The 105,794-nt window shown below is 44.9% G+C and overlaps 3 protein-coding genes and 2 long non-coding RNA genes across 9 annotated transcripts; 2 read left to right on the plus strand and 3 right to left on the minus strand.

The window, feature by feature from the left end:
• Positions 1–1,063: 1,063 nt before the first annotated feature.
• DHX16 (DEAH-box helicase 16) lies at positions 1,064–27,957 on the minus strand. 2 transcript variants are annotated; one of them, XM_072989184.2, is made up of 20 exons: positions 27,688–27,957; positions 26,005–26,273; positions 25,752–25,917; positions 24,621–24,677; positions 23,863–24,117; positions 22,278–22,502; positions 20,651–20,839; positions 18,092–18,202; positions 17,449–17,564; positions 15,557–15,767; positions 13,494–13,592; positions 13,253–13,405; positions 10,910–11,050; positions 8,269–8,431; positions 7,932–8,050; positions 6,375–6,442; positions 5,085–5,247; positions 3,581–3,742; positions 2,234–2,407; positions 1,064–1,319 (listed from the first exon to the last, which is right to left on the minus strand). In XM_072989184.2, exons 1-20 carry the CDS (start codon positions 27,889–27,891, stop codon positions 1,191–1,193), a joined length of 3,174 nt encoding a protein of 1,057 aa, XP_072845285.2. In that variant the 5' UTR covers positions 27,892–27,957; the 3' UTR covers positions 1,064–1,190. The 2 variants fall into 2 exon arrangements, with proteins under 2 accessions (XP_072845285.2, XP_072845286.2); XM_072989185.2 differs by lacking the exon at positions 27,688–27,957 and adding an exon at positions 26,934–27,450.
• Positions 13,591–34,519, plus strand: LOC144587599 (uncharacterized). Its single transcript, XR_013542756.1, has 2 exons — positions 13,591–14,872; positions 15,085–34,519. It is a non-coding gene; the product is annotated as an uncharacterized LOC144587599 (long non-coding RNA).
• On the minus strand, positions 32,709–80,809 carry PPP1R18 (protein phosphatase 1 regulatory subunit 18). 3 transcript variants are annotated; one of them, XM_020812291.3, is made up of 5 exons: positions 80,049–80,809; positions 79,215–79,720; positions 76,043–77,746; positions 38,213–38,420; positions 32,709–36,034 (listed from the first exon to the last, which is right to left on the minus strand). In XM_020812291.3, exons 3-5 carry the CDS (start codon positions 77,702–77,704, stop codon positions 36,015–36,017), a joined length of 1,890 nt encoding a protein of 629 aa, XP_020667950.3. In that variant the 5' UTR covers positions 77,705–77,746; positions 79,215–79,720; positions 80,049–80,809; the 3' UTR covers positions 32,709–36,014. The 3 variants fall into 3 exon arrangements, 2 of the variants coding, with proteins under 2 accessions (XP_020667950.3, XP_078244872.1); XM_078388746.1 differs by having other exon boundaries at positions 79,215–80,809; XR_013542744.1 differs by lacking the exon at positions 32,709–36,034 and adding an exon at positions 73,077–73,284 and having other exon boundaries at positions 38,310–38,420; positions 79,215–80,809.
• On the plus strand, positions 61,764–72,843 carry LOC144587604 (uncharacterized). The gene is made up of 2 exons (XR_013542763.1): positions 61,764–63,910; positions 69,934–72,843. It is a non-coding gene; the product is annotated as an uncharacterized LOC144587604 (long non-coding RNA).
• Positions 80,810–89,584: 8,775 nt separating the features above from the next.
• RPP21 (ribonuclease P subunit p21) lies at positions 89,585–104,401 on the minus strand. Of its 2 annotated transcripts, none has more exons than XM_020812283.3 (6): positions 98,956–104,401; positions 97,777–97,890; positions 96,591–96,691; positions 95,721–95,803; positions 93,073–93,219; positions 89,585–91,238 (listed from the first exon to the last, which is right to left on the minus strand). In XM_020812283.3, exons 2-6 carry the CDS (start codon positions 97,822–97,824, stop codon positions 91,087–91,089), a joined length of 531 nt encoding a protein of 176 aa, XP_020667942.2. In that variant the 5' UTR covers positions 97,825–97,890; positions 98,956–104,401; the 3' UTR covers positions 89,585–91,086. The 2 variants fall into 2 exon arrangements, with proteins under 2 accessions (XP_020667942.2, XP_078244901.1); XM_078388775.1 differs by lacking the exon at positions 98,956–104,401 and adding an exon at positions 98,883–98,906.
• Between the last annotated feature and the right edge of the window lie 1,393 nt (positions 104,402–105,794).

Genomic DNA, 105,794 nt, shown 5'->3' on the forward strand with positions numbered 1-105,794 from the left:
TCGGTCCAAAATGAGCATCTTGGTCATCAAATGAGTGTCCTTTGTCCTTCAAATGAAGGAACACTGCTGACTGTGGTCGTGAGCCATTGCCCCACCTGTGCTGGGCCATTCTCCTCTATAGTGGCTGTTTGGTTTCTCTAACGTAGAACTGCGAACACTCTTTGCATTGGACTGCATATACAATATTGCCTTCAATTCAAATAGCCCTTGTCCAGCAGGCTGAGGCAAAGAGGCAGTCCCGAAAGCAGCAAAATCAGGGAGCTGGACGGGACAGATTGTATTAGTCCTCAGTGTGGAAGGGATTGTCACTCTTGAATTGGCCTTCTCAGCCACACTAGACGCTCTTCCAAGTCCTCCATACAGAGCACGTGAGAGAAGCATGAGCTGTAGAGTGTCCAACAATAGGAAGGGGCTTACAGGGCCAACTTTCCCATTAGACTGAACCCTTTTCTGTTCTCTTCAAGAGGGAGAGCTGAAAAATCCTATGGCACCTTAGGTTGTGAAGAATTCATGGGCACTTAACTGGGCTGAGACGTGATTTTTTTAACAGCACACAGCACTGTATTTGAGTTTAAGCTGAAGTTTTCTTCGTGCCCTTACGACCAATGTTACTATTCATGTATTTATGTCTGCCATCGCTCAATAATAATTCTGAGGACTGACAACAAGCACTCTTCTGAATCAAGACGTGTTAAAGATGGTAGTGTCACTCTTAAGTCTGCAAGCAAAACCAAGTACACACTGCCACAGTTGGCTGTGAAAGAACGTTCAGCTATTTGTTCATATTTAATAATGGTCCCATCATAACAAGGATGAGAGAACTCATTTCCAGTGTCACAGAATGTTACACAGTCAGCAGTCCATGTAGTTTTTCTTGTAACATGTACAAATGTTTGGAGTTTCACGGTAGAAATAGTAGTTGAGTGACACAAAGTACCCAAGACATTATTGCTATGCTGGAGTCCAGAAAGCTCGTGCCTGGCAAAAGGTTTTTTTAAAAAATCATTTCTTCTACCAAGCAAGTCATGTTTGTTTAGGATAAAGGGGAAGTAGATTATCCAGGTGTGCTTATAAAAATGTTTTATTTGTTGTTTCAAAGTGGCATTGAGATTATACAGCTGTACAAAAAAATGTCCTGAGGCAAGGGTGGCCTGGTAGCACAGGGCCAGCGGGAAGGGGTAGCCCTCGCCTTATCCCAGCTCCTCCCGTGTCTTCCCAACCTTCTTGGGTAGCTTCTTGGTAGAGGCGTCTTCTAGCTCTTTAGCTTTGTAGTAGTGAGGGGCCACCTCCAGCAGCCACGTGCTGTCAATCTCGATGACCTGCAGGAAACAGAAGAAAGTTAACCACAGGCCTAATATTACTGCATTGAGATTTCATCCTCGGTTCTTTGTGGCTCCGAAGGATACAGTAATTTTATGTCCCCAGGAGGAAGGAGCAGGCATCACTGCACTAAGTTAAGGAGAAGGTGCAGGAACATAGATTGCCAAGTGATTTTTCCCCATGACGGAGTCCCCATTTCTTTAAATGTCCTACCTGATCACCAGCACTATTTCCTCAATACACAAGAGGTGACTTCTCCTTTTGCTTTGGTCATGAAGGTAAAATAAGAAAGTCTACACTCATTTGAAGCTGAGGTGAAAAAGGAAGAGTAGGAGGCAGGGGGCAGTGTAGACTGGGAGCGAGATTTGTTGCCTCGTGCCATCACGTCATTTCCAGCTTACAGGGACTCCATGAATCAGTGGCCTCCAAACAGTCCTGTCCTTAACAGCCCTACTTAGGTCTAAAACAGTCTCAGCCTTTGCATTAACCTGTGCAAATCAAATATTTGCACAGGTTAATGGCAAGTCATTAAGCCCCTGTATTGCCAAGATACCTTCAAGAGAGTGTTGTGCAGGATCTAAGAAGAGGTTGTTGCTGTATATATAAAACTGCAGTCCTGGAAGGTACATCAAGTGTTCTGCAGTCCAACTTCCAATCCTTTGTCTGGTTTAGAAATGTCTGCACTGTCTGGCAGCAGCTCTCAGGCAGAGATCCTTCCCAGCAGTGCCATCTGAAATCCTTTTTAATGAAGGGAGGATCGAACTTGAAATTGCTGTGTGGCAAATATAGGCTATATGACTGAGCTATATCTCTTTGGTAGAACAGAAGGCAAGAGGAAAAAGCTGAACTCATAACCCTTATGATGATGCTCCTAGCATCCTCCCCTGCACAAAGACCCAGCTGTGAGACGTACCTGTCTCATGAATTCTTTAGTGGTGAAGACCAATTCATGATAGATAAGCCAGCGCGGTTGTTCTTCAAAGAGTGAACTGTTGGGGTGGATGAATACGGTTTGCTGGTGCTTGACGGTCTTATAGCCACTACGGGTGAGGCGGGATGTGTGATAAAAGAATCCAGCAGTGATGGCCTGTAGATGGAGAACAGAAGGGGCCATAAAAAGTCAAGAACAAACAGAAACAATATATCTGGGTGGGGTGGCTCTGGCTTCAGTGTGTTAACAAACCGATTTACATACTGCAGGCATTTAATTTCATCAAAATGCTTTATTGGGTGTATATGGGATTATGGCAAGAATTTTACTTTCTTCCTGTGGCTACTCTAAGCACGACTCACTGAAATCAGTGGGACTTAAGCAAGCCATTGCTAACTTGCCTCAAGCATTTTGACAGGTCTGTAACAGGGGTGGGGCAATCGCAGTGGGGCCAAGGGCCATTTTTCAGATGTGCCACCAGCCCAAAAAGCCACACTCTCACGAAAGTGGGCTAATTTGTGCATCATGATTACTTTCACTGCTCTTATTGACTACTGAGTTCCTCTGCTAGGAAAAAGACATGGTATGCATTAATGAATGAAATCAATTTAAAAAAATTAAAAACATTTTAAAACATGTATTGGTTATGTATTGTAAAGGTCACTACAATCAATTTATATTAAATGGAAAATGTATCTATTAAAAAAGTGGTGAGCTTCTAAGAGAAAAAAAAGCTGCTTGCACCCTCTGATGGTTATAATTTGGCAAAAACATCACAGGGGCTGGGAATTCCTCAAAACATTGCAAAACCCCTCCTCTCGCCATGCATGTAGAGAGAAGGAAAGAGCTTTCTGAGAAATGGTAGCAACCTTGGGGTGGGGGAGTGAACAAGTAAAGGGCTGGGAGGGGGGGGGGGGAGGGTTTGGAGAAGGTGTACAAAAACATCCCTGGGGAACTGCATACATTCTACAGGCTGCATGCAGCCCCTCCACCCCAGCCTACATTTACGTAGGGTTGGAACTAAATCATCATACTCTGTATTCTTATATTTTCCTTGCATTTTTTGCATGCGTTTAATCCAGGAACTGCCTTAGGGGCCTTTCTGATGGCCAAAAGACAGGATGGAATAAAAAGATAAATGTTCACAACAACCTGCAGCCTCCAAGGCAAAATTCTGTTTCTCCCCCCCACCCCCTCCTACAAAAGACAGATTCTCTGGGTGATGGATTTCATATTGTGTCGAACTTCCAAGGGTTTGGCTCTAGAAACCTTCCCACCAGATTGACAGCTGAACTCAGAGGGAGCAACAGAAGAAGGAGACAGTGGTACCTTGCGGACAGGGATATAGTCTCCCTCACTGGATGTGATGTCCACTTCAATGCGCTCCATCAACCCTTCCAGCTGTTCTCGCACATCCCGGGCTCGTCTCATGGAACGGAACTGGATGAAGTTCTCATAGCACCACTGCATAGAGTAGCCACTCTCCACCCACTGAGAGGGGAGAACAGCACAAGCTTAGACCGAGCCCCAGTTCCCCCCCCATGATCCACCCCCCCTCCCGACCACAGCCAAAACTATGAGTGCCATCTACTTGTCCATACCATATTACCCTCAAGTCAAGACAAAATGGTGGAGTTTACTCTCAAAGTTAACTCCCGCATCACCACTTGGCAATATCCCCATCACCTGCTACCATCTCAGCAAGAGGGCATGGAAAAAATCTAGACCACTAGACTGGCACACCTTTTCTAGTACTATTACTATTAGTACTGTAGTAGTAATAATGAACATGCACACCTCTTTAACGGATGAAAAAAAACAGATCCTTGAATTAGGGAATGTTTACAGCCCTACTCGGAAGGGAACATTTCTATCAACCATCTTAGAATCGTAGAATAATTGAACTGGAAGGGGCCTATAAGGCCATCAAAGCAACCACCAGCTCAATGCAAGAACCCAAATCAAACTCGCTCACTACCTCCCAATATAATAGGCTCCTCTGTTGTACTGCTCTAACAGTTACGAATTTTTTTTATGGTATTTATCCTAAATCTGGCTTCCTGTGACTTCTGGGATGAGTCAAACAGATCCTGACCTTCCTCTGTATGACTACCTTTCAAGTATTTGAAAATTGCTGTCATATTTCCCCTCAGTCTTTTTCCTCCAAACCTAAATATGCCCAGTTCTTTCAGTCTTTCCTCGCATGGCTTGTTTTTTCAGAATCCAGATCATCCTCGTTGTCTTTCAAAGAGCCAGTGAGCCTTTCCCAGAAGGTCTAAAAAGTCTCTATAATTCCAAAAGAATTCTGTATAAAGCTTTCTGATAGGGTTTTGTACACACATCTCGTGTGCCAGACACACATGGAGGTTGATTAGGATCTCAAGAGGCCATCTATTCTGAGAATCCTGCCTCAAAGATTAAATTCACTCCTCAGGTGCCTGAACGCATGCACTTATCTATCCTGCCCCTGAGAGTCTTCTACTAATTCAAAAGTCACCATGCTCTTAAGCAGCTTAGTATAGAATGCACCACAAACATGGCAGTCCACTCAAATCTAGGAAGTGAAATTCTTTTCTCAACCCAGCCTGAGATTTAGCTGAAACTGATGGCAGATGGACCCCTGCACCGCTTTACCCTGATCCCATCTCCAGCCTCCAAGATCTAGAGAAGGGATGGGCAACATGTAGTCCTCCGGAGGCTGTTGGGACTACAACACCCAGCAGCTCCAGTCATCAGTAATAAATGGTGTTGCAATGGAGCAGTGGAGTTGCAGTCTAGCAACATCTGGAGGGCCACCCTTTGCTTACCCTCAACCTAGATGTTCCTCCCGTACCTGATTATAAACATTGAGAAGAACCAGGTGGTCTCCACCAGGAAGGAAGAAGTTCATGCGAGCATTATCGGCATGGACCACTTTGTCTTTGGGCCGGTAAAAAATCGCATTGTTGACTGACAGCATGGCAGCAATTGTGAGGATCTGCTCTGAGCACTTGTATCTGCAGAATGTTAACAGAAGAAGTGAACAGGGTTGAGTGCAGGGCAACAGAGTAACACCGGAAAGCAAACCAGGAAGGCAAGCTCAGGAGGGCAGAGAAATGAAGAAACAGAAAGAAGGGGAAAAAAAACACAGGGTCAGCTAGTCTCTAGAAAGCTGAAGGGTTAAGAGACAATTTAAACAAGGTTTTCCACTAGTATCTTATCGATTTCCTAAATCAAACAAAAAAAAAAGTTAATTCATAACTAAACAGGTTATATGATATTATGGTAATTTTTATGTGGTTTAGAACAGTGGTCCCCGATCTTTTTGCCTCCACGGACCAGTCTAGCATGCGGGCGGGGGGGGGTGCATCTGTGCATGTGTGGGATGGGCCGTGTGTGGGAGGGGTGTGCATGCATCTGCACATGCGGGGCAGGGAGATTTGTCTCCATGGCCTGGCCCTGGCAAGGCCACAAACTGGGACCGGTCTGCAGACCGGGGGTTGGTGACCCCTGGTTTAGAAAACACTATCACAATATACAGTATATACATTTTAGTTAACACACCCACCCACTCCAATTTACCTTTTTAATGACTGGAATCCACCTGAATAATTAAGATCAATGGTGGAAATTTCAACAGTGAAATTGCTACTAGTTAAGAAGCCAGCCTTTGTACTTCCTGTTACATGCTATCCAATTATGTCAATAGAACTCAGACCAGCAGACCCGGATTAACAGGATTTGGACCATTATTTCAAGTTTTTAACTCAATATGTTTTATTCACCAGTTAAGAAAAGCTATTATTTACAAGGGCTGCATGTTTTGTGAAAGGTATAAATCTCAGTTCTCGCAACAAAAAAACCCTCAGCATGTTTAATTGAATTCATAGAATGCAATTTGTATTTTAATACAGCGTATTTTAAAAAGATCTGATAAAATCTATATGATTTGCATAATTGCCCTCAGGTTTTTCAGTTTCCAAACTTCTTAGAAAGACTGCAGTAGGAAATAAAAGACTACGCGAGGATCTAGAAGAGGAACCGAGGTCACAAGCTTCACTCATGATTACTCAAAGGCTGTGTCTGAGGCTAAGCACATAATTAATTGGGTAAAAAAGACCAAGGAAAGCAAAGAAAGACTCACTGTTCTGAAGCCAAGATCATCTTGGACAGCATGGGGTCCACGGGGAGCTCTGCCATCTTCCGGCCCAGCTAAATGCAGAGCACAGGAAGTCCAGATTTGATCAAACAAAGGTTACCAAAGGTGACTTCAGCGTTATAATGTGTCACTACTGGATAGCTCAGGGATTATTTGGCTGTGGGGCCAGAGGTTCTGAGTTCAATTCCTCTCTGTGCCTCATTGACAGAGGCTGGATTCAATGAGCCAGAGGGTCCCCCTCTTCCAGCTCTGCAGTTCTAAGTATTATAGATCCTTCTTGTGGGGGGGCAACCATTACACCCTGACACTTCTGTCCTCACCGGGAGGTAACTGAATGACAAACTGCCCCAGTGAACACCATTTCAATGTTCACGATGAAAGCAGAACCTTTCGATTGAACTGTGTTAACATGTAGGCATATTCAATAATTATTTTAATGCATTTATATTTGTGTCACTCATATAATATAGTTTTATTTTACCATAAATAACAATAGTTATTGGTGATAAACAAGGGAATATCTAAATCTTCCTGAGGAATGTCTGACACAATTTAATACCTGGTACCTATTCATGTTGTTTCACCTCCTGTCTCAAGATGTCAGTTTTTGACTGTTGCTGAGCACAAGATAGAAAAGTCCATGGTGAACCCATTCAAAGTATCCACCACTGTTTATTATATTTGCATCTCACACTCCATCTTTTCAAAATCACTAAGGGCAGCATAAGTGCCTCCCCTCCATTTTTTATCCTAATGCTGGGGGTTCCCAAACTATGCACGGCAACTCCATAGGACATCATGAAATCCAGCCGCGGGCGCCGCGGGAAAAGGGATGGAACACAGAGCGATGAGGGCTGTTTATATGAATAGCACCTCTATCGCCTCAACAGGAACCGGAAGCGGAAGCTTCCGTGTGCCTGCCTCTCCCTTCCCCATCTTTATGGTCTCCAGTGGAAGTGATTGCCAGGTGGCTTCTTGGTTTTCCTGCATCAGGACCTGGAAGGAGGTGATCCTTTTGGGATATTTGGAGGAGAAGATGGGATGGCTGGGTGTATGCGTGTCAAGATCCTGCCCCTGGTGGGAGTGAGACCCCTGATGGCCCCTCCGAGCAAGGGGAGCCACAGCCAGAGGTCAGTAAATCAAGGGAACCATGTGGCCAAAATGTTCGGGAACCATTGCCCTAAGGCTAACTTGTGCGCCACCCAGCAAGCTTTGTAGCTTAGCTGTGAAGTGAAGTGCTGGATCTGCCCCCCTTGAAGACCAACACTTATATACAAAGGAATAAGAATTCCCCCCACTGATCTGTTCTGAAGGAACGGGAAGACCAGAAGATCTATCACGACCACTATGAAAGCCATTGGGCATCCATGCAGCCTTGAACTGGGGAAGAACTGGCAGTGCTTGGTAGACCTGAAGATGACCTTCCTTTTTTGTTTCCAGCACCATTCTCACTGAAGGAGAAAGGCTGGTTGGGGAATCATGCCCATGTCCCAGATAGGTGTCTTTGCCTGGAGACATGGCTTGGAACCTAAGAAGCCATACCTTGGTGAGCTCGCCAAGATGGTTGAGGGCCCCCAGGGCATAGAGCTGCTCCAGGGCCAGCACGAGAGTTTCATGGGGAGGGGGGTCCATGAAGTCAAAGTGGATGAGATCGTTGATGCCTGAAGGAGAAACAGAAGAGCAGCAGGTTAGGAAGCACCTTTCCCAGTCAGCCTCTCTGTAAGATTTCAAGACCTAAGTATTTCCACCAGCAAATAATGCATTCTCCCCACATGCCAGTGTTCCTGTTCTTATTGAGGGAAGACTTTATAAGGTGTTCTAGAATGAGGTATGGTTACGGTGTGCATCTTTCCCCATCTTAGATTGCCTTGCCACCCACCTAAGCTTTTGAGAAGCAGCACAACGTTGCCCAAATTGGTCCTCTGAATCTCTGGCACGGTGGTCTCTTCCATCTCATTCTTGTAGGCCCAGGCGGTGTAGAGGCGGAAGCACTTCCCTGCGGCCACACGGCCAGCCCGTCCTGCTCGCTGGTTGGCAGATGCCTGAAATGGGGGGGGGAGGGAGGAGAGAATGGTATTACAAATTCCACGTGACGTCTGGAGATTCTAGGGAGGGTGTAGGCATTAGGAGAAGCACTAGCAAACATGTCAGTGAAACAAGAGAGAGCTCAACATTCCACACTGTTCTTTAGCATGCCATGTACATAGGAAGCCTGGTTTTGCTTCGTGACACGTGAGTTTTCACAATAATGGAGAAACCAGGCTTGAAAACGTGAGCAAGGCCCACTGAAGGCTCACAAACTCTGTGAAGACAACATTCAAAAACATACTAGAAAAACACCACCTCCACAAACACCTGGAAGTCTTTATACAGAACCCCAAATCTGGGACGAATCAAAACATGTATTTGGGGGGGGGGGGAGTCACATATCAAAAGAATAGCACTTGGGCAATCCAAATTTTCTCTAGCGTTTCAGTGCACATAAACTCAAATGTATCTAAAAGACTACGTCTACTCCCACCAAGAACTACCCGTATCACTCGATCGAGTCAGGAGGTGAGGCTGAGGAGCCTGACGCCGAGGGAGGCCCGAGAGGAAAAAACAAGAAATCGGGCCTTCTCATCGGTGGCTCCTCGCCTCTGGAACAACCTTCCTCCAGAGATTCGTGAGGCCCCGTCGCTGGGCATTTTTAAGACCCATCTAAAAACTTGGATGTTTAAGCAGGCTTTCCCCCCCAGATAACACTTAATTTTTCTTTCTTTAATCTATTTTTATATATTACCATCTTAAAGAATATGTTTATTATTTATTGTCTGTTGCTTATTGTTAATTGTTTATAGTATATTATTGATTTTTTACTTTTTATTCATTATATGTATATGTTACTGTATTTTACATGTCTGGAAGCTGCATTGAGTGGTCATATTGACCAGATTGGTGGGGTATAAATAAAAAAAATAGAATAAATACATCCTTGTTGTTTTATTTTATTATATTGTTTTTATTCCATTTTTAATTGTTAGCTGCCCAAAGTAGACTTCGGTCTAGATGGGCGGGGTATAAATCCTTCTCTATGAGCCTGTCTGGATTTTAAAAATCCATTTTTGTTGTTATGTGCTGTCGAACCAAAATTTCCTTAGGGCTTTCCAGGTAAGTGAGGGATTTAAGGCGTGGTTTTACCAGTTGCGCTCCCCCAGGGAGTGTGTCCAAGGCTGAGTGGGGGGAACTGAACCCAAGTCTCCTGAGCTCCAGTTCATTATTCTATCGCACTACACCACATTACGGGAGGCCTTTCTCTCCATCCTGCCACCTTCAGAGGTATCTATGGTGAGGACATGAAAAAGGGCCTTCTCTGTTGCTGCTCCCAAACTTTGGAACTCCCTCCCATAGGAAGCCAGGCTGCCTCCCCCCCCTTTGCTGTCCTTCTGCAAGAGATCAAGATTTTTCTCTGCAGGCAGACTCCCACCCCCAGTAACGGGCTGCATAACAAGGGCCTTTTAAAACTGAAGCTGTATCTATTTAATTTTTAATTTGCTTCTTCAATAGTTTTAAACCATTTTTATGTAGTAGTCTTTATATGATACAATTTTTCGATATTGTACTCTATTGTATATATCCATTTTTAGCTTTCAGTACTGTCTGTTTTACTATTATAAGTTGCCTTGGGTTTTCTTAAGGAAAAGGTAGGGTACAAACAACAATAAAAAAGAAATGAAATGTTTCTAACATGCTTTTCAGAGGAGTTATCAACAGCACTTTTTTTCCTTGCCTCACTAGCGTTTGATCTACACTGTACTCTGTTTCTACAGAAATAGACATCTGGCAAAATTAAAATTGGAAAAGAAAAACAGAGGGAGGGAGAAATGCAAAATAATTTGGTCCTTGAAAGACGAACAGCTTTATTTTAGTGTGAGCTTTTATGGTTCAAACTCCATTTTTTCAGGAGAGCCACCTTGGAGACATTGAGCTACAAAAAACCAGATTACAACCTGGGGGCTTTAAAGAGTTCAAGTCCCTAATTTATGCAGCCACATTGCCCTCCACATTTTATGCTTAGCAGACTAGAGCCTCGTGGCGCAGTGGTTAAAACGCTGTACTGCAGCTAAAACTGTGCTCACGACCTGGGGTTCAAATCCCAGGAAGCCGGCTCAAGGTTGACTCAGCCTTCCATCCTTCCGAGGTCGGTAAAATGAGTACCCAGCTTGCTGGGAGGGCAATGTGTAGCCTGTATAATTAAAAATTGTAAACCGCCCGGAGAGTGCTTGTAGCACTATGGGGCGGTATATAAGTCCAATAAATAAATAAATAAATAAATAAATAAATAAATAGACGTCATTCTAAGTCCAATATGTTGTTCCCTGTTAATTATACACAATCAACATAAAGAAGAAAAGAATCCAGTTAAAGGAGAAATACAGGCATGTACTTGAAGAAGACTCGGCTCAGAATCTGAACACTGAGGTCGACCAAAGCGGTTGCAGGGGAGAGAAATGTGTTAGCGAATTACTGAAGCCGAATACCCGAGAACAAGGAGTGACAATGAGGGACTCCATGCCTGTGCGAGCGTTGTAGCTCTTCTGCTTGCAAAACCCAGGGTCAATCACGTAGATGATGCCGTCGATGGTCAGAGATGTCTCTGCAATGTTTGTCGCCACAACCACCTGCAGATGGAAAGAGAGATACATCCATGATCGCGTATGTGTCTGTCTTCCTCTATGGCCAAAGCCACTCCAGGAGAGGAAGATCCAGATAGAGCCCAGGCATAGAGTTGGCGCTTTGACGGAGATGGCTCCAGTTGCATACCTAACCTCTGTGGGTGGAAGGGATGCGAGGATGGGAAAGACTTTAGCCTGCAATCTTACTGTTCAGAGGCAGCTGCTCTCTGCAAAATGGATCACAGCTTGGAAAAATTACTGTTTTTGAGTACACCTCGCAGTGGTCGTGCACCATGGAGGACTCTGGAAGTTGTACATAAGAATGTAAGAGCCCTGCTGGACCAGGCCAGAGGCTCATCTAGTCCAGCTTCCTGGATCTCACAGTGGCCCCCACCAGATGCCTCGGGGAGCACACGAGACCACTAGATCCCTGTCTCCTTATCCCCCCCCCCCCCCCGCTTCTGGCATTTGGAAGTACCTTCCTTCTAAGCCTGGAGATGATACATCCCCATCATGGCTTGTAACTTGCAATGGACTTTTCCTCCAGGAATCTGCCCAATCCCCCTTTAAAGGTATCGAGGCCAGATGCCATGACCACATCCTGTGGCAAGGGATTCCATAGACTAACAACTTGCTGGGTCAAGAAGTATTTTCTTTGGTCTGTTCTCACTCTCCCAACATCAATTGGAGGGGATGTCCCCTGGTTCTGGGGTTGCATGAGAGGGAAAAGAGCTTCCCTCTATCCACTTTATTCATCCCCTGCATAATTTTATACGTCTCAATCATGTCCCCCTCAGGCACCTTTTCTCTAGACTAAAGAGCCCCAAATGCTGTAGCCTGTCCTCATACAGGAGGTACCCCAGACCAGTCATCATTTTAGTCGCTCACTTCTGCACCTTTTCCAGTTCCACTATGTCTTTTTTGAGGTGCAGCAATCAGAACTGTATGCAATACTCCAGGTATATGCAATACTCCTTACCATCGCTTTGTATAATGACATAATGTTGGCTGTTTTATTTTCAATGATATCTAGTGTGGAATTGACTTTCTTCAGTGCCACTGCATACAGTGGGGTCTTGACTTGAGAACTTAATCCGTATTAGAAGGCGGTTCTCAAGTCAAAAAGTCTGTAAGTCAAGTCTCCATAGACCTACAGTGCATTGAAAACCGATTAATCCCGTAACAGGCCGTTTTTGTTCCATTTTGGTTTTTTTCTGGTCTGTAAGTCAAATCTCAGTCTGCAAGTCAAACCTAAATTTTGCGGTCAGAGAAGTCTGTAACTCAAAAAGTCTGCAAGTCAAGCCGTCTGTAAGTCAAGGGTCCACTGTACTGGGTTGACACTTTTATCAACCTGTCCACCAGCACACCGAGATCTCTTTCCTGCTCCATCACGGACAGCTCAGAACCCATTAGCTGATACATAAAGTTTTGATTTTTTGCCCCAATAGTCATTACATTACATTTTCTTATATTGAAACATATTTGCCATTTTGCTGCTCATTCTCCCAGTTTGAAGAGATCTTTCTGGACCTCTTCACAATCTCCACCACCTGGAAAAGTTTTGTGTCATCTGCAAACTTGGCCACCTCATTGCTTATCCCGGTCTCCAGGTTATCCAAATAAGTAACTTTTCCAGACTCTCAGAGGGACAAATGGCCTGACTCCACACAAGACCACTTCATTGAGCCAGATGGGTTCACACTTTGCCAACCATTCTCCTTAGAACCTAAAGCATATCTTCACACAATACCCTTTCAAGCAATACTGACTGCCGATATTTATATCCATGTATATCCCAAAGCACAGAACCGATTTCCAAAAACCCACTCTTTATTCCGATACTACGACTCCTCTAAATGCTCCAAGTACTCTTTCCTACATGGAGGATTACAGTTGGAAAGCTGGTGCATGGAGCTGCACTATATTTAGCATGCTTTAAAGGTGCTGCGTTGTATCCTACTGCTGAGCAGATTCGCACAGAACAGAGCTGTCCTTTGTATTCTTTTGGGGAGTGTATCTAAATCGGTTAAAAACTGCATTCTGGCTCCAGTCACTGTGCTTTGGCCCAGCCTTCTGCCCTTGTCCGCAACCCACTATTGGAATGCGGCCCCAGGCCAAAAAAATATTCCCCAGTGCTGATCACTTGTACTAGAAGCAGCTGAAGGGTCGTTCCCCTTTCTTTCTGTGCTACAGACAACGAGATCCTACCTTCCTGGCCCCTGGAGGCGTTGGCTCAAAGATCTTGGCCTGCATGTCAGAGGGCAGGTTTGCATAGATGGGCAGGATGAGGAGCTCAGCAATTTTGGAGCCCAGGCGACGGCAGCGGTCCTGCAGCATCTCGCAACACGCTTCGATTTCTTCCTGTCGGTAAGAGTGGGAGTTAGGCGCTGCACCCCTGCACCCCAAATAACGCTTAAAGGAGGGCAGGAGAATACACACAAAGTCTCACCTGGCCAGTGAGGAATACAAGGATGTCTCCTTGGGGCTGAGTGACGTGGATCTGCAACACAGATACTACGCAGGCCTCCAAGTAATCAGCCTCTGGAGCCTAGGGGATAAGGGTCAGAGGAAGAATAATCACATCACCTCCTATAGGCTTATCTAGGCAAAACCAAAACTCATCTCTGCCTCCTGATGACTTCTGCAATCATTTGCTCAGGATATTCATTTAGCTTGCCCACTCTGGACAATATATCTAGTATTTCCTCCACAGTCAACAGTTCCGTTTTATCCTGCGTCAGGTCTTTTTTTGGGAGAACTGGCATCCCCAAGTGTTCTGCCTCTGCCCACTGTTTACTGTGACGTGAAGATGGCTTCCAATTCTTCCCACTCCACCAAAGCAGAGTACCTGCTATAACAGACCTTGAAATCTAATCAGGCATTCAGGTTCAACCTTCTCACATGAGAGACATCTTGACTCATTCTGTGTAAAGCTGACCTGGATTTGCCATCCTTGGGGGATTTACTATATAGTAGTTATGCTATGTTTGCTTTGTTTTGTTGTTACTTTTAGTTTTTTGCATTATTTGTGTTCAGTGCTGTTTTATTTGTTCTTTATATAGTATGTTCCTTTGTAAGCCACCCCAATTACAGGTCCATCACTAGATGGGTGTGACAGAAGTGCAATTATTATTATTATTATTATTATTATTATTATTATTATTATTATTATTATTATTATTATTATTATTATTATTATTATTATTATTATTATTATTATTATTATTATTATTAACAACAACAACAACAACAACAACAACAACAACCAAACAAACAAACAAACAAACAAACAAACAAACAAAATACAGGGATCTGGTGATCGAAACATCTCGCTTGTGGGTGAAACACACGTCAGTGGTGCTTGTAGTCATCGGGGCAAAGCCAGTCGGGCTACTGCTGCGATTGGCGCAATGTCGCCACCAACGGGTGTGCGCACTGTGCAGAGGTCAGTGAGGGAGCTGTGCTGGTTCTGGGGGGGAGGGAACAGACCCGCTTAATATTTGTATCCCCAGGGATACAAATGCGAAGCACCCCTCTCTAATGGTGATACACAGTCATGGCCTAACAGCTCAAGCACAAGAGGGGAGGGGGGGTATCAGCAAACCCAGAACCTGAATGTTTGAAGAAATGCTCATAGTCTCTAGTGCAAGGGGGAACCTTGTGTCATGGAAAAGGCCCCCCAAACAGCCTAGTGATGAATGAGTACAAAATGCTGTCTGTTTGGGTGGTGCAGAAGGGGGGGATGAGGTTGGAAAGGGGAAAGATATGGACCCGTCTCTCCAACTGAACATTCAACAAGCAAACCAAGACACTTTGTTACAGATATGTGTTTAGTCGTGTCCGACTCTTCGTGACCCCATGGACCAGAGCACGCCAGGCCCTCCTGTCTTCTACTGCCTCCCGGAGTTGTGTCAGGTTCATGTTGGTTGCTTCGCAGACACTGTCCAGCCATCTCATCCTCGGTCGTCCCCTTCTCAGATATAGCTTATTGTTATAAGCTATATAAGATATAGCTTATTGTTACTGCTATACAGATATAGCTTATTGTTATTGTTGGGATGCTGAGAATAATCAGAAACAGCAGTCATGAAAGAGCTTTTAAATTTGAAGAAGGAAGGAAGGAAGGAAGGAAGGAAGGAAGGAAGGAAGGAAGGAAATTTTTTCGAGAGGCACCCTTAGCAGAATGTAACGGGCAGAGGGGATACCAATCCTCAGCTCCTTTGCAGTCCACACTGAGTTTAGCCACCACTCTTTCCCTCTGACTTCTTCACCGGAACAAAGTCCTTGAGAAGACTTTGATTTCTTATCAAAGGGGCTAAAGTTCAAGAAATCCAACGGCCCCATACAGTACCTCTTTGAAAGTAACTGGGAAACACTCTTTAAAATGACACTTAAATGTCATCACACCTAAAAATGACACGTTAACTACCTGTCCCTTAGTCACCCCAAAGGCAACGAGTTGTGAGTAACAAAATTACTTCCAAGTAGTTACTTCAAAGCTGTGCTGCTGACCTTGGTGTAAAAGATGTCAACTGGGAAACGGCGCCCCGGAATGCGGAAGATCGGCGCGTCATCAAAGAAGGTGGAGAAGCGCTCTGTGTCCAGCGTCGCACTGGCAATCAGGACCTTCAGCTCAGGCCGGAAGCGAGCAATGTCCTTGATCAGCCCAAACAAGATGTCTGTGTGCAGAGTTCGTTCATGTGCCTCATCTATGATTATGACACTATGAAGAAGAAATATGGGAACTGTAGTACTGAACTGCCAGCTATATTTCTGTAGCAGTTTTGATAAATCTGTCCTAAGTCAGGCCAGCGCTGAATCCATTTTATTGAGTCAGAAAGACCATGGCTTGCCAAACAGTGGGTCTAGAACAGGGATGGGCCTTGCATTAAACGCCTCCAAATTCCTGGCAAGCTGCTGGCGCCATGTTACAGCATAATCAGCTCCTGGAACTGGCGGGAATTTTCTTTAAAGCAGTGATTCCCCACTTTGGGTAACTCAGATGTTCTTGGACCGCATCTCCCAGAAACCTTGGCCAGCACAGCTAGTAGTCAAGGTTTTTGGGAGTTCAAGAACACTTGGGTTACCCATGGTTGGGAACCACAGCTTTTAATTCTTCTTTCCAAAGTCTTCCCTTAGTTTTGCTTTTGCTAAACTTAAATCTATGCAACAACTTAGCATGTTATGATTTTCCCCTAAGCTAACAAGACAGCTTACCCAGCCTTGGCCAGCTATTTGAGAACAACATGAAAACAGGCTTCTCTGCCCATTCTAAGGAGCTTTAAGATAAAAAGGATATCAGTGAGTTGATACTCCTTCGGCGCTACCCTGTTTCCCTGAAAATAAGACCTAACCTGAAAATAAGCCCTGGCATGATTTTTCAGGAGGCTCATAATATAAGCCCTACCCCAAAAATAAGACCTAGTTAATTGAAACCTTGCCCTCTACCATTGTGTAGCAACCAGAAGATGACATGTCTATATTTGAATAAATGTAGATGGTTGTACATGAAAAAATAAAACACCCCCTGAAAATAACCCCTAATGCGTTTTTGGAGCAAAAAATAATTTAAGACCCTGTCTTATTTTCGGGGAAACACGGTAATTACAGAATACAGGATTTATTCTAGTGGTATAGCTAAGGGAACTGTTTTGTTTCATGGAATTTGGAACAATTTCATTTGACAGCACTATCTGTGTAAGAAGGCAGAACCTATAGGAGAGCAGCAGAGAAAACCAGATGCTGGGTAGAAGGTGCAGTGCACTAAGCTACGGCTTCCCAAACAGCAGCCCCTGATGATGCCTGGTCAGTTATTCTATTAGTTCCTACTAGAAACTGTGTGTTTCCTTCTCAAACCATCATGGCTAGAACATAGCTCTTGTGTTTCTGTTTACATGTAAGCCTGATACTATTAATTTCATAAGTTACAGTCCATGTTTATGGGACACATTATATATAATCCTCCCCCCTCCCCCCTTTGGGCGATATGTATATACAGTACTACCTCGGTTTGCGAACGCCTCAGTTTAAGTAATTTTCGGTTTACAAACCGAAAGCTGCAAGAAATAAGGCCCCGGTTTATGCTGTTTTCTTTTTTTCCGTTGCACTATGAAAGGGCACATTGTGCCTATAGCGCCACCCCCTTTCGTAGTGCAATTCGCGTTTCGGTTTGCAAAATTTCCGTGCTACGTAACGATGCGTAGAACAGATCCGTTTTGCAAACTGAGGTACTACCGTATGCATATGCCTACAACTATACACGTGCACGTTCCCTCCTCTCAAGCACGTCATCCAACGTAGCGCCATCATTCTTCAGAAAAGAGTCCCCTCTTGAGCTGCCATCCAACCTTCCCAGCTGAGCTCTGGACAGCCGCCTAGTGGAGACCTCCGTTATTCTCGCTCACCTGTAGCTGCTCAGGTCAGGCTCCGTGAGGAATTCTCTCAGCAGCATCCCGTCGGTCATGTACTTCAGCACTGTCCGTTCTGAGGTGCAGTCCTCAAAACGGATGCTATAGCCAACCTGCGTGAAAATGGGAATTTTACACACCTATGTGCACAAAGCCTTTTCCAACACATGCAAAGCAGCATTTGGCTGGAAAGCCCCTTTAACTCCACTCCAAGGTGCTCCAGAAAGGGACAGAAATAAGAGGAAGGCACAGCCAGCAGCCGCCAGCTCCAGCTCCGAATCATAGGAAGCTGGAGACCAATCCCCACGGTAAGCAAAGGAGAACATCTATTTATTTACATAGTTCAAAAATTTGTACACCACCTGAATTAGGGCTGGGTACTGCTCTCCCTGATTTACAGTACATCTAAAGAAACAATAAACGAAGACACCCAATGAAGGAAAATAATTGAAAACTCGACAAGGAATATAATGGTGCATGAAACTGATATGTCACCCACACAAGGATGCCAGTAGGGTAACAAGGCACATATGGCAAACAGACCCCAGGCCAAAAATCTGTCTGTTTCCTCGCTGGGTTTCCACCTTTGTTCTCAGTCCCTTGGCACAGATCCCACAGCCACACCTTCCCCAGCACATACTTCATTTCCAAGCTTGACATCCATTTCCTGGGAAACACGGGCAGCGACACTCATAGCCGCCACTCGCCGAGGCTGGGTGCAGCCAATCTTCATTCCCTTCTCTGTGTAGCCCTGTTGAGAAGAAAACAGAAAATCCATGTGACTCAAGCCCTAGGACTAGGTACTCACGGGATGCCACCACTATCCTGCTCAAGAAAGCAGAGACACAAGACGGCCCTATTTAGGAACAAAAAGAATGGAAAAAGCCTTTATTGAGCTGAAGCAATTGGCCGTAAGATGCTGGAATTCACACCTGGAACTGGGATGAGGGAATTAGAGTATCTTCTTCTTGTTGTTTAGTTGTTCAGTCGTGTCCGACTCTTCGTGACCCCATGGACCAGAGCACGCCACGCCCTCCTGTCTTCCACTGCCTCCCAGTGTCTGGTCAAATTCATGTTGGTCACTTCGATGACACTGTCCAACCATCTCGTCCTCTGTAGTCCCCTTCGCCTCTTGCCTTCACAGTTTCCCAACATCAAGAGTCTTTTCCAGGGAGTCTTTTTTTCTCATGAGATGGCCAAAGTATTGGAGCCTCGGCTTCAGGATCTGTCCTTCCAGTGAGCACACAGGGTTGACTTCCTTCAGAATGGATAAGTTTGGTGTCCTTGCAGTCCAGGGAACTCTCAGGAGTCTCCTCCAGCACTACAATTCAAAAGCATTAATTCTTCGGCGCTCAGTCTTCTGGCGCTGTGGGCTAAACTGCAGAAGCCTGTGCTGCAGGGTCAGAAGACCAGCAGTCATAAGATCGAATCCACGTGACGGAGTGAGCTCCCGTCACTTTGTCCCAGCTCCTCGCCAACCTAGCAGTTCAAAAGCATGTAAATGCGAGTAGATAAATAGGTACCATCTCAGTGGGAAGGTAAAACGGCGTTCCCTAGTCATGCTGGCCATGTGACAATGGAAACTGTCTTCGGACAAGCGCTGGCTCTACAGCTTGAAAAACGGGATGAGCATGGCCCCCTAGAGTCGGACATACAGTAACTGGACTAAAAATGTCAAGGGGAACCTTTACCTTTACCTAAGATACTGTACCAGCTTTATGGTACAGTATCTCAGGCAACTGTAAACAGGCATCAGAATTCTGAACATTTGCCTCTCAATTACTTCTTTAAGTGGAAGCTTCTAGTTTTCATGGTTAGAAAGAATAAAGTAGAACAAGGAATTGCTTCCCAGCAACTGGTTGTACTCCTCATTGTTAAAAAGGTACAGAACTTGACAGCTCAATCCAGGATGCTTCGTGGCCCATTTACCTCCTTGAGTTGAAACTCTTGGGCTTTATTAATATTCATGCTTTTCTTAGTCCCCTGCTGTTTACACCTCTTCTTTCCAAAAAAAGCCAAAAAAATAAACCTCAACCCTTTTAAATAGGAACACGGCATGGAGAACTGCAAACAGCTCAGTGTAATGTGAATTCTGTTTACCATACAAACGTAGATTTTCATGAGCATGTGCTGAGGACATGTGGGGACAACCAGGAACACTAGTTCATGAAACGGTGGTCCTAGGGGAAAGCGTGAGCTCCCTAGCATTGCTCTGAAGTGAGAGGATCTTCACATACAGGACATGCCATAAAATCTGTTATTCTCTGTTAAAATGGATGTCACTGCAGTCCTAAGCAGTCTTATTTGAGAGTAAAGTCCACTGAAATAAAATCAGTGGGACTTACATTTGAGAGAGAAACTGTAACACTTCATATCATGAAAACCTTTGCTCTGCAAGTAAGATTTCTAGAAGCCTATCCATTCACATTCTCCTGCTAAAACGTAGATTGTTCTTATGATGAGTTGTAATATGATGATTCTTTCTTAATATTGCAATAATTTATTACTTGGCTTTTAATTTTATTTCTTTTAAGTACTGTAAGCCACCTTAAATCCTTCAGGAGAATGGTGGCATATAAATATATTTATTAAGCAAACAGATAAGTATACCTTAACCCTTGAATGACACATGAAAACAAGGACCTGTTCTGTTACACAAATTCAGACCCAATTACAGGGTGTGGCTCATCACTTGGAAACATCTGCAACAGCTATTCAACACCCCAGTGTCTTTCAGCATAATAATTTCACAAACTCATTAATATTTCCAACACACCTACAATCCAACACTCTGTTTTGAGAGATGCTTTTAAAAACGGAAGAGCTTTTCAGCTTGTTCCTACAGATGGCCCGCATACTGTGGTTGATTTGTTCTTTTTAAAAAAATGAAATTATATACTATGTGCTGTGGCCCTGTGACCAGCCAAGGAAGGCAATCCAGGCAGTAGCAGAGGTGGAGACTCAGAGGGCCAACTGGGAAGCCTCCATGGACTTTCAGCAACCAGGAAGCCTTTGGGGGAAACAAGAATGGAAGCAGAAAATGCTGCAGCTGCACCCAGACAGCAACAGCGAAAGAGGAAAAGGCATTCCCGCAACACATGAGGTGCTTCCGGGGCAGCGACGAGTGTGGCAGCAGATCTCAGTGCAGTTTTCCTCAATATCTACAATCTCCTGTTTTTTCTGATATCTGCCAAGTTACCTCTTCAAACAAGTACTGTGGGATCTGAGTGGTCTTGCCGGAGCCGGTCTCCCCTTCGATGATGAGCGTCTGATGTTCTGCAATGGCAGCCAACAGGTCTGCACGGTAGGGGTAGATAGGCAGGCTGTGGCGCACCTCCTGGATGGACAGCTTCTTGCGCTCCACCTCCGACAGCTGTGGTTTCTCCTCCTGGATCCAAGAGAGACACAGCAACGGCGGAGACCATTAGCAAATCAAGAGGTCCAGAGCAGCAGGAGGGGCTGGAGTGCTGGGCTGAGACCCTGCCACTGAAAACAGCCAGCTCCACAAGCAGAACAAGGAAGGCACCAGGGCTAACAGGCGTTTCTAGATGCCTCCAGGTTCCCTTTGTTGGTATCTCTGGGCAAAAGCTTGGAAATATGTTAATCTGAGACCTTGAGAAGTTGCTGTCAGTCAAAAGATAACACTGGGTTAATCCGATACACCAGCGGTCCCCAACTTTTCTGTGCCTGTGGACCGGTCGAGCCTCTGGGGAAGGCGGGGCACCCCCCCCCATGCTAGCGCAGGTGGTCTCTCAGGCACATGCACTCTCTCTCTCTCGGGTGCATGCGCGAAGCAGTGGGGGAGCATTGCGTGCCTCCCACACCCCTTTGTGCAAGCGCAGGAGCGCCTGCACGCCCGCCCACCCCTTCACGCTGGCACTCGGGCACATACATGAAGGGGTGGGGGAGCACTCACGCTGGCGCTGGCACACACATGCGTGTGCAAAGCAGCTGTGGGGAGGGGAATGTGTGCGGGGGGGAAGTCTGTCTCCACGGCCCAGTCCCGCTCAGGCCACGGACAGGACAGGCCGCGGACCGGGGGTTGATGACCTATGAGATACACACTAAGACTGAGCAGCCATGTTCCTGTATCATGACATGCTGATTTTATGAACACCTAAAAGGCTGTGTTTTATTCAGCTGTGCCCTAAATGACATGCTGTTTGAGGGGACAAACTGGCATGCTTTACATGTAGCTCAAGGTCAAATTTACGGCAATAGGAGGACAGGGAAAACAGAAATTGCAGCCCAGAGTGTAATTAAAGTTCTTATGTATCTCCATGCTGCTCTCATGCCTCTGCTCTTAATGATACAACCCATGGCTAGTGCCCACACCCACTTAGGAGCCTTGTGGTGCAGTGGATAAATTGCAGTACTGCCACGAAGACTCTGCTCACAACTGAAGTTTGATTCCAGGTGCAGGTAGTTGGTTTGAGGCTGACTCAAACTTCCATCCTTCTGAGGCCGGTAAATTGAGCAAAGGGGTGGGGTGGGGACAATGTGTAGCCTGCATAATTAAGTTGTAAACCACCGAGAGACAGCCTTAAGCACTATGGGGTGGTCTAGAAGTAGCACACTTTGCTTTTAATTTTTTTCTTGTTTATTTTAATTTCCATGACTTTCCTTTCCAACTTCAAGCAGCCAGTACTTTCCTAGCTGCTCCTTTACCCTCGCTTCTTGGAAAGTGGGAGAGATATCCACAGAGCCTCGTAAAAAACTTCTCACCTGATCAAAAATCCAACTCCACTCGGAGGTCAATCTGAACTAACTCAGCCCTAACCCAAATCCCCACATGCCACCGTCCTGTCTGCCCTCCAGCTTCTGACCTTGTTCTGCGTTGTGCCCTTCATCTGTACAGCATTCACAAACTGGATCATCTCATCCTCTTCGAGCACATATTCGTAGTCTTTGTGAGGATGGCGCTTACTGGCATCTCGAGCCCCAAAGCGGAGGGAGGCTGCCCCGATGTGGTCTTCCTCCCAGCGCCGCTGCTCATCGCGTGGGGCCAAGTGATCCTCTGTCTGGGGTTCTTCATAGCGATCTGGGATCTTCTGTAGGACAAAAACAAAAGGAGGCGTCATGGGCATATCCTGTAGCTCTGTGCCTTGTGTGGCTGTCGGTGCTTGTAGAGATACATTCATCACCCAGTGTGCCTGATTATACACAAGTAAGCCTGAAGGAGTTAATGGGTTATATGTATTTGTGAAGGCTTTCACGGCCAGGATCTAATGGTAGTGCTACTCCTGTCCTCTGAAGATGCCGGCCACAGAGACTAGCGAAACGTTAGGAAGAACAACCTTCAGAACATGGCCAGACAGCCCAAAAAACCCACAACAATGGGTTATACTTTAAGCATATGTACAAATAATGTCGAAGACGTATTAGATGTCCTCACATAGGGACTGGAGCAGCTTGTTTATCCCATAGGCAAGAAAGGGGATCTTCCTCAATGTGGCCTTTCTCCCATAACCCCATATGTGCAAATGTCAACTTTCTGAATCAGAGTTTTTCTTGTGTCAATGGAAAATAGGGGCTTCAAAACTTAAATGGGGAGCCTCCGCAGGCAACAGAGACAATCACTTTCAGAATCTGGCCCCTCCTCCATGTGTAAAAGATCCTGGATAGGTAACAATCACATAGAGGAACAGGGCTAGGGTGGTCCCCCTCTTTACACACTGAGTAAAAAGACTGAAAGATGATGCTACAGTCAGCTGCACAACATTCTTATCACTGCAGCCATTAATGAGGGCAAGAAGGATATAAACAGGCAGAACACTGGTTCTCCTAATGACATCACAAACAGCCAATGAACAAAGGCTATTTATTACAAATGAGCATACGTACCAACGAACATTTTTCTGGGACTTCACTGTACTAACATTTGTCCCTGAAATGTCCTAAGAACGGTCATGTCCAGTTCCATATTAGAAAATTCTTAGCTGTCACTTGATCAAAACGTACTGTGTTCATGTATGGCTGTTGAAGAGTAATTTGTGACATGCCTCCGGAATGGTCTTTAAACCACACAGAATCATGGGGCTGGCATGGACCTTGAAGATCATTTTGTCTCTGATAAGAGACTGCACAGATGTGTTCAACTACAATCCTCATCGTCTTCCACTCCATGAAAGCTCTACCTAGCCACTTTCACTCCTCTCTTACATAAAAGCCAGATTTTTTAACCAGACCGCTTATATTATGTCTCTCCAGGCATGTGAACAAACACATGTACATGCCCGCAAGGGACCGACCATCCACGATCCAACTAAAATGTTTTCTCAGGGTCCCAAGGCGAGGTCACTCCAAACCTTGCCCCCACCCAAGATTCTTCAGCAAAATAACACTAACTATACAGGCCACTTTCCAAAAGGGGACGAGTCCCCCGAGCGTGGCCACACACATAGTTGTTACCTTGCTGCGACTCTCCTCAGGCATATAGTACCGATTGCTCTTCTCCATCTTCTCCTGCTCTCCAGCTTGCTTGTACTGCTTTGCCAAGTCCCGCACCCTGCGCTTGTATTCCAGCTCCTGTCGCTCAAAGGCTGTTAGCTCCTGCTCCGAGAACAGGTATTCCTCATCGGCTATCTCTGCCTCCAGGTCTTCTATCTTGTCCTTTTCCCGTTTGGCCAAATATTCCCGGCGAGACTTCTTCCGGAGCTCTGGAATCTGCCAGGCACAAAAAGAAAATATGGGATCCATACAGATGAGCCCCCCCCCCCCCAAAATAAACCCAAACAAATAAGGATTTTGCAGATTTTGACCTTGACCCTTTTCGCGAGGCTGATCTCTGCTTTTGTTGATCAATAATTCTTAAACCAAACTCCAACTAGGAGGTGATATTTTGGTAGGATTAACAGGTTATCAAGCCCACCACGTAAACTGCCCTCTGGATACAGACAATACAAATAAAGCCCTTCTGTGAGCACAAATTTTCTGCATTTTTCTGAAAAAACTGTCACATACTATAATCAAATATGCCTTATCCCATGATACATTCATTATGTAGCATTTAATGAACCAGGATAAAATCAATGCATTGGGTTGATCAGGGGTGGCAAAGGGGTCGAGTGAGAGATAAATGCTTAGGTGAGCTACAACTATACAGTAGATGTATTATCAACCAGATATTTCACCTGATAATCCCACACACACAAAATGTAAGTTCTTACTATGAATTTCTTGTCCTCTTCGACCATCTTCAAGCGCTTCTGGGCTTCTTCATAGGCCTAAACTCAGTGGGAATATAAAACAAAATGCATAAACAAAGAGATGACACCAAGGCAGGTAACCCTCAGAGTTCTTATTCTCCCACTTTGGTTGCCATTGGGTCAGGAAGGCCAAACTTAAATCTCAGTCAAACTATTAGCACAGACCCCAAACCAGCAAGAAAGTCAACAAAAGGGGGTCCCTTCTCAATGAATGACTAGACTTTTCTCTTTCTCCAGCTGCTGAAACTAATTGTTACTAAAGATGCTAATGACAGCAAATATAATATGAGATGAACACATATGGAAAATTGGATCAACCCAAATCAGAGCAGGTGGCCTAAAGAAGGAAGTTTTGGAGTAGCTAAGACAAGGGTTTGAAACGGAAAGGTGGCCAGTTAGACAGAACATACATCTTTGGGAAAGAAAGCCTGCCAAACAACCAAGAGAGAGGAAGAGATGCAAAGGTTCTCTTGTCAACTTTGTAAAGGGCTGAACAAAGGCTATGCCATACTCAATAATAATGAGGCAAAAAAGCCACAATTTTGTCCTAGCAATATCTTCGGCAGAGACCTGGAATATTTGCAAATGACTAGATTAAGTAATTGTACACAGCTTCTCTTAATTCGGGTACTTTATTGTATGTCACAGGCTGCTCTGCATAATTTATTCTGTTCCTGCTGTTGAAGAGAAGGAGACTAATGCTTGATTCCAGAAATGCTTCCTCAGGAACATACCAGGATTTTGGGATTTTACCAGACACGGTTCATACATTTTCCTGCTTATCTTTACAGCCATATAGGTTAGAAAAGGAGTGGCTCAAACAGAACATCAGGTTCTATAGCCACTGTCACATTCTGCCATATTCCCTGCATCTGAGTAAAACCATGGGCCTATTACAAAGAGTAAATTATTTGGTATTAGCATAAAATGTTCCTGCAAATTTTCTGGCTTTAGAAAAAAGTGTGTATAATAATGATAAAATGCTGGGAATGATGTGAGGAATTTGGGGGACAGTGAAGAGCACCAACAGGGAAGAACATAGAGAAGAGGTCCTGGCTGTGGAAGAAGAGACACAGAGGCTGAGGGTTACACCTTCTTATCCGAACGCTCCAGGATGTTACGGGTCTTCTCCTTGTCCTTGCGCTTGATGCGCTCTGCAAAGGCGTCTCGCTCCTCCAGGTCCTGCAGTCGCTCTCGCTCACTTCGATCCCATTCATCCTCCGAGTCCTCCTTCTCAGTGGGGGAGGCAGCCCGTTTCCTGCACCAAGAAGGGCAATACTGAGCACCATCGCTTCCCCTCCTCCTCCTCACCCGGTCCCGCTCTCTGCAGGTGGCTGAGACTCACCGTCCTCGCTCATCTTCACCATCCTTTGCATCAGAGTCTTCCTCCTCCTCCTCCTTGCGCTGTCGCAAGTGTTTGTGCCTCTTCCGCTGCTTGCCTTCAGAGCCTCGTGGGGGGCGCTCTCGCTTGGAGCTTCGGGCTGACGTGGCATGGCTCGCCTCTTCGTCATCACTGTCCTCTAGCAGGGTGTACGAACGGTTCTTCTGCTGAATAGCCAAGGCTTCCTGCTCAGCCACCCTGGCTGGACGTTCCCGTGGTGCTTGGTGTGGAACCTGCAAACAGAAACTCATCAGATTCAGAAATCAGAGAACCTATGCCTTCCACACACAGGCACAGGTCAATTCCCATGAACATTTGTCTCCATTCCTCCCTCCACAGTCCTATTCCATGAAAACATGTCTTCTCTTAGCTTCCCCATTCCTCTGCTCTCCCCACTTCACTTGGTGGGGACATGTGAGAGGGCCTTCTCTGTTGCTGCTCCCAGACTCTAGAACTCCTTCCCACAAGAGGCCAGGTTGGCCCCATCTTTGATGTCCTTCCGCAAGCAGGTGAAAACTTTTCTGTTCAGGCAAGCTTTCCCAGAGTGACTTGCTGCCTGAGAGGAGGGGTTTTTCCCCTTTTCAATGGACTGTTGTACCTTACTGCATCAAATGTGTTTTGGTGTTGCTTAGGTCTTTTGGTATTGTATTCATTGATCCTTTTAGTATGGTATGCTCATTGGTACTCATCTTAAATACTATCTTTTAATTGTTGTAAGCTTAAAGCAAAAGACAAGTAAAAATAGTTTAAATAAATAAATAAATAAAAATAAATGTAATCCAACAAGGCAGGGATAGGCAATCTGTCTTTGGGATCGCCCCTGACCCAACTGCTGACCTCACCATGCTTGGAAAAAGCCTGAAAGTGAAACAAATAAAACTAGGAATGCATACATAGGCCAGTTTCTTGGGAGAGGGTGGCAGGTTTGGGGGGAGGATCTTGGAGGACTTCCCTTCCCACAAGGCATTGAGCTGTTTCTTCATTAATGCCAGAAGCGGCACTGGATTGCTCCTGGAGTGGAAGGATCAGCCAGCTGCGAGATGAAAAATGTCACTCTGGAGGCATAGAGGGATAGCAGATACAGGCCTTTGGGGGGCCAAGAGTTTTCTCCCTCTTCTTTTGGCATTTTTGAGGCCAGCCCTGGAATGATCTTTAGAGGTCACGAAATGTTCCCCGGTCACCCCATGCCACCCACTCCTGCCGTAAGACCCTGTGACCAAAAGACTGAGCTCTGAACTAGGAAGCGCCCAGTTCAAATCCGGGGAAAGCAAGCAATGCTCTTTTTTTTTCTTAAGGCAGGCTTCTGGCCAGTCAATGTCTGTCTCTCCCCAGAGATGGTGGCTGCTCTCTGCCCTCTAGTTGCTTTCTACTTAGGGCGACGCTATATGCGTGTGTGTAGAATCATAAAACAGCTACAGGGATTCCGCAGGAAAACCCCCAACTCATCAGGGCAGGGCTTGGGGGGGGCGTGGATTGCCAGCTGCCCGGGACCATCCATGGCGAGGAAGGGAGAGAATAAGGGCATCACAACAGCTGGGATCGCGGGGGGGGGGGCTCCACTCCCTCGCCCTGTCTTTGCAGAAGCCCCGCCCCTGGGCCATAAGCCCCGCCCCTCACTGCTCCCCCGCCCCCCCTCCGGCCCCTCACCCGCTCCCACAGCTGCTGAGCGAAAGCCCGAGCGGAAGGGTCCGCCACTCGCAGGGTCTCGGTCTCTTCCAGGCGGGCGAGCAGGTCCTCCGCGGTGTGGCTCCGCCTGGCCAGGCCCACCATGAAGGCCACCACATGGCGCTCGCTGAGCCCCAGCAGGTCGTGGAGCTGCCCTGAGACCCAGCGCTCCAGTTCCCCCGCCATGATCTATAACCGGCCGCAGGAAGTCCCGGGCCTCCTCCAACGTCGCCCTTCAAGGCATCCTGTCACGGCTTCCGAGCACGTGCCCCGCGCCAGCCAATTACGCTCGCTGAAAGGACCAAAGCTTCCTCTCTATCCCTCTTTCTCTCTATCATTCGTTGTTGCCTAGCGACAAATGATAGAGAGGCATAGAGAGGACGCTGCCCTCAAAGATTTCGGAGAAGCGTGGTCCTCCAGGTGGGGATAGAACTGTCATCATCCCTCATTAGCAGGATACCAAACGGTGAGGGATGGTGGGAGCTGCTATTTAAAAAAAAAACAACAACCAAAAAAGCACCCAACATCTGGAAGGCCACAAGCTGTCCATACCTGACTTACTCTGGACTCTGCTTTAATGGTTACTGAGACACTATGTAGCCTGAGTTCTTCAGACTACAGCTCCCACCCCTCCTGTCTTCTGCGTTTTGCAGCCTACGAAGAAAGAAAATCAGTTTGTTGCAGGGCTGGGCACACACTGAATTACAGGCCATAGCTGCCCTCAGCAACATGAGGATTATGGGAGTTGGAATGAAAACATCTGGAGAGCCAGAGTTTCCTCAATGTTGAGCTTCCCCTTTATGAACCAAACGTGGAAGACATCTAGACATACAGTGCTATATAAGTGTCTCTCTCTCTCTGTGTGTCTACTCAGAAATTGTTGCTGTTATCTAACTTCCCAGTTACCGCGACAAATGTGCATTAGTAGCTCAGGTCTTGCAAAGTCAAAGTCTTGGTTCAATCCATCTCATATTTGGTCCTTCTCTTTGTCTGCTACCTTCAGCTGCTCTCTGTGTTACTGTCTTTTCCCCATGAGTCTTGTCTTTTTAGGATATGCCTCAAGTGTGACAAGCCTCAGCTGAGTTGTTTTTTTGCTTCTACAGAGAGTTCAGACTTGATTTGATTGGTGGTTTTCAAAGTATGTGAGATACAGTACTTCATTTTTGTTTTTACCAGTGCTGCCTCCCGGTGAATTTTTGTGGCAGAGCAGAAATTTGAACCCAGGACTTCTGAGTCTTAGTCCATCGCTCTATCCACTACACTGAACTGGCAGCTTATTGATTTGATCTAGCAGCGGCTTATTTACCTTTGTAGTGGCCCATGGTATCCCTAAGTTTTCCTCCAACACCATATTTCAAACAAATCAGATTTTCTCCTGTCAGCTTTCTTCACTGTCCAGCTTTCACATCCATACATAACAGTGAAGAATGACATAGTGTTGAAGATCTTGGCCTTGGTGTCCAGTGACACATCCTAATGAGCTTTTCTTAATCCTTCAAAGCTGCCCTTATGAGTCTCGATCTTTTTTCCAATTTCTTTGCTGCAATTTCTGTTTGGACTGATAATTATGCCATGGTATAGAAAATATTTCACAATATTGATGTCTTCATTCTCAATATTAAAGTTACGTACTTCTGTAGTCATGATTTGTCTTCTTAATGGTCAAACTGTAATCCTGCTTTTGTAACATTAAGTTCTATTGAGCTATTTGTTTACTTGGATATCTATGAAAGAACCTTGCAAACAGTTTCACAAAATGAGACTCTACTTTTTCACATATATTACACGCAACATGAGCAATTATCACAGCAACAAAATGCTTCAATTTGTGCATCCAAGTCTTTGGCAAGAGCACCAATACAGAAGTTGCTTGTAGAATGACAAAATTCAAGTGTTATTTTTAATTCCAAATTCAGACTTAAATCTAAGATATCGTCCTCCGTTGCATTGAGTAAACATAACATAGAAGAATTCGTTCTATACACAGAGTCTAAAAAACCCTCAACCAAGTTAGCAAGGGTCTTAGCAGTCTAAGTAGCAACAGTAGCTCCACCCTCTTCAGCTCTCCCATTCTATCTGATTCAGTTCTCTTACTCACAGCCCAGCTCTTTCTTAGTCCCAATGCTTTGGGCTAAACCAATGTTTCATAGGGGTTACACCTTGCACTTTCTTTTTGACCTTTCTCACCAATTGTTTCCAGTTATTGCTGGTGCTAGTAGGATATGTGCAAATCTTAAATTATTGATGTTTCTTCTTCAAGCTTTTACTCTTTATCAGAATTTAATCCATCTTTTCATGTGATATATTCTGCAAATAGGTTGAACAGATAGGGAAATAAAACATACCTTTTGCCTATGGGAAACCATTCTGTTTCTGCATATTCTGTCCTAACAAGCATATTGTTCAGAGTATAGATGACACATTAAGACAATCAAATATTTCATTAGAATTATCCATATCTTTTCATGATCTACACAAAGTCATTTTATGAAGCACACAATGCCTTTCTTTTGAAATTCCTTGGTACATGCCAGGAGCCAATGAAAATTTGCAATGTGATCTCTAATGCTGCTTCCTTTTCTGAATCCAGCCTGAACACTGGGCTTTTCTTGCTTCATATATGATCTTTGTTGAAAACTTCTGAGTATCAGCTTGCATACATGGGGGGAAAGGTGCTTTAATTACTATAAGCTTTGGTATCTCCTATGTTTGAAACTTGAAATTATATGGAATGTTCTCAGTTCGTGGACCAGTTGTCAGGATCCACTTGCAAAGCTCTGCCAGTGCAGACAGAATAATATCACCAGCAGCAGCAGCAAATTGCTGCTAATTAGAGTTCCTTCTTCAATTTTGGTTTGTGTGTATCTAAAAATTTCAAAAGGATTTACTTAATTAGTTGCAACCCCTCGCTGCTAGTGACATCATTCCCACAGTGTCAGCAGACCTTTGCAAAATGACACTGGTCATTGCTCTTTCCCCCCCTGTATTCAATGGCATATTCTTGTTAGGATTATGACTGAAATAGGCCCCATTGAATTAAGTGATACTCCTCAGAGAGTCTGTACTGGATTGTAGCCTTAATATACTGTATTAGACTTGCAGACATAACTACACATGAAGGTTTCCTGTAACAGTTCTCTGTTGTTTTCCTAAATCCATTACAGTTGCAGTTGTTACAGAAGTTTAAAGTACAAGAACCTTGTTTGAAGGAGTGGTCGCAAGACCAGATAGGCGGAGTATAAATAAATAAATGAAAAAGCAGTTGCCTAATCTGTTTGGTCATCACTATACAGTAGAGTGGTATCTCAACTTACGAACGTACCTACTTGCGAACGATTCAAGTTACGAACAGCTCAGTTCACAAAAAGTTGCTTCGACCTGCGAACAGAGCCTCTACTTACGAATCAAAACGAAAAAATAAAAAAACCGTTCCTGCCCTTTTTTTGACCTAAGTTCACCTTAGGTCAAAAGAAAAAAAATTAAAAAATTCACCCCCTAGTGGTAGAATACGGATTAACCAGCTTTGCATTAGTTCCTATAATGCCTCTACCTATGAACAGCGCCTCGACATATGAATGAAAACCAGCAGATATGGATTAAATGGTTTTCAATGCATTCCTATGGAAATGTTTGCCTCGACTTCCAAACTTTTTGACATACAAATGCCATTCCAATACGGATTAAGTTTGTAAGTCGAGGTGCCACTGTACTACCTTTTTTGACCCCTTAACTTCCCATTCTCTACCCTGGGTGGTTAAAAACTATCTTGCACTGCATAACAAACTACCATAAACTGCTCCAAATGGTGGCAATATGTTGGGTAGCACTTCAGTAATTCAACTGCCAAAGTAATTTAGGAGCAAACTGATGAATATGTTTAGTATAAGAGAAGAATGTTAATCTAGTGCTCCTCAGCTAGAATGCAGGGGAAAGAGGTGCCCTTCTTCATAGCACATATTCACTGCTGAAGTAATCTGGAGCTGACACTTTCCTCTCATGGTGGTTCAAGATTAGGTTTATTTGAACCAAGGTGTTGGTTTTAGTCCCTGTTCTATCCTCACAAGAAGCCTATGAGGTATCTCATTCTAAGAGAAAGAGATTAGCCCAAGATCAGCCTAAGAATTGCATGGCTCCATCAGTAATTGAACCCAGATCTCCCACATCCCTGCTTCTATACCACAGGGGCCTTGGATTCCTCTCTCTTGATTTTCAGGCATTGAGTAGAGCCAGCCTGTGGGGCCTTGGGCAACCTGTACCATGCCCCCAGAAGAAGGGCATGGTAAACCGCTTCTGTTCCTAGAAAACCCTGGAAAGAGTCCCCATACATCAGAATAGAGTTTATGGCACATGATTATTGTTAAGATGCAGCTAAATAAGTTTGCCTTTTATATTCTTTTATTGCATTGCATCACTTGAATGATTTTGCAATTCCCCCCCCCATAGTTTTATTGTTTTTTTTAAATATACTGACCTCCGTTGGATAGACTGCCAGATTAGGATTCAAGAATTTTGGATTCAAATCGGTGTGTAACTATAAACTTCACTGTGGATGGCACTGGTTAAAACCACTCCTTATGTATCTCATATTACTCAAAACCCCTACTACAGTCCTCATAATTGGAATGTGACTGTAAGGTGCATAACACCGGCTTTGCAACTTTTAACTAAATGTTCATCACAGAAACACAGATAGAACTGAATAAACAAGAAAGCTTGGGTAAGTAAATCTTGCTGCTAAGTCAGGAGTTGCAGTGTTTGGGCCTTTCTGAGACTTTGCTCCTCCTTTGTCACAATTAAGCTAAGATATTCACAAAGTCAAATGCAGCATGTAGAATCATCTTGCAGTGGTGCACTAAGGTCCAAGTACTGTACTCTGTTTCCAATGTTGTGTGACTAGTCAGCTGTCTCAGAGAAGAGAGGCACATGGTTTATGGTGTTTACGTCACCTTCAGTGCAGTATCCATTTAACTAGGAAGTCTAACAGACAACAGTGGAATAGCAGGTCAGCGTGCAACACCATTCTGGTTTATTGTTAATAATAATAATTACATATAAAAAAACACTGATGGAAATGGCTGGACACAGCTGTTTCAGCCCTTGGCCCATATATATGTTGATCTTTGCAGACTCTATTCCGCTCATCAAAGGAAGAGATTCTGACAGGTCCAATTGTTTACCCACTCATTCTTGGGCTCCAGGCATGGCTGTTCCCACAGTGCAAAATTAAGAGGGGAAGTGATAATAAAAAGGGTGCACATATGACAAGATAAATTAGCAAGGAAGAGGGAGAAGAAACAAGTTGTTTTCCTCATTCCTTCCCATCTGTGACTCCTCCTTCCATTCATTCACACTTCCATTCCCTCAGTCCTTGGGCTACGACTTTCTACCCTCATACATTAGTCGCTCTTCCATCCTCTCAGTCTCCATCCTTTTCTACGGATGAGTTCTGCCATTCTTCAAGTCATTTAACCTCATGGATTCCAATAGCGAGGAATTCTTTGTCAAATGTTTAGGAAGACGGCCAATATGAGTGCATTGTTTTCCCCTTTGTGAGAGACTCCGCCAGACTTGTACTGCCAGCACCAGAAAGTGGCATTCTGGGACATGGTGGCATCCTAAGCCCTGAAATAACCCCAGGATTTTGGAGTTTGTAGTAGATGGCCTAGGTGCCCACAATGGCATCTTATTTTCTTGAGTTGGTCCACTGCCTCACGGCTGTTAATTAGTTTACCCTCTGCAGGTCTAGCCTAAAACATTTTTATGCCAGAGGCCAAGGCCAAAGTTCCCTCCAATCCCACCTTCCATATATCAAACTGAACTGGTCTGGCAGTCAAATCTGACTTCAACACTGGGAACAGGATAATACCTACCGTACAGAACAGGCTAATTTAGGAGGTGTAGAAGAAGATGCATGCCACACACAGCCCTGTCCTTTTCAAAACAACAACAACAATCTGGGGCCTCAGCAGGAAGGCAGAGAAACTGCCAGACCTTCCAAAAAATTACTTCCCTCCTCCCACATCAAGAGCCCCCAGCCAGCACAAGGGCTGCCACTGCTGCCCAGCATCGGTCACCAGGGGCAGCTACCTCATTCTTTCTGATTTTAGGGTCAACCCAACCGGTTAAAGTCATGCAGAGGTGATTGCTTCTCCTCATTTTTATGACGGCTTGCTCATTCAGACAAGAAGACAGGTAATAACAAAGAGATGCAGCCATCAGGATTAGGCTGCTGCACAGCAGGGGTAGTGACTCCTCTGCTCAGGAGGGGCTCTCTTCAGGTGCCTAGCGGGGCAGATCTCTGATGCTGACCCTGACTCAGAAGCAACAGAAGATCCTCAAAGGGGAGGTCTTCAAAAGCTGCAAATGATCTTAAAACAAAGGTACTACTTGGTCTTCACTTTCCTGTTTGTCTTAACCAAGCTCGCTACCTCCCCCTACTGGACCAAAAGGAGTGCCACATTAGCCGCCACCATACTTCCAGCCTCATGTTGTCTGCCTTCGGGTCTCATGGGGGAAGAAGAATCTGGATCGCTCTGTCAGATCATGTGACCCACTTTGTCTGCCCATCTCACGGCAGAAAGCATCACCTGGTGGCCTCCTGACTGAGGTTTCCCTACATCATGACCACCGACTTCATAGAGAACTGTCAGTATGTTATAACGGTGACCACTTAACATTTGGAAAGCCACTCTTGAGTTTTCCTCCTGGGTCCACTTTTCCAAAATCCCTATTGCCATGCACTGAAGGATGGCAAGTAACTAAGTCGGTTTGTAAAATAACAACAATTAAAAAAATTAAAAATCGACAAAAAAAACCACACACCTATTTTCAAAATATCACTTTGTTTTCTAACATTCCGACTGCCACTATTCACCACCTCTCATGCTTGCTCATTCAGTCTCACAGGACTTCTGCATCCCCCAAAAGCAGGAAATGGACATGACTAAACAGGAAGCGTCACTTCTCTTCCGGCTTTGCTGACCATCTCCACGAGCTACTGCCTTCCCATTCTATGCTTCCAAACATACATCTGGCAGTCTCTACTGCCTGAACTAGAGAGAGAGAGAGAGAGAGAGAGAGAGAGAGAGAGAGAAGAAATGGTCCCTAAGAGCAAGCAGCTCTGCCCACATGCAGAGAGATACCTTTCCCCGTTTGCCCAGTTTCATGCCTACACACCTAGTGCTCCTCTTGGAATAACTCCAAAACGCCCTCCCTATTTGCCCCATCGCATGCCTACTCACAGACTCGGTTAAGAACAAGAGCCCAAAACATGGAAAAAATGTGATCTTTTTAGACTGTAATTCCCAGAAACCATGGGCATGCCACCCAGAGAATTCAGGGAATTATATTCCCACCAACAGGCGGCCAGAAAAAAAGTAATTCCCCCAAGCAGTGCTAGAGCCATACCGTTTTGTCCAGAATGGCTTTAAAAAGAAAGGGGAAGACAGAGATAACGAGAGAGAAAGTTAATGAAAGAGAGAGATGGGGGGAGGGGACTCCCCACCCCCACTATAAAACTTTCTCCAATATTGATAGGTTGACAGTGTGCAACTTAATTGCTCCTTCTTCCTCTTACCCCTTCACCCATATGGCAGCTATTAGAAATTGTTGTTTGGTTTCCTTTAAAAGTCCTAATGGACAATATGATATTTTACCAACATATAAAAAAAAGCCAGGAGTTCCTGGGCCTTCTGGAAGAGTCCCGTCAGCCCACGGAGGGCATCCGCTGTAGTTTGGGTGGTTAAGCAGGAAGAAAAACAAGGTGACAACATTAGCCCTTGTTTGAAACGGCAACACCAGAGAAGTATGTACGCAAGGTTCAGTACTCCGGCTATTGACAGTTCTTTTTTTTCCAAGTGGCTGGTTAGGTTGCTGTTGCACCGGAGTTTGCATCGGCTGGCAGTGTCGGGATAAGGAAAGGAGACTCTGAGTTGTACCCGTGTACGGCTGAGAGCAGCTTCTCTACCAACTCATATGATTTGGAACACCTCTTGCTATCTGGATTTGGGGTGACCGGGGCAGGGTGTCTCTGTGGTCCTGTTTTCAGTGCCAGAGCGGAGGGTGTAGTTCGATGCCGATGAGTGGAAGATACTTTTGTAACTGTCTCTCATTTCTTGAAGGAAGAAACACATCCAGAGTCTCAGAAAAGGGCAGCATTTTCCATTCTTTCTCAGTCCCAGCTTCTGTTCTCAGCGTTTGTGGTCACTGGAAGACGGAAACAGACCAAAGGTACATCCGAAGGATTTGGAATGTGGTAGGAATCCTTAGATATGCGCGATCCTTCCTTGTGATGGAGAAGGATGAACAGGTTACCGCCGGCAGGACTCATCTGGAAAGGAGCAGAGAAAGAACACACACACTGTCAGCCAGAAGAAAAGCACAAGGAAATGAACTGTTAGTACCTTCGCCACTAAACCACGACCAAAGCAGCAGTCCTTGCACTTCTCAAATAAGGCCACTAGATGGAACCTCGTCATGAGTTTCCATGTTTAAAACCAGAATTTGGACACCGCAACACAAGAATCATTGGAGTCTTGACTTGAGAACTTAATTCGTATTGGAAGGTGGTTCTCAAGTCAAAAAGTCTGTAGGTCAAGTCTCCATTGACCTACAGTGCATTGAAAACCGATTAATCCCGTAACAGGCCGTTTTTGTTCCATTGTGGTTTTTTTCTGGTCTGTAAGTCAATTCTCAGCCTGCAAGTCAAACCTAAATTTTGCGGCCAGAGAAGTCTGTAACTCAAAAAGTCTGTAAGTCAAGCCATCTGTAAGTCAAGGGTCCACTGTATATTTTTGGAAAGAGACAGGATGGGGTGCATAATATAAATTAAGATGAAACATATTGATGAGAATATTTATATATAAATTTATATTCCCAATGGTGGTGGGTTACACTGCATATTTGAGTTGTGATTCTATTTGTCATTTATGTTTTTGTTATATTTTGTTATATATTGAAAAAACAAACCCCGAATTTGGACCGGGGGGGACCTTTTTGCCTCCTGGAGAGTTATGGGAGTTGCAGCCCCCTCAAACCAATGTTTCTGAGGACTACAAATAATTCCCCCTCATTTCTGAACACTCCCACAGACAAGAGATCCTTCCTTCCACGTATACCTTATTTTTCACAATAGCACACCTTCTCATGTTTGAACGTTTTGTCTTGCTCTAATGCTTTTATCTATGTATGTGCTGTCAAGTTAATTCTGACTTATGGCAACCTTTTTCAGAGTTTTCCAGGTAGAGAATACTTAGCAGTGGTTTAGGATTTCCTTTCTTCTGGGGCCATCCCCAGAACTTCTGGATCTATAGCCAGATGCCTAACTCACTAAGCTATCCAGCCAGCTGACACACTTATCGCCTGTTCTCAATCCTACCTGCTTGATCAGTTCCACAAACAAATCAGATCCAAAGAAGAATAGGTTTCTAGCTTTCTTTTTGTTGATATGTTTCTAGCCTTCATGGTCACCTATAAAAGACTAAAAATGTGCATGTTCCTCCTGTCATAGGTTCACTGAATGGATGGAACCTTTTTCCACCCAAAGGTATGGCTTGCTGAGAGCTCTGTCTGATGGAGAAACAATCTTAACATCATATTGGGTCCACCTCAGTCACTTGCACTGGTAAGGAGTTGGACTAAATAATCTTCAGGACTCTTCCCAGCTGTTATGTTTAGACAAACAAACACTTTTCAAAAGTGCAGGTTAACATGGCTAATTTTAAAGTACACAGAAATCTCAGGCCTAAATCTCAGCCAACAGTGAGACTTCAGTCCCACTGAATCATAGAGTGATTTTATGCAAAACCCACTGATGGTCTGCTGTAGTAGGGGCTACCCCTTGGATGCATGCCTCGACTTTTAAAAACCAAGTTAACAGATCGTATTAGCACATCCTAACTTCAGCAGTACCATTTCATGCGCTAAGTGGGAAACTGAATGCCTGAAAACTCCCCTTATAAAATATGATCCCCTCTGCCTTGAAGAAATTACTAAGAAAACTGCTTCAACAATAGCTACAGTTCCTTCTCTAGGGGTTTAGGGAGTGGGGACAGCATTCAAGCCTTTGATAACTGGGGCATTCTGGGAATTGTAGTCTAAAATGTTAACGTTTCCAAGCTCTGCATTTGCTCTTTCATCTGTCATCTCATATGGTTCAGTCCAGCCACAGAGAGCAACAGTGTGATGTTTGAGCTCTCTGTGATACCCAACGGTTTCTCTGCAAGGCTTTTATTGCAGCTGCGGGCCTGGAAGGGACCTCATGGATCATTGGGTCCAGCTCCTGTCAAGGAGGCCCAGTGGGGGATCCTCTGGCTCCACAACCAGATGCCTATCCAGCAGTTCCCTCCCTTCCCAGCTAGCAACACCTGTTGTCATCCTGTCTCATCTTGACTTGCAATGTCAAACCTCAGAAAAGGATCCATACTTGGGTGAAACGTATGTGGGAAAGAGGGCAGCCCTCATCAACAGACCATCATCCGGGCATCTCCAGAGGCTCCCAGAGACTTACCTACAATGAGGGGCTTAGTCCTCAGCAGACCAGGGAGGCCACGATGAAGCAGCAACAACTCCTCCTCCTCCTCTTCCTCATCCCCATGGGGATTGGTGCAGGTCAATGAATCTGACTCCTCAGGAGGCCCAAACTCCTCAAGTAGGGAATCCTCTGACGGATACTGAAAGGTCCTCTCCAGCTGGTTCTCACTGAATGAGATCTTAAGCTGCAGAAAAGGAGAAATAAAAAGGTGAGTATTCTGCTTTCAGAAATGTTTGGGAGTCAGTTTCCAGAATCCAGAAGATGGGATGTCCAGCTAACAGCCATATACTTTGTACGAGATTCTAGGAGCTGCAGTCCAAAAACGCACACATTTGCCATTGCTGGTCATTGCACTCTCTCCTGGCTGTGCAGGATCAGACCAATGGGGCACTCTCAGTTTAGATCTGCAGTCCTATACTTCTGGACCCAGAAGTAAGTTCCACTCAATTCCACCTCCAAGTGAGTTTCAATGGCCAGGCAGGATTCAAGCTTGAATCCTAGACCATAACTCTACCCACTACACAACCCTGGGTATCAGTGACAACATTTAGCTGTTGAAAGATCCTCTGGACTATTATTAAAGATTCAGAAGCAGCTGACCATCCTAATTGGCAGAGTTAGGAAGTAACTCAGTTGCTACCATGTCTGCAATTTCTATGTTTTCAATAGAATGAGTGCCTGCTGTTAACTCTTTAATGGTGTGTGTGTCAGGAAGGAGCAATATGAATCACATGGATGTTTCATTTTGTGTTGCTACCTCCCACTTGCCCTTGTTTGTGGAAACAGCATTGTAGGGAGATGGGAACTAAGGAGGAAGAAAGCATCACCATAAGGCATCATCACAGCTATCATTTCTTTCCAAACCTTGAAAAAGTTACTTTTTGCACTCCCAGAATCCCCAAAGACCTGGTTGGCGGAGGGGAGTTCTGATAGTTGTAGTCCACAAAAGGTAACTTTCTCAAATTCTGCAATTTTCCTTCTTCGTGTGGTGTTTTTTTTTTAATCTGACCCCAAATAAGAAGAATGAGTTGAGAAAACAGAAGAAAGACTAGGCTTGCAAATGGATAACATAAAAATTTGGCATTTGGCACTATGATTACTTTTTGAACTAACCTAGGCGAAGGATTCTGGGAGTGGATATCCAAGAAAGTAACTTTTCCAAGGCGTGTTTGCACGTATTTGGTGCAAGCTGGGGTGGGGGGGTGCTCACTTAGTAGGACAGCAGGCAGCAGATGAATGGTGGACCCCCACAGCATAACTATTTGGTTCCTCATCCTGATTGACTACACACAGAGGACATTGTGTTCATTCACAGGCCCCTTTTATCAGGATGGGCCCTACAGCCGATGCCCTATGACCTTATCTCCCTTTGACTCTGGGCTGCCGGATAAAAGCGGTTCACCCACCTGCAACAACCAGCAGAACCGACTGCCCTGTTTTGCAACTGAAAGAAGAAAGAGGATGTGACTTACACACATCTAATTATATCCTAGTTGCCACCAACCCCTTCATACAGCTTGGTTGGTTCTTCTTCTACACTCACCCCCCCCCCCAGGAAAAAGTACCGGTCTGTCATTTGCAAGGTTAAAAAGGTGTGATTCTGAACAACACAGGCAAAGAAATTAAAAGTGAAGTGAAATGCTGGAAGGAAGTATAATTCAAAGTGGGACAGCGGAGGGCTACGGAGAATAAATGCTGACACAACCCATAAAAGGACAGGAAGTTGCATCGCTTACAGCCAGTCAAGTCACTCTGCTGTTGCCTGCCAGGATAAGTCTTCCTCTCCCCACTACCGCAAGCTGCAACAAGAGATAAATCTAGGAGGAAATGAGATTACACTGTCCCACGTGCGCCACCCCTCCAGGGCAGAGATGGAAAGAGGGAGAAGGGGAGGGAGAATGAGGATGTTCTCAAGGGTAGACTTCCTCCTCCTCCTCCTCCTCCTCTCACCTTGATGCACAGTAAAGTGAGGCAGTTAAAACTTGCACAGAGGAAGCCACAGGCAGATTGAACCACCCGGAAAGATGATGAACTTAAGGCATTCCTGCAGGCTGTCTAGACACAATCAGCCTCTCTGGAGGAACAGCCAATCACAATGACTGCTACTATGGTATTGCAGTCTTAGAAGAGGTGGCTGCGTGAGTCTGTAGAAGCACATCGGGCAAAAACAACATAAAAATAAAGGAGATTTAAAACATTGTGCCACCTCAGAAGCGATTTAGCATTCCCTTTTTCTGGGGATGCCCTGGGACTGTGCAGCTTGCCCAAGGCCACACAGGCTGGCTCTAATCATAAGAGGCAAAGTGGGGTATTGAACTCCCAACCTCTAGCTTCACAGACCATATCTAAACCATTGGTTATATTATATTATATAGGATCCTATACTACAGTATAGTATATGCTCCGACTGATAAAACTCTGCTTGCCAGGAAAAGGTGGTGGTGGGGGAGAAAGTAGCCAAATTTATTCCTACTTCTGTTAATAGTCTTAACAGCCCATCCAATTACTTCCCTGCTATTATTTGAAGGACAGTTTTCCAGAGAATCAAAAATGATCCACAACCCAGAATGTTAGGCTTCAATATAGGAGGTGAGAATTCATCATGCTGGCCACCAGTCATAAAGTCACAGAGCTATCCATAGAAGTTGTGTTTTATAAAATGAGGGAACTGCAGTAATTGACCTCACACGGTCAATACGAGAAAGAAGGACAAGAAAGTAACTCAGTTATTTCACTTTCCAAAATATGTCTATACATGATCAACCATTATTTTACACTCCTGACGTTCTCATGCTCAGAATATCCAAAGGGTACACGGTTTTACTTTTAATCTTAAAGCAGACTGCATGCCTTTGATTCTGTAATCAGGCATAAAGCACTAATTACTCACCACACTGAATTCTAAGAAGCCGGTTTACCAGTTCAGCCCATCCTCCTTCCTCACCCAGCTTGCAAGCAGGACTGGCCCAACCCTTAGGCAAAGTGAGGAAGTGGCCCCAGACAGTAGATTCTGGGTGTCATGAAGAGAAAGCAGACAGGACTTTAATTTATTATGGTTTCATTTTTGCTGCGACTGAATTGTCTACCTTATCAATATAGCTTGACTTGTCAGAAGTGGGTGCCATTTCCTTCTCCCCATCAGACAATAAAGTGTCTTCAATATGACCTGCGTTCAATTTCAAGTCCCCTTGGCTGGACTTTAGCAACCTAGGGGGTCCTTGATCTTATCTTCTTTCCAAGTGGTTCCCATGGGAATTAATCCAAGCTAATCTCAATTAACTGAAGTCTATTAATGACCTAGGGTAGGGGTGGGGGTGGTGCAGGATGCTCACATTCAGGGATTTAGAAGAGAATAGGGTTGCTGAATATAGGAGTGGGGTGGAGATTCGCCAGTCAAACATGTATACAGCTTGGTAGAACTAAGTGAAAATGTGTAGGCTGTATTCTGCACAGTCATTTACTGTGAAACAAACTTGCTAACACCTTTCAACATTTTGGCTGTCTGTATTGTGTTATGTCTCCTCACATTAAAAATTAAAAGGGTTTTCAAGGGAGGTGAGATACCTAAGGAGTGGTTTTATTAGTCCTATACCCACCCACCCTTGCTTTTCCACAGCTAAGAAGGAATTTGAACCCAGGTCTCTTGAGTCCTAGCCATCACTATCCACAACACCACACTGGGCACCTTAACGTTTTGGTGAATGGATGCAGAACCACAGAACAAACATGAATGATTCCGACCTCATGCCTACATTTTATAAAATAAACTCTTGGTATAATTAGCAGCACAATTCTATGCACAGCTTGGAAACACACATTTTTGGGGGTACTTCAGCTGGGAGATTCCAGTATTATTAAATAATGGGTTGTTCTGCAGTTATTCTATGTCCTCTTAAGGCCTCCTCACTACAATATTTCAGGGTACAGGAATGCAGAAGGCATTTGATTTTACTGCAAAATTCAATGGGAAAGGGTTTTTTAAAAACTCTTGTTATCTGTTTCACATTATTTTTAAGGAGTTCATTCTGGCAACCATTTCGAGACTTATTTTTAAAAAATCTGCAAGGAAGTCACCAAAGTCCCTGAAACTGCCAAGCAATTGGCAAGACCGGCCCTATCGTTAGGCAGCGGTAGGTTGCTCAGAGCAATGACAAGGTACTGGAGAGCTATTTGGTTCATGCAGCCTAATCCACGCCCTCTATGGTAGCTTGTTGTTTTCAGGTATAAAGCAGGTTGCTACTCGTTCTCTAACCATAGAGGAAGTATAAGAGTCAGCTGACCTTCTGGCTACTGCCTATGTGTGAAGTCTGAGAGTTAGGGGATGGCAGCATCAAAAACAAACAATCAAAAAACAATTGCAGAGCTGGGGGAAAAAAACCAAGTGTGATGGAGTCCAAGCCACTAACTACCAAAGTGGAAAATCTACACTGAAACCACCTTTGGCAGATGGTCATCGAATCTCTGTTCAAAAATTTCCAGTGAAGGAGATCCCGCCACCTTTCAAGGTAGCCCATTTCGTTGCCAAACAGCTCTCACTGTCAAGAAATTCTTCCTAATGTTTAGTCTAGATTTTGTCATCGCATCCTTTGCTTTGTGAAACGAAATGCCTTTGGGTAGCTCTGCAGGGTTGGCTTCCTACTAATAGAATTTGGAAACGGAAGGATTCTGGCAATTGTAGTAAAAAAAGTTTTTTTAAAAAAAGTGTGTCTTTTAGGCCATTCATAGCCACCTGATGGAAACAATTCGGCTTTAGACAATTTTGGATGGCATTCTAAAGTCAGTGGATCAGGCACATACTAAATACATAGGGAGCGATTAACAAATCACCTCAGTAATCCTAAAGGCCATTCACTGAACACCTAAATGAAGCTCAAAAGCTATTGGGAGAAAAAGGGTTCACCCCCTCCTCAAACACTTCCAAAACCTAAATCTGTTCCAAAATCACCCGGGACTGCTTTGTATTTACGGGAGGGGGGGGGAGTGACATGTGACTTCCATGGAAAGGATCTCCCTGTCATATCCAATTTGTCCCTGGACTTCCATAAATTCAAAAGGGATTACACAAGAGTCAATGCACCAAAACGGTTCTGCAGAGCAGGGCAGAAATACCGTAGTATTATCTGGCAAAGTGACCATTATCCCACATTTGACATTTGCTGGGATTTGAAGTGCCCCAAGTCCGCTAGGACTCTGAGCCTTGTGGTGCAGTGGTTAAACCGCTGTACTGCAGCTAAAACTGTGCTCAAGACCTGGGGTTCAAATCCCAGGTAGCCGGCTCAAGGTTGATTCAGCCTTCTATCCTTCCGAGGTTGGTAAAATGAGTACCCAGCTCACTGGGGGGGGGGGCAATGTGTAGCCTGCATAATTAAATTGTAAACCGCCCAGAGAGTGCTTGAAGAGCTATGGGGCGGTATATAAGCAGCACACTTTGCTTTTTTGCTTTAGCTTTAGGGTGTTTTTTACAACAGCCAGCACCAAGTGTAAAACAGCTCTGGCATTTGTGCTATTCTCATGAGAAGACAAGACTCCTTGGAAAAGACCCTGATGTTGGGAAAGTGTGAGGGCAAGAGAAGGGGATGACATAGGATGAGATGGCTGGACAGTGTCATCGAAGCTACCAGCATGAATTTGACCAAATTCTGGGAGGCAGTGGAAGACAGGAGGGCCTGGTGTGCTCTGGTCCATGGGGTCACGAAGAGTTGGACACGACTAAACAACTAAACGACAACAATTTGTGCTATAGTTGTTCATTTTCTGGACTACAACTTCCAGAATCCACCAATTAGTATAACCACTAGAAGTTGTCTAGCTTCTCTCACATACCCAACTAGCTTCTCTCACTCTCTCTCTCACACACAACCCAAGAAAAATCACCTTCTAAAGGGCTGTTCTTCCCATGAGAGACTTAGACCCTACTCTGTACTCTTTCCCTTCCTGTGACTGCATGCATGCTCACACGCATGGGAAAGGGCGGTCCCGGAAGGCTCTCCCTCAACTTGGCAAGGCAGCATCAAGCAACAGCTGTTTGGGGCCTGGTCTCCCTCCCTCCCTCCCTCCCTGTTCTCTTGCTAAGGCTATTTTGACCTTATTTAGGAGCTTGAGCGGGTGACTCAGACCTGGAGCATTCCTGAGGGAGGCAGGCAAGCCTTTGGGTGGGGCACTCGGCAGCTGTGGGAAGAAAGAATCATATACAAGCCATGGGGGCGGGTTGGGCAAAGAGGAGCGATGCCCACAGGAAGCAGAAATTCAGGGGTCAGATGTGAATGGATGTTTAATAGCAGCTGGAGAGAAAGGCAGGCTCTTTTAGCTTCATGCCATCCTATAATAGCCTTCTCCAGTCTGATCCCACCCATCTGGCCTGCAATGACCACTGTCCCCCCGGGACCATGACCACTGGGCATGTTACTTGGTATTATAGGCTACCTGTATACCCTGCCTTTCCTTCAATGAGCTCTACCACAGCCATGCTCAACGGCAGCCATGTGCCCCCCTGGCACATTAGAAGAGGTGCCTCAGGCTGAGAAAATGGAAGAAATTATTCTCTATTCATCTGTTCGCGTCATATCCTTGTTTGACAAGGGGACCCTGGAACCTGAGAAGAGTTCCTAAAAGGGCCATGACCCAAAAAAAAGTTTGAGAATGGCTGCTCTAGAAGACAACCTGGCTCTTCTCATTTGGAAAGCTTGAGGCTGGGAATGTTACTACAGTATTTATTTATTTATTACATACTCATCCTCCTTTTCTTCCAGTGAATCTACAGTAGCACACACCACCTTCACAGTTACAAATAGCCTGGGGAGGCTGACTGAGAGAGGAATCAACTGGCTACAAGATCACCCCTGAGGGTTCTTTTTTTTAATGGATCAGATAGATTCTGTGAGTAAAAAAAAAAACCCTCACTTTTCCAACAAATGGTCTATCTCTGCATTACCCTCCATGTTCTCAACTGGGGAAAGCTGCAAGCATTTGCTTTCATTTCGTCCTTGCCACTTTAGGGTTTTTCCCCAATCAGGATTGTTTCTCCGTCGTCTGTCAACTCCCTTGGTGGGCCTCCCTTCCCTCTGCCCCAAAAGACTCTGCAAAATACACTCTAATCAGGAATGATACAGTCTCATCAGGAATAATAATTTCCTGGCTATTTTAACTGACAGCCAATATTCATGCACCCTGATAGGCCATGCTGGGGTAATCCATAACTGAGCAGTGTATGGTGATAATAAAGACCCAGAGCATCATCCTACCAATGCTCAGCCATGGAGGACTTCTGCATGGCATTTTATTAATCTCCCTTAAGAACAACTTTCTCAGGGCTGCTTAAATATATACCTCTGTGATGATGGGGCATAAGTGACAGATAAGGATTTGAATTTGATTAGACAATTAGAAGGAAGTCTAGGAGGTAGGTCAATCCTGTCCTCGCTCGTCTCCTCCCCTGAATGATCATGATCCTTTTTGCCCACAAGAGGGCAACGTATTTTGTGCTGCTTTAAATAGGAGAATGAGATCTTTTCATGCAACTTAAGCAAACCTATGCAAAGAATGAATTTGACCCAACTCCGGGAGGCAGTGGAAGACAGGAGGGCCTGGCATGCTCTGGTCCATGGGGTCACAAAGAGTCGGACATGACTTAACAACTAAACAACAAGAATGCGAAGAATACAAATTGCACAAAAAGGCAATGGATGCTGCTTTGCTGCATGGACTCCTAAGGACTAGAAGCATGGGGTGCAGTGCTTGCAGCTCTCTTTGTTTAAAAACAAAAAAAAAACCATATCAGTCATTCTGTGCTTGTTATATTTTTTGTACAGTACTTAGCTTCTCAAAGGGAAAGGACATTACCTGGCACAAAGATAGTTTATACAAATTATATCTTTTGTGTGATAAAAAAAAATTATACTCCCTATCTTGCTGGAAATAAGGTATCTTGAGAAGCCTGAATATTCCTCATTAGAGTCCCTCATTGATCAACACCAATTTTATGAGAAGTTAAAATTCACTGAGTATTCCTTACTTCCCTCCCCTGCCTTCATGGATCACTGCCCTTTTGGATAAGGAGGACCTGACCACTGTCACCCACGCAATGGTTACCTCATGTTTAGGTCACTGCATTGGGTTTAAATGGCGCAGAATAATGCAGAATTTGATACTTCCTTTGTTTCACGCTCAAGAGCTCTTAATACAAATCTGAGCTTAACTGGACTGGATGCTTGCTGGCTTGCTTCTATCTCCCTCTGAAAGTGTTAGTGCTTACCTTTCATACATGAAGTGGCCCAGGTCTAGCAGACAAAATGTAATTTCGCCTTAATGACGGAGAATTTATGTGATGTAATAAGAGTATTTGAATTTGGTCATAAGGTTCACTAGATCAGTGGTCCCCAACCTTTTTAGCCCCGCGGACCGGCTGGGGGAAGCGGGGTAACCCCCTGCACTTGTGTGCGTGCACAAAGGAGTGTGCGTGCTCTCTGTGGACACGCTTGCACATGCAAACGGACTGTGTAGGGGGAGCGTGTGCAGGGGTGGGGGAGGAAGTCTCTCTCCACAGCCTGGTCCGGCTCAGGCCACAAACCGGCCCCGGGCCATGAACCGGGGTTTGGGGACCTCTGCACTAGATGATCTTGGACCAGTCATTAGCTCAGCCTTGCTGACCTTTCAGGTTGAAAGTATTGTGAGATAGACAGAGAACTACCCTCCAAATTGACATTCAGCTTCCTTACAAAAGCTCAAGAAAATCATCATTCGTCATCTCACCTTATAAAACGTCTTCTCCCGTAAATTCTACCCAGTCTTCCAAGGTCTGTGGAGTTCTATTCTACATTCTATCTTTTGCTTAGAAAAGTACGAAATAAAAGAGTGGGGCTTTCTCTGTCGTGGCCCTTGGGCTACGGAGTTCTTTGTCAAGAGAAATGCATCAAGCGACCTCCCCAACAGCATTCTGCTAGCAAGTTATGTCTTTATAACTTTTAGCTGGCAGTGAATGCAAGTAATAACGAGCTTAAGGTTATAAATGGTTTTGCGACATACTATTTTACTGTTCCAAGGGTGTGTTATGTTATTCATTTTGTTGTGACTGCTTTTTATTGCTTGTTTTTAATGCTTTTAGTTGGTAGTGGCTACACTATTGCTGAGTAATTAAATAAACTGTTAAGTTTTACCACCTGGGGCCTACTTTTTGTGTGTGTGCATATATTTCATATTGTTGCTTCGATAATAATGTCTGGCTTTAATATGTTATTTAGGGACGCTTTCTGTATTATTAGTTGGCTGAATAGCTCAGGGGTTTAGGTATCTGGCTCTGGAGCGAGAAGTTGGGCCTCCACCTTTGCCCAAGCCTTCCACTTCAGCTTCCCTTGCGGGAGTCTTTCCCAAACTGACACCATTTACAAGTCTTTGACTACAGTTCCTATCAGCCCCATTGGCTAGGGAGGATGGGCACTGTAATCCAATACACGTGGGTGGAGGAAGGCTGCATTTGGAGGGCTCAGGATGGGGAAAGTGTCTCTGTTCTTTTCCTTCCCAGTTAAATAGTCTTGCATGGTGCTGTATAAGCGGGCAGAAGTTTATCTGCACATACCCAACCCATGCCTCCAGCTTCCAGGACGGTCACCGTTAATTGGCACTCCACTACCTTAGTCTGCTGTTAAAGGGAATGATCTTGAAGGTATTTTTATTTAGACATACCATTGGCTTCTAGCTGGGTTGTAACTGATGGCAGCCTTTTGGTTGGTTTTTAAGTGGCTTGCTCTCAATTGTGTTTTAAGCTGTTTCTGCACATTAACTGTGTTTGTTTTTTATTTGTATTTTCATTGTCCTCACCTGGCTCAGGTGCCTTTTTGGCAGAAAAGTAGAATATAAACATAATAAATAAAAATAATGAAAATGCCCTATGTGACGTCAAATCTAGTTTGAGTAGATTTTTCTTGGAGACCTGTTTATCACAGTGGTCGGGATGGGATGTTTGCCAGTGAATTGCTTTCTCCTGGATGGGGGACTGGTTATGTCCAGTAACTAGGCAAGCCATGTTGTAATTCCACCTTGTCAGGTGGCCTATTCTTAACAAAGGAGAGCGTGGGCAGTGGAGGTGAGCTCTTTGATCCTTCATCCTATTTTTTTAATGTCACCTTTGTTGTCTGGCTTGATTTAGCTTCATCCAGAGGCCCTTCCTGTATGTCTCTAAAGCTCCTACTCCAAATGCTATTAACCAAAAATAAAAATAAAAACAAAACAAAAATCTTGGCACAGGCATTGATGTGGTGCTAGTTTTAAATAGCCACTTGAAACACTAGGAAACCACGCTTGGAAGAAGCCGGACATTGGCTACCCACTCTTTATCCTTCTGGCCTTAATTATAATCTGATTTCTGCTCTATAATCTATTTGCCTACAAAGATGAGAGAATATGTTTTTAAAGCTGAGATTGAATTAAAAAAAAACGAGCAAGGCCTTACAGAAGATTTGAAACCAAGATAAAATGAGATCAGAAAGGACATTAAAATCAAGACACATCAACTCTGCTTCTACAACTGTCAAACTGTTTTATCTCCTTGTTCTTTTCACTTGAAAACACTCCAAACCTCGATGATGATAATAATATCTGCAGCTAGTATTTCTTTCCTCTATAGCGAACATATCTGAACCGAAGCCATTGTGCTTTGGATGTATCATGGGATGAAAACTTTCAGTGGAAAAGACAATAGTGCTAGGAAATGTTAAAAGCAGTAGGAAAAAAAACACATGTAAGAAAGACTGAGTCAGTAAAGGAAACTACTATCTGTAGTTTGCAATACCTGAGCAGAGTTGTTAATGAAATGAACTTTCAGAAGTCATTAATTACGTGCCATCAAAGCGATTTATAAGTCACCATATGCCAGAAGTGACTAGACAGTGTATAACAAGAAATTATTTCCTTTTCTCTCTCTGTTATAATGTGTTTTTTAAGGAGCATTCACATTTAAATTAAAGGTTCAGTCAGTATTTTTAAGTAGAAAAGGCAGACTTTTGCACAGCCACTAATCAGACTGCCTCTCACACACTTCCTGATTCATAATCATGAACACAAGATTACAGCCTTGCTAAAGGCCCATTGCCTCTCTTACCAGCACATGATGATCATTATCCAGACTGACCCTCCTACTGCTGCTTATTTTGGAGGACGGATGAAACTAAGGCTCAGGAACTATATTTCATGTACGTAGTGTGTAGCTCAGTTCTGAAAATCCACTCTCGTTGTGAGTACAGCTAATGGGCATTAAGAGCTTAACTAACCCAACTTGTGATCTTGACCATGTTCACACACAGTTAAGTTCACTGTTAATGAAGTGCACATTTAGGTCTGTAATGCTCTCTACCTCCTGCACACAAATGATAATGTGTAAGTAGTGTAAAGGTAAGAGAAAAAAGTTTATCTTTGAAGAAGGCAGTGTTACAGTACACAGCAGGAATCAGAAAAACCTACAAGAATGGGGAGAATCTTTGTGCTAGGCAGAAATCTATCAGCTTGCTATTTGAGATCCATTTCAACAGATCTCAAGAGCCGAACCTGGGATTTTCTGCACACAAAGCAAGAGTTCTTCCCATGATCTATGATTCCTGTTGCCAAACTAGAGCTCATACGGGAAATCTGATTAAAATCCCCTATTCCGGTAGTGTTGATTGTTGTGTTTCCCCCCCCCTTTCATTTAGCATTCCCATGGGACTGCTTTGAAAGTCAAGAGCATGGTCCTCACCCCTTATCCTTTCACAAATCTGAACTCCTCTCCTCCAGAAGCTGCTAACATAGAAAAGAGAGAGAAAACACTGAAATGCAGAAAGCTATAAGCTGATTCAGCAGCTCCTAAACTCAAATCAACTCAACATCAGAGTTGTTGAGCTTCATTACCCAGAATCATGGACGACAGATTTCTGGGAGCTGGGATCCAATATCTGAGCAGAGCTTGGAAAACTTAGTTTTCTGGATTATATTTCCCACAGTCTTTCAAACAACATGTCGCCTAGGGCAGTGGTTCTTAACCTTTTTGAAAGAAACGCCCCCTTGAGCCATTGAGGAAGTTATCATTGCCCCCCTCCCCGCGGTGATGACATCTTATTTATTTATTTATTTATTTATTTATTTATTTATTTATTTATTTATTTATTTATTTATTTATTTATTTATTTATTTATTTATTTATTTATTTATTTAAGACACTTAAATCCAATGACCCCTGAAAACAAAATTCAATTCCAAGAAAATGAAATGCCCCCTTAAAGTAACATTTAATGATTTAGTTGCAAGCGAATTTTAAGACACAAAAAGAAATATAAAAAGGGCATAAAAACAAACCGCAATGCAGGAACTAAAAATTTCAAGACGAAAACTCTGAAACTAAATTAAAATTGGAGGAAAATATATATTCATGCACACTGTAAAAAGGCTGTAGCCATCTTCACAGGTTTGGCTTGCTCCTGCGCCCCCTTACCGCCCCCCTTCTGCTCCAGCGCCCCCACACCGCCCCTTTTCGTTCTACCGCCCCCCTGAAAAATGAAATCGCCCCCTGGGGGGCATTATCGCCCACGTTAAGAACCACTGGCCTAGGGGATGTAATCCAAGTTCTACGTATGGAGAAGCAAAGCTGGGAAGTACTGTATTGGTTCAATAATGGAATACACATTTTGTATAGGAAAAGTTATAGGTTCAATCCCTGGAACCTCTTGGAAGGACTGGGAAAAACTCCTGTCATCTGAAACTCTGGAGCCTGTGTCAGCCAGTTAGGGGGCAATGTACTGAGCTAGGTCCAATGTGCTGACTTGGTGTAAGGGTGTGTCCTATATTCCAATGAATGAATGTGATTCTACTAGGAGGCTGGGCTGGGGACACCAGTTCTACGGATTCCTGTTTCTTAACATGCATGAACATTACGCGACCTGTCCAAATCTTTCTGTGGTTGCCTGTGTTCTTAAATATGCATAGATGTGGCTTAAAGGTTTTGCAAATTTCAAGAGTTTAGAGGTGGTGAAAACACATTCCTCCAGATGTCACTGCACTGCAACCCTAGCCAGCTCCAGCTAGTATGGCTAATGACTGGGGATGACAGGAATTGTAATCTAACAATATGTGGTATCTAAAGACATATGTGAGGCCTGAAACATGCTTTCTTCTGGATAAAGATAGGGGACATACTCTTCCATCCAAAATATTCAGCTGTAAGAAACAAAAAATTAGAATGGCTCAATTTTAGCTTCCTAAAGAAATCAGATGGGGGAAAAACTGATTACAGTGGGGTCTTGACTTGAGAACTTAATCTGTATTCAAAGGCGGTTCTCAAGTCAAAAAGTCTGTAAGTCAAGTCTCCATTGACCTACAGTGCATTGAAAACCGATTAATCCCGTAACAGGCCGTTTTGGCTCCATTTTGGTTTTTTTCTGGTCTGTAAGTCAATTCTCAGGCTGCAAGTCAAACCTAAATTTTGCGGCCAGAGAAGTCTGTAACTCAAAAAGTCTGTAAGTCAAGGGTCCACTGTAGTTTGAAATGTGGTGCTGGACAACAGCTTTGTGGTACCCTGAACTGCTAGAAAGATTAAGAAGTGAGTCCTAGATCAAATCAAACCTGAATTATCTCTGGAGGAAAAATGTTAAAATTGAGCCGGTCTTACTCTGGCCACATCATGAGAAGGCAGGATTTTCTGGAAAAGACAATAATGCAGGAAAAAGAAGAAGGCTGTAGGAAAAGAAGACAATGAAATGCAAGTTGGGTTGACTCCTTAAAGGAAGCCAGGAGTTCTTAATACTCCCAGGGGCTTGAGTTTGCAAGAGCTGAGCAGGAGAGGAGACTGCTTACTCATAAAGTCGCCATAAATCAGAGGTGATTTGAGGGCACATGACAACAACAACTCTAAGGATGGATGATTCTTCTGTTCTCCTTTTATTCAGAGCAACAACTATACCTAGTTTGGGGAAAGGAATGGGGGGGGGGATCCTCCACATGTTTTGGCCTACGACTCTTAATAGCCCTTTCCAGCCAAGCCAGCAGGAGAACCAAATACTCTGACCCCTGTGGTGGAATCAATCACTTTCCCCAGCAAAGAATAGGATGCAAAAGAGCATCAAAAGTAACCAAGCAGGTAACTTCTCTTATTGGCTGTCCTTCAGGCTCACGGAAACATTTTAATGATGTGATTTATTCATTTCTCATGGAGAACTATTAGTCCTCTTGCGGTATACTGGCATGCACACCATTTGGGACTTAACTGATCTAATCCAGCCCTCTGCCCTGAGACAGGATCTTCTTATCTCTAACCCACATTAATTCCTTGCAGATTTAGCTCGCATTATCCTGGTCCACCGTTTGCCCCATGCAGAGAGCAGAAGCAAGCAAAGTATGGCAAGGCAGAGTAATGGCTGCTTCTAAAGGAAATGCGAAACAAGAAGGGAAACAAGTGTTGCAACCTCCGCACTTTATTCACGCAAAGTCCAATTCTGTAAGAAGCTTCCAATGACTGCTATTGCTAGGGAAGTAGCAGTGCTTAATTGTATTAATATTGCACCCTCCTCTGAGAAGCTTAAGGTTACACACATAGGTTTTTATTCCTCCTCCTCTTTTCTGCTCACAGTAGCCCTTACAAGGCGGGAAAGAGTGGGAATGAATGACTTGCCCATCGTCTGGCAGTGAGTTTTGTGACTATTAAGTCAAACCTGGGTCTTCCTCGTGCTCATCCAACTGTCCTGAACCAGCTCTTACAGCTGAGTCTTTATTCTACCCGCTTCTCAGACAAATTGGAACAAGTTCAGAGGAGGGGAGGGCAACAAGGATGACTGCAGGCATTTCAAACCAAGTCTTATGAGGAAACACTGGAAGAACTGAGCATGTTTAGCTTTGAGAAAAGAAGGCTGAGGAGAATTTTCAAATACTTGGAAGACTGTCATAATGAGTAGGGACAGGATCTGCTCTTGATCATCCCTGAATGCAGGACACGCAAAAATGGGCTCAAGTTACTGGAAGCCAGATTTTGGTTGCATATCAAGAAAAATCTCCTAACCGTTAGACCAGTATGGCAGTGGAACCAATTACTCCGAGAGGTGGTGAGTGCTCCAACACTGGAGGCACTCAAGAGAAATTTAGACAACCACCTGGGAGAGTGATATCCTTTGATTTGTATTCCTGCATTGAGCAGAGGGTTGGACTCAGTGGCCTGATAGGTCTCTTCCAACTTCATTACAGTGGTGCCCCGCATAGCGAGCGCACCGTTTAACGACAAATCCACATAGCGACGTGTTTTTGCGATTGTTTTTTCGATCGCATAACAACGTTCTCAATGCCTAAAAATCGCATTGCGATGATCGGTAAGCGTTTCACTTACCAATCTTCGCATTGCGATGTTTTACAAACAGCTGATCGGCTTTTCCAAAATGGCCACCGGGTGAAGAAAATGGCCACCCGCAGCGTTTTCACACCCTGCCCTCGCTTACCAGGCAGCAAAAATGGCGGCCAGCTGGAGGATTTTCCCCATAGCGGTGAGTGTTTCCCCATAGGAATGCATTAAACATGTTTTAATGTGTTCCTATGGGGTTTTTAGTCCCGCATAGCGACTAATCTGGATAGCGACAATTTTTTCAGAACGGATTATCGTCGCTATGCGGGGCACCACTGTATTCTATCATTCTTCTTCATTCCAGATAATCCCACCTGGACCATTAATTTCTGCTGCCCCAACAGGACCCCGAAAGCAATTATGGAGACAAAGCTATTGTTAAAAGCAATTATGGAGCTAAAGCTATTGTTTAGTGGTTTTACTTTCAGAAACTATACTACCAACTTGCAAGGTGACTTGGAAGTTGTTAGTCAACAATCACACAAGGCATAAATTGCCATTCCTGAAATCAGACACTATGGACAGACAATATTGCCTGCAACTTTTTGTAAAAAAAATATAAGGGCTAAAAGGTTTTACAAAAGAATATGAGGAATCTCAGGAATCCCAGAGGGAGCAGTCTTGGGATTGTAGTCCAAAAATGTAATTTAGCCAAACTTTGCATAAATATAATTAATGAATAAGGACATTTATATTCCATATATATAAAACTGGAATGCATACAATAAGCAAACAAATTCCATATTCTGTTCAGAACTCTCTGTGCATGACAAGGAGCTACAGACCATCTTTATGACAAGTTGCTACAGGCAACCTTTCGCCCTGCTCATAGACTGGCTGGCCTTGCCTCATGGGCTGTGGCTTTCCTTTCCTCCTTCACAGAATGCACTCAACCACTTCCTGAGCTAAGCTAACCAGGCTGCAGTTGGCTAGGCCTCTTGTTTCCGCCCCACACGTTCACTCCTTCCTGTTTTCGGAAGAACTGTGATGTGAGTTGTGGGTGGTAAGAGCTGGCGCTAAGGACAGAGCGAGTTCAAACAGCTACGAATTAGATCTGGTTATTAGATGGCGAGAAGACAAACCCAGCAAGCTCAGGGTATAGTGAAACACAGGGCGCCATGTTGTTTTTAAAGATGTGGGAGCCTCACTGAATGGGCAAGTTGTTAGCTATCCCTATGCCCCAACCTTCCTCGCCAGGTTGTTATAAAGCTAGAATGACAGGTGGAAAAAAAATCAATGTTTTTGGACTACAGGTCCCAGAATGCCATGGTCAGCATGGCCACTGACCATGGTGGAGAGAGTATTCTGGGAATTGTAATCCAAAATTGTAAATTTTCTCCTCTTGGTTCTAAATACTAGTTGTTAAGGAAGAACAGTGGAAGGTTTTCCAGCGGCCTCCAGTTGGCCAAACATAGGAAACAGAATGCTGGACTAGTCAGACCTTTAATGCGACCCAGGCAGAACTCTTCTTACATTGTTTTCTTAAATAAATAAGGAAATAAGTAAGAGGCCTTCTTTTGTGCAACTTTTTGTTTCTAACAGCAGGCAACCCAATGTACCAAAAGTCTACAAGTAAGGAATCAAAGGTCTTCCCTTGTCCCCCAGCATCTATCTATTCAGCGAAACACTGCTTTTTGATTACAGCAGCTTTCTATCATGTCTAATAAAGACTCTAAGAATTTGTCTAACAATATATATATGCATTAGGATCAGAAGAGGGACGTGGTGGCGCTGCAGGCTAAACCGCCGAAGCCTGCGCTGCAGGGTCAGAAGACCAGCAGTCATAAGATCGAATCCACGCGACGGAGTGAGCTCCTGTCGCTTGTCCCAGCTCCCGCCAACCTAGCGGTTCGAAAGCATGCAAATGCGAGTAGATCAATAGGGGACCACTTCGGTGGGAAGGTAACAGCGTTCCGTGTCTAAGTCGCACTGGCCATGTGACCACGGAAGATTGTCTTCGGACAAAAACACTGGCTCTATGGCTTGGAAACGGGGATGAGCACCGCCCCCTAGAGTCGAACACGACTGGACAAAAATTATCAAGGGGAACCTTTACCTTTACCTTTAGGATCAGAAGAGGGCAAATTATTTCATTTCACTGCTTCAGCTTTTAAAAAAGGGCAAGTAGACATTTATCCTACAATTCTTACACAGAAGCTACTGCCCTTGTCTGCTTACCACAGTTCAAAAACAATCACAATGTTGAACAAAGGCAGCCTCAGCAGGAGGAAAAAGAAAACAGGAAAGAAATGGGTGCAATCCCAACCCAGAATGTGCAAGTATGCAAGTTTCTTTGCCCTCTTGCACCATTTTCAGCCATGTGGCTGTTTTCATCTTCCTGGTGATATTTTGCATAATTGCACATATTTGGCCCTAACAGACTTGGGGGAAAAAAAGAGAAAGCAAAATATCAAAGGAGCAACAGAAATGGTGGCTGCCCAGAAGGTGAAATTGTGCAACCTTCACCAGATCTCTCTCTCTTTTTTTTTAATGGTTGGGGAATCAGGGAAGAGTTAGAAGTTGGAAACCACAGCTGGCTGCCCTTAGAATCGACAGCCACTCTTAAGCAACGGGAGTCAATGGATCCTAACAAAGGATTCAAACACATTGTTGGGGATAAAAATAGTTGGACTTGACAATCTTGCGGCAAAAAGAGAAAAAGACTGCTTGCAGGTTGGTAAGGATTATGGGGGACTTCAGAGAGAAAAAAATAGGCAGAAAACACAGTATGTATTTCAAAATGCACACAACTGAAAAAAAATGGCACAAAAAGAGTGCAGTCAACAAGGTGTATGAGCAGTAAAGCAAATTCTTTAATCCAGTATGAAAAAGCACCAGGAAGAAAATTCTGATTTGGGGAAATGCAGTAACATTTGAGATGGGAGAGGTTTTTCACACCCCTAACCTGGAAAATCAGCTCAGTCAGATGCACTTTGGGTGACTGAAACACAAGGCCACAGCAAGGTTGCCAAATCCTAAACCAGAAGAAATATTCACGTAACTCAGTGATTAAGGTTTCTGGGTGTGGAGCCAGAGGTTGGGAGTTTGATTCCCTGTTGTGCCTCCTTGACAGGGGCTGAACTCAATCATCTACTGTATGTAGAGTCCCTTCCAGTCTGCAGTTTTAAGATTTTTATTATCATATTCTTCTTAAGATGCAACTGGTGTCTCTTTCGGTTCCTTTGTCCACTCTTTCCTTTCACTTGCCGGGGAATAAACTACAAGTTTAGCTTGCTTAAGCAAGAGGGAAACGAGGTTGATTAAAGGGAGCAGCTGCTTCTGCTTCTCTCTCTCTCTCCATTGATCCTATTCCTATTTAGTCTAACAGCAGTTACGGAGACTACTATACTCAAATTGTAATGTGGCAACTGTACTCTTTAATCGTTGACAGGTTTGCCAACAGATCCGGGGGAAAAATGTCATGGCCTACTCTAGTGCCTTTAACAAGAATGAAGCGCACAAATCAGCAAGAGAAGCTTTTCCTTGAATGAAGCTAAACAAAATCGTGCCCTAATACCTCAAGCCAGGCCAACCTTGCTGGGGAGGATAAGCAGCCATCTGCTGGGATGGATAAATAAGATTAATAATTACATGCCATCAAGTCACTTTTGATGTATGGCAATCCTTTTTGCAGGATTTTCTAGATAAACAGTACATAGAAGTGGTTTACCATTCCTTTCTTCCGGGGGTGCCCTGGGACAGTGCAACTTGCCCAAGGCTACGCAGGCTGCCATTTTTCCCAGGAGGCACAGATGGTTAAACAGAATCTCCCTATTCAGAGGCAGTATGGTCACTGACTACCACAACATCACAGCCGGCCTGCTGCCTTCACACCCTGCTTGTGAGCTCTGCGTAGATTTTCTTGTTGGCCACTATACAAAACCGTTATGCTGGACTTAATGGGTCAGGCATCATAGAACAAGATGCTGTTGGTCCACCAGATGCTGTTGGAATTCAGGCGGAACTAACCCTGCCAACATAACCAGTGGTGTGGGATCATGGAAGCTGCATTCCAGCAAACTGGAGGGCCACACTACTGGAATAGGAATCTTTTTAGTCTTATAGCAATAGCAGAAGAATGTTTAGTTTTGCCATTTTGTTGTTGTGATCTGAGATATAGGAATGCACCATGTACATATCGTCTGGGCAATACAGTAGTACCTCAGTTTATGAATGTAATGTGTTCTCCGGGACGTTACGCAATGCGAAAAATTGGTAAACCGAAACGCGGTTTGCCATAAGAACAGGGGTAGCGCTATAAACTTCCAGGCACAGTGGATCCTGGGGAAACTTCCTCCCTACTGCGGAAAAAATTCGTAACCCGAGGCATTATTTTCAATGGAATTCCGTTCATAAACCGAAAATTAGGTTAACTGAGGCTTTCGTAACCCGAGGTACTGCTGCACTTGGCTTAATTTCTATGGGTTATGTTGCTGTTCATGACACAGGAACATTACAAAATTCCTAGTACAAAAATTGGCAGCTCCAGCCTATCAAGCCTCCATCAAATGTCAGGGAGCAAGACTGTCCCAGCGTGAATCAAGAGCAACCTGCAGGCCAACCACAGGCTTAGATTTTATTATTCTAACATGAGTCAGTGGGTCAGTGTGGTGTAATGGTTAGTGTTGGACTGGGACTTCAGGAAATCCAGGTTCTAATCAGTAAATCTATTGGGTAACTTTGGGCCAATCTTTCTGTCTAGGTCCGACCTACTTCACAGGGTTCTTGTAGAGCGAAAGCCACTGTGTCCTACTGTAAGCCCTTTAGAAAAAGAAGAATAACCATTCTACTAGTCCTCAAGCCTTCACTGGCTCCTAATGTTCCTAAGAAAGGGCAACAGATCCTTCTTAATCCTCCCAGAGCTGAGACTGCAGGGAAACCAGCAGGATCAGGTTGAAATCAATGCCAGGAATGTTTCTCAACTATGGCCCGAGGCAGCTACAGAAGGTTTTGGGTGGGAGGTTTCTTAAGGGCATCTGCTGGGAAGAGGCAAAGGGTTAAAGAGGCCGGCCACAGTAACTGTGGAAACATCATAAACACTGACCTCAGTATTTTATAATGACTTCCTTTGGAAAAACACAACAGGCGGCTCCAGCCAGCCGAAGGTCCTGTTCCACTGCTCTCACTTCTGCTACCCTCAGGCTTCCATGACTGAGACAGGGAATGCTTGGATCCTTCAACCCTCTGTTTTCTGCCAGCCACACAGAAGCCATTGACAGATTGTGCCTCCTTCGCGTCTGTGCTTACCCACAACTCCCCCCCCCCCGAGTTACCAGTTCCAGATACAGAGGGAAGCTTCACCGAAAAAGGACAGAGACCACAAAAAAAACTATTTACAAATGGACACATAATATGAGCATTCAGGGCTCCACGGCTCCATGTCTCTTCGTGGTAACTGCCTAGCTAGCATCGCACTGCTTTGCACTGCTTTGTTAAGTGAGAGTTGAACTGGACATGAGGATTGCCTTGAGCCTCTGCGTGCCTTATTTTTTCTTTAAAAATGAGTAACTGGAGGGAAGAGGAGCTGAGCCAGATTGGGACTGGGTATGTACATTCCCGCTTGTTTTCTTTTCCTGCACGAGAACAAGGATGTGCAACTTCTTTCTTCTCCCCCAGGAGATGGCAAGATATTTTTCTGTCGGTATCAGCAAGCGGTCTCATGGTTGCAAGGACAATTTTGCACAAATGGCATGAGTTAAGCAATTTTCATGATTTGAGCAAACAGCATAAAATCGAGAGCTGCCGCCTTTTCAATGTCATTTTTAAATTTAAAAGCATCCCCTGTATCGCTTTTACCTTTCTGGCCTGTTAGTCGGTCCTTCTGTGCTTGCTGCACTGTTCTGTTTCACAACGAGAGGACACACTAGTTTTGCACACAGACATTTTGCACAAATTCTGGAAACTTCAAGAAACACTCCTGGTCTTGTGCTCATGCTGGAGATAAGCAGTCTTGCAGATTTCTCAACAGGCTGTCTCAGTCTCCAGGGCCAAACAACACCACACCATGAAAGGCCAAACGATGTGACAAATGCAACATTTGGTTCTCAAGCTGCAGTTCGGTGACTAAATTACACAGAGAAGTTGGGTTCTGGCCACCTCTTTTGTGAAAGCCTTCTTCGGTATCATTTTCAGTAGATTATTGAAGGAGGATGGCTTGAAACTAGAGCCGTATTTGGGCATTCAAAACAGGATGAATATGAATGTGTGACCAAGGAGAGAATTCTAGTCCCATCCCTCAATCTGTTCCGGTCTCCACCTGAAGGAGAGTTTAAGGAGACAGACTGCTGCATGCAAGAAGCAACTATGACATTTCAGGCTCCCCGAACATGTGAAAGAATGCACCAATAACTTTCCTCTTCAGACAGCAGCTTTCCCCCAGAGATGAGGATGAGCAGGCTATGGACCAGACCTTTCCCCAACTGTCACTTTCAATTTCATAATTTTCCGAGCAGAGTTTGAAAGGACCCTTCTCAGAGACCCCCAAAAAGGTCTTCTTATGGATCTCCAAAAAGTTAAATAAATGGGTTGTAGATCAACTGAAGCCTGAACTATCCACTACAGAACCTAAAACAATTGAACTAAGACTAATGCACTTTCGTCATATGTTGAGATACAGGGCTCGTCAGAAAAGACAATGAAACTAGGAAAAGCTGAAGACAGTAGAAAAAGAGGAAGAACTAACATGAGATGGATTGACCCTGCTAAAGAAGCCATAGCCCTCTGTCTCCAAGACCTAAGTAGATCCTTGATAGGAGGACCTTTTGAGACTCATAGGGTCATCATAAGTCAGAAATGACTTAAGCGTAAAAATAATCTGTCCTGTGACACTTGTCATTGGCTGTAGTTCCTTTGTGCAGCAAACCATATTAGTTGCTAGACAATTTATCAAATATCAATTAAACTTTTAAGTGTCATGATCCGGCAGTTGTCTTTTTACAAGCTGCATCCAAGAAGAAATTCCCCCCAGATGTGATTCCTCTTGTTCCTATAGCACTACAATCCATCAAGCTCTATTTGTTGAACTTCAGCCCTCCAGCTAGCTTGTACAAGCACCAAAGCTCTCTGTGTCTGGACTTGGATAATCCTGTAAATTCATCCTCCTTCCTCAATCTTCATTGCTTTCTGTTTAATAGGCAGCTTCTTCTCTTTTTTTAACACAGAGGGATTAATCTGAAGTAGCACTATTTACAGTGTTGTGACAAAAGAACTGAATTGCACCCCACACAAAACCAGTGATACATACTGTACACAACCACCTTGCCATCAGCTGCCACAGATGTGGGTGGTTAAAATCAATGATTTTTTAAATCATATTGATTTAAATCACAATTTAAATGTTTTAAAAATGAATTTTCAAAATTACCTTGTCAAAAAATTCCTATTTTAAAAAATTTAAATCAAATCTAGCCAGCCACAGATAGCTTTTCTTAAAGCTATTATATATTGAAATGATCATTTGGAGATAGGCTTTGTGCCACTGCCCTCAAAACAACATACAGTGGTGCCTCGCTTAACGAGCGTACCGTTTAACGACGAATCCGCATAGCGACACATTTTTTGCTATTGCTAATGCAAACCCATTGCGACGTTTAGATAAGCTAAACATCGCATTGCGATGATCAGCAAGCATTTCGCTTACCGATCTTCGCATTGCAATGTTTAGAAAACAGCTGATCGGCGGTTCCAAAATGGCCACCGGGTACAGAAAATGGCCGCCTGCAGCGTTTTCGCGCCCTGCCCTCGCTTACTGGGCAGTGAAAATGGCGGCAGGATGGGGGAATCTTCGCTTATCGGTGAGTTTTTCCCCAACAGGAACGCATTAAACGGAGTTTAATGCATTCCTATGGGGTTTTCCCCCCCGCATAGGGACGAATCCGGATAGCGATGTTAATCCTGGAACGGATTACTTTGCTGAATGAGACTGTCTAGTTCAGGGAGTAGGCCACATGCATCCAGTGTCGTTTTTGACAACCCTATGTTTTTCTTGTACCACTGTTGCTAAAGTCACACTGAAACAAGATCATCACTCATGGTAAAATCTCAAGCTCATTCACTTTTTACTCCCTCCTATCTGTTGTCCTTTCTCCTTCCTTTAATGCACCACAGAGGGCCTTCACATTTGTTCTTGCTGAAATTCCATGATAAAATAGCAGCATTCATTTCAATGGCGGTGCAACTCATGGGGCTTTTGAACAGGAGACAGTCAATGCAGCCCCCAAATCCTGGGAAGCTGCCTATCCCTAAACTAGTTCAGTACAATGCTTCCATTGGAAGTGAGACAGATGGCTTCTGCTAAAGTATTGAAGGTATACTGCATCTGTATGGGGATGTTCTGGTTGACAATCATAGCTAATAACATGGATGGAGTTATTTTACATATATTTGCATCACTTTTTTTTCAAGCCACCTAAGTCAGTAGTCATCACTACATCTTGGATAGGTGGATGTGAAATCCATACTTGTTATATTAGGAGGTGTTTTTCTTCTTCTACTGAACCTACTACAGTCAATGTGTTCTCAAAGGCTCTACACCCTAATTAGAAAATAATGGAATGTTCCAAAGACCTGTCTGAGTTCTGACTCCTGTCCTTTGAAGATGCCAGCCACAGAGACTGGTGAAACGTTAGGAAGAAAAACCTCAAGAACACCGCCAAACAGCCCAGAAAACCCACAACAACTACTACAGTCAGTTAGCCTAACTGAGTTATCCAGAATTCTAAAAGGAAGAATTTGTCTCCAATCACTGTCTTCACACTGTTCAGTGGTTTTATAGACCTGTCACGCTACATTGCTGTCACTTTAAGTTCATATGCGGATTGCAAATGCACACATCATTTCACCAAGGGTGAGTCCTGAAGATCACCTAATGTGGATTAATTACCCTTTAATGGTCATTTATACACAGCCAGGATGGGCAGTTCCCACCCTTTTATTACATGCTGTTTGGGGATGAAGTGAGGATTCCAATCTATTAGTGACTGTGAGTATATAGCCAGGGGCTGATTATTTGTGGACTAAATAATGCGGAAATGTGGTGAAAGTGTCTTGCTCCGGATCACTAACTGCTGTTTCTTCTACACCCTAATTAGAAAAGAATGGAATGAGCATGTGTTGCAAAGACCTGTGTTCATGCCTTGCAGACAATACAGCAAAGATTCTTGTTTGCTTACTTTATCAGATACGTAACAGAAATAGCTCCCACCTCAATAAATTAAGAAGCGTCCACTTTGATGGTACATTTTCTTTTTCATTTTTAAACCTATTGTTCTGATAACTGCATGTTGGCAAGCTACAGAATGCATAGAAATTTAGCAGGCTGAACTTTTCCTGACATGGAAAATAAGTGGAAAGGAAAGGTTCACGCACTAGATCTCTGTGTGCCAAACTGCTGTTAAAGATACATTTTCAAACAAGTGGCAAGCCTGCCAAAAAAGAGAGAGAGAGAGAAGTTAACCTTTAAAGTACTACAGGATGTCTTGGCATAAAACTAATGATGCTGCCAACGCGCTCATGAATATCTCAATCTCCTAGTTTGACCACAGGCATTTATTTTTCATCCAGAACACTTCTTGTCTTGTAGCTGGGTCTTTAAGAATCATGTGATCTATGGCAATTACTAAGCAATAGCATATGTATCTATGTTGTTAAAAGCTTAGCCTGCTAATTCCTAAGTGGCCGTTCAAGGCACTAGAGCTGACTAGACCATTTCTTTTTCCTGATCCGTTGACAGTACGAGAAAGACATCATGGCAGCAGAATCTTCCTTTCACTATATTATCTTCCACCCTCCCAAACAAACTGTAGCCAGGTATTCAAACACCTATCAAACACCTATCCCCATTCTTCTCTACTAGAGTCCTGAAATTATATGGGAGGGCATGAGAATGTTTGGGAATGTGAGTTCTGATGTCCCCAGTGTTGCAAAAGGCCCTGGGGGAATCTGTCTTTGTTAGCAACAGTGAGGAATTCCAGCACTCCCAAATGTTGTCATCACTCCCTGGCATCCTTTCTGTGCTCACTCAGCAGCCCATTGGCTAGCTGTAGAGCTGGCAGGAAGCTTGCCAGGAGGAGACAAAAGGAATCTGACAGGCAGCCAAAACCACAGGGCCCAGGAAAAGAAAACAACAACAATCCCAGAAGCGAGAAATAGAGAGACAGGGTGTGGGAAACTGTGCCTTGTCTGAGTTCCCGGTTTACATCGGTCGAAGAGGCAGCTGGAAAAAAGGAGAATGTTTGCCCCCACACACACCGGAGAGGACAGAAGGATGGACTTAATCTTATATGCACCTGCCTGGGAGAAGAAAGGTCCACCAAATTCAGTGGGGCTTATTTGTAAGTTGATATGCACAGAATTGAAGGTGAACAGTGAGTGACTGGAAAAGAAAGAGACTGGGAGTAAACCCCACTGAGCTTTCCTTTTGAGCTTACGTGCACAGGTCTGCACACAAGTACCGTAGATAATATCTGAAAAGGAAGGATATAAAAGAGGAAAATCTGGTTTTCATATCCAGGAATTACCAAAATCTTTTTTCTCTTCAGTATAAAAAGTGTGTAGAGGGGGAGTGAGGGAGAGGCAAGAGAAACCTAATTGTTTTAAAAAGAGGCCGGTCTGTGTAACAGAGGGTGGATGATGTGGATGGGAGCAGGAAATAAACTCTCTAACCTCCCTTCCTCCCTGGAAGAGACCCTAATGTTGGGAAAGTGTGAAGGCAAGAGAAGAGGACGACAGAGGACGAGATGTCTGGACAGTGTCATTGAAGCAACCAACATGAATTTGACCCAAATCTGGGAGGCAGTGGCAGACAGGAGGGCCTGGCGTGCTCTGGTCCATGGGGTCACGAAGAGTTGGACATGACTTAACGACTAAACAACAATGACAACAACCTCCCTTCCAAAATTCAGTGGCAGGTAAATCCTACTGGCCTAAGTTGGACTCGGTTAATATCTGGCAGCAAACCAGATGGTAGTGATTCCCAAATCATATGTTATGATTAAAATAGTCAGCAATGATAGCCTGCTATCTGAGTGGGAGGTGTGCCCCTATCGTTTGGACCGCCACAGGAGAAGACATTTCTGAACAGGCACTACTTAGAAATAGCTTCCAATTTACTTACTTTTTGAGCACCCATACAGACACTTGGTATTATTATACTGTATTCGCGAAGGCTTTCACGGCCGGGATCTAATGGTTGTTGTGGGTATTTCGGGCTCTTTGGCCGTGTTCTGAAGGTTGTACTTCCTAACGTTTCGCCAGTCTCTGTGGCCGGCATCTTCAGAGGACAGAGTGCTGTCCTCTGAAGATGCCGGCCACAGAGACTGGCGAAACGTTAGGAAGTACAACATTCAGAACATGGCAAAGAGCCCAAAAAACCCACTACAACCACTTGGTATTGTTACTCTGAAACAAGAACTTTACTAGAACTAATAAAAAAGATAACCCTATAAGAGACACCTCTAAGTGGGATCATGAGGGATTCATGCGGATGACTTGCCAGCCATTAGTGTCAGGGGCTATGATACCAAAGTAACATTGTTGGTACATTTTAATCTCAAGGACAGGGTGTAGTGGGTGTCTTGAGAAACAGAGAGAAGGCAGGCAGCCAAGCAACAAGGAAGAAAAATATGAAAACAAGAAAAAGATTAAATGGACAAACAGGGAGGAGAAACTGGAAAATATCAAAGGAAATATTAAGCAAAAATTTTATGTGTGGGCCAAGTTTCAAGCTATGATTAAAGATTGTTTCCAGATCTAGAAAGAAGGATGACTACATAAAGACTAAGAGTGAATCTTTATACAGTGGTGCCTTGCATTACGACATTAATTCGTTCCAGTGAAATTGCTGTAGAACGAAAACGTCGTAAAGCGAAAATTAAAAAGCCATTGAAACGCATTAAAACCTGGTTAATGCGTTCCAATCGGCTAAGAACTCACAGTCCTGCGAAGATCCTCCATAGGGGCGGCCATTTTCGGGTGCCTGTGCAGCGAAAAATGGCTTCTTAACACAGCCGGGAGCCATTTTGAGCAGCCGGCGGCCATTTTGAAAACCCGTCGATCAGCTGTTTTGAGCGTCGGGAAGCGAAAATCGGTTCCTGAAACAGGGAACTGATCATCGCGCAGCGAAATTCCCCCATTCAAAACATCATTTTGCGATCGCAAAAACCTTGTCATAATGCAGATTCATCATTAAATGGAGCGCCCATCTTATGAGGCACCACTGTACATTAATGACATTTGGCAGCTGCATCTTCACCCACCTGCAATGCCATGCTGTGTCTGTTAACCCTTTTCTATGGCACACGATTTGTCAAATCACTACCACCAGCCATGAAGGGGGCATACTGTTTTGTCACTTTGCAAACTATCTGAGGCAGGACACAATTCCACCACAGGTGCAAAAACTCAACAAAGTGTTCCTCCTTCCCTTTCTTTCCCCTTGAAAGGAAGCAGGAGAAGCCACATTTCTGTCAACACCATATGGAAAAATAATTACGCACTCAGGGTACAATGGGAGGCAATGACACACCCAACATGGCCTCATGGTGCAGTGGTTAAACTACTGTGCTGCAGCCGAAACTGTGCTCACCACCCGGGGTTCAATCCCAGGTAGCACAAGGCTGACTCTGCTTTCTATCCTTTTGAAGTTGGCAGAATGAGTACCCAGCTTGTGGGGTGGGGGAGGGGGCAATGTGTAGCCTAAATGTGTAGCCTGCGTAATTAACTTGGAAACTGCCCCGAGAGTGCTTTAAATGTTATGGGGCGGTATATAAGCAGTACACTTTGCTTTTTACCATTTCCCCTAGGTCAATTCCCCATAATATTCTGTCACCTCTGAATTTTCATGGCTGGCTAGAGAGCTCACTGAGTTAAGTATGTGGCTGCGGAGTGAAGGGTTGAGAGTTCAATTCCCTAATCTGCCTCCTGGGAGAAGAGCCAGCCCGGGTGGCCTTGGGCAAGCTGCACAGTCCCAGAGGTCCCCCCCAGAAAAAGGGGAATGGGAAACCACTTCTGAGTACCCCAGAACAACCTTGAAAAGGGTCACCATAAATTAGAACTGACTTCACAGCACATGGTGATGATGAGGTTAATGAATGTTCAGATCACCATGCACAAACTGTCTTCTGAAGTCCCACAGGACTCCATCATTTTGTCTACACTTTCGCCAGTACACCTGGATATCTATACCATACCATCTTTCTTCCCTGACTTCCCCCACAAAAAAACAAGATTTGCCCCCGCCCCACCCCAGGTTGAGCTGCATTATTAGCCTTCTCCTTTCTGACTGGGGCTTTCGCCCAGGGGAGAAAAACAGGGGCCACAAAGGCATTTTCACAGATTTCCTTCCCCTACCCGGGAGGAGAAAATAAATAAATAAATAAATCAAGGCCACAGCATTCGGCTGATGTCAGCCGGCCTTGCTTTCTCTCAGAGGCCCTTATGTCAGTTCTGGGCCCAAGCCAGACAGCCATAGCTCAGACCAAAGAATGCAGCAAGGAGGGGTGGCGTGAGGGGGGAGCGGGGGACTCCAGGCAGGCCTTAGCCGCTTGAAGCAAGCCACAAGATAAAAAGAGCTATTTATGAAGTAAGAAAAGAATACAGAAGACTCTAGCAAGGGTTCAAAAGGCAGGACTGGAATTCGCCCCTGAGGGGTGTCAGAAACAAGCTGGAATGGAAAGGACTGATGGAGGGTGGAGGGGGTGGCAGGGGAGGAAGAGGAGGGCAAAACACACAGAGACCCTAATCTGGAGGTCTTGTACCAATTTAATGGTGAAAAGATAGGATCTGTGCCTACATGTGCCCTTTGTTGGTATACACCAATAATACACCTCCCAGCCAAGGCTTAATCATTCACTCTGTTTTCTTTGAACTCCGGAAAATATTGCCTGCCTTATCTGAGAGGCCTCGTGTGCCTAATATTTCAAAATTCTGTTTTCTGGTGTGAGTAATATTTTAAAACACTCAAACACCACACGACAATAAAACCAGTGCTGAGTTTTCCAATCACCAGATTCTGTCTCCCATCCCAGATGAACCCAAGTGATACAGGACCAGAAATACTACCTCTTGTTCAACTCATGAGCAAAACCTTGTACTGTACAGTACCAGGGACTGTAAAACACACAAACGCCAAGAGGATTACTATTAAGTTGTAAAGGCAAACAAGAAGAACTGTAAGAAAAGGAAAAAGGTGATATATCCTGAGAATAACAGGTCAATCACTTATCTAGCATTTCCTGTTTCAGAGAGTGCACACACTGAGGAATGGGCATAGCCTTTAATTCCCTAGTAAGCTAATTTGTGTGGTTCTCCTTTTGCAGGGTGCCCGCCTAGATGAGTGGCATGGATTAACATTCTATCCAGATCATTTCACACATTACGCAGAGGAAGCTTGGTTGTATGTGTTAACGGGGAGGGTGCAGCCACTCCTGACTCTGTAAATGAGCCTACATAATGAATTCCTGCACTTTAATCCATATGCTTACCATATTCATATGTTAAGTTTTTTTTTAAATGAATGTAAAACAGCAAACGTATATTCTAAAAGAGAACTAGTGAGAAACATGTTAAATTAGTCTCTGGTGACTAAGTCCGGATGCTTCAGATGAAAAACAGGGGGGAAAAAGAGAGAGAGAACACAACCAATAGTAGACTTTTCCTGCCATCCCCATGTACTGCAATCTCAATTTAAAAAATATTGGGAACAGAGTCACGTTTTCATTTTTCCCTCCAGAAGAAATCAGGTATTTTTAAAGGTGCTTGACCAGCAAGACTTCACAGGCAAAGCCTCCTCCATCCTGCAAACACATTGGTGGGAAACACATTATTCCCTGATGCATTTCAACCTCTGAGGCAACTGTTGTGATGCACAGAAGGGCTGTCACTGCAAAACTTAACTGTCTAAAGGAATTGACATTGATTGCTTTTGAGTCACTGTCTGAAATTGAGACCACTAATTAAAAACCGGCCAACACAAACGACTGTATCCAGTGTACAGTAAAAACATTTGTCTGCTAATTTCTGCAAATCAAGTGGTAGTTACGATCCAGGGGTAGTGCATGAGGTGTTCTTTCTTCCTGGTTGGTTAACTCATATTCACAAGAAAATCTGGTGCAAGTCCTGCATCCAAAAGTAAAATCTGTGCCTAAGGCTGCCAGGTTCTGAAAACCTTAGATATACCACATAAAACTTCACCAGCTGTATTTGTTTCCAGTTGCTTACTGGGGCATAGCAAAGAGTTTCAGAAGAAAATTAGTTTGAACTTTATGGCTTATAGCAAAAGTTTTAACTATGTTGATACAAGAAGCAATGGGTTGTTCTAAAAGAAATACGTTTGCTATGATATTTGACCATCCTGGTGTATAACTTACAGTCTAGCCAAGAGTCTAGTGTTAAGAAAGAATGTGGAGATGCAGAATGGTTTCCAAAAACCAAAGGTGTCATTTTTTTCTCCCATTTTTCTCCTTACTGATAAAATTTCTATGCAGAACACACCATACAGAAAATGAAGCCAGATTTAGAGGAAGGGCTAAAAATTGGTGAAAGAAACACCAATAATTTAAGATATTCAGGTGATAACACCTTATAGGAAGAAAACAGCCATGGTGTAAAACAACTACAGTGGTGCCTCGTTTAACGACGTTAATTCATTCCAGCGAAATTGCTGTAGAGCAAAAACGTAGTAAAGCGAAATTTAAAAGCCCACTGAAATGCACTGAAAACCTTTCAATGCGTTCCAATGCGCTGAAAACTCATCCTCCAGCAAAGATCCTCCATAGAGGCGGCCATTTTCCATGCCTGCGCAGCGAGGAATCAGTCCCTAAGCACAGCGGGGAGCCATTTTCTTCAGCCAATGGCCATTTTGAAACCTGATGATCAGCTGTTTTTGATCATTGTAAAGAGAAAATCGGTTCCTGAAGCAGGGAACCGATCATCATTAAATGAAAAAACTCCATTGGAATCATCGTTTTGTGATCGCAAAAACCATCACAAAAACCTCACCGTCAAGCAGATTCGTTGTTAAACAGGGTAATCGTAAAGTGATGCACGACTGTACTAAAAAAACTTAAAGAAGAAAATGCAAAAGCAGGTTTACAGTTTACCATTAAGAAGACAAAATCACCAGCACAGAAGAAGCAGAAAAGTTTAATGTTGGCAATGTAGAAATCACTATTGTTAAAGATTTTCTGTACTTCAGTTCAATCACTAATCCACATGGGGACTGTAGCAAAGAAATCAGAGGAAGGCTGGTACTCAGAAGGGCCAGTACGAAGAAACTAGAAATTATTTTCTGCTGTAAATATTTGTTGTAGGAGATCAAAGCAATTATCATCCACACTATTGTTTTCCCATTTACTAGGTATAAATGTGAATTCTGGATAATGAAGAAGGCTGAAAGGGAAGAAAAATTAACTTATTTGAAATGTGGAGTTGGAAGAAGATTTTGATACATACCATGGACCACCACAAAAGTACAAATAAATAGGTCTGGATGAGCCTCAACTGTCACTAAGAGCTAAAATACACTGAGGATGTCGTATTTTGAACACATCATGAGAAGACAAGATTCACTGAAAAATACAATAAGAACTAGTATATGTTGAAGGAAATAGAAAAAGAAGATGAACCTGAGATGGATTCACTCAATAAAGAAAGGCACAGCCGAAAGTTTGTAAGACCTGAACAGGACTCCTAATTACGGTAACTATTCAAGGTCTTTATAGGGTTGCCATATTCTGGAAGCTTCAGAAATGCATAACGTGCTATTTCCATCACACATCACTTCTTGTGCTAGAACAGAAAACCTATGTCTGGCAGAATTATTACTATCTCTGTCATTATTGCAGGTAAAGTATTGTACTTTTCGCATAATGTTGTGATATTGACTAAAATATCAGCTAGTTCACAGAAGCCTATATGAGAAGGGAAAATGCTCTCCGATGCACCTGGGGGGAGGCAATGGAAGAAAGCATGTTGCTTTTTTCCTACTCATGGCACTTTGGATCCCTGATATCGTTTCTCTCTGTTTTGGGATAACAGCATCTAAAACCGAGGTCTCCAAGTCAGTAAGTTCATCAACAGGGTCTGTCGCTGCAGAAGAATTGGCAGCTCTTAAAAACAAAATAAAATTACCAATTTTCCTTGAGAAGCCAAGAATGCTAGTTCAATCTAAACCCAGTTTAACATGTCATGGTGTAATATATACAGTTTCAAAGTCTTGGTTCCAAAGCTCTTAAAAAATGCTGATACTAAGGGTTTGGTGATCACTTAAAAAAGAACTAAATCCTGCTTTTCATGAATGATAATTAAATGCCCCAAAGCATCCCCCACCCATAACACTTGTACTAAGCAAAGTGATTAGCGATATAAGGCTCTCCCTCCCCCTATTCCTTACTTGCTGGTCTGCACATTACAGAAATATTGTGCAAAGCCTGTAAGAGGCTCACAATAGAAATGCAACGGGGAAAGGGCATAGTTGATAAGCCAGGAGGAGGAGGTGGAGGTGGCGGAGAAATCTATGCATACATTGGTTGGAAACTGGATAGTGTTTCTTCAGATGCTGGCTGCACAAAATGCCGTCGGCGCTCCACAACAAAGGAGGAGCCGGGATGCCTCTCACATAGCTACTGACTTTGCTAAATAACCCTCTTATGATTAACAGAAAAGACTGGCTAATATGTACATCCGGTAACCCAAGAAAATGGTGCAGTCCAGCCGGGATGAAAAAAGGCTTTTGTGGGATAAGACTTAGGACTCTTCTGTAATTGCTTTCTCTTCCGGCGAAGAGATAGCTAGATGACCTCAAGACCAGGCCCATTATAAATGCTCCATCACACATGCCCCACTTGATCTTAGCCAAAAGGCCGAGAAGCGACAAAAGCTCCCGCTCATGCAGTGAACCCAGGGCGCCATTCATGAGCAGCGCATTCCAGACAGCCTTGGCTCTCAGCCAGAGCTTGGAAAAAACATCTAGCCCATCGGTTATGCCGGCTAAGGGATTCTGGGACTTGTAGTTCAGAGAAGCAACTTCTTCTGAGCTCTGTTGCAGCCTCTTGTGGTGATACGGTAGAGATCAAGAAGCCTCTTTGAGGTGCCATTCTGGCATGCAGGCTGTGTGGGGATTTCCTGAAGTGCTTACTTTCTGTGGGAGCATCACCTTATCCCTCACGCTGTTGCCATGCAAGCCTATGCACAGTGAAGACATTTTGCTCTAAAGGTACCTCTTCCCGTCTGAAGATGCTGATCAAGCACAGAACAAAGGACATGGAAGAGGAAGTTACTGCTGTTGCCTCAGTTGGGGGGAGCCAGCTCTAGATGATATTCCCCTCAGCAAGTAAAGATCTCTTCTTAAAGGTCTAGTATCTTCTTTATTCACCACAGCTTAGAATCCAAGCTACAGAGGTGGCAGATAGAGGAGTCTATAGGTCCAGAGAGGTTTATTCCTATTGAAGGAAACTGACTTCCCCCAAAGACCTAAGAAAAGCTGTGCTGGATCACACAACTATATGAAACACCCTAAAGGCCTATCTAGTCCCGTATTCTGTACCCAATGAGGCCACCCAAATGTTCCTGGGCCAAATATGAATGTGGCAGCACTCTCCTATGTATGTTCCCCAGGTACTGATACTCAGAGACACACCGCCTTTGATACTGGGATTGACATGTGACCATTAAATAGCCATTCACAGCCTTAACCTCCATTCATTTGTCTCTTCTAATCCATTGTCCTGTGGTTGCCATTTTTTTAAAGTCAGTTTATTCACTGTGTGAACAAGTATTCCCTTTTGCCTGTCCCAACTCTTCCCAAAATTTTATTTTATTGGATGGCCCCAATTTCTTCTACTGTGAGAGAAGGAGAGAGAAAAATCCCCCTAACTATCAATTTCTGCTCCATCTTCTGATGTGAGAGACCAAAGCAAGGATACGGCACCTTTTTGCTTTATTAGGCAATCAAGATCCACCTTACTCCTTTTTCTTTCTTTTCTACAGCTTGTTCGTGATCTTATATTTCACATACAGCAGCAACAGTATCAGGAAGCCCCAGAGAGATATCGTACTAAGGCCTACAGCACCCTCTGCTCACCGATCAGCCTAAACTTTATAGTACATTTCCAGCAATTTTGAGTTCTGCCAGGAAGAACTGCAGCAGATTCCTCTCTAGTTTCAACATGTCTTGTCTTGCTCCATTTACAGTAAGCCAGCAAGTTGCTGCCGCCACTGCTGTTGCCGCTATGGTCATTTCCTTCGTTCCAGGTTCAGCCCATACTCTTCCTTTCTCTGCAACTCTTCCCCTTCTTTCTACAAATTCCCCTTCAGGCTGTTTCTGAACCCTTGCCTTCCACTGACCTCTACTGTGCCAAAAAGGTTCACTTTGATCAGCCTCCTTTCAATGTCTAACTGTCTTAAGGCACACCCACACCCCGCACCCTCCCATTTCTTCGGAGAAGATCCATCACGGGCCCACAATGAGTGAACTCAAAAGACCCTGATAAGTCTACATACCAGATGTTTGATGTCAGGGAAGCCTCAAGTGTCTGATATCCGGAAATCTTAACCAACCAACCAATATCTTTGGGGAAGGCTGTCATCTGAAATGAGAAGTGGGCCTAATCCTGCCCCTCTCACTCTTTCTCTCCCCCAAGTCTCCAACTCCTTCTATTCCCCTCCATCAGTAGAAAACATGAACCTGGAAGCCAAAAGTGGAAGGCAGCTGGAGAAGGGAACAAAATGAAGTGGGGAGAGAGAGGGTGGAGAGTGTAGCTAAGCACTCCTTCTTTGACTGTCCTTTTCTCTAGCTATACCACCCTCTTTCATTTCATACATGCTCAGTGCAAAGAACGGGACTTCTAGATACAGGTTTTCCACCAGGTGTCTGGTTTGGGAATAAAGACTATAATAATGTGCCCTCAAGTCAATTGTGACTTACAGCAACCCTTTCCAGAGTTTTCTAGGTAGAGAGTACTCAGAAGTGGTTTAACATTCCCTCCTTCTGGGGGTGTCGTGGGGACTACGCAGCTCGGGCAAGGCCACACCAGTTGGTTCTACTCACAGGAGGCACAGTGGGGGAATCGAACTCCCAGACTGTGGTTCCACAACCAGATATCTAACTCACAGTGAGCTATCTAGCCAGCAGATTGGGAATAAAATGTATGAAAATCTGTGCTGGAATTCTAGATTAAAATTATAGGCATGTGCAGGGGTGGATAGATCTACCTTTCTTAATAGGTCATAACTTTTAAAGCAGGAAATCATAAGACCACTTTTTAATTTTTCCTAAACAGTATGTCTCTTAGTCCTATCCACTTATTTCATTATGTAGATCTATCTGTCAATCTATCCCTATTTGTGAATGCTTACGGTAAAATAACTCTAGAGAGCGGAATGCACTGGAGGAAGGCATTTACAGGTCAAAGGATGTCCCATTCATGTCTCATTCCTTAACAGGAGGACCTTTTGTCCCTTTGGCAGCCAGGAGCTTTCGAGTGATCACAGCCAACTCCTGATGAAATTACAGACGAGCAAGGAATTGCATGTTAAGTACAACCCTGATATTGATCGCCCCCCTTTGAACTTGACGGACGATCTGCCCTTTTGGATGTGGGCTTGTAAAACCCCAGCCAACACAACAGGGGATCTGGCTTGTAACTGAGGCTCCTGGGAGCCGTCTATAAATATCACGAATGGCTTATGGCCATGGTTGCACGTGAGGCTTAGAAGCCACTGTGCAAAACCCAAAGCAATTGAAAATGAATGTGAATGTAACTACCACCACCCAAAAAGACATAAAACAATGCTGCTAACAAGGTATGCATTACATTTCCGTAACGTCTTTTGTCCTGTGTTAGCATGCAGTCACCGACCGACCAACAGCGCGAAAGAGGAAAGTGCTTTTTTAATGTCTTGTGTGAGAAGGCTCAAAGCCCTTACCAGCTGCAGGCTGAATGTCAAAAGTCAAGCGGAACTCGTTAGAAAATAAAAATAAAATCTGAAATTCAGCATTGCAGAGCCTTGCTTGTTGTTCTCAAGACAGAGCAGGGATCCACTGAGCACAGCTGAAGGTTGAAGGTGAGGAGGAAACAGAGAAGAGGAATGGAGGGGAAAGATAAAGAAAGATGGGCTGGGGACAAAAAGCAATGGTGGACAGACGGAGGACTAAGGGGGACTTCCAAACAAGGCTTCCCATAAATAGAACTTTATTGGGGATCCAGACACTGTCTTCCATTTGCACTGTCTTCTTTCCAATTTTCCCCAACAATGCCTTGTTTTCTTATTACAGAAACATCTGTTAACAGTAGTATTGCATCTCAACCATCTGGAAGCACCTTGAGGATGTTTTGTACGCTAACTGTTAATTGGTATTCCGCCCACAAAGCAACAAGTAAAATTACTTCGCCTCCAGTTATCTTTGAGAACCAGTTACTTTTTGGAATTACCACTCCCAGATATCCCGGCCGGCACAATTACAAACTGTCCAGGCTGGAGGCTTCTGGAAGGTGCAGTCCAAAAAGAAAAAAAAATAAAGTATGCTTTCTAAACTCTGACCTTTGAAGCAACATAAACATCTCAGAGCATTCTTTGACAAATACGAGGCAGGGTGGAGGGAAGCAGGAAAAGAGGAAGACCAAATGCATGATGGACTGACTCCCTAACGGAAGCCACAGGCTTGAGTTTGCCAAAGCTGAGCAAGCCTGTTAAGGACAGGACATCTCAGAGATCCCTCATTCATAGGTTCACTTTAAGTCAGAGGTGGCTTGATGTCACATAACAGCAGCATCCTGACTAGCATAAAAAGATGGTGAATACCAAGAGGAGGTGACTAAATGGACAAGAGAGGAGGTGTCTTCTGGCAAAAGTGATATACTTGATCCTGATAGATACAGGTTCAAATTTCGTCAAGTCACAAACATGCAGAATGGCCAGGAGCAAATTGTATTTCCTTGGCCTTGTTTGCCCAACCGCAAAATGGGGCAAACGACTATGTAATTTACAAAGACAAAGACAGTAAAACCTATTTCATACTTTATAAAAGCACGGTGTGTATGGTGGGGGGGGAGGGGAGATAAGCTGCAGGAAGAAGTTTTCATCATGAAAGAGGATCGAGGTTCTCGTCGCTCTTCTGGAATCTCACACCGTTTAGGCAAAAAGAACGTCACGTTTAGCCCTGCCAGTGCAATTCCTTATATGAATATATTTCCAGTTGTGTTGGAAGTGATGAACAAAAAGGGTAAAGGAAGCAAAAACAGGGCAGCGGGGGGGGGGGGGGAGAGAACAGGAAAAGGAACAAAAGAGAAATGAGCTTGCAAAGGACGGCAGTGACCGAAAGAACAAAGTCAAGAAAATGAAGAAGCAGACGATGACCGAAGGGACTATGAGACAAAGCTGAAGGCAGATATAGTGATGGAAGCAGACGAACGAACGGCAAAACGCCAAATGCACAGAGAGGTGTGCCAGACAACAGGTGCACATACCTTCTTCCGATGGGGATCGTTCTTGGCCAGGCAAGATCGCTGCAGGGAGAGGTATCCCCCAATCACCTGGATCTCCTCAGCCGTGGGGTAGCGCTTCTTCACCGGTGCCACGGCGGTGGGAGTGTCGCTCTCGAAGCCATTTTCTACTGCCATAACAGGTGCCACGGGGACCTTGCGAGGATTGATCGTGATGGTGTTGCCGCTGCGACGCTGCACTGCTGGGTGGGGGGACGAGGCTCGGGCCAAGCCCCCCACCCGGACATCCTCCTTGGTGGTGCCTCCGCTCCCGCCCCGTCTCATGGCCTCAGCCTCAAGAGGATCCTCGGCGGGGACGTCTGGCAGAAGTGGCTCTCGGCTGGGTGTCGAGCAGGAAGTGGGGGCCGGGGGCTGCTTGACAGCGGGAGCAGCAGCAGCAGCAGGAGGAGGAGGAGGGCTGGCTTCCTGCTTGGGTTCTGGGAGTGGGGGAGGAGAGGACGAGGTCCGTCGCGGCACAACCATGAAAGAGTTCCGCGAGTGGAGGCGGAGGTTGGCCAAAGCTTTGCCCTGGACATCATCTTCAGCCACCGGAGCCGGGGCTGCTGATGGCCGGAATTCAAAGCTAGCCTCCGAATCACTGCTGGCATCCGCTTTGGGCCCCCTCTCCGGAGAGGCCGTCTCCCTGCCCCGTGTTTTCCCGGCTGGCGAACGCCTTGGAGGGCTGTCTGGCCAGGCGTCCCCGCTAGTAGATTTGGTTTCAAACTGGCTGCGATAAGATGCTACGGTGTACGGCACTGGGGAGGTTAGACCCGGAAGGTCGCGGGGAGGACTGGGCGTGCCATCACGGTATGACCTGGTGGAAGGATTGGCATCCACGGGCATGCTGCCAGGCTTCCTGGTCACGTAGGTGCTTTCGGTAAGGTTCTCAGTACTGAGGGACCTCACCGGGCGCGGGGGTACCTGCCGCCCGCCATCCTCCTGGCTGAACCGACTCAGCAGTTTGCTCACTCGCCCTTGACGCGGTTCCGGCAGCGACCCCCGGTACTCGGTCCGGCCGACGGAATTGAGGTCCTCCACGCTACGGCTCAAAGCCGACTTGACAATGAAGACCTCCCCGGCGCGGATCTCGGTCACGCTGCCGCCCCGTCGTGCCAACAGCTCATTCAGGGATTCCACGCTACCTGACTTGCTTTCCCCTAAGTGCCGATCCCCAGCGAGTTGTGCCGGCGGCGCCCCCGGCACTGTCTCGATAATAATAACATTGTCAGCACGCAGGGTGCGAACCCCTGGAATTTGCCCGTACAGATCCACGATCTGCTTGGCTTTCACGCTGGCAAGATCATTCTCCGACTCCTTGTAGCGCCGTTTTTCTAGTTGAATGAAAGGGTTTTGGTGGATTGGGCCAATCTTTTCCTGTAGCACCGAACTCTCCAGCGCCCCCTCTGGGCAGGGTGGTGTGGCTGCAGGGGCCGTGGCCGTGGCCGTCTCTGGCCCTCCTGGCTCCGAGAAAGAGGTGCTGGAGCCCTGCTTGGCCCGGCGTCTCTCGATGATCTCCCGTTTCCAGGCCGGCATCTTGGCCATGCGGTCTTGCTGCTCCCGCTCTCTGCGGCGAGTTTCCTCCTCTTCTTTGCGCCGGCGCTCCAGCAACTGGAGCTTCCATTCGGGCAGGACAGGAGCGGAAGACATGGTTGATCCGGGGAGTGGGGCAGCAGGGAACCAGAGGAAAACCTGGGAAAGAACGAGGAGCGTTTATAACGAAAAAAAGAAGGTTCAGCAATGAGAAGGGCACGAAGGAGAGAATAAGAAAGGAAGGACGGGATAAGGGCAAAAGGAGAGAAAGAAAAAGAAGAGCAAAAAAGTGGACAGAGAGGAATAAAGAAAGGGAGGAAAGGCAGAAGGCGGGTGGGGAAAGTCCTCGAAAAACAAGCCGGGAAGGAGGAGGAAAGAGAAGGGAACGTCAGGGCAAAGCCAGGGAAGAGAGACCGGATGATAGGAAATAAATGGAGAGAAAAAAGGTGTGGAGGGAAGAAGGCTAGGAACAGAAGGGAGACAGGATAGATGACAAGAAAACAAGATGGGGAAAAAAAGAGGGTCTGGGGTGGAGAAGATGCAGGGAAGGAGAAAGCGGGAAAGACAGGGGTGAGGCAGAGCCAGAAAGAGGGAAAGATAACCGTAAGCGAAGATTGTCAGGTAGGAGGGGCTGAAAAAGCAGACTGAGCAAGTAGAGAGAGAGAGAGAGAGAGAGAGAGAGAGATGGAAAGCCCTCCTCTGGCGCTCCATCTATGACTTGATTCATCCCCATCCCTCCAGTCCATTCACCCTTCCCCTGCCCAACTCACACCCTCCCTCCCTCCCTTCCCTTGGGGAGGTGACCGTTTCACACCTAGCGCTTCACACAAGGGACCCAGGCGCGCCACGGAAAGGGCTCCCAGCTGTGGCCTGAAGAGGAGTCCTCTTCCTCCTGCTTTGAGCACCTTTGTGGGGCAAACTGGTGAGAGGGTGAAAAAGGAGACAGGGAAAACGAAGACCATGCCCTCTCCTTCGTTCTTTCTTTCTTTTTTCTCTCTTGCAGAAATACTTCTAAATCTTTATCGGTGACCGAATGAAGAAAACCAGTACATACTACTGTATATCAGGAATGAAAGACCAACTAATGTAAACAGCAAAAGGCAAGAGAGAGCACTGACTACTGAGATGAGAATCCACCCAGGCTACCTAATCTAGATTAAAACATGGAGGTCTGGCTCCTCTACACCTAGAGAGGGCGTCAGATGCCGAAGGGCAAGGAGACCGTAGGAAAGGCAGCAAATTTCACCCCTTGCTTGTAGAGATCCAGCTATGCAGTTGGTACACCCCTTCCCAGTAAGTGCCTATTTGGCCCAAGAGGTGGAAAAATTGCTTTACTCTGCACGCCAGGCTGCCAAGTGGTTGGGGTTTAGAAGGTCACATAGAGCCCCATGTAGCATGTCACTCGTTACGAGGATTAAGATGTCATTACACGGAATAAATACCACCATAAGGCAAAATACCACTGTTTTTAAACGGTAGGCTGGAACATCATTAAAGAAACAAACAAAAAAACAAAAAAACAAAAACCTTGAGTGATTTTGGGGGGATGACAGAAAAGGAAAAAGGGTGAGGTGAAAATAGTTTTTTTTTTAATGGAAGAAAATTAAGATCAGTGCAAATACTTTACCAGAAGTCTCCGCCTTTCAGAATTTCAAACAATCCCAGGAGTTCCAAAGCCACCAGAAGACGCAGCAGTGATGGAAAGATGCTAGATGCACTTTGGTACCCAACGCCACCTTCTGAAGTTCTTAACTGGGTCAAAAGCCAGGATTCCAGACAGAGGAAACAAAAGGCAGCGAGGTAGTGGGGAAATCTCGGTTCTCCACAATCCAGCGGGAAGCCAGGATTCCCAGGGAATGCTGCAGCCAGAGAGGCGGATTTGCATAGAACCCTCTTAAAATCCGGAGAATTTCAAGAACGGTCAGGTATTCCAAGAATTCACGTGCCCAAGTCAGGAAAAAAGAGAGTGGTTAATTAAAAAGGAAGAGGGGTGGAAAATCAACGGTGGAGTGCTCCAAGATGCCAGGCGTCCTCCGAGGCTGAACCAAGAAGATCAGAAGAACCGATGGGTGAATGTATGATATGTATCCCAATAAACCGGCGAGAATCGAAACTCCCGAGGATTGGAAGGGTCTGAAATCCAGAGAGAGAGAGAGAGAGAGGGTAGCGAAGGCAAACCCCAGGCGCCCGAGATATCAAAAGCCTCCCTTTCTCTGCAACTTCCAGCGGGGAAACGCTCCTGAGCGCCTTCAAAGCCAAGAGCAGGAGCCGAGAACGGCAGAGGAAGAAGGGCTGTACACACACACACACAAAAACACACACCAAAAAAACCCGAGACACCAGCTCGGGAAGCAACGCCTTTTTAGGATTCCCCCCTCCCCCCCCAAAAAAAGGCCCGCTAGGAAATCCCCCGATCTTTCAGGATCAGGAAGGAAAGAAAGAAGAAAGAAGGGGACCTTACTCCACTTTTCACGCCAGCTTGGTGTCGGCGATGACCGCCAGGCGGCAAGGGGCTAAAAAACCCTTCCCTCGGCCCATGTTTGCAGGAAGCGTGGTCGGCCGGCTGAAGCTGGCCCCGGCTCGGTCACGTTTGCCCGGGGAAGCGGACGGGCGGGGGTGGGGGGAGATTCCAGCAAGCCTCGGCGATCGCGGCTCCTTCCTCTCTCGATCCCCGAGCCAAGAGGGAAGGGAGGGAATCCAGGCGGCGGATCTGAGTCAGGGGTGGGTTACGCGGCGCGGGATCAGGCTGGATGGCGGAAAAAAAGGGGGTTTGGCTATTCCGTATATCCCTCTGGTTCGTCTTTTTCAATCCTTCTCGCTTCGTCCGCTGCTTCTTGTTCTCCCACCCCCACCCCCGAGAAGTTTTCGCGGGTTCGAAGCCAAGGAGGGAGGATGAGAAGCGGAGGGAGAGAGAAAAAAATCTGGATCAGTCCCTTAACACATCCGCTTCTTTTAATCCTCTGCCGAGCTCCACCTCCGCCCCATTGCTCAAATCCTTTAACCCAGGAAAGGAGCGGCGCGGGGGGGGGGGGAGAGAAAGAAAAAGAAAGAGAGGCTAGGAGATCAGAGGGGAAGAGAGACGGAGGAAGAAAAAAAGGGGGGGAGGGAAGGAGGAGAGAAGAAAGATTTGGAGGGGGAGAGAAAGAAGGGAAGAAAGCCAGCGAGGAGGAAGAGGAAGGGGAAGATGGGGGGGGGGTCTTTGTGTATAAACAGGAGGGGAGGACAATGAAAAGGGGCGGGGCTTGTCTGGCTGGCAGGCAGCAGACTAGGGGCGGGGGGAGGGGGTGGGAGCCCGGCGGGGTGTGTGTGTGTTGTGTGCGGATCCGTCGAGGGAGGGAGGCGAGGTCTCGTCACAAATCTTGGATTTCGGAGGTTGCCTTTCTAAGAACTCCACGGCTCCGTTGCTTCGTCGGCAGCTCCGGAGCATCAGGCCTGATCCACGGGGCTCACTGACCGACAGACATCTGAATTTACAGCTGTTTCCTGCAGTGCTCGTTTAACCGCCCTAGAAGAGAACGGAGTATAGAGAATAGGATAAATCAGGGCCCCTGCAAAGCCAAGAATGCAAATTTTCCCCTTTTAACCCTCTGTATGCAGTGGTATGTGTTTTGTAGGTGTGTGTGCATCGCACCTAAATAATATAGTACAGTATATACTATTATGTATAGTATATATGCATCCAGAATTGCTGGACAACTCAGTGGTTTGGGTCTCTTGGGAGTTCAGTTTCCCACTGGGCCTCCTTGTCAGGGACTGGGATTGATGATCTTGGGCCTCCAGATGTTTTTGGACTACAACTCCCAGAAGCCTTCACCACCACCTCTGCTGGCCAGGGTTTCTGGGAGTTGAAGTCTAAGAACATCTGGAGGCCCAAGGTTGGGGACCACTGATCTATAGGGCCCCTTTCAGCTCTGCAGTTCTAAGGTTGTTACTGTTCGGTTGTATAGATAAGTAGTATATCTGCACAAACTCCAGTTACCGTGTACAAATGTGAAAGCTGGACTACAAAGAAAGCTGGCGTGGGGAAACATGATTCATATGAAATGTGGTGTTAAGGGACAGCTTTATGGATACCATGGACAACCAGATAGAGAAATACGTAAGTGGGTGCTGGATCAAATCAAGACGGAACTCTCTCTACAACCATAATTACTAAACTGAGGGCACTGGATTTTGAGTGTGCTGTGAGAAGGCTAGAAAAAAAATAATTCTGAGAAAAGCTGAAAGCAGCAGAAAAAGAGGAAGACCAGCGTGGAGGTGGACTCGCTCAATAAAGGAAGTCACGCCCTTGAGTTTGCAAGACCTGAGCAGAGCTGTCGATGACTGGGGGCCTTTCAGAAGACATAAGTTCATACGGTCACCTTAATTTAGAAGCAAATTTACGGCACATAATCATATATAGATAGCATATATATGTACACATATTCCACTGTCTGTATGACTGAGACATCTGGCTGCAGAGCCAGAGGCTGGAGGTTTGATTTCCCATGGTGCCTCCAAGGAAGAAAGCCACCCTGTGTAGCCTTGGGCAACCTGCACGGTCCCAAGGCAACCCAAGAAGAAGGGATGGCAAGAAATTTCTGAGTATTCTCGAAGGCTTTCATGGCCGGGATCTGATGGTTGTTGTGGTTTTTTCGGGCTCTTTGGCCGTGTTCTGAAAGTTGTTCTTCCTGACATTTCGCTATCCTCTGTGGCCATGGGCATCTTCAGAGGACTGGAGTACAACAACAGAGCATGGACAGAGTTCCTACTCCTGTCCTCTGAAGATGCCGGCCAGTTCTGGAACAGTCGCAAGCCATCTATGACCCAAACGATACCTAGAATATGAAAGGGGAAAGCAGAAGATGAAGTGTTTTTTTCCCCCCCTTGTGCTTGGCACACTGTGCCCATTTCAGCTTTGTACCCAGGGCAAATGCCCTCCTTGCACAGCCTTAAGGCTAGTCTGTAGTAACATCTGGCCTTATTTTCCCACCTGCTAAAACCAGCTCAGCCATTCCAGAGATTTAAGCTCAAATAGGCCAGCTTTTCTCCTGGGAGGCACCGTGGTGAATCTTGCATGCTTCTAAGTAACATCTATTATAGCTGTTGTTACCACAGCTGAGATACAAGGATATCTGCAAGCAGGATCTGAAGGCCTTAGGAATGGACCTCAACAGATGGGAAACCCTGACATCTGAGCATTCAGCCTGGAGGCAGGTGTTGCATCACGGCCTCTCCCAATTTGAAGAGACCCTTGTCCAGCAGGCCGAGGCAAAGAGGCAGTCCCGAAAGCAGCAAAACCAGGGAGCTGGACAGGGGACAGATTGGATTTGTCTTCAGTGTGGAAGGGATTGTCATTCTCGAATTGGCCTCCTCAGCCACACTAGGCGCAGTTCCAAGTCCTCCATACAGAGCACGTTACCATAATCTTTCGAGACTGAAGGAAGCCTACATCATCGCCATACATCACTAGAAACGTTAACTTAGCCTAACATGACTAGAAAAAGAGTATTATCACCAACCGCTGGTTTGAATCGGTTGCCAATTTGAACGTATGCAGGTTCTGTAGATCTAATGCTGCCCTTGGGTTCCATTGTTTAAAATGTTCCAGTGTTTGCATGTGTGTGCACATGCGCACGCGCATGCATACATGCAAAAATTACATCTACTGGGCATACCACACTATACATCTGATCATGGGGCCTTCACAAGTGATTATGCAGAAGGTATTTACAAAAAGATGAACAAGTGGGTTCTAGATCAAATCCAGCCTATAGAGGCAAAAATGTTGAAACTGAGGCTGTCCTTCTTTGCGCACAGCATGGGAAGGCAGGATTCTCAGGAAAAAACAATAATGCTTGGAAAAGTGGAAGGCAGCAGGAAAAGAGGAAGATGAAATCCAAGGTGGGCTGACTCCATAAGGAATCCACAGGCCTGAGTCTACAAGAGCCGATCAAGGCAGTTGAGGACAGGAGATTTTGGAAATTGCTCATTGACGGGGAAGCGGGAAGTGACATGGCGGCACATAATGACATCCACTTGGGTGGCTCCAACGTGTATGATAAAAATCCCTAATTAGGATCTTTTAAAGTGCCCCAAGAATCTTTGTCACATTTAAGGGCCAGAACAAGATGTTGCTGGAATGACTGCAGAGGGGATCTTAACACCAGGCAGGCCTCTTGGCAAAGGAGAGAGAGCTAGTTCCATGATGGAATGTCTTGCTAGAAGCTCTTCCGACCAGCGTAATCTGTGCCTTGCCACTTGAGCGCATGCACGGCATGGTGGTGCCACCTACTGTCTAGCCGATATTCTTGCCTCTCCGGGATTTCCTGGCATCCAGAATAGGGCTAGGAACCGTCATTTTCTTTGGTGCAAGAGAGGGATCATTTCATGTGGTTCGTGCATCGATTTCTTTATGACCCAGTGCATCGGAACACAGCAAAACTTGTGAACAAAAGATAACAACGGGGAACCCCTGCACGTTGCAGGCAGTGATGCCTCTGATGTTCCACCTCCTTCAGTCTGTTCTGTTGTCTGTCACCTGCCTCTGTTATTGACAGTATGTTTTTTGTGCTGGCTGCACTGAATGGCATCCATTATGCTCCCTAACACAACTAGCTATTAAAGCTGGCAGTGTATTATATGCCCTGGATTCCTGCCTTTAGGGTGCTGTTCACAATCTCTAGATCTCTTTTGTAAAGTCTAGAAAATGATATATATTCTGACTCATATTGACAGGGGGAGCCTTTGATTTAGCAGAGAAGGGTTGAGTGACGGCCCGGGCAATGCATTTTATTCACAGGTCTGCTAGCAAGCAGAGATGGCTGGAGGGCAGCCACACTCACTCTTTGTGGGCCTCCATTAGATGTCTCAGCTTCAGGATACCAAGGAAGGGTCGGAAAAGCCCAAGACATGTTGCTGCCTGAGGCCAAGGACACAAATAACTCAAGCAGACGTGGGATTATTTCCAAAGGAAACCACAGAGAAACAGAAGTTCCCGGGATTTGGGGAAAGAGTGGAATAAAGCTCAGGGATAAAGCATGTGCTCTGTATGTGGAAGGCCCCAGGGGACTGAAATCCTGCTTGTCCACCAAGAACTAGGGAAGATTCCCCTGGAAAGGTGTGCTAATCAGTGTTGGCAATACAGGTACTGGGTTAGATGGGCTGTGCTGAGTGTAAGGCAGCATCTCCTGTCCCCTCCAACTTGCTATTAACATTCAGTCCATCAGCTGAGCCATTGAAGGATCTCTTAGCGCCTCTACTCTGGATAGTAGGATGGCACTTCACATTGCAGTTTTGGATTTCTAGTACAATTTCTTTTCCTACTCAGTAGAAATACAAATATTCACAGAGGAGAATAGCTACAAATTCCCCAGTGTCCACTCCATTCTCGTTAACTGGCACTTATGGTCACAATAACTCACTCTGAGACATTTGTAGAATAAAAAACATTTCTTTACTCAAAGTTGTTCGAAATTACAGACTTGTGCATGCTGCTGCTTTCTTTACCACACACGTACTTAGCAACCAACTGAACAGATCAACAGCAAACTAACAACTGCCTCCAAGAGATGAGAGGAAAAACTCTTAGCAGGGTGGCGGAACTCTTTTTGAAATCAAAGGCTGGAAGGAATGATTGGTTAGTGCTGGATAGATACGAATCACCTTAGCTCAGAAAAGTCCCTCCGAATCACACAAACTATAGATAGCATGTGATGCTGCAAACGACCCTTAAGCAGCTTGAGTCTCACATAGCCCAAGAGGATAAGATCATGGGTTTTCATAACATGAAAAAGCTCAGAAGGGTATTCCTACCCAGTCAAACACTGCCTGGATCAGAACAAGGCAGAAGTGCTCATTTTCCTTTTTTTTCACCCGTCTGTGGCAGGGAAAAAAAAAAAGCAAGTGGATCTGTTGTACAACCTTTGCATACTCTTTATAGATGTATTTTGATTTTTTAAAAAATATGTATATTACAAAGCCTGCATGCAGCATTCAAGGAAATTCCAGTATAAATACAGGCTTTCAAGTTTTTCTTAATCCAAATGTTTACATAATAAACGGCTATTTCATTTTGGAGAAAACTCTGCTGGTCTAATCAAGACCAGCTCACAGGTTCTTGCTTATTCTTTGCATTGCTGTAGTCAGGGAGACATAACAAGAAAAATCTTCAGGAACCTCTGGCTGGCTATGCAAATAACAAATTTAAAAAAGAAACATTTAAACTTTGAATTATAACTACCTTTGGGTGTTTATTGCTAGTTTGATCGCTGTGGTTGGTCCTGTCCCTTCTTTGGTACAACAGCGGAGAAGAAGGAAGGAATGCATGGATTATGCTGCCTACACAGCCACTGGGGTTCTCTTGGCCATAGAGGTGGGTGCCTAATGCAGGCATGGACAAGATGAACCGGCCCTACCCTTCGGTCAAGAGAAGTGGTGATTTCTAGCAGCAGCTGCTGGGAGATGGCTGCCACATCATCCTGGGCAGCAGATGCTGGGAAGTGAGGGCTGACCCCACCGTGGCAAAGCTAACCTGTGCTGGTATGATACGTCCTGTTCCATCATCATCCGTGTCGAAGAAAGAGTCCAATTGACTTTTTTTCTACACGGAGCGGAAGTGATGCATCATCTTTTCCTTTAGTTCAACGAGCAAAATGTCATGAAACGGTCCATCTCTGTGTGGCTGTGAGGTTGGACTGTGTTCAGTTTTGATACTTTAAAAATATGTATCTAATTGTTTGTCTTTTTGCACTCCATAATTGTTTTTTCTAGCAAAAAATTAAGTCCTGTCATTTAGTGCAGTGGTCCCCAACCTTTTTGCCTCCACGGACTCGTTTAGCGTGGGGGGGGGCAATCTGTGCACGTGTGGGAGGGGCTGTGTGCGCAGAGGAACATGTGTGGGTGGGGCTGTCTGTGTGTGGGAGGGGCATGCATGCATCTGCATGTGGGTCGGGAGCAGGAGATTTGCAAGGACCAGAGGTTGGAGACCCCTGATTTAATGGATGGATGTTCTGTTTACTTACAATTCTTCATAGATAAATACAAATATTGTACTGTGTAGAAAATATTAACTGGTTACATAGCTGAGCTTAACGGATTAACTTGCTTCATTCTGACTAACTGATTAGTTACACAGCTGTCAGAACACCACACTGTCTTCAGACTCCATAAATAACAGTAACAGAACATTAATTGAACCCTGACTAACTGGGAAAAAAGGCAAGAAAAAGAATGTGAGGCAGAGAGGGAACAATTGGCTGCTGCCGAGGTGACCGACAGCAGCCCTAGTCCAGAAAAAAATCCCTCCCAGACAAGACCTCTCATAGGGACCATACGTAGGTTACAATAGATCCAGCACATATATAGTTCTCTCACTGCATTGTTTCCTTGCAATAACCCCTCGAGGTAGAATAGGTGAAGAGACAGAGTGCCTGCCTCTATGTAGCAGAGCTGAGATCCAAACCACAGGCCTCATTTCAGTCCTAATGCAGCTTTCTAAGGTCCAAATCCTGCTGTGATAAACTGCATGGGCAACTGAGCAGCGGCTTCTCCCGTCTGATGGGCCGTGTCCTTTGTACAACTGGTTGAGTGCTTGGTTTTGCAACTGGTGGGCAAAGCAGGTGCAAAGCGGAGCCTGCCAAAGGGGTGAAACCCTTTCCTTGTGTGACTGCTGTTATCTGACTGCTCTTATCACTTTTCATTATAATGCCTAGAAGACAGTGGCCGGAAGCCGGGAAAATCCTTCAAAGCACTGTGTATTACCTGTGGTTGTGGTGCTTGAAGTTCAGCCGGCCGAGATAAAGCCACAGCTTGGAAAAGTTGGTTTGGGGACCACCGAAGTTACTTTTGTAATGACGCCACCAGAGAGATTCTGGGAGTTGTAATTTTTAAAAAAGCATCTTTCCCAGCTGTTAAAGAACGCTTGGACAAACTGCAATGTTTTTCATCCACGTTTGTCAGACAGCAAGAGGTTCCATCTAGGAACGGACTCCTTACAGCTCCGCACCGAAGATTTCCGGCATTGTTTTCCAGCAATTGCCTGTGACCTTCTCAAAATGTTTCCCCTGGTTTCTGTGGGGACAGACAGCACCTGGTGGGAGCACTATCTTCTATCATAAATAGGGCCCATTGGGATGATCAGTCTGGAATATCTACAACATACATGCAGGTAACGAGGGAAAGTTTTTATATCTGAGGCTATGCTGGGTTTGACTTAAAATAATAACTGTATTCCATCAAGTCATCTCTGAGTTATGGCGACCCTTTCCAGGGTTGTCTAGTACAGGGGTCCCCAGCCCCCGGTCCACAGCCCAGTGCTGGTCTGTGGCCTGAGCCGCGGAGACAGAACCCCCGCCCTCCCGCACGCACTCACCCCCACAGCTGATTTGCGCATGTGCACACACTCCAGCGCACCAGTGAAAGTGCTGTGCCGCTGTTTGCACATGCACACAAATGTGCACCCATCCACACAAGCACCGTGCTACCGTTTGCACACACACACACGCTTGTTCGCACATGCACACGAGCAAGAGGGGCACCCCACCTTCTCCAGTTGGTCCGCAGGGTGAAAAAGGTTGGGGACCTCTGGTCTAGTAGAGAAGACTCGAAAGTGCTTTATCATTCCCTTCTTCTGGAGTCACCCTGGGACCGTGCAGCTTGCCCAAGGCCACACAGGCTGGCTCTAATCATAAGAGGCAAAGTGGGGTATTGAACTGCCAACTTCTGACTCCACAGCCAGATACAGTGGTGCCCCGCTTGATGACGTTAATTCATTCCAGCGAAATCTCTGTAGAGCGAAAACGTCAAGCGAAATTAAAAACCCATTGAAAACCGTTCAATGCGTTCCAGTGGGCGAAATACCTACTCATCCAGTGAAGATCCTCCATACGGCAGCCATTTTCTGGTGCCTGTAATGTGAGGAATCCATCCCTAACACAGTGGGGAGCCATTTTCTACAGCCGGTGGCCATTTTGAAACCCGACGATCAGCTGTTTGCTGATCGTTATAAAGCGAAAAATCGGTTCCCGAAATAGGGAACCGATCAACATTAAGTGAAATTCCCCCATCTAAACATTGTTTTGCAATCGCAAAACTTCAACGTTAAGCAGATTTGTCATCAAGCGGGGTAATCATCCAGCGGGGCACCATTATACTTAAACCACTGAGCTATCCATCCAGCATCTATAAAGAAATCAATCCCTCTTACAGTATTTATTTAATATCCCACCTATCTAGCCACTTAAGACCACTCTAGGCGGCTAGCAAGAGTGGGCAATCAAGTGGGTCTATCCTCCAAGTGTCCTGTGGCTGAACAAGCAGACAAAAATGTCAAATGGGGAAGTGATAAAGGAATTGGAAATGGCTAGAAATCCATTTCCAGTTTGGAAAAATGGGAAATCTAGGCTGACCCTATGACCTATTTAAAAGGCTTATCACTGCTCGCAAAGGCAGCACTTATTAAAATCTTCTACAGAGTACCTACCTTTTCCTGCTTTGGGGGGGCGGCATCACCAAGAGACCAGGTCTTTTCCACAGGGGCCCACTGGAACCTGCTTACTCTGCTACGTCGCCAGATTGCGATGAGGTTTAGAGAAATGCCAGTTTTCCGTGCATTCAGATGCCTAAGTGAACCAACCTCTTGCTTCTATTCACCTATGGATGATTTCACATTCTTTATAGTTTTAGCCTTGTGACTAGAATGTCGTAAATCTTAAAAAAAAATACCAAGTGTACCCTTTGACCTGATTGAATGTGCACAAGAATTCTCAGTTGCATGCAGAAGTCCTGTAATAACTGTTTTCTGCAAGAGATCAGAGGGGCAGGAAAACATTCCTTTATTTTTGATAGCCTTGCTTGAAGCAAATGCCATCCTTCGGCTCGCTGCTTTGGTCTTTAATTAAAAAAAAAGTTGTGGGAGGTGCACTGATTACTGCTCCAAGTATTCATCTTTCAAAATGAAATTTTTAAAAAGCCATAAACAAAATGAAAGAACACCAGGGGAGCAGCAGGGGGCAGAAAGGATATGTAGGATATGTTATTTGAGTAACACATAAGCAGTAATGGTATTTGTTTTTTCAGAAAAAGGAACATGAGGGAAGGCATTTAACTGGAAATCTGTTTTCACCCTTTAAAGTCAGTCTGCGGTTATTCAAATATCTGCCCTGAATCATAAAGAAGAGGGCAGAGACTTGTACACATATAGCAAATTAAACACTTTTTAAAGCCCCCTGACTCCCACAAGTAAAGGTAAGCCTCCCTTTACATTTCTCTCCATTGACATCTTAAAAATATTTGAATTTGGACAGGAAATGGCAATTCTATATTTTCATGGTTCCCGCAGGCTACGTCCTTCCCATCTCCCATGATGCCTCACTCTACATTTCTGTTCATTTCTGGGAAACACCTGCTTTCATAGTTCATGTTTCCTGAGTCTTCTTGAAGTTGAAACCATTTGGATGTTAAAGATTTCATGGTGAATATGGAAAACGAAACGTTTCAATGTGAAATGCCGGATCCAGTCATTAGACCTATAAGAGTGTGCTGAAATGGTAGGCTCACGAACGGCAGGAAGAGGAACAATTCATAATTGCCACCAGTATCAAATGACAAGTAGATCCTGCTAATGAAAAGCATTGGCTCATTTCAGTTCCCACTTCACATGGACGTCCTTTGAACCAATCCATTAACACTGCAAACAGCGGCCACTGGTGACTCTAATCCACTCCGAGTTTTAGCCTCACATTTACAGGAGTTATCTAAGATACCCAAACAGGACTAGCAGCTTGAATAACCCTCATAAAATGGAGATTAAAACTCAGAATGGACTCACAGAACCTCTGAATTGGAGGCACCACCTGCTCTGAATAGATTCATAGATCCTCTGAGATTGGAGGTACCCCCAACCGTTTCCCCTTCCCTTGAAAGAATCACTGTGTTGTTTCCCAGCTTTTGTACAGACATTCTTCTCCCCCCCCCCAATTAAAAGGTTGACAAGCTTTTCTAAGGCTTTCGCATAAGCACTAAAAATATAGTAAAATATGTTTGTCATTTTGCATCCCACTCCTTTGCCTTGGATATTTAAACCTGGACCTCCAACAGCTATTTCTGAAACTGATTCCAGCCCCCGGGCTGAAAGAAGTGACAGTGTCTTAACAAAAAAAGTTGGCATCAACAAAACATGGTATGGTTCTCGTATTCTTCTGCTAACGGGTGCAGGCCATGTCCTGTTGCCGCACAGAAGGGCCACTCCAAGAGAAAATTTATACTCCTTAGAACTGCAGGCAGACATGCATGACAGCTGCAGCTTTGTTACATGACCTTCCATCATCTTTCATCTCTTAGACTGAAGGCCAGATACCCCCAATCCCTGGAACTGGGAGGACCCCTCTTGCAATCCCAATCCTTCCACTTTTTTATTTAAACACACACACACACAAAGTCTCTCCATCCTCTCGCAGCTGGGATTCCGTGCGACTTTCCCAACGTTTCCAAGCTGCAACATCCCGTTTCCAAGGAAAACGTCACTTTCCACTAGGCTTCGTCCTCTCTTCAGACTTGGTGCACACTGTGGTCTCTTCAGGGGCAGGGGGGTTGTGAGGTCCAGAACTTGAGGCTGTGGCCTTTTCCACTTGATGGCCCTTGCGCTGCTGTTGCACTGAGCTAGGTGCCTGGCCTGGAGTGGGACACAAGGAAACAAACGGCTCAAGACAATTTCATTGAGGCCTTTTGCTCAAACAAGGGTGGGAGAGACATTGCCCTTTAGCGGCTGCTGGGCAGAACCTCCCATTAGCCCTGAACAGCATAGCCAGTCATAGATAATGGGAGTTACAGGGCAGCAAATATCTGGAGAACTGTGTTCCCCATCCCTGACCGAAAATGTTTACAGCAGCCACATTTTCCACATTGCTCTGTTTCCATTAATAATAATAATGTGTCATGAAGTCAATTCTGACTTATTGTGACTCTTTTTCAGGGTTTGCCAGCTAGAGAATACTCAAAAGTAGTTTCCCGTTCCTTTCTTCTGGGGAGTGACCTGGGACTGTGCAGGATGCCCAAAGCCACACCTAGGCTGGCTCTACTTGCAGGAGGCACAGCGAGGAATCAAACTCCCAGCCTCTGACTCTGCATTAAGATACCTAAACCACAGAGCTATTCCGCCAGCTCCATTTCCATAAAGCTGTTTCCACTGAGTATCATCAAATGATTAATCCTTCTGCAACCAGCCCCCTTCTCCTTTCGCTTCACCTTCCTCCCAGCTTCCTAAAATAGCAGAACAACTTGACAGTCTTTGCTCCTGATTTGTACAAGTCACCCCATCTTCTTTTCCAAAGAGAAACTGTGTTGCTCATTATTCTATGTTCACAACAAAAGCCTTTTCATTAATAGCGTCTAGTCCAGTCTTATTGTGGGAAACGTCTGCTTGAAGGCTGTAGCTGCATTCTGTTCCAGTGACGTAAATATACTTCCTGGCAGGAAGCGGCAGCTGCCAGCAGGCGGGGTAACCCCTTATTCTGCCCTTTTGCTTAGAGGTAGAGCACAAGATCAAAGGGTTATTTCAGCCAATTCTGGTTACGATTAGGAAACGAGTATCCTATCTGTTTCTCTCACAACATACTATGTAAATCATGCTAAGTAAATAAAAGAGCTCTCAGGGCATTGCCTATAGGCTCCGCTGGCTCGGACATCCGTTGTCGACTCCTTTGTTCTTTCTCTTAAGGCAATTAGCCTTCCTTTGCTCCGTGATCACCCACATCTTATGATGGGCAAGACACAATCTGTGGAAGCCCTCAATTTCTTTCTGTTCAACCACTTCTTTTTGTACAACCACTACTTCACTTCTAAAGATGAACTTGTTAAGCCCAATTTCATTCCCCTCACAGTTTATTATGTACAAAACCCTGCTGGTGCCATATCCACAAGCCTTGATCCTCAGCCCTTTTGCCATCAAAACATAGCAAACCAGCCCTGTGTATTCTGCTTAGTTAGACCCTGGACATCAGGCCCAAAGTCCTCCTCTGGTGATAGCCATGACTGGCCTACAACCTCTTCAAGAGGTTGGTTCTTCAAACAACGGACGCTCCCTCTGACCCCAAGCCTCCCAGTATTTGACTCACAATTTACTCCACAACCAGTCACTGCTTCTTTGTGATTCATCTTCAGTAAATACGAGCTTGACACAAGGAGGAGGCCAAGAGTGAATGGAGATGAGCGTAAAACTATGGCTGAAATCCTGCATGTAGTATGAATCCCAACCATCACTTTCTGGCTGTTCCTCTTTGGTGCCTCTGCCACGTGCTGCAGGCACACCTTGAGAACTGCGCCACCACAGTGCTTTTGTTTTCCAGGAAGGAAGGGAGGAAAAATTAAAGCTAGGCCTTAGACTGTGAACAGTTCTTCAGCCTGTGACATGTAGTCAGAAGTTTGGGTGAGAGAACTTCAGAAAAAAGTAAGAACCATTTCCCCTTATGTTTCTGATACCTCATCACTTCCTGGAAACATGTGGTTACCTTTGGCCCCTTGACCTGCTGGTATCTGGTTCTCTAGTAATGCCTCTGGTTGTTCTGACCATAGCTTGTATTCTGGGTTGCTGAGGAAACGCTTGGTTAGGCCACAGTTGAGACACTGCACAGATGTCCATCGTTGATTCCGGCGCTCTAGTGAAAGGAGTGAATCAACAGTGCCAGAACGGTTAATTTTCAAGATCAAATAGGCCTCACAAGGATTCCAATGGCATGCTCTTCTCGCAGGAGAGTCCAAAAACGTAACCCAGCATTATCTCTTCCAAATAACAACTCGGTTATTTTTTTTATTTTTACCCCGCCTTTCTCCTCAAAAGGACTCACGGCTGTAGTACAACAGGGACAGTTCATGACTACGCATTAGCACAAATCCTGCTGTGCAGTGGTTACACAGTGGCAAAAGGCAGCTAATTACAGTAGTACCTCGATGTACAATTTTAATCTGTATTGGAACGCCGTTCGTACGTCAAAAAGTTCGTAAGTTGAGGCAAGATTTCCTATAGGAATGCACTGAAAACCATTTAATCAATTCAGGCTGTTTTTCGTTTGTATGTCGAGGCGCTGTTCGCAAGTAGAGGCATTAGTTCCCACAGGAACTAATGTAAAGCCAGTTAATCCGTACTCTACCACTAGGGGGAGAATTTTTTTTATTTTTTCTTCTTTTGACCTAAGATGAACTTAGGTCAAAAAAAGGGCAAGAAAAGAGTTTTTTTTTTTGTTTGTAAGATGAGGCTCCGTTTGCGGACCGAAGCAACATTTTGCGAACGGAACCGTTTGTAACTCGAAACGTTAGCAAGTGGAGACATTTGTAAGTCGAGGTACCACTGTAATGAGTTGCCATTTGGATTTTGGTTATGTATTGATCTTTCTATCCACCAAGTAAATCTACACTACAAAAAGCAGAATGAGAGAACATTTGGCCCTAAAGATGTTTTGGACTTCTGTGAAGGACAGGAGGCTAGTGCGCCGTCCTCAAAAAAATGTACAGGAGACGTTTGGATGTGTAGAAGGAGTGCTTATAGAGATAGAGGAGGAGTGAGTGAGAGAGAAGACGACGTTAGAAGTATGTCTGGCGGAAGACAAGGAGGAGGGTAAAGGGGAGGAGCAAGATTTGATAGTATGAGAGGTTATAAAAGAGTGGGGTGATGCGCGGGAGTTTAGAGTGGAAACAGACCAGACGCAGAGAGGTACTAGGGATTTCACAGTTCAAACAGAGGGGAATGAAGCTACAATGGTGCCTCGCTTGACAATGATAATCCGTTCCTGCAAAATCGCTGTACAACGAAATCGTCGTCAAGCGAAAGTAAAAAACCCATTAGAGTGCATTAAAAACTGGTTAATGCGTTCTAATGGGCAAAATACCTCATAGTCCAGCGAAGATCCTCCATAGGGCGGCCATTTTCCGGTGCCTGTTAAGCGAGGAATCCATCCTAAACACAGCAGGGAGCCATTTTGCACAACGGGTGGCCATTTTGAAACCCGACGATCCGCTGTTTTTAGATCGTTGGAATGCGAAGAATTGGTTCCCGAAGTAGGGAACCGATCATTGTGAAGCAAAAATCGCCCTTTGAAACATGGTTTTGTGATCGCAAAAGTGATCGCAAAACCCCCATCGTAAAGCAGATTCGTCGTGGAGTGGGGTAACTGTCAAGCGGGGCACCACTGTACTTCTAATAAGGTCTGTGATTTGTCAAAGGATTTTCCAAACCTGAAGACTGGTGGAAGATTACTCCCGGATCCAGGCATACTGAGGCAGAAGGGCAAGGTGGCTAGACCACTAAAATGGACGGTGGTGATCTATCCCCACAACCAAGGTGGAGGGAGGAAAGTGATTTGTCCCAATCCCTCTTTCAACAATCCACAACTCGAAGGGGACTGGGCGAGACACCCCGTTGCGGGACAGTATGCGCGGTAAGGAGTACCCCCTTGAGGGTGATAAAGGATCGCGAGTGCATTTGGCCCAGCCCCAACGTGAGGAGTGACCTGTTCAGGCCAGAAGTGAAGGTCTTGAGTTACAAGACTCTACCCGAATTAAGTTGTTTTGATCCTTTTGATCTAGTTGAACCTAAAGTTGATGTTGGATTTTTAAAACCACCTCCGTCTCTTATTCCTGCCAAAATGAGGGAACAGTCACCAGCTTTTGAAGAACCTGATCACAACTTCAAACTCCAGAAACCAAAGAAGCACAACCAATGACAAGAGATTATGGAAGCTCTAACCCAGAACATGTAGAAAGCCAAAGAGTCTGTAAATGCTGCCTTGCGCTCTTGACTGCTAGGAGGAAAGTGGGGGAGATAAACAGTAGGTAAACTGGGCAAAACCACTCAGCCCCCCCCCTGACATCTAGTTCATACTGTGCAGCACAACATGCCAATTCTACTGCTACATTTGCCAGTAGAAACAAGACTGGCCCACTACCATAATCTTTATAGACAGGTTAATAGATAGCTTTGCATTTTTCAAGACACAGCAAGAGAAACTCTGAGCATCCTATTAGATGCACCTCTGTTGGTGCACCCTGCCTGAATTCTACATATGCGCTGCACAAGACCCATCAGTTCCTCCCGAGTAAAGTAGAGCACTCAGGAATATCCAGACAGCCCCATGAAAGAAAAGGAAGAAGCAGGAGCACTTACTCCTCTGCCGCACAGTTGAGCTAATTCCAGGGACCAGAAGGGAGAAGCAAGCCTTGCAGATGGTCCTTTTCACAGAGGGGTCCCTGAAACACACATGGAAATGAAAAAGAAGCAACAGGAGGACTGGCAATATTATTCAGGACACGGAAACAAAAAGTAATTAACATTTCATAGTCATGAGACCGTTCTCCCCACCCCGCCGGCCACTCAAAGTGCTTAAAAACACAGACTTCCTCACTAAAGGGGTGGCAAACATGTCATCCTCCAGATGTTGTTGGGTTGCTGCTGGCAAGGGTCGTAATCTACCTATATCAGGGAAGTCACAGGTTGTCCACTTCTGCCCTTGGGAACCAGAAAAATACTGGCACAAGAACAGTCCAAGTGAGTTAAGAATGTTTTGTTTAGGAGTGGCTTAAAGAGATGATCACTTAAGAAATTGAGAGTGAAGAGACTGTTCTAGGAGATGGAGTCAGGAACTAGAGCAGAGCCAGCAGCCTGTAGAATTGCAGGTGGAGCGAGCAAACTGGCCTACCATGGACTCATCAGGGGTTGTGTCTTTCACCATTTCATTCATTGCTAAACACAGTGTCAAGCTGCTCAAAAGTCACAATGTGACTTTAAAACAAGGTGCGTGAAGAGTAAAAGCCTTGTTCTAAAGTGAAACGGTGTGGTGGGGAATGCAATTCTGCTTAAAGACAAGACACATACTTCTCATTGTATGCTGTTTTAAGATGAAATGTCACCTTTGTTTTGACTAGTGCTGCAGCAATATATTCTGCTGGGGGGTTTTGAAAGTGGAAGGAAGAAGAATGTGGCAGATGTGTAGACACTTAACACTCTCCTGCCCACCCATCACAATCTGGCACTTACTGTCTTAAGACGAGCCGTCGGCTAATGCTGTTCTGTGTGTGGCAATAGAAGCGGGCCAACTCCTGGTTTTCCGGGTTTTGTGCCAGGACACAATGCGCTGCCTATTGTGGGAACAGAAGACACCTCATTATCACCCCCTTGCAGTACCATCCCAGGCCATGTTTGCTCCATATGTCCATGGCTGTATTGTACAGTGGGACCTCACAGAGGATTAACCAGGCCTCACTCTATCAGGAAGGGCACTCTTTAAATCATTGTTGAGACAGCCATGATGTAAATATGTGACTTCCTCCCCAACAGGCAGTCTCGTTTATTATAACTTTGATAAATATTTTTCAAAATACTGTATATATTTCCCACAATCTCCTTGCCCTGCTTTGTGGAATGAGTGAATGCGAACATCAGTAATTTAAGAGATGCAAATTATACTAAATTCTTAGCAGAAAATAGTGATGACTTGAAACAACTATTGAAGAAGGAGATAAAAGTGCAAAAACAAGATTACAGTTAAATATTAAAAAGGTAAAAAAAAATAATGCTTGCAGTGGAATTATAGATCTTTAATACTGACAATGAAGAAACTATTAAGGTTTTTCTGTACACTGATTAAATCTACAACTCAATGGAGACTGCAGCCAAGAAATCAGAAGAGACTGAGATGTGGAAGGGCAATTAAAGATAATGGTGGTGGTGGTGATGATGATAACAACAACAATGTGCTATCAAGTCAATTCTGATTTACAGAGTCTGAGAATTCAGCTCTGGAGAATTCAGCTTTCTTTAGCACATTTTGAGTTCTTAAAGATGATAAAATCTCAGTCCATACACCTTTCTCTCCTAATTGGAGACAAGGGTTTGAAGGTTCAATGAATACAACAGGAACACTGGCTGTGTTTGACAATAAGACAGTAACAAACCACCAAAAAAAGCCTTTAAGATCACAAGCTCCCTACAACCAGCATCCCCAAGCGCTAGATTCCCAAATGAGACTCGCACCAACTGAGAATAGGGGTTAGAATCAACAGCAGAAAATTTCTAGCACTCAAAGGGAAACAGTCACTGTTGCTGCTGATTTCTGATAAAAGACGGTGGGCCTCTGAAAGGGACAGGGCTTAAGGGATGGGTAGATTTGACCCTTCACTACTAGAAGATCCCTTTTCTGGTATACAGGAAACAGTATGCTCACCTGGTAGAGGAAACTGAGTCTCTGAAATGCTTCTTTGTCTTTGAGCATGGCTGGTGAGTTAAAAAGATCTATGCAGGATTTTTAATGATGGTGGTGAAACCACAGAAGGCAAGCCTGCGGGAAACAGGGTTTTTTAAAAATAAATGGGCAGTGCTCAACAAAGGTCATACCAAACAACACATCATATTGTATGGCTATTCCAGTACTGTCAGTTCTTCCTGGACTTGTACTATCAAAACTCTTCATTGCCCAAATAATGACATCACAGGCGATCTGCAATTGCTCATCTAACCCAGTGGTTCTTAACCTTTGTTACTCGGATGCTTTTGAACTGCAACTCCCAGAAACCCCAGTCAGGACAGCTGGTGGTGAAGGCTTCTGGGAGTTGCAGTCCAAAACTCCTGAGTAACCCAAGGTTAAGAACCAGTGATCTAACCAACTAGAACTACCTATAGCCCAAAGATGCTACCATTGTCTCAAATATGCTTTCCACTGGTCTGTCACATACCAGCAGGCTTCATGAAACGGATCTAAGCAGGACAAAGCTTATGCAATTTCCTTCATGCTTCAAATATGATACTGGCCAGTATGTTTGGCTTGCAGAAGGAAAAGTTAAGGGGTGCCATGCAGGAGATGGAGCAGCAGCTCTGCAATTCTATGATGATGATGAGCTGCAACAGATGCTAGATTTTTGCTTGTGAAAAAGCAGCAGTCAGCAGACACTGAGGGGATGTGCTGGAAGAACCCCTGGAGCCCCATGGTTTGAAAACCTAACCAAATATTTAGTCATTTTTTTTCACTTCCTTTTTCCCTCCTCCTCCCCCATTTTTTTTTAAATGATCTAACCTGACGAGGAGTTCTGCAGAGCTTGAAAGTCTGCATGAATTGTCCATTTGCAATCGAGCCCCCTCCCAATGTATAGCCAATGAAATAAAATGAATAAATAAGTAAGTTCTTTAAAGAGACTGCTACGGATCAAAGCTAATCCCCCATAACATAGCTGTGAGTTGCCTCCAAGTAAACCTGCATCTAAGACCTGCCCATCCCACGAGACGAGAATCCATTAACCCCTTGTAAAGATCCTTCTTTCTCCATAATCAACTGACATTAGATTGCACCCCAACTTCCAGACCGTTGTTACCCCGCCACGCCACCCCCTTCAGCCAGAAAACCACTCACCAGCCACGCGACTGAGCTCCTCCGACGAAGACGCCCCAGCTCGCCGCTTCTTCCGGCTTCGAAGCTGCAAAGCCACCTGGGAAATGCAGTCCTAGATCCTTTGAAAAACCGGGGTTGATTTAAATATAACAGATGTGCCCCAATTGCGTGATAAAATGGCGCGAAAGATAAAAGAGAAAAAAAGGGGGGGGAAATAGAACAGAACAGCCTCCGCCCGCCGGCTTTTAATTTTTTTCTTCTTCTCAAAAACAACAGGCCTGCTTGTAACAGGAAAGGAAACGCTACAAATATTATTAGAGGTGTTGTTGTTGTTTTTAACAAGAGCATCATTAGCCTACTAATTCCGAATTCGGTTGAAATCCGGGTCCTTTTGAATCCTGTCTGGTAAAGAGCTGGCAATGAAATGTCAGATAACTGTGCCCAGAGAAGGAAACTTGAGACTTCTTTGGAAAAATAAAAGTGAACTCATCTTCAACAATATCTCTGCTGTTTCAGCACGGCCATCTCCAACCTGTCCTCTGCTCAGTTCTTGCAAACTCAAGCCTGTGGGTCCTGTAAGGAGTTGGTCTATCTCACGTTTCGTCTTCCTCTTTTCCTGCTGCTTTCCACCTTTCCCAGCAAGCATCATTGTCTCTATTCCAGAGAATCCTGCCTTCTCACAATGCGCCTCAAAACAGGAAGGCCTCAGTTTCAACATTTTTGCCTCCAGAGATAACTCAGGCTTGATTTGCTCTAGGACCCAATTGTTTGCCTTTCTGGACATCCAGGGTATCCACAAAGCTCTTCTCCAGCACCACATTTCAAACAAATCAGTTTTTTTTTCCTTGTCAACTTTCTTTACTGTCCAGTTTTTACCCCATCCATACATGATGCTTGTCACTATAGTAACAAAAACATGGGCCTTAAAATATTAGCAAGTGGTTGCTGCTGTTATGGTTAATGAAATTTCTCAGGGCCCTTTTTCCTAAGAAAAAGTCAAAGCACCGTATAGTGAAAATCGACACCTTAGCCAAAATAAATGTTTTTAAATAAATAAATATTTACGTAGAAATAATCTTTGTTTTTGCTATGTGTTTTCTGGTGCAACAGCTAGCTCTTTACAAATTTCATGAACAGGGAAAACCATGGAATCAAATACTGCATACAACTCCTCGGATAACTCCTGTCAAGTGTGTTAGTGACTAAAACGGAAGTGGATTCACAGCCCCCTCAAAGCTGGAGTCACCAGCCGCCATAGCTTGGAGGGAACCATTGCAGAACCAATGACTTTATTTCTTGTGCCGCCACAGCAGCGCAACTTCAAGACACCCTGCTGTCTGGATTGCCATAAGCCGTGGTGTCCCCTATCCAGCGATGGGAAGGCATATGGTAGGCAAAGCCTGCCAGGTTACTTGGGAACATGAAGCAGAAACGCCCATTCACACGCCTCCCCATCACTTTGCCTTGGCATAACAGCAGTAGCCCCCCCACCCCAGGGTGATTAAAATAAAGAATTTGTTCAGTGTGATTGTCTGGATGCTGATACAACATTTTGTGTTGGTGCTTCACGCTTGCAGGACATTCTCAGCTGTAGTGATATCCTTCAGGCAAGCGACACAACAACTGTTAAAATTCACAGCACAATCTTGTTTGGATTTTTTTTTCCCTGACAAAGGAGAGCTTGTAAACTACTTTTGCTGATAAGCAGGTGGTAGCAGTTTTGTAAATGACCTTGCTGACTATGTTTCCTACTGGTTAGAAGGGGGAAAACATCCTGTTAACTTTTTGAAAACGTTCCTCTACTTCCATTTCTGCTCTTTACCATGGGGGTGGGGGGGAGGGACCTCTGGATATCTTCATACATGCTTTCCTTTTCTTTCTTAATGTTTTGTGTAACATGTGGGTGAATTGTTTATAGTGACCTTAAGAGGAATTTCAAGGTGGTTTTACCAGCCCCACTTCCCCAGTGAGTTCTTATGACTGAGCAGGGATTTGAACCAAGTTCTCCTGACATCTGGTCAATCACTCTACCTATTACACCACACTGCCTGTCTCTTAATCTATAAATTAAATTTCTATCCTACTTTTACTCATCAAAGGCAGTACATATGAATCTCTGCCTCTGTGTTGTTGTTTAGTCATTAAGTCACATCCGACTCTTTGTGACCCCATGAACCAGAGCACTCCAGGCCCTCCTGTCTTCTATTGCCTCCCAGAGTTGGGTCAAATTCATGTGTGAGAGAGGCCCAGAAAGAAAGGACAAGAAACCGGGCCTTCTCGGCAGTGGCCCCTCGACTTTGGAACAGCTTGCTGCCAGAGATCTGCATGGCACCCTTGTTGAGTATTTTCAAGAGCCAATTAAAAACTTGGCTCTTCAGGCAGGCCTTCCCTCTTGCCAATACTTGATTTCCCTTTTATTTGTTATTTGGTTGTTATCTTCCCATCTTGATTATATTATTATTGTAGATATTTATTGTTGTTTTTAAATTCGTTTTATGCACAATATATTGTAAGCCGCCCTGAGTAGACTCCTGTCTAGAAGGGCGGGATAAAAATCTAATAAATGAATGAATGAATGAATGAATGAATGAATGAATGAATGAATGAATGATGGTTGCTTCGGTGACACTGTCCAACCATCTCGTCCTGTGTCGTCCCCTTCTCGTCTTGCCTTCACACTTTCCCAACATCAGGGTCTTTTCCAGGGAGTCTTCTCTTCTCATGAGATGGCCAAAATATTGGAGCCTCAGCTTCAGGATCTGTCCTTCCAGTGAGCACTCAGGGTTGATTTCCTTCAAAATGGATTGGTTTGTTTTCTTTGCACTCCAGGGGACTCTCAAGTGTCTCCTCCAGCACCACAATTCAAAAGCATCAATTCTTCAGCAGTCAGCCTTCTTTACGGTCCAGCTCTCACTTCCATACATTGCTACTGGAAAAACCATAGCTTTGACTATGCAAACCTTTGTCGGCAAGGTGATGTCTCTGCTTTTTAAGATGCTGTCTAGGTTTTCATCGCTTTCCTCCCAAGAAGCAGGGGTCTTTTAATTTTGTGGCTGCTGTCACCATCTGCAGTGATCATGGAGCCCAAGAAAGTAAACTCTGTCACTGCCTCCATATCTTCCCCTTATATTTGTCAGGAGGTGATGGGACCAGTGGGCATGATGATCTTAGTGTTTTTTTAATATTGAGCTTCAGACCGTTTTTGGAGCTCTCCTCTTTCACCCTCATTAAAAGCAAAGCAACGCAAAGCGTTCTGCTTATATACCACCACATAGCACTTCAAGCACTCTCTGGGCAGTTTACAGGTTAATTATGCAGGCTACACATTGCCCCCCCAGCAAGCTGGGTACTCATTTTACCGACCTCAAAAGGATAGAAGGCTGAGTCAACCTTGAGCCGGCTACCTGGGATTGAACCCCAGGTCGTGAGCACAGTTTTGGCTGCTGTACAGCAGTTTAACCACTGCACCATGAGTCTCTTAATTAATTAAGAGGTTCTTTAATTCCTCCTCACTTTCTGCCATCTCTACTCCACAACAACCCTACAGGACAGATTGGTTTGAGAAAGAGTGAGTGGTCCAGGATTATCTAGTGGATTTTTTGGCCCAGTAAGCATTGAAATTGAGTGCCCTAAGTCCTCATGGGTGGCTGTATAGCTCAGTGGTTGAGGTATCTGGCTGCAGAGCCAGAGGTTCGATGTTGTTCCCAACTGTGTCTCTTTTAAGTAGAGCCAACCTGTGTAGCCTTGGGCAAGCTGCAGAGTCTCAGGGCACCCCCAGAAGAAGGGAACGATAAACCACTTCCAAGTACTTCCCACATGGAAAATCCTGAAAAGGGTCACCATAAGTCAGGATTGACTTGGTGGCACATGATTAGTGATTATTATTAAGTCTTCATAAACCCACTACACTACACTGGTTCTCATATTTGCAGTGTTTTGTATGTCTACATTCTTCAAGGGACTGAGGTTAGCATTTGAGCCTCCCGATAAGTTTGAGAAGGCTTAGAGCTTGGAAAAATTGCTTTTCTGGACTGTAATACCTGTCTGTGTTTGTGCTGTGGGAGGTCGTCCCCCCTCCCAAGCAAGATCTTCCTGTGCATGCTGAATTTTCTCACTATGTGGGCAACTGAACCAGATTCCTACTGTTTAATCCAATATTATACCTAATGTATTACACACTGTCTCTCTCTGTCTTACTAAAAATAGTTTTTTTGGCAAACATCCATTAAGCCCCAGGCTGCAGCAAAATCTGGGGCTCAGTTTCAATGAATATTCAATATGCTCAGTAGTAGCACCTTAATCCATGTAATCCTAACATGGAGTTGAGATAACTTCCAACTGAGATGTATTTTTTATTTTAAAATATTACCGGTTCTTTAATCTAGCAGGATATTTGTTTTTCCAAGAGGATAACCTTGGTTTTTGGGGCCCATTTGTTCACATGTGCTTATGTCATCTCCGTGGGAATCAATGTTGTTGACTCAGGAGCAAATAACGATATAACTTTTGATTGGCTGTTTATTCCTTCCAGATATTATTGTGCTTAATCTAGCTGTTCCAGACTGAACTGTCGACTTAGCTGAGAATCCCAAACCCTCAACTGACAGAAGAGGTGAGTTTGTAGATCCTTTCTGCTCTGTCACTGCCATCCAAATGCCTAGGAGCCAGACTTAAGTGACGGTGAGCGTAGTTGTTTTGTGCATGCACTTGGACACAAAATCTTCAGTGTAGTTTCAGAAATAGTCAGATATGCATTTTAAAAAAATAGAGAAAAAACTTAATAGTCTACAAATATGGTAAGAACATACAAGACAGCCAGTGCCATGTAACACAGCTGTCAAGCATGCAATTTTGTGTCCAACTGTATGGGTGGATGATTATGGGACAGAAAAAGTTACTCTCCAAAAATGTAATTGTTTGAAGCTCTGGTTGGATTGCCTTTGGGCTTTTAAGACGGTGAGTACTAGAATTGCAGAAGGTCCCACCTCATCTCTGGGCCCATGTTGTTGTTTAGTTGCTAAGTCCTGTCCGACTCTCCATGACCCCATGGACCAGAACACGTGTCTTCCACTGCTCTTTGATGACACTGTCCAGCCATCTCGTCCTCTGTCGTCCTCTTCTCCTCTTGCCTTCACACTTTCCCAACGTCAGGGTCTTTTCCGGGCAGTCTTCTCTTGAGATGGCCAAAGTATTGGAGCCTTAGCTTCAGGATCTGTCCTTCCAGTGAGCACTCAGGGTTGATTTCCTTCAGAATAGACCCTTATGTCACTCTAAAAAGGCTATTTAGTCTAGTACTCTGTTCCCAGAGGGGCCAACTAGATGCCACTGTGAAGACAATAAGCAGCAAACAAAGCAATAGCACTCGCCTGCTCATTTTTTCCAGCAGTGAATATTCAGATACATTACAGCAGTGAGTATTCAGATATTACAAAAGGTAATAAAAGGTGCAGCCAAATTGTCCCTGGTTGGATTGGGTTAAACAAGGCCACTTTAAGGTGTGATATTTCATTTGCTATGATGCTTGCATCCCCATGCAAGGGAGGTGCCCCAGCCCAGTCATCATTTTAGTCGCTCTCTTCTGCACCTTTTCCAGTTCTGCAATGTCTTTTTTGAGGTGCGGTGACCAGAACTGTATGCAATACTCCAGGTGCGGCCTCACCAACCTTTTGGGCAATGGCACATAGTATTTTGTGGGGGTACTCAGTATGGTGTAGTGCAGAGGTCCCCAACGTTTTTGGGACTGTGGACCAGCTGAGCCTCTGAGGAAGGCGAGGCACCCCCTGCGCTCTCACGCACAAGCTCTCAGGTGCAAGCACGAAGTGGTGGGGGAGTGTGCATGTGTGTGCCAGCACCGGAGTGAGCGCTCCCCAACTCCTTTGCACATGCACAGGAGTGCCTGAATGTCCTTGCACCCGCCCGCCCACCCCTTCGTGCGGGTGCTTGGGCACATGCGTGAAGGGGTGGAGAAGCGCTCACGGCGGCGCTGGCATGCGCAAGCATCAACAGCTCAGGCCATGGACCGGCACCGGGCTGCGGACCAGGGGTTGGGGAACCTCTGGTGTAGTGGACAGAGTGATGGATTAGGACTCTGGAGAACTAGAATCTGAATTCTGACATGGCCATGGAAGCTCAATGCAGGATTGGAACTGGTAAAACCACTCCTTAAATATCTCATTTGCCTTAAAACCCCTTTTAGGGTTTCCTGCAAGTTGGTTCCAGCTTGACAGCACATAATTAATATTAATATCTTGTGGGCCAGAATTCACTTCATCAGAGTGCATGAACTGAAGTAATCTGTGGTCCATGAAGACTTATGCTGTAAGCCTTTCATCCTTTCCTGCACTCAAAAGTTACCATTCTGGACAAGTATTATAATAACTCTGCACTGCTCAATAATTTTTTTCCATTAAAAAATGACCATGGGGTCAAATCTCAGGAGGTTCCCTGGATGATTTCTAAAGAAAATAATTTTTCTGCAGGGAAATGTCACTAGGAGAAGGCAAGAGTGATTCGTTCCCTCCTACTTCCAGTTTCTCTCTGAGAATGAAAAGCTGCAAGGTTCACAACTGCACCCCACAAGGCTCATTCTTGTTGCTGCAAGACTGAAAGGGCTGGAAATTCTGGAAATAATACCAGCCTCCCCTCTAGTGGCTGCTGCTGACTCTTACTTACCGTGAGAGAAATGGCTCCTTCCTTCACTCTGTGCTAGGAATGCTCCCAGGGAGCTGTGAACACTATGAGTTAAATTCTGGAGCAGATTATAAAATGGTCACTCTGCGAGCAGCTTGAAAACAATACAGTGATATCTAGAAGCCAACATAAATTTGTCAAGGATGAATCCTAATCTTTTCGCAGTTTTT

This window comes from Pogona vitticeps, chromosome 2 (assembly GCF_051106095.1).
Source record: "Pogona vitticeps strain Pit_001003342236 chromosome 2, PviZW2.1, whole genome shotgun sequence".
In the NCBI taxonomy this organism is placed as follows: domain Eukaryota; kingdom Metazoa; phylum Chordata; class Lepidosauria; order Squamata; family Agamidae; genus Pogona; species Pogona vitticeps.

What these genes read in the sequence shown, in the direction of transcription:
- DHX16 (XM_072989184.2), bottom strand. Translation starts at nt 27,891, where the DNA reads ATGGCGGGGGAACTGGAGCGCTGGGTCTCAGGGCAGCTCCACGACCTG. An exon ending in TGGAGCGTTCGGATAAGAAG is followed by an intron (nt 24,678 to 25,751) that starts GTGTAACCCTCA and finishes CACTGAGTTTAG; the next exon opens with GCCTATGAAGAAGCCCAGAA. An exon ending in CACAGTACTTGTTTGAAGAG is followed by an intron (nt 18,203 to 20,650) that starts GTAACTTGGCAG and finishes TCTTCTCAACAG; the next exon opens with GGCTACACAGAGAAGGGAAT.
- PPP1R18 (XM_020812291.3), bottom strand. Translation starts at nt 77,704, where the DNA reads ATGTCTTCCGCTCCTGTCCTGCCCGAATGGAAGCTCCAGTTGCTGGAG. An exon ending in ACGATCCCCATCGGAAGAAG is followed by an intron (nt 38,421 to 76,042) that starts GTATGTGCACCT and finishes CCTTTTCTGCAG; the next exon opens with CTTAAGATCTCATTCAGTGA. An exon ending in GACTAAGCCCCTCATTGTAG is followed by an intron (nt 36,035 to 38,212) that starts GTAAGTCTCTGG and finishes GCTCCTTTCCAG; the next exon opens with ATGAGTCCTGCCGGCGGTAA.
- RPP21 (XM_020812283.3), bottom strand. Translation starts at nt 97,824, where the DNA reads ATGCTCAAAGACAAAGAAGCATTTCAGAGACTCAGTTTCCTCTACCAG. An exon ending in GACTCAGTTTCCTCTACCAG is followed by an intron (nt 96,692 to 97,776) that starts GTGAGCATACTG and finishes TTCCCACAATAG; the next exon opens with GCAGCGCATTGTGTCCTGGC. An exon ending in CTCAACTGTGCGGCAGAGGA is followed by an intron (nt 93,220 to 95,720) that starts GTAAGTGCTCCT and finishes TCCTTTCACTAG; the next exon opens with AGCGCCGGAATCAACGATGG.